The sequence below is a fragment of the Aplidium turbinatum genome, chromosome 17, assembly GCF_918807975.1.
Source record: "Aplidium turbinatum chromosome 17, kaAplTurb1.1, whole genome shotgun sequence".
NCBI classification, from domain to species: domain Eukaryota; kingdom Metazoa; phylum Chordata; class Ascidiacea; order Aplousobranchia; family Polyclinidae; genus Aplidium; species Aplidium turbinatum.
The window spans coordinates 4,259,106-4,395,174 of record NC_137488.1 but is presented as its reverse complement, the minus strand read 5'-3'; the positions used below and the strand labels follow the sequence as shown (position 1 = coordinate 4,395,174).

The following is a 136,069-nucleotide window of genomic DNA, read 5'->3' as shown; positions in this document are numbered from 1 at the left end:
CTTTAATGTTCACGAAAAGTAGCATACAATGGATTCTCGTGGAGAGGCATTCATAAAATTGTTTGTTTTGTTTGTTTGTGAAATCGATCAACAGAAGATATTTTTGTTCGCAGCTATTTATTCATGAATATCTTATACTCAGCCTACGCGCTATAACATACCGGTTTCCGAACAGGAAACTTCTTCTTTCCACAGATTTCAAATTGTAAACAAATAATAGACCACTAGTGTAAAAACCAACGGAGAAAATAAACTACGTGATATCTCGCACTGTTACACAAGTGAAGTGTTTAAAACCCCACTAGTCAATTTTTTTGAAGTGTTTGCAAATTCTGTGGTTGCACGTTTATGTACCCTGCCACAAATATATAAAACTGTCATTTAATACAAAACAATTTCCTCAAGTGCAATGCACTGGAAGTTGTGCTTTGTAAATGTAATTCTTATCAAGTAATCTGCAAATATGCAACGAAGTGTATATTTCATTACATTTAAATAGTTACTTTTGGTAGAAACGACCAAACAGTTTTAAAACATCATTTTTTTTTAAAACTTTAAGATGCAAAATTGTGGTCACAGTTCCACAGCATTAGCGTTGTGATGTTGAGCTATATAACGCAAGTGACATATTTAGAAACCCACCAGTCAATTTTGTGAAGTGTGTACAAATTCAAAACATTTCTACTATGACTTGCAGGCACAAATGGACTTTTAATTTGCAGAAACAACAACAAAATCTTTACTTTGCCAAAACAAATTAAATACTTCCTTCTAAAACTAAAAAAAGCTTTTGACATAAATTCATTGTTAAAGGCCTATTTCACACTAAATAAAGTCACCCCATTTTTCAATAAATCCAAAAAAAGTAGTATAGAAATTTCTTTTAGAAGTTACGTAATGCAAACGAATTCATTGAAGATGGTCGTGTTGATGTATTCTATATATTTATATGATGAAATTATACTAAACTCAAATAGAAAACGAACCTTTGACATGCAAATTGTAGCATAATAAACTGCAAATAACTTGTTCACAAACATGGTAATGTTATTGCTGAGATAAATTTTATATAAGGTTTAAGTGCTTTCATTATAAAAATAAAGTTTCAAAGAGACTGACAACCCTTTTCCTGTTGCAAAAGAGACCCTAGATCATTCGCACGCAATTTCACAATTCTGCTTCATCTATTGTCATGTCTTGACCAAACAAAGTTTTTTTTTTTCTACTAAATCTTATTTGGAGCATATCTAGCTAAGGAGGCACTTACAGGCCTATTATTTATATCTTTGTTGTTTTTATCGATGTAGAATATAGAAAATTTGTCTCGTGCTACTCTTCGTTCTGTTAATAATTACTTTGGCGATAAGTTTCGTGCGTTTATTGCAACACGGCCGAGAAATTTCCACAAAAACGGGGTTTCCAAATACTTTCCCTAAATCTTTGTCCTTTCCGGTATAACATCACGCATGAGTTGGGCAGTGTTCATGTGATGTAGCGTCATTGTTGATGAAGCAATATGAATCTCAAATAAAACACATCAGACAGCAACGTCATTCAAGTAGGTTATTACAGTTTCATTTCATCTTTGCACAATAAAACATACGAATGAAATACCTAAACTAGCTCAAAAACAAATTGAAAACTACCCCAAATACTTTTGTTGAATTTTTTGGGTGAGAGTAAAAGCTTTTATGTCTTATTTTTTTGTTTGTTTATATATTGAAAGAAAGGCATGGAAAAAATGAGAAACTATTTGTCAACCGGTTCTGCAACAAATAAATTGCAAAATGAAATTGTAATGCTGTGTGGGAGATAGCTAGTTGTGGATGGTATAAAAGATTGACTTCGAACAAATGCTTTAGAGTTATATGTCTATTTGTCAAGATGTATAAAAGTGTAAAACTTTTTGAAGAAAATAATTTACCCATTTTAGTTGACTGGGTTGTTTTTTACTCATGAAAGGAAGCATACAAGCAATTACAAACCCGAAAACTGGACTTCTATCAGCATCAGTATTCCAGGGATCCTTCCATTTGTGTGGTCATTTTAAAACTAACTCTTACAGGATATGGGAAAACAATTTGGTTTCATAAAAGTGGAGCCATTTTTGTAATTTTTGAGCAGATTGACATTCTAATTGAACACCTGAGGTGTAAAACTACTTCTGTCACATTTTGTGAAAATGGAGTTATCACTAAAAATATATTGAAGGATGGTCAATATCTGTCGTCGCGCAAAATTTGAATCAAAGAACGGCTTAATTTTGCTAACACACACTGGTGTTTGCATAAAAATAAAAGATTAAACAACGTCGAAACAACGTCAACTTACTTTATTTCAAAAGTCGTATTTTGAAGCTAAGTAGTTCTTCAACTCAGGCTTTCAATTTCCGATGACGTCGTTTTAACTACAACATATAATTTTAAGCTGTTGGTATTGGTGACCATGTTTTGAATAGATTGAAGCTGTGCAGTAGCTGCAAACCTTGCTTTTTAAAAAAGTTTTATCAATCTGAGAAAACGTCTCTTTAAATTTGTTCGAGAATCTTGTCAGTTATTTGATAATATTTTGTTGCAAACCACTTTTTTTTTAATCAGAATATTAGAAACACATTAAAACATATTTCGTGCTTAATTTCGACAAATTTTTTTTCAGTTAATGCACTTGGTAAAAACATCACCATTTCCAACTCATCATCGTATTCAAGTAAAAATACTTCTTGGAAATAAATTGTTTGCAAATGCGCATGTGCAGTTGTGCACCCCATAACCGTATAAGGAAAAGGTTGTTCAAAGTACTGTAGCCTACTTGTAGCCTACTTGTGAGCAAGTGACCTTAAAAGAGCGGTTATTTTGACAATTATCACATAAGAAATAGGTAGAATGAAAAGCATTGCTAATTGGCTACTTTTATTAACGTCTTCTCACATATCCCTTTTTTGTTGCGTGTGATGGATATAAAAATTACAGATATATTTTTTTTATTTAGTTTTACACACACATCGTTGCAAGGATTACGCTGCACTGAGCCAGCAATAAATGCGGAGTAATTCTTTTGCGAATTTTAGGCTTACATAACTTTTAGGTCAGCAATGCTTTTCAACGTAACGAGAATTTAAACAGAGAAGGGACATAAAATAATTTTTGGCAAAAGAAATTTATTCATTAATTTTGATAAGGAAACACTTTTAACTATTTTTATTACTTCAACTCTGATTTCTTTGCCGTAAATGGGTAGGCTACTGCTGCAAATATACACAATTATTTAGCCTACTTGCATCATAAGTTTTTGTTATGTATAAGTCATCATAATTATAATTTCATGTATTTACAGTATAAGTGAAGATGGTAGCTTATGCAATTTTCTACTAAATTTAATAAAACTTTTCCAGAAATTAAATGCTAACAAAAATCAATTGATAAAACTTAATTAATGCTCTGAATACATTTAAATAAATGAAAATAAATCAATCACCGCAACAAAAAAATCCAGTAAAGTTAATTTTATTCACAAAGCAACCAAAATTTCCACAAACTTTCTTAGTTAAGTTAAAACCAGCCTTGCATTGTATAAATTTAATCGAAACAGATTAAAATCTTAAGAATTATGTGATAAATTAGTTACGCACATGTCTTGGAACTTTGTTTTAGGAACCGTAAAATAATGTGAGATGGTTGGAATATGTGAGAATTTAAAAGAACTTTTAACTTTAAAAATTTAAGTTCAGACACTAAAGTCAAAGATTTTATTTTTAACACTTTCACGCAAGATTTTCCATTAAAAATAGGAACAAATTTAAAAAAAACTTTGCAATAAGAGCAAAGTAAAGAAAAATTAACATTGAAAAATAAATTCAAAAACATGACAGAAATTTATATTTTGTTTTCTAGTCAGTTCATTTCATCATCGAAGCAATTTCGTTTTATTGTCAAATTAAAATTAAAAATAAACCTCACGAAAGTGTTAAAAATCATCCTAATATTCAAAGTGAGTGGCGTTGTGTCGTGTTTGAAAAGGCTATAATAATTTTAAAGAAGATCTTAAAGTGTTCGAAACACAATTATCAGGAATGCAAGCTGAAAGCTATGAGTATATTCAAAGTTTCGTGAATTAATGTGAATAATTTGGAAAATACATTCACGAATAATTTTAAACTATATTGAAGGCTTATTGTTTCAACGTGCATTACGTAACTTAAATTAAATTTTGAACGTGACTCATCATCATCAAAAACGGCAAAATATCATCGACATAATGTAAATACAGTTTGGGATAAAAATCACGATAAAGCTCATATATTTAAATGTACAATAGGTGGATTTGCAATAATTTATGGACTTGTTTTTGTAACTTAACCAGTTGCCAGATTACAATTGCTTTTATTTAAATGAATTTTGGATCATTGAAACCATATAGGCTACTGGTGGAGTAAGTTCAAAAAATAATTTGATAAAATATGATTTTAAAAATTGCAAAACGAACAATGGTCTGGGAAACGAGCTTTCCGTGACACCACATAAAATATACTCAAGGTTAAAAGTACAGCTGATAGTAATGGAAATGCATATAGCGAGGAAGTAGATACTGTAGATAACTATTTAGCAAATAGAAAGGTCCGTTTGATGCCATGTAACATTAGAAAACTTGTTTTGCAGACTAATGTGAAAAATCTAATTTCAGGGCCATATTACCGATGAAGGTTAGCCTTTCCAAATGGTCAAAACGCATACTTATGAAAGTAGTCTAATTAATTATTCTGTGTCTTTCAAAATGTTCTGCTTTGGTTTTCTCCTAATGACAGATCTATTGACAACGGTGTTCACTTTTCATTTCAATGCCACTATACTACATGGGATTGATAATAATTTAAATAACTCAGCAAAAACTTCGGATTTTCCTCTTCAATGTGGCCTATGATTTTTTCTACTGCCACAAAGCATAATTTATCTCAATTACAATTTGTTATGTTCAAGAAGTATGTTACTTGCAGAATTTAACCATTTCAACCAAATACGGAATAGTGCACGAAAGAAAATTATAGTATGATAATTTTTGCGTTTGATTACTGGTTTGGCAGTTTGCCAGTAAAATTGCATGCAAGTCTGTGTCGAAAGAGTGAAAGTATGTTACACCATGGTGAAATCTTTGGTTTGGTTTGACAGAAATGCTGACTCGGCATATTGCAGCACAAGTTGATGTTTTATTTAGGTCACAATGAACGTATGCAACCACGTCACACGCCTGTCGTATGTGTCATATTTGGAGAGAGTGGAATGTCATGCTGCGATATGTCTAAAAGAATATTCTTGAGAGTATTGAAAACATTTGTTTCAGTTTTTAAATAATTAGAAATCATGCATTTACTCTGTTGATGTTTTTTCTTGCTTAGATTTTGTAGCAGTAGCATAACCTAGCCTACTTTCTGTACATTCGACTGCATTTTTTTACTCTCATCGGATGTACTTTTGTGTTTCATCGATTTTCATTACCGTATTGTGTATGCATTACATTGTATAAAAATGCAAAAAAATGTTTGAATGAATGCTGAGTTTATGTTTCATTGAGAAGATCAGAAATGCAAAAAAGTTCAAGTTGGGTTACAAAATGAAAGTGTTCAGCATAAAGTTTGCAGCAACAAGTAATGAAAAATTATTGCGTTGGAAACCACATCACAGTGGTGAATAATTTTGAAGCCAATGGACATATTGCGCTATATGCTTGGCAACGTGATATACACAAAGACAAAGTATCCTTTGCGCTGAACAACTCTGCACATTCTGCCACAATCATACTATAGGATAATATTGATTGGGCATGCAACAAAAAGAACTAATATAAACTTTGTAATGTCTTGTTTACCGTTGATTTGCTTGATTGATGGTTGTAAATTGTTCTCTTGTGGTGAGAAAGCGTCTTGACAAACATAATCCAGACAGTTTTGCATACTAGAAAAGGCTCCACTCACCCAGCTACCGTTACCGAGATTGACAGAGTGATGTTTCCATTTGTTGTCTGTGAATTATTCCATCTAACACGTGCGTGGAATGGAGAGCAGTCTCAAAATGCTGAAGCTCATACCCCGAGAATTGAACCAGCGACGCTTGGTCTTACTGTTTCGTTGTTCATAAAAGCGGTCGCTTATCTAACTAAATAGTCGTGGTGAACCATTTCTTGCCGTGCTGTGATGTTTGGTAGAAGCAAAGTTAACTCAAGATATCACTCTAGAAAAAATAAATAAGGGGCCCACATTAGCTTTATTTTGAGTTACAGATACCATTTTCTACAAACTATTGGCTCAAATTAAGTACGGTATCCGTTCCATGGCACACGTTTCTAATTACATCAAAGCATTCAATCTATGGTCATTAGTGGAGTTGTTGAAAACTGCCACTTGAAAAGATTCCAATAACTCACGTTTACCACACACGACATAAAATGGATCAGAAATTTAGCACGAATCAAAGAAAGTGAGTTTTATTCAAATGAAGCAGTAAATGCTGTCATGAAACAGGCCGATAGAAGAGAGGACCTCAAACTTAACAAAAATATTTTGCTTAACAAGAAACACATTTTGAAAAAGTAGCCTACATCGTCGCTTTACTCACAGCACTGGTTTACATACTTCTGTTATTTCTTTTAAGTCTCAAAATAAGCTTGACTAGACTTGCTTGGGAAATTCTAATTAAATCGCAATTTTTGGGCCACTCAAGGCTATTTACAATCTTTCCTTAAACATGTCATTCAGTTGGAGTAAGTTTTGTTGCACAGAGATGACGTGCTAGGCAACAACAAATCCAAACATATTGGTTAAATTTGGTCCAAGATTGTTGCATATTGTCACGTAAGATTAAAGTTCAGCCATTGCAGCTATTTCTGTTTTAATCGGAAAATTTAAAATCGATTTGTAATGGTTGTGTTTGGCACCAGTGATTACTTTCCATTTCAATCGTCATTTGTATAAAAATGCATCTTTTTAACTTTGACATATACAGCACAAACTGCTTCAGTTTCAGCAAACGTTTTGCATAAATTTATTTTTCCCTTCAATCGATTTCGAAACGAATTGCTTTCCATACAACCAATTTAAGGATAATAACTTATACATTCACTTTATCAGGTTCAGATCTGGTAAATATCTGATCAGATCCGTACCCAATCAGGAAAGATCTGCACCAGATAAAATGGTTGTCTGGGAAGGTACATAAATGCGTAACTTTTATTTTATAACCAAAAACTGCAGTTTCAAACATGTAGAGTAGGGTGACCCAAAAAAAAATAAATTTTGATTTTTAAACTTTTACTTGTTTAGACCTCTGCATTATAGTCCTAAATGACACCTTGCCAAGTTTTGTTGAGATTGGTCCACATTTGACGCCCTAGCAGTGGGCCGGTACCCCCGCCGGGTCAAAATCGGCCAATCTGGCTGTATCTCAGCAACCGATAGGCCTAGAATGCTCAAACTTGGCTTTGAAGAAGCAGAATGCATGGTTTCCTATCTAACTTCCAGAGGGTTTTGGGGTCTACACCAATTAGTTTATGAAAAAAATGCAAAAACACATTTTTAACCAAATGTGGACCCCATAAACGTGTAATGTTAAACTTTTAGTTCAATATACAACACTAATTGACTAATGACACAAAATTTAAAATACAAGCAACTTTTGTTTAATCATAGACAAGCTTTATTGCTTTACCACTTAACTTTTAACCACTGACCACTGCAACTACCCATTAAATAATTCAAGACAGTTTTTTTTTCATTTTTTGTATTAGTTTACCACTTAACATTTCTTAAAAATGATTTTGTGGTTGTGTCCAGCTTTTTGGTGGACAATGACTTCTTGGCCATATCTCGAAGTTTGGATTGGTAAGCATGAGTGACTTTGACTGCTTTGTCCAACTCTTTCTCACTACTTGGGGCAGAAGCCCTTTCCTCAACATCAGTGACCATGCCCAAAACTCTCTCCACAACATGATTTGTAGCAGGCATGTTCTGTGGCACAGCTTTGAACGATGAAAACTCCTTCATATGGTGCCAGGATCTGGGACTTTCATGAGTCAGACATTCAAACTTGGGAAAAATTCTGATGAGTTCAAAAGAGTCTGGTCCGATCAAGTCCAGCAAGCGAGTGGAGTTTAGAAATGCATTTGAACTAAGTCCTTACCAATAACGGCTCTCTCAGAACTTGATCGAAATGTTTGCATCTTTTGCCACATTTAGACCTGGGTGGATACTGGATATGCTCGCACGATCACTTGTAAAAGCAAACAAAACGTGGCACTCATTGAGGTACCACAGGTGCAGGTTGAGTTTCGTGCGTGCAGTAACAGCCATTTCAAGGAAAAGGTCCAGGTAGCCTATGTTGATTCTTTTAGAGGTGAGCTGAATGGCATTTTTGAGAGTGTTCCACATTTCCAAGTCATACGCTGCAGCATTTGTCAAACTTGGGGATGTAAACCAATATTTAACATAAAAAAGTGTTAAAAAAGCAGCCAGTGAATATATATTCCCAAGGCCACAATCTTTTGTAAAAGCTGGATTTTCTGATAACTGCTGCTTGAACAAGGCAATTTGAAAGGTATAAATGATCTTCGCCATCATACGTGCTAAACACACTTGGAGCCTTGAACGTATAATATTGTATCCACGCCGGAATGTACCACCAAGAAAAAGAATGGACAATTTAGCCAACTTTTTGTAATCTTCTTGTATGTTTATTCCATTTTGAAGCCAACTGAACAAGAAATCTAGAACTGATTCTTTAATTCTATTCAATTTTCTGTTGTTCGTTTGGAAAGTTTCATAAACTTAAACATAATATATTGTTCACCCAAACTTCTGCAAAGCTTTTAAATACAGCTTCATGTGGTGATTCTGTGTCACCGTAGACCACTGAAGCTGCTCCACCACAAACAAGCTCCATGATATGATGCCTGCAGGCTAGTTGAAGGATACTGTGTCCTATATGGCTTTGAAATTGAACGGTGACGCCACTTTTCTAACCACTGTTTACTGCAGTTGTGTCAAAAACCAGACCCAAGACTATTTTTATGTTGAAATTGACAGCATTCAGTGCTTCAATCACGTTTCTTGTTTCATTCTTTGATCCATTTGGCTGTCGTGTTTATCACATCAACCAACACTTCTGCCTCATTATTTAAACATTTCAGTACCACTGCAAGAACTGGCTTCTTCCAGTATGTTCACGCTTTTTTATGTTAAATATTAGTTTACATCCCTAAGTTTGACAAATGCTGAAGTGAATGACTAAGAAATGTGGAACGGTCTTACAAATGCCATTCCTAAAAGAAACAACATAGGCTACCTGGACCTTTTCCTTGAAATGGCTGTTGGTGCTCGCACGAAACTCAACCTGCACCTGTGGTACCTCATTGAGCGCCACGTTGCGTTTGCTTTTGCAAGTGATTGTGTGAGCATATCCTCCAAGGTCCGAATGTGGCAAAAGATGCAAACATTTCGATCAAGTTCTGAGAGAGCCGTTACTGGAAAGGGCTTGGTTCAAATGCATACTATTCAAAACTCCACTCGCTTGCTGGACTTGATCGGACCAGACTCTTTTGAACTCATTAGAGTTTTTCCCAAGTTTGAATGTCTGGCTCATAAAATCCCAGATCTTGGCACCATATGGAGGAGTTTTCATCGTTCAAAGCTGTGCCACAGAACATGCCTGCTACAAATCATGTTGTGGAGAGAGTTTTGGGCATGGTCACTGATGTTGAGGAAAGGGCTTCTGCCCCAAGTAGTGAGAAAGAGTTGGACAAAGCAATCAAAGTCACTCATGCTTACCAATCCAAACTTCGAGATATGGCCAAGAAGTCATTGTCTACCAAAAAGCTGGACACAACCACAAAATCATTTTTAAGAAATGTTAAGTGGTAAACTAATACAAAAAATGAAAAAAAAACTGTCTTGAATTATTTAATGGGTAGTTGCAGTGGTCAGTGGTTGAAAGTTAAGTGGTAAACCGAAGTGCAAAAGCAATAAAGCTTGTCTATGATTAAACAAAAGTTGCTTGTATTTTAAATTTTGTGTCATTAGTCAATTAGTATTGTATACTAAACTAAAAGTTGAACATTACACGTTTATGGGGTGCACATTTGGTCAAAAATGTGTTTTTTGCATTTTTTTCATAAACTAAATGGTTTAGACCCCAAAACCCTCTGGAAGTTAGATAGGAAACCATGCATTCTGCTTCTTCAAAGCCAAGTTTGAGCATTCTAGGCCTACCGGTTGCTGAGATACAGCCAGATTGGCCGATTTTGACCCGGCGGGGGGTACCGGCCCACTGCTAGGGCGTCAAATGTTGACCAATCTCAACAAAACTCGGCAAGGTGTCATTTAGGACTACAATGCAGAGGTCTAAACAAGAAAAAGCTTAAAAATCAAAATTTAGTTTTTTTTGGGTCACCCTAATGTAGAGTACATTTTGTGAGATTACATAATATGAGCTTCCTTTACACACAAAGCAATTGAACAATATATTGAAATTTAATGCCACACTTAGCGTATTTTTCCAATTTGTATGGGTTAACTTCTTCAATATGCTGCTCGGAATGACATCTGCACTACCTTTAAATTTTCCCAAGATCTCTACATAGGCTACTAACACACATTGTGATAAAACATTAGTTTACTTTAGCATGACTGTGCACTGTGCAGTGTGCACTGTGCACTGTGCACTGTGCAGTGTACAGCAGTAGTTTTCAAACTTTTTTCCCCTGTCACGCCTTTGAAAAGTTTACAGGACTTGAGACCAGTGTTTCCTCTAAGAAAATTATACGCTGAGCAATATTTGATTTAGTGAGCATGAGCATTTTAATGCTGAGTTAAAATGAATTACCAACTTTGTGAACCGAGTTTGGGAACCACTGGTCTAGAAGAAGTTTAATAAAAAGCGAACAAATTACACATTTACTTCAAATAGTTTCTTCTTGTTTTATGTAATTGTATTGTAATTACTGTAAATAGTAAAACCAGTCTTCAGAGTCGAAACTGGAAAATAGGCTATCTTTTGCAAGCTAATTAATAAAGTTAATTGCATCCACGAGTGTGGAGTGTTTGTGAAGCAAAGACAAAGGATTGTGATATAACAAAAGGGTACCGTTTGCTCATGTGCATCAGCACACGGTATAAATGCCATAAGCGCTGAAACGTTCTGTCCAAAAATAATGTTGAAGATCATTTTACTTTTAAATTTGGAAATTGCAAGTGCGCAAGAATGAGATTTTACTGGGCAAATAATCTGGTGGTACTGCGCATTTGCTGGAAATTTCAATAATTTTTATTCATTTGTTTGTGTCTCCAGCATTCATTTGTCTTCCTTCAAAGTGAAATTAGAGTAGTCATGGCCACCTGGAGATGCGGCCTGATTTGTCACATTTTGCAGATTTTGATTACAGCTACTGCCAGTGCTTGACTGACATTTTTTGAGATGTTTTCACTTTTTGCGGTTTCCTAATGACATAAAACTTTTTTGTTGCCTTGGGGAAGCACTAGCAAATGAGAAAAAGTAAGTTGAAAAACGCAAAATCAGACTGTTATTGAAAATTAACAGTCTGACTAAAATCTTCGAAATCAAATTTTCTTTGTTTTTCAACATGTGAGAATGTTAAAACCTATTGTGTCATCTGGGGAAAAGAATAAAGAAAGCGTAAAAATCTAATTTTTAGAAAAATTTATTTAAACGTTCGCCCAAAGTTAGAAAAACCTGGAAATTTCTGCAAAATGTGACAAATCAGGCCACATCTCCAGGTGGCCATGGAGTAGTGTTATGTTGATGTGTTATATGCGATTGTTAAAATCAGTTGCCACAGTTTCGTAACAATGAGTTCGAATGCACATGTCAAAAGATAACAATATCTGTAAGCATTTATTACCGCAACTGAGTTTAGAATTTAGATACGAAACGGAATCATTGTGAGACGCTTATGGAAAATTGAAACGACGCACCAGGGCGTCATTGATCATTGGAGGTATTAAACTTATTTCAACTAATCCTCTAGCAAACTATTTGACCGCTATCATGTGAATGGCCATAGGTTTAATAATTGGTTCCAGTTCCATTCCGTTCCGTGATCCAAATCTCAGTTCATCTCCCATGCAAGACAAAATACAGCACTCTTGAATAAACAGAACATGCCATTGACAGTTATCTCTGTTTAGTGGATTCGAACAAGCAGTAGCAGTACAAAGAGTCAAAGACTAATGCTTTAAATTACAAATCGCACTTGCGTACATAAAAATTACAGACTATAGAAAACTCAAGACGGTGGTCTCAGCTTTTGTGATTGAAACACCCGTCAATAATGTTGTTAAATATTTAATCTTTTTTTTTAGTAACTTTCTTATTTATGGTGGGCCAAACTTTTGTGGGCCTAAAGCTTCAGTTTGTTCAGGTTTGTGGATAATCCGACACTGCACGTGCAATTTCATTGGTTTGTGAAGCGCTTCCAAATACTATCAATTTACTTCTTTGTCAATGGTTTGCTGCAGTAAAGTGTTTAGAAACTTGGCAGCCAAAATATTTTTTCAAGTGTACTAACACTAGTCTTTGCGCAATCGCAAATTTTGCTTTCAGTTGAGAGTGGCGTGAGTTGACAAAATTGTTACCAAAGAATTCAATACAACAAGATATCTTATTTTCAAATAAAGTCAGTAGAAATTTTTTTGTATTTTACAGAAATTGTATTTTATTTTTTCCGCAGTTTTGATATTCAGTCTTTTTATGAATATATGAAGTTTATTACAAGCACAATATCCACTAATGAGACCTTTGCTATTTCGTGAAATGCATTATGTTTACCAAGTCAATTGTTGAAAAGATATTTTTTTCAAAACATCAAAGTAAAAAAGCAAGTGCAGGCGCAGCCAATGCAGTAGGTGACTTAGATCGGACATCGTTATTGAAAATTTAGTCAGCGTAAATACTCATTTCACAGAAAATTGTTAATGTCAAAAGCAGTGTAGGCTACTAAAAACGTATATGCAAATGCGAATTTAACGTAGCTGTCCATTTTTCTGGTAAAATATAAAGTTTTTTTTTTTTGGGAAAATGATTAGTAAAATAATTTGGACTGCTTCAACACCAAAACTATTTTTGACAAAAATGTCGGTCTTCCCCTTTGGAATGCAGCAAACATACCGTTGATTTGAACATGCTACTTTGAAATAGAAATCGTTATTTTCAACTCTAATATTTAAATAGATATTTTACAAGAAAGTTCGTGACCCAAAAAAAGTTTAATTATTGTTGCAGCAACAAATATTTGGCTCACTCCCATAACAAGTTGTTAAAAAAAGCGGCTAATTTCCTAAACTACAACTGATTCAAAACATGTTCACCACTGCTTGCTTTTTGAAAGTCAACATCGTTTAAGTTTTCTCAGAAAAAAATATTTTTGTAAATTCCCCAAAACACTTCTAAACCTAATTGAACGCTTTTACCCGGAGTTTCAACCAGTTGTTTCATTTATTGCGTTGTCATTGAAACAAGTTAGATTTGAAAGCATTTTCACAAATTAACGTGATCTTTTTTTAACTTGTAGTTTCGCTCACTGCATCTATAAGGAAGTAGATCTATCCCAAAATAAAGACTCCAAGACTTGGCACTATATATAAGACGTCAATTCGCTTTCATTTCACAGACCTAGAATGTGTTGAAGGCAATCCGAAGACAACAAAGACACAAAAGAAAGCATATTAACCTTAAATTATATTTGTTTTGGAGTCTTGTTTGAAAGTTTGAGTAAAATCTATACCTGTAATGGAACTTAAATCTCAATTGAGTTAATAATTCAGAAAATAGATAGTTATGTGTAAGTATATAAGATTTAACAGGCAAGAAGAGTTACAGTTCTGAAACATCTTGATTTGAAACAAGGTGCTGTTTAAATGTTTTCACTGCTTACTAATAAGTAATAAGTTCAAAATGTGCTTATTAGGCCTTTATAGAATGAAATTAAAATATAAACAATTCGGAAAACCTTTAGTCATGTTTTTGCATAAATGGCCCAATGAAATTAAATCTACCTAATATCCGCTTTGGATATAAGGTTGGGACTGAATGTTTGTTGTTGTCACATACCATGTAGTTGCGTGCATGTGTCATCCACCCAAAAAGTTGAGCGACATCTTAAAAAAGGTAGCCTATGTTACTTTATATTTCAACAAGTACGGTTCAATAATCACAAGAAAATGTAGAACAGAAATAAAACGCTGCGTCATATTAAACAAATAGAAATTTGCAAACATGCAAATTCATGCTTGCAATTTTTTTCAAAATTCCAATTTTGTGAGACACGACTTCGACCACACTCCCCAATAACGCCCATCAGCATTCACAACTTGCAGCAATATGGTTGTGACAGAATGGTGAGATGCTTTTAAAAGTTTTTAACCGGTTGCAAAACTTGATATTGTAATTTTGTATTGTGCTGAGAGTTTTTTTTTTCACTGTGTAAATTCTGATTGACAATCGAATGATGACAAATAAAAAGCTCAAGCATCTAGAGCTCTGTTCCTTACATACTGTAGTTGAGTGGTGCCTCCGAGCAGTTGAATTTAGTGCATGGAGATCGTTTGCTAACAAACTGGAACTTAAACTACAAATAAGGCCTATTAAGTTTCAAGAAGGTTTTCTAATAACTCGTTGTATACGCTACAGTGGCTGGTATATTGAGAAGTCATTTTCACCTTTACTTTAGTTGGATGCTAGTAATGTGCTAAGTTAGTTTTTACACAATTCTGACCACACGTCGATATATTCTAGATTTCCATTATTAAGCTTTTTGTAGTCCATACAAGGCATTTATTTTGCAAAATGAATTTGATTTCTCTTTCGCTGCTGGTTTGTTTGCTGACAGCCATTGTCATTCCTAGTGCAACAGCACAAAGTAAGTGAGAGCAAGTTTAAACTCTAGCTTTTAATCTTTTTTTTTTTGTTCATGATTTGTTTTTTCACCAATAACAACGGTTCTTAATGTAAGAACGTACCTTATAGCCTTCTTCACTAACGTAAATAGTAGCTTATATGTTTGACTTGTGAAATGATTTTGCCTAGTTACCTCCCTTCAAAGTAAAAATTTTGTGCCCAATTTATTAAAAATTTAACTACACCAAAAGTTTCATCTGGGCTGTGCATTGTATGACATTCCAAAATTAACAACCAAACTTTTGTAGAGATTAAAAACTTACCGTTCCGCTATTGTTTTGAAAGAAGTTTTTTTTTGTTCAAAGCCATACAAATTGCTTAAGTCAATGAAGAACTGTTTCGTAATCTACTTACAGTATGATATGTATATAATGATTAATCACATATCACAATGTGTGTAACTTAGCACAAACGTGTTACGGTACTTCTCGTCCATTATCACACCAGTATTGGTTCCCACCAGTGGCGTAGCCAGGGGGGGGGGGGGGTTGGGGGTTACAACTCCCCCTTTGGCACGCGTGTGACGTCACGATATTGAGAATGATGCTTTCAATCAAAAAAAATTGCCTAATTAACAAAATTGCATTAAAAGAGCGTGTTTTGCCAATACCAAACATTTCAGCCAGGAATTAAGCAACAAGAAAACATAGAGACTTAGCTTTATTTCCGAAAAATGCCGAAGAAAACATGATCTTATCCTTTTGCTATGCCACCGGACAGCACTATTTTACAAGAATATTCATACCCACATTTTTGGTGAAAATGCTCTCAGAATGCACCAAATTCAAAGTAATTTTTTGAAGTTTTCTGGGGGGGGGGCCCCCCAGACCCCCCGCCGCTTGGTCGTCAACCCCCCCCCCCTTTCAAAATTCCTGGCTACGCTACTGGTTCCCACTTACCATGAATAGGCTATGGACGTCTAGTTAGCAAGTGGCCCAAAGGCTACAACACAAAAAAACGTTTCTCGAAGTCCATCCTTTATGCAGTGTTTAGTGTTTACGCACGATTTATTCCATCGCATCACAATTCATGATTAACGTTTTGGCACTAGAGGGTTAATATACCGCAACAACTTTAACATGTTGCTCCCACAATGTTAAGCGAGTCAACGCTTGCTATTTATTTTTTTAAGTAGTTTACTCTTCGTTCTGTCCTGCGATAACAATTGAAATATGTTCATACCACAAAACTTAAAAAATAAAGTTTAATTTGTAATGTTTGTAGATTTTTTTTATAATCATAAACAGACATAACTAAGCAACAACACTACATTTAACATTATAAAAACAAAAAACAACAAGCGAACGTTTTCGGCTAGTCATATAGCCTTTTTCAAGCCTAGAAGGGCTATATGACTAGCCGAAAACGTTCGCTTGTTGTTTTTTGTTTTTATAATGTTAAATGTAGTGTTGTTGCTTAGTTATGTCTGTTTATGGTTTAAAAGAGTTACCTCTCTACCCAAATTGTATTTTTTTATAATGGTTGCTTTCTACGCCTGTTGCAAGCTTATAAACCAAACAATGTGACATCGTTCCTTCATTACATTTAAGAGTTAGGCTACTTTTATATACAGTACATTTTCTTATTCTCATTCAAAGGAACAAGCCGCAATAGGCGAGTACAAAGTAGAAGAAGGCCAATTCCAACACAATACAGATATGTGTACCCCACCAGACCAGGACCTCTGCAGCAAACAAGAACACCAGTACGACCAAGACCAACCCCGCAGCGACGACCAAGACAACGTGTTGTGCCCCCCCGTAATCCAACAATTAACCCAGAAGTTCCCCCTCGAGAACGTGACGAAGTGCCTCGAAATGGACAAGTACAATTAACATGCAAACCGAAACCTGATTGTCCACTGCAAGGAGAAAGGTAGGTTTTATGATGGAATGTGGTCTGTGAGGGTTTTATGCTTTCTTTAAAAATATCTGTCACCAAATATATTGCGAACATTTGATGAGAAAAACTTGATTATGGTTTCATCAATATTTATAACTTTTGCTTTTTGAACGTAATTTATGATCAGTCGTAGTTAAGTGGAAATATTACTTTTATAGCAATTGCTGCTTTAAGCAGTTTAATAGATTTGTTTTTATAGGCAAAACGGGCTACGGTATATATCTGTACATTGTTTGCACTAGGTTCTATCGGTTGGATGGAAGCTGTAACAATCCGTTAGATGGATCTAGAGGACAAACAGGAAGGGCTCATAAAAGACTGATAGATCCTGATTACTTTGATGGAAAAGGCGAGCAATGTTCAACAATATCTACCATCGTATTTAGTGTTTTAATTGTTCAGGATGGCTAAGTATGCAAACCTTTCAACAACCTTCAATGAAGGAAAGCTAATGCAAAATCAAAAAAAAAAAAATGTCGAAATGTGATTAAATGTTTATAACGTAATGCAAGTTTTAATAGGTTTATTTATTTTAGTTTAACTTTATTAACTACTTTGCAGATTTCTAAATGAATTTTGATACAGTCAGATTAACTATTAACATACTCCGCTGATATAAAGTTAAAATTTGGATTTTATAATTGTCGTTAAAACACTGCACTTCTTAATTTTCCTCTTCATTTACGATGTAATCAGGTGTCCCAAGAAGAGGTTCAAATGGAGCTCTTCCGTCTTCTCGGGCTGTGTCAGTACAAATGCAAGATGCCCAGACTCGAAAATCAACGAAACACACTCATCTTTTAGTGATGTTTGGTCAGTTTATATCTCATGACATCTCCCTAACTCCAAAGGAAGAAAGAGGTAAAATGATTTTATATAAAACTGGCTTAACTGTAGCTCTGCAAGACAGCCACTCAACCATGGTAAAACGTAATTTTTACCATCGCTGTTTATTTTTAGAGGGTCTAGATTGCGATGATTGCCGCACTAATGACGCAGCATGCTTCAACATCCGGGTGCCGCAGAATGACATACAAGGGAAATCCTGCATGCCCCTGGTTCGATCCCTTCCCATGCCAGATGAACAATGTAAGTCACACTTATCCACTTCGTGCAAAAGTTACTTAAACGCCACACCGAGTTGAAGTAGCAAAGCAAGAACCACCAAATTTTAGACGTTTGCTATGTTAACATATTCTGTCTTCGCTGTGATGGTGAGAATTCAGAATAAACTGAACTGAACTATATTATTTACAAAGACAAAACCAAACAACTCCACACGTATCCCAACTGCAATTTGTTAATCTCCTAAAAGATCTTCAAGGTCAAACTAACGGCTAATCTATGCTTCTCTTATTTTACAAAACAGATACGCCAATGCAAACAGAGGCTACTGTTAGATTTGGTTTAAATTATCTTTGGAAAACGGAAGCCATTAAAATGAATTATAAAGCTTTGGTAGAGAGTTTGCTTTGTTGAACCATAGAGAAATAAACCATACTAACTTTAGCGGGTTTAGCATACTTTATTTCACACAAAATATAACATAGTTATAATAAAATAAACTCAAACGTTTTCGACACGTACGTGTGTCCTCATCAGGAATTAAATCTGCAATACATAAAATGAAAAATCGTAAGATAAATTTGACTATGCACTGTAACTGTAACGACACTCTGGATTGAAAGCACAAACTGAATAAATGATACGAGAATGATTGCGAGTAAATTATGCGGTGGGAAACAGATCACATGAGGTGTAGACTACAGGCATTGGAGAAAACAATTAGAACACACACAAAAGGAACGATGAGCCACAGGCGAATAACTGCCGGTTGAGAGATAGATTGCTACGTTTGATTCTTAAGGCTTCCATGATCTTAGTCTGAAAGTCCGCCTGAAAGTCCGCCTGAAACTTAGTCTGAAAGTTAGTCTGAAAGTCCGTTGTCCGCCCCGATAGCTCAGTGGTTACGCGCCGGGCTCAAGATCACACGGCGCTGGTTCGACTCTCGGGGTGTGCGCTTGAGCAACGCATTTCAGGACTGCTCTCCATTCAGCGGCACCTAGTGAATGGAATAATTTCTCGGCAACAAGACTTCAACAATCGGAAAACTTCACTCTGCCAATCTCGGTAACCGGCCCTGCGTCAAGTGCCTCTACAAGTATGCGAACAAGTACCAGGAATAACCTATCAAGGCTTTGTCAGTCCGAGGATAAAGATTCAAAACCAAACCAAACCAAATCAGATCTTCCTCGAGAGATGATTTTAAATTGGTCGATCGAGACAGTGTCAGTGCACGTTTCACAAAAGGCGATGTGTTCTTTAATTGCACTTTTAGTTGTTAGGTTTGGGTTTAAGTGCTCCCCGGCCCTTGTCAACAAATATGTCAACCAGACTAATATGTCAACCAGACAAATATGTCAACCAACCAACCAGACAAATATGTCAACCAACAAATATGTCAACCAGACATTTGTTGACAAGGGCCGGGGAGCACTTAAACCCAAACCTAACAACTAAAAGTGCAATCAAAGAACACATCGCCTCTTTTGAAACGTGCACTGACAATATCTCGATCGACCAATTTAAAATCATCCCTCGAGGCAGATCTGATTTTCAGACTAAGATCATGGAAGCCTTAAGAATCAAACGTAACAATCTATCTCTCAACCGGCAGTTATTCGCCTGTGGCTCATCGTTCCTTTTGTGTGTGTTCTAATTGTTTTCTCCAATGTCTGTAGTCTACACCACATGTGATCTGTTTCCCACCGCATAATTTACTCGCAATCATTCTCGTATCATTTGTTCAGTTTGTGCTTTCAATCCAGAGTGTCGTTACAGTTACAGTGCATAGTCAAATTTATCTTACGATTTTTCATTTTATGTATTGCAGATTTAATTGCTGATGAGGACACACGTACGTGTCGAAAACGTTTGAGTTTATTTTATTATAATTATGTTATATTTTGTGTGAAATAAAGTATGCTAAACCCGCTAAAGTTAGTATGTTTTATTTCTCTAAAATGAATTAAATTAAGAAAATATCTAAATAATATTAAGCTAATAATGCATAGGTCTACATTAAAATACACATTAATATTAATTTTGTGTACTTTTTTTAGGCAATTCTGACGTCAGACAGCAGGGAAACAACATCACTCCATATATTGACGGCGGTGTGTTGTATGGAAGCAGCGACTCACAATTCAACGAATTGTTGGACAGAAACACTGGTGGGCTATCACTTTTACCAGTTGTGCTGTCCTTGACGCAGTCACCTCAGTTGAAAAGCTAAACATACTCTTCAATAATTTAAAAAGCAGGCATGATAATTGTGTGTTTACAGAAAGACTCGGAGTTTTTAGAAATTAAGCTACTTTTTTTTACAGAAATGGGGAAACTAAAGACTGGACCATTTTTTTCCCAACCAACATCTCAAAGATCCCAATCTCTTCCAATGGAACTCCAAGTAAATTTTAAGATCCCTGAAGGGGAGTGCAATCCAATCATTCGCAAACCCCAAAACTTTCCATGTCTTGCTGCAGGTGGGTTACATAATGCATGAGATAATTATATAAAAGTCTTAGCCTAAATTTTGACGTAAACAAATAGCTTTCTTTTGAAACGTTGTAATAATAATGTTATGGATTTCTTTATAGTCGGTCTACAACTACTAAAGTATTTTAGCGACAGGGCTCACGTTTAATTTTGTATCTGATTTAAGATATCGTCACATTATTGCCGACTTATTCTCACTGCGTTATGCAAGAAAGAAAATAATCGCTGCCGTTTTTAAAGTTTCCGGTTTGACCAGACCAGGAATTGATCTCAGATCTACCAGCACTAGAGCCGAAGGAGTAACTCTTTGGCCACTGAGATGATTTTGTAACGTTGTAAACAGTAGGCTAAGAAAAATAGCCCTAGGCAAAGTGTGCAAGTGTTTAATGACATGTTAGTTCTTCATGTGACATGCTAGTTCTTCATATGCTTAATTGAGCTTGTCCTCATTCGGCTAGAAAGCTTCACCAACGTTGATATTTACCAAGCTCCTCCAGACAACGAAATTCAACACTGATTGTATTGTGGAGTGCGCAATTGCTTATAAATACTGTAGTACAAATAGCTAAAAAAAAACAATTCCAACTATGTCATAAGTTTGGCGTTTTTAAAATTTTTGAAGTAAGACTGTATGTAGTTTGAATTTAACATGCTTTCTGATCATTTCATAGGCGATATCCGTGTCAACGAAAACAGTATTCTTGCTTCATTTCATACATTATTTTTGAGAAAGCACAATTTACTTGTTGAAGAATTACAATTCATCAATCCCAGATGGAACAGAGATCGTATAGTGAATGTAAGATACTAAAACTATATAGTTTAAGTGAATTTCTTTTTAAACGATTCTTGTCCCAATTTTTTTAATGCAGAAACTCTTTTAAATAAATACCAAATGCAACAGTGTTATGCCTTCTCATATTATAGGCTATGCAAGTGTTTCTCCGACCAAATGTAAAATGATTACAAACCCATGAAAAAGCATTTCTAGTTTTATGCTTTAGTTGTTTCCATTAAGTTTGTTAAAGTTGTTCTTTACCAACTTCCTGTTTTGCAAATCTTGCAACTATTATTTCAAAAGTTAACAAGTAGATGAAAAGTTAAAAATCTAATCATTAGCCTACCATAGTTTGCAAATCTCTATTTTACCTTCACCAGCCAGATAACCTATATAGACAAACCTCCTGGGTTTGTAGTTGCTAATGAAACACAGATTAGTTTTACTAAGACTAACATCAAGCCGTTTCAAACCCAAGCTTTATAAATCTTTTTTTGCAGACGGCAAGGATGATTGTATCAGCAGTTTTGCAACGCATCACTTACAAAGAATTTTTACCTGAAATTCTTGGTCCCGAATACATGAAAAGGTTCCAATTAAATTTGGTAGACAAGGTGAGTAAAAAATTGGCAGCTTAAATAAGATGTTTGTCAAATTCTAAGAAAAATCATCATGTCGGTAACGTTACTGTTGCACAATGTCTTGCCAAGACATTTAACAAATATGCAAGCTCAGTTCAGTTGTTTTTTATTTCTGATCATCATAGCAAAATATGCAAACAGGCTTTCTTAGAATATTTGTTAAAAGATAAAGTCATCTGAGTTGACAGAACGTTTCAAAAGATGCTGCAAAGTTGATTGCTTAACCATAATAAACCATTTCATATGCTTCAGGGGTACTGGAAAGGCTATGACGCTTCTTTTGACGCCACAACATCAAATGCTTTTGCCACGGCCGCCATGAGATTCGGACACACTCTTCTAAGGTCACATATGACAAGACCTTCTTCTACCTACAGACAAAGCCAACTGTATCCAGATCTTCCTCTAAATGAAACGTAAGCCATGTTCATCTTATGTTTTACTACTTTTACAGTGTAGTTTTTAATTTGTTTTTCTTTTTGTCATAATACTTAGTGTGCAAGCAATAAGCAAAGGTTGTAATGTTTTCAAAAGTCATTTTTTCATGAACTTGAAAGATTTATATTGCAATGCGTTGGATGTACTGTAGCCTACACATATAATAATCATTTGCTATCTCCGCTTTCAGCAGATTGCACATCAACATGGGTTACTTGACGGGGTTCCATGTGATTTTATGAGCCGTACTGCTTCCATGCTGGCTCAAGGCAGATTGGAAGAGATAACCTACACATAGTACATTTCAAATCGACATAAAATTATTTTTTGCAGTTATTTTATTGAATGAACCAAAGCGAAGCGATATGAAATTAAAATAATGAACATATTTTTAAGTGATTTAGTTGATATTCAAATCGTTGTTCTGTATGACTTTCAGCTTCTTCAACGCAGTCCCCCTGCTCGAACGAGGAGGAGGAATCAGTTCATTATTCCGAGGACTCGCAAGTGATGCTGCCGAGGCAGCAGATCCAACATTTATCGATGATGTCCATAACTTCTTATTCGCAGAAAAAGGTAAAAATGGTTTTCAACCCGTTTGTGCAAGCATACAATATACTAGTATATCATGTAGTATACAATATACTATCATATAGTATACAACATACTAGTATATCATGTGATTTGCTGTTTATTATGATACAAAGATACCAAAACAAACACTTTTGTACTTCAGTCTACATGCTTAAAGAAAGTACGCTGGTTAATAATTTGCTTGAATTTATGAAGCTAAAGTATAAAGATGATAGTGAATCGTTTGTAGGATTTTTAATTTTGGTGAAGTACCGTATACACTAAAGGCGCTTCATATTAAATACGATAAGTTTACCGGTCTGGCATTTACCCAGTTTCAAAATTTGCAGGTAGATATGGAGATGACCTTTTGGCCCGAAACATTCAGAGGGGTCGCGATCATGGTCTGCCTGGGTACAACAAATACAGGGAGTTTTGTGGGCTCAAAAAAGCTTTAAACTTTGGTGACTTGTCTGATGAAATGGAAGGAAAGCGCATAAATAGTCTACGCCGTTTATACAGGTAAGAAATGTAGGATTTTTTAAGCCTAACACTGGGTTTGGTTGAAACAATGGGAGGCCTATTGATTAATTAAAATAATTTATATCGTAATTTGTAGGCTACATTAAAACCCAAATTCTCTTTGGCAGAAACAACCTCCTTGGTTTTGTATGTAGCGTAGTCTACGCTTTGCATCAGCGTTCCACCTCAGATGTAAACTACTTCACCGAGATTGACTAGAACGACGTTTCTGCTTGTAGTTGAAGTGGTGTGAAGGGTAGTGTGCTTGTATTTGAATTGGTGATATCTAAAAGTTTTTCCATCTCTTAAGTGCGGCTGAATGGAGAGCTGTCCTAGAAGTTATTAAACTGTGTTTTTAAACAACAAACGTAGACAATTGAACTAAGATTGGATTTTCGTCCCGGAGCCTTGTATCTGTTCCACTGAGCTAATAGGGCGACTTTACACCCTTTACAATACAGTATAGGTTTGTCAACAAACTGCTAGTCGTGTCCTGTAAACTGCTGGATTTGTCCAACAAACTGCAAAAACTTGAAAAACAACCTACAGGGTGAAAACGCATCGTTTGTTGTTGACTTAGAATGTCCATCTGCTAGCACGTGATTGATGTATTTGAATCCCTTACAACACAGGAGAGTTGATGATGTTGATCTCTACATCGCTGGACTTGCCGAGTCCCATGTTCAAGGAGGATTGTTTGGTCCAACATTCTCCTGCATCCTCGGCTACCAATACAGAGACATCAGGAAAGGAGATAGACTGTGGCATGAGAATGGCGGTGATTTTGCTGTTTTCACTCAAGGTAGCTGGTATTGTCCGACTTCACATAATTTTCATCGTAGATAAATAAATTGTTCATTTTATATAAATGCTTAGTTGCACTTAAAACATTTTGTTGTAAGATTTTGCAACTTACAAAAAAATTATTAGAAAATCTAATGTGATGAATGATTTTGTGAGTATGTTATAGTAACGCAATAAATCAAAAATATTAATAAAGTATTACTCTCCAACGTATTTTTTTCATTTTTTTTTGTTATATTATATTGATGAGTTCTAATGGATAAAAACCAAATTATTTAAAAGTTTAGACTGTACATAAAAAACAATTTAAAAAAAAAAAAAAAATTTTTTTGTAAAGCATTAGGCGAAATTCGCAGCGAACATACAAATTTGTCTTCAGCATACAAAAACGTCGGACCAAAATGGTACATTTTTGTTTCCTTTTAGCATTCACACCAGAAAATGTATTCCTGTTGTGAATGGTAAAAGGAAACGAACATGCATCATTTTAGTGCGACGTTTTTGTATGCTCAAGACAGTTTTGTAGGATTGAGGTGAATCTTGTCTCATTGTGCTATTTTCGTTGCCATTGTCTATTAATTTTTGGTTGTAAATTTATTTCAAAGTGCGCCCTAAACCAAACGACGGAGTTTGTTGTTTAGAATCGATTTTTTTTTTGTTTCCTTTCAGCCCAACTTAAAGCCATACGAGAATATTCCCTGGCACGGTTGCTTTGTGACCATACTGGAGACATGATTTCGATTCAAAGCCTCCCATTCCAGCAAGTAAACCAAATAACAAACCGAAGAGAAACTTGTCCATCGCTGACTCCCCTTAATCTTGAAGCATGGAGAGAGGGATCAACGGAATCAGACACCACAGGTAAGAACTTGAGATAGGCAAACATAACTAAACACAGTTAGCAAATTAAGCAAACAAACTTAGTTGTCTTGTCGTATCACAAACTATTGAAAAAATTTTCAATCAAAATCGTTTGTAAATTGTACAGGTCCTATTAAAACTTCAGAAAAAAAAACGTGTAAGACATTTGATGAAGATGAATAGCCTATGATTTGCCTATGAAACAAAATAAACTGAATTGAACCGAACTTTTTTTTTTTTGTGCGTTCAGAAATGGCTCCAGAAATGACGGAGTGGTTCCCAACCGTTTACGAAAACACCGAGTTTCAGACAGTCCAGCAACTGCTGAATTACTTGCTTCAAAACCGCCCAGAAGATGTCTGTGAAAACTTATTAGGAGTAGAAGAACGGAGCATACAAGGATACAAACAATATCGCTTCAGTTGTCCTCCGGGATCGATCCGAGGAACAGATTATCCTAATGTGGATGCAAGCAAAGGTATTAAGACAACGTTTTGAGACAACGTATTGAGCAAAGGTGCAATAAATCTTTTCAGTGAAGCATGACTAGTGCTGTACGAATTTAGTACTTATATACAATCGGAAAACTTCACTCTGTCAATCTCAGTAACCGGCTCTGCGTCAAGAGCCTCTACAAGTATATGAAACTACCAAGAATAACCCAGCAAGGCTTTGTCAGTCCGAAGATAAAGATTAAAATAAAACAATAAAAATGTAAACCCACTCTTGAATCAGTCAAGGTTGTTTTGTTTTTTGCGGTATCCAGGCTTACGCCGGTGATTGAAGATTAAGATTTTGATTAAGAAGGCAAGGAAGCCAATTTTCGTGACCACCTTCAGGCATGCCTTTAAGTGTCTTGCCAAAGACACAGCCGCATGCTCTTGAGCGGTGTCGAACCGGCGCTCTTTAGAACGTCGTTCCAGGGCTCTCACCACTCGGCAATGCAGCCGACATGGTTGGTCGTTCACTTTCACATCAAACACTTGTAAGGAAAACAAGAAAAAATAAAAAAAAAAGCAGTAGCCTGCTTATCGTTACTATACATTGAGCTTATCAGTTGAAACGTTAAAAGTAATAAAACAATGTGATATTTTAGGTTTACGCACTTTTTACTCATAACTTGTTATGTATAGAAATATCAACTGATTTGTGAAAACTGAGCAATTTTTCAGAAATGGTTTGTATTTCACAGGGTCTTGGACTGAATGGTTTGATTCTCCCTCTCGAAGATCAGGAAACGAACACGAATCAAGGAGCACCCCGCCGCAATCGTGCATACAGCCTATAGCCATTCAAGTATTCACCAATTCAAATGTAAGCAACACTTAAGCAAAACTTAACTGTATGATTTTGGTTTATTTTCTTTGGAATGCCGAGATTTTTATATTATAATCTGTAAAATCTTTGCACAAATCTTGGTCGTTTAAATATCAGCCTAAATTATAACTTTACATGAAATTTGACCTTCCTTTACAGAGTTGCCATCCTTTTTGATACTTTATGAACTTTTTATAGACTCCCGCGCGAAGCGCAGGTGAAGTGTTCAGCACAATTAGTCCATCTGCTGGTTTTCTGTGCCGTGGAAGTGATCAGTCGGACGGAAGATGTCAGAACTACCAAGTTCGCTACTTTTGTAAAAGCAGTAAGTCACAACAACGATCTTTTGTCAAAAAACATTTATAGTGCTTACGTTGATGCAACGTTATTAAAGCGGTAACAAAATTGAACTTTCAATTCCACCAAATTAAATTGCAATGCTGCTGCAAAACTTTTCCATATTATCATATACAATACATGTTATCTCAAACCAGGCTTCAAATCATGCAATAAAAAATCAAAAAGTTTGGTCAAGATAAATGACTGAGTTAATCTTTGAACAACTTGGATGATAATTTATTTTTCATCCTCACTGACATCACGATTTCTCATTTACAGTTCGTAATGTGCGGGACAATTTTTCATTACCTCAAGGTAAGAAACCCATTTATTTATTTGTTTGTTGGTTTTATTTTCAAAATGAAACGCATTAAAAAAACCTAGAAAGTCAGTCGTGTCTGATTGACGAAACGTCGGAATAAAAGCAGATTATCACTTTATACATCTTATGGTAGTTCAGATTAATTTGCACCAGAAGAGTGCATGTCATGTTATTTAACTAAATAACTAAATGCCTGCTGGTGAAAAGCCTCATTTAAATTTTAGCAAGCTTGCAAAGATACAGTCATTATCAACCGATTTTTCTTTTCAGACCTTGCATTCAGCAGAGCGCGTTTGTGTGGATCTTACGGAGTTTGCTGCGCTTGAGAAATTTACAAAGAAGTTCATCAGTTGCAAAGCAACCCTTGCTTCTTTAACGTACTGATTCATACTACTTCAAATAAATATTTTTTTAGAATTCGTTTAAAGTTATTGTGTTATTGTGCTGTCATAAAAAGCTTTCTTTTTAGGATAATGTCTAATGAAAGCATTGAACCTATTGAATTGTTTTCGTAGGATTGTTTTCTAAATAGCCTCAAAATTCAAAGATAGTGTACGATGCAAGCTACTTGTACATTTTGTACCTTTACATTCCAGGCCACATGGCTAGAAGGTCTATGCCTAGGTAACCATTTGCTAGAACTTAGCCTATTTTGTAAAAACTCCTATATTTGTTGATTCTTAATGTAAGACGAGTCACTTAACGAACAAAACGTGCTCAATTGCTGCAATGCCGCCTGTATGCTTGTGTTCTGTATTTCGTAACATGCTTTTTCGGAAATAATGTTTAAGTTATCTGTATGTAAAAATAAGTAAATGAAAAAAAAAATTTACTTTTAAGTGTTTACTTTGTAATTTATGACGTTCTATTCAGCGCCTTTCCGAAAAGTGTCAAATAAATTATTATGACGCAAACAATTTCGAATTGTATATTAAAAATACCGCTTATCATCGCAATCCATGTTTGAAGACCTGATGATTAGCATTACTTTTTAAAAGATGCAGTACAAATAAAAATTCCTCAACCATAAGAGCCAGTTTCTGCTGATTAAGACCTTCGGAAGGAACGCATTCAAATAGAATTCTTTGTTTCGGCGCCCTGACTCACGGTTATTGCTCCCTTCCGAGTGTTCTTCAAGACCCACTTAAACAAAGAAACTCAAAACAATTCCAAACCGAACATTTCAAGACATTATGAACTTGACAAAAAACGTGTTTTGCGTCGTCACTCACCATAAGTAAAATACTGTATAGAACTTTTAAAATTTGACAAAAATTACAAGCTTTGAGGCTAGGTATGCTCATGTTATGTAATCGGTAAATATTCATACGAAAAATATCTATACAGAAAATATCTCAATTGTAAAATATCCACTCTGAAAATACCCCCTCTCTTGCAAAATATACATGTTTTCCAGTCGTGAATTTTCTGCATTGATATTTTCTGTATGGATTTTTACCTAAATTTATGTGGTTCATATAAGAAAGAGATACCAATAATTAATTTTCTTAATTCATTGTGACTTTATAAGTAAGGTATGAGTAAATTATCAATTTATAAAGGTAAGTGAGCTTAAAACATATTATATCTTTGCTTTTGTTTTGTTTTTGTTTTTTAACATTTTTGTCATGTGGTGACGTTTTAAATCCAGCGGCAAATAAATTATTATGACGTAAGCTGGTGTTAGTCATCGCGCGAATTAAGACACCAAAAATTAAAAACAAAACAGCCAAAAATTTTTTCCTTGATTTCTATGAAAATCCCATTATTCAACAGCGATGTCGTTCAACGCCACTTCCCCTGCTTTGACGTTTTTTTAGTCAATTCCAGCCAGCTAATTGCCTGTTATCGATTGTAGACGTTGAAGCAATGTAGGAAGGGACCAATTTTGTAGGTTGAGATTTCACCAGCCGCCTATTCCCCAAACAGGAAATCAGTCACCTTTTACATTGATTCGCCGTTTGCAGGCGTTCAATCAATGTAAAAAGGGGCTGGTTTGTTGTCTGAGTTATTTTTAAAACGCTGCAGCGAGAAACGAAATTCTGCCAATACACTGCAGGGTTTTTTAACTGCTGAGTCCCCCTCCCTGTCAGGCATTTAGGCGGCCATTTGTGGAAGAATGCTTACCGATAAAATTTTGTCAAAATTAGCGGACTTAGAGTTTTTCAAATATATAACATAGGCTAATTAGGGCCGTGTGAGCACCATCTCGCCGCCCTGAAACCCTTGAAATCTAGTGAACCCTTATGTTTTGTGATTGCTCTTAAAAATAGGACTAAAAAGGTTTTAAGGCGGCAAACTCTTTCAATGTGTGGAAAAAATCACATTCATCAATTTAGCAAAGAGTAAACACTTTTAAGATTTTATGAAAAAAAATATATCTAAAAAGAAGTTGAAAAAGGATCAGAGTTTTAACAAAGTAAAATTTATAAAACAAAAAACAATGCAATGCAAAACTTAATGTCTAAATCAGGGACGGGCAACATACGGCCCGCGGGCCGGATCCGGCCCGCGACGGGATTTTGAGCGGCCCGCAGACAGTTTCCGGTCTTTACATAATGTGGCCCGCGGCCACTTTACCGCAATCCTCCACTACTTGCTTACTACGTCAAATAATAGTGACTGTTGGTTATTTTTTAGTTCTTTGATTATTTATTTTCGGTTTTTAGTCAAGTGACAAGCATGTTATGTTCCGTCATTAACGGGCCTTCCATCCCTTTTCTTTGTCTCTTGTAAGAACCTCCTTCAGTCTCAAGCTGGAAAAATAGATCAAAGTGAAATTTGGCTGATTAGTGTAATAATTGCACGGGGAACGTATACAAATAATAGTGATTGTTGGTTATTCTCTGGTTCTTTGTGTTTTTAGTTTCTTTGTTTTCAGTTAGAATTAGATTTTGAATGTAGCCTACAATAAATATTTTCCTATGGATTTTGCCAAGAAACGTAAAGTTGAAAAGGAGTGTCGCGAATTTAACAAATATGCTCAAGCGCTTTTTCACACAAGTCGGCAAGAAAGCAGTAGGCTACCATAGATGTTTCAATGAAAGTGACAACTTTGATCGACTACAGATGTCCCATTGACTTCAGAAGCTACATTACGTTAATTGTTAATAAATTCATTAAAGACTATTTTTGGTCTTTATGCTTTAAACTTAAAGTTTACATTACATTAAATAGAATTCATTCTTTGTCTAGGTGGATAAATACACGCTTAATGTAGCAATTCATGAATCCGGCCCGCCAACTACTTCATTTTCCCATATCAGGCCCGCCGCCTGAAGAAGTTGCCCGCCCCTGGTCTAAATAAATGAAACGCAACGGAATCTCGTTTTGATTACTTTTTAGACATTTTTAGAAGCAATATTTTTCTTTATCAAGATGCACACTTTGTACGTAATCAAACTCATCAAATTAAACTTGGATTAGTATAAAAGTTTTGTTTAAAATTTAAGTTAGTCTGCCATTTCAAAAAGTTTTATTCACAACCACAGAAAGATTTAAATAATTTATTTCTTGAAAATAAATTTATTTCCTAGTGTGTTGAAGCCTTTTATCAGGATAGAACTTCGAAAACTTTACCAGAGGTGTCCTCACCTTCACAGATAACATTTTCACTTTATAATCTATCTCGATTTCCATTGAAATATATCGATTTAGTTATTATTAATTAACTAGGCTATTTGAGTGAGCAGTGTTTACTTTGAAAAATTGCATCATTTTGTTATTTATTTTTAGACACAAAAAAAACAATCAGCCGTGCCTCCTCCACCCGCCAGAGGGTACGGGGAGCAGTTAACGTGGCCATGAACGTAATAATGACTGAAATTTGACAAGGTTGCAGTAAAAGTTAAAATAAATCAATTAAAGTAAATTAAAGCTAGTTATTAATTAGTTATGTTATAATTTTCCACTAAAGTAACCTCAATGGTAAAACAGAAGCTTCTATTTTTTTTTCATAATTAAGCAAGTCATTCACATTTTTCTCAAAACGCATTTGCGGGATATTGGCAAGGATTGAACCCGTCACTTTCCAACAGCTGGCTCTCTCCACAGCTAACCAGACGCTTCTTCTTCCACTGGATGCAGGGGATCAAAGATCTTTTCAGAATAAACCGCTTATCGATGTTAACAAATTCAACGCTTCAAGTAAAGCGTTTCAAATATAAGGCCTAACGAAACGGCTCAAGAGGATTTAAATCAGTTAATTTTTGAATATTGTTTGCACACACACGTAGGCTTAGCATATTTCTGAAAACATCAAATATTGAGTAACTATAGGCCTACCACTGTTTTCATTTTTTAAAAAGAATGCACTTGGCTTGTAATTCGTCGTGTTGCTTCAAGCAAGGTAATTTTATCATGATAAATTTGAGTGGTGTTGATTTATGTCTTTTTCGACCTGTATGCCTTCGGGGCTGGAATAAAGTGAAGAAATTTAGCTTCTACAACAATTTTGAAATAAAAAACGAAATGTTATTACGTATGTAAGTTGCGTAAAAACCACACGACCTAAATATAACATGTGGGTTTTCAAAACATGCATTCAAACTTTATGTAAAAAGATATCCGTGGTAGATGAATCACGTTTTTTTAATTTCTCTTGCAAAAAACATCAAATTAAGAGGATTATTAATGACGAACGTTTTTTCTTTTCTTTTTTCGCTTTTGATGTTGCAAAGCGTTTAATTAATCATTTCATTATTGCAGTGGATATCACCGTCTCGGGCCTCGCTAAGCCGGGCACAGTTCTTTGTTTCTTTTTATGACTCAAATCAATTCGATTTGCCGAGCATGTTTTAAAAGAATTTGAGCAACACGAGCTGCTCAGTGGATGAGTTAACTGAGTGGCCGATTGTGATTTGTTATAAAACAGATTTTGACCGACTTTTAAACAAAACATGAAATCAGGTTTACACAATTGATATAAAACAACTTTAATGCATTTACATTGCAAATAAGGAACAAGGCTTGAAGATCTATTTAAGCAAACATATTTACGAAAAGCGTATGCTTGTAGAAACATATGCTTAAGTTGAAATTATAGGTCAGTTTAGTGGAGATCATAGAATAATTTTTTTCATTTGAGATAGATGCAATTCTAGTCAAAAGGTATGCATATAAATCGCAAAGTAGTCTACAATGCAGTAAAAGAATGATGTGAGAAGTAAATTTGCAATTCTTAAACCTACTAAGTCAACTGTATCTCTGCAAATAAGTTTCAAGATAGTTGGGCTGTTCTTCAGTTACCTCATTTTATAAATCTTAGACCAGTGGTTCTCAACCTTTTTAAGCCTACTCTACTTTACAGAAAAGAAAAATATTTAGTGGCACCCTGTGGCAGACCAATGCTCCTTTACCTCGATTGCAGCGGTTGTTGGAACAAACCTTGACCATTTGCACCCAAGACTTTAAAAAGTGGTATTCCTAGCTTTTCTGCTTAACTTTTAGCTCTGCAATGTGGAGAAAAGTAGGCAAGTTCGTTTATTGTGCATACCCTAGAGAAAGGCAATTAATAATACCACATTCAGATATTAACATACAAAATACAGAGAACCTCGCTTAATCGGGCCTTATCGGGACCAAGCCAAATTGCTCCGATTAAGCCGAGAAAACAAATTTCACTAATTTTGCATGTTTTAACGTCTTTGTTTTGCTGCCATTCCTTCTTCTAGTGCAGCGTCTTGTTTTGTGTTTTCTCTAATTGGCACAGCATAAAGTGAAGTAAACACAAAACTAAAAAGTGTTTCCCAATAGGGAAAATTTTAACAATCTTGGGTTGTATTGTGGTGAATTTCGTTTGGTTTCGTGTCATTTCATAACAAATTTTACAATATATCATTTCTACCACAATAAATAAAATTTATACCACAAAAGAGTGCTTTACTTAATATACTATTGCAAGGCCACAATAGCTAAAAATTTTGATTTTGACTTTAATTTGTGCAAACTTTTAAATTTTAGCTACTTTTGAGCTGGTTTCAACTTGTGAATGGATTGGGCTACTTTTTAGTTACGATTGGTCGGGAAATAAAAAAAGTATCTGACAACCTTGCTACAAATAACTTTGCGAGAACATAGCACAATGCCCAACATCAACTCTTGACGTGCAATCTAGCTAAACACATGAAGTGAAAGCAAAAAAAGTTAACTATACAACCTATTTTTGTTGGGAGGGTGGTCCGATTTAGCGGGGAAGATTGCACAGAAACTGTGATTGAGATTCGGGACCGGATCAGCGACAAATCGCCTGATTAAGCGGGTGATCAGATTAAACGTCGGCTGATAAAACGAGGTTGACTGTAGTGCCACTTCAATTTTACCTGACATTGAATGCCATTTTGAAATGGCATTTTGATAAGCAGAAAGTTTTAAGTTTACTTATTTTATAGTCAATAATATGAAACTTAATTAATGTAGGCCTACTGCTCTTTTTCTTAGCAGACAAAATGGGGAAAACCTTTCTTTGCAGGGCATTCACCTACTGAACTACAACCGACATTTATGATTCAGCACAATTTGTAGGCTACAGATATTGACTGTGCCATTTCAAAGCCACAACAATAGGAGTGTGCCACACAAGAATCTGGGACCACGAAACATTTAGGCTACAGACGGTGTGACAAAAATTGCCCTTAGTAATGTAACTAAAACAATCTTGCATGAAAGTTTATCAGCAACATTGATCTTAGCTAACCATTTGAAGGCAGATAAAAACTGACTGAATACGAGAAGTAGCTTGCGGCACCCCAGTTGGGAACCACTGTCTTAGACTGACTTGTCATTGAATTGTGCAAGCCAAATATTTTTCACCAAATCCTAAAAATTATTTGAATCAACAAATTTAACTTTGCCCTACAAATCACGTGACAATCAATAAAGCGATATGGTTCGACAACCAATAGCGCGATAGACTTTTTGCGCAGTAGCCACAGGAGCAACTTTTAATTTTCGAAATGAGCAAAATTTCCGAAACTGGAAAGGAAACCAAATTTTGTTCTGTTTCCGCACATAGTTCCATTGTTTCGGTGAATGTTTTTGTTTTATAAGAAGGTTCGTGATACAATGTTTTCTTCCGTATGATCCCTGTATTTTTTTTTTATTGTTGACTGATTTATGGGTGTATAACTTACTACTTATCCTCTTCCTGAGCATGCCGCTTTGGAAGCTTAAGCCTGGCGATTTGGTCTACTTGAAGACTTGCAGAGGCGTTAAACCACAGAAGCAGGCCCGTCACCGAGTGAAGTTTTCACTCCCTGATACGTAGTTGTTTACAAATTATTTTCATCCAGCAGATGTTGCTGAATGGAGAGCTGTCTTTAAAATGCGCTGTTCAAGCGCACACTACCAGAGTTGAACTAACACATCTTGCCGTTTCTTTCTTTTACCAAAATGAGATATAGATTTTTTTCGACAGTTGGTTTTGGATAAATCCTGTTTATTTGAACTTCCAATGCCTACAACTCTGCAATGTGGCAGATGCAATTCTATTGCTTTTGCTTATGGGAAATGTTTGAATAACAACGATTAATACTTTTGCTTCAGGCTTATAAACTCAAGTTAAGAAATGGCCAAAATTGAAAGCTTAGGTTTCCTTTTTTTAACGTTTAGTTTTATCATTTGTCTCTCTTCATCTCAAAACCCTCCGAGACGTAAGTTTTCTTAACTGCTAATTAAATTTACAAAGTTTGCATATACTAACTTAACAATCTGATTTCTATGGATCATGTACATGACAGAAGATGGCAATATGCTTCTGCAATTTGTCTCATGTTGTTTTTTGTGTCGGAAAGAAAATATAATTTTTAAAAAGGGCACTAAATTGTTATTATTTCAAACACATTGCTGTTAATAATATTATGTAAGTAGTTTTAAATTTAATATTTAACAAAAAACATATTTCATCCCTTTCAAAATTTGTACAGCCAAAACATATAAGTGTACTCATCAAAGAAAATATAATCATACCGATTTTGCAATAAAAGTAAATTTTAAAATTCTGTAAAATTTGGCTGTAGTTAGGCTTCTAGTTCTTGCAGATACGTAAGTTACGGGATATTCAATCTAATCAATAAATAAAAAGCCCAAAATGTAGACACTAAACTCATGTTCAGCAAACGTTTCAAAACTAGACTGTCTTCATCAACTGAAAACCAAAAATTGGTAGCCTACTTTTGCTTTGGGTTTAGAAACTCAAGCTTTATGCCAAATGACAACAAAACTAAAAAAAACTTAGTTTTGTTATGAAAACAAAGCAATTTAATTTTTGAACTTTTTCCTGCACATGAGTTTAGTATCTACATATTGGTTTTTTTATTTTTTCATTAGATTGACCAGGCGTTCCAACCGTTGTGTTCCAAAGTTACTATTCAATTTATTAATCAATTAAAAGAAAGTTTTTACTTTAATAAATAAAATTTTTTACCATTTGGGCGGCAAGAAAGCGCAACGGATTAGGCGTTAGCTTTCTTATTATGCAAACCTGGTTCGAATCCGGCTCAAATGGTTGTTGAAAACACCGCTCCCCTCTACCTAGGGTGTAATAAATTGAGTGAGCATAATTGCTGCAGGAAAGAGGGGCCGAGAGAAAGAAACCGACCACCATACTCTCCTTAGTAAAATGAGAACCATATCTTCTCATACCCGACACTTGAATCAAGTATGGGGCCACCTTCATCATTCACTTCTAGAAAGTTAACAATTAATGTCGGCCCAATCAAACATATAAACTTAAAATTATAACATTTCTGATAATTTTAAGTTGAACAACATAGCTTGAGCGATGTCTTCTTTCTCGATTATGTTTGATTCGTTGATGCATTTGCTGGTGTTTTCGTTGCTCTTTCTGTGCTAAAATAAACAAAACCGAATAATCGCATAGTCATCATGCTAAGCTATTTTATACTTTTAACCGATGTATGTGAATATCCTAATCAGATTACCCGATTCTCTCGTGGTTTAAGATTTAGCAACCTCATGAGATATAAACGGTTTATGCGTTTAACCAGTGTACGAGTAACCGATTTCGCCCGATATATCTTTTCAGGTTCCAATTTATTCTCTCGGTTCGATCGATTTTCATTCAACTTCGCAAGTTTAACTGGCAATGAAACCGATCCAGATTTAGAACCTGAGGGGACTGCTGGGGGGTCTCTCCCGGACACTTCCAGGTTTGCTGGTCAAGTTCGTCCGCCACGTCCAATCGATCCTCCAACACCCTGTTTGCCCCCGACCCGATGCCCTTCACCAGGCAGTAGGTAAGTGACAGTTGTATCTTTTCCTCTTTAAATGTCAGAAATAAAATCAAACTGAATCAAAGTGTTTCAAGATAGGCTACGTTCGCTACTGCAGATGAGCAAAGTATATTTTGAACTAGACGCCATGGTTACTTTACTACCCAAGTTACATAGTGAACATGAAGTTGTTTTAACAGATTACGATTAACACCAAACCAGATTAAGTCATATTTTTGTAAAAGCTCTTTAAAACAAAAATATTTGAAAATAATTCGATATTTCGAACTATGTCGTTTCGTTTCGAAGCGAAATTACTTTTATTAATTTTGTTTCATTTCATTTCGATATCCAAATAATTTTGATAGTTTTGCATGCAAAATGAAAGAAAATATACATGAATTTGGGATTTAAAAAAAAAACTCAAACTTCCAAGTGAATTTGCATCATGTTTTTCAAAGGTTGCGTTGCCAAATAAGAAATGCTATCCCCAATTTACCAAAGTTTGGAAAAACTTAAAGGTCATTGGGAAGAAAGGTCATTAGGTCGTTTCATGAAAAAGCTAATAAATTTGGAGCTACATTGTAGTCAAACTTACACTTTTACCGATATGCCAATCGAAATAAGCACAGAAAAATGATCTCAAGCTGCCACTGCTGTCCATCCACGATTTAAAGCTGATTATGTTTGATAAAGATAATCAGGATAATCAGATAATCAGGTAATCAGGATAAAAGATAATCAGGTTCACCAACGTGTCCAAAAATCACTTTTAGAACTGCATCACACAGTGGAAGGATATCTATCGGACAAATATTGCAAAGTTCAGGAAACGGAAACGAAAGAAACAATATGCTGCAGCGAGGGGATTTTAGAAGAGAAAAAGAAAGAAAAGACTTGTTCTGAAAAATTGCCAGCAGGCGACTTCGAAAGCGAATTGCAACGCTTTTGGATACGCGAGTAGATACCAGCGAGTGGGACAAGCAAACGGATTCAGTTTTTCTTTTCTGTTAAAATCAGTTAAGTGGCCGCCACAAAGCCATATCAATTAGAAGGATTTGCTGGATAATATCCGGTGGCAAAAAATATTTTATTTTATAATGATGCGGTGCATGCCCTTAAACATAAACATATTTTAATAATTTACCATTGTTTTGTTCGCCTAATAGCCGTTTTTTGTTGTGACAATTAGAAGTAAATTTCCCCAACAACATTTTTTTGATGACAGACGAAAACTCCCCAAATCATGGACGTCATTGACATCAACAATTTTCTCAAAAATGTATCATTCTGTCACGAACTCTTAGTTGGCTCTGATTAGAATGTAATGTTGGTAAATTTGGTACTTGGCACATAACCAATCACCCTAAAGTTTCGAATATACAATTTTAACGCATGACATTTCATTTATTATTTCCTAAATTTCCAATGTTTGATTGATGGGATAATTACTACATTTATTGGCAAACTCATCAAGACATGAACCGAAGTGATTCCTCATCTGAGATTAAAGACAGAAAACCCAAAATTTTGATAACCCTCGGTTCCACTCAGTAACAGATCCATGGGGCACTTGGTCATGTATATCCAAAAAAAACAAAAAACGCTTGAAGTGTGCCCACTCATTACTTTGATAAATGTATACGACTTTTGAGCAAATCTTATTGTATTCATTCATTCGAAAATAGTACAACCAAATTAATACTTTTAGACGAATTTGAAAAAAAATGCATTTGTTGTTTTATATTTTTGTTTTCAACTAATGCTTTTTGAAAATCATTAGCTAGCTTCTGGTTTTATGGGACCAAACTTCTCACAAGTAAAACCTCATTTGAAAATTTTTTTACATCTTTGTTTGGGTATTTTAGGTCTATAATTTAGTTTGGAATATGAGTATTTTTAGGAGAGAGAAAGCAATGCACTAAACTGTTCAAATTATCTGAAAATTCTAGTTTCAAATTAGTTGCTTTTGAAATTATGGATTTTTGTCAAATGGCATTAAAAATATCATGCAGGCAACATCGTAAGTCATTTGACTTATGAGTGTTGATAAACATGATTCATGTATTACATGCAATAAAATACATCAGCAAAGCTAAGTTCGAACGTCACTTTTATTGAGGATTTTGCCTACCAATTTGACTTCAGTCTGCCATCATCGAAACAATGTAACAGCAAAATGAGGATCACGTGTAAACAAAAAAATGTGAGATAAATCAACAGTCAGAAAATCAGTGCTTTTACATTGATTCAACGTTTACAAATTTTGAATCAGTGTAAAAGAACTGAATTGTTGGTCGTTAATAAGGACATCAAATAAACAAAATGAAAAATTGCAAGATAAATTTGACTTTGCAGTATAACTGTAACGACACTCGGTGTTTTCAGTATAGAATGTCGTTACGGTTATAGCCTACTGCAAAGCCAAATTTATTTTACGATTTTCACTATACGTATATTGCAGGTTTAATTACTGATGAAGACACACGCACGCAGGGGCGCCGGAACGATTTGTGACTGGGGGGGCAAGATTACAAAAAAAAGGGCACTTTTGTTTACTAAAAGGCCAATTTCTTTTCAATTATTAAGATAAAATATAGCGATAATGATAATCCGGTATACAAAGAAGGGCACCATGCTATGTTATAATGATGTAACCTACTGTCAAGCCTTAAAACAACCTGCGGCCATGGCCGCTAAGTAGTGCTTGGATGACCGCTGGTGCTACCTCCTCAATCGGGCAAGTTTGGCCGCCGGTCTCTTCTAGCCAATTATGTAATTTCCCAATAGAATGATCGTGGATTAACGGTCGAAAACATGTAGTAGGCTATCAAAGAGTGACGCAAAATTAGGTCAGCGCCTCATAGCCTAATCGCCACTGTTGCATTGTGCGGGAATATTTGTTATTGATGGAATATATCCATCTGCGATCGCCAGCGCTGTAGCCTAAGTCTTGTTTGTAATTCCCGACGTTTATTTTAACAAAGTCTTAATCCGAAGTGCTAATTTACATCGGCTGGCAATATTGTCGTTTTTATGTCGATTCGATGTTGTCGGAGATTGAACCGTTGTTAAAAAGGAGAACTAAGTTAGTTGACATCCGAGGGAAAAACATTTTTTGATCATATTTTGCAAAAATTATGCTTCTTTTAGTAATGTCCTTCACATCATTGAAATACCTATTTTATTACCTTGCCGTCATCATCAACACAGTCATGTCGAACGTTGTTTTTCATTGCTAAAAAGAATTTTAGGGGAGTGGCAAACTTCTTTAAAATCAGCCACATTAGAGACGCTCGTGCGAGTGTCGTTTGAATAGTACTGGATTACAATCCCGATAAAGCAGTTATTGCGTGGTGCAACGATTCTATTGTAGGACGTTGCTCAGACTTCAACAACGCTAAGTGATCATTTTAGCATTGTTGCAAGTTTAATTCTATTTACTTACTTACTTACTGTGCTATCGTTATTTTGTATTTTGGCCTCAAAGCACGCAGATTTGGCCCCCGAGAAGGAGCTTCCGGTAGGCCACGATGGCTGCCGAAAAAAAAACGAGTTTTACGGCCTGTACTGTGTGGAAAAATTTTGTGCCGTAAATATTATTTTGAAGCAAAAATGAAAAATTATAATTAGGCTAAAAGCGAATAGCAGAAATTGTTATATTGCAAAATATGCAGTAGCTTACATGACTTTAAAAGGGCACCATTGCCCCCAGAAAAATTGAGGGCAGGGGGGCTTTCGCCCTCCCTGCCCCCCCGCTTCCGGCGCCCCTGCACGCACGTGTCGAAAACGTTTGAGTTATTATGCTACATATTTTGTTTTGTGTGTAATACATTGTGTTAAACCCGCTAAAGTTACTTTGTTTTGCTTGTATATGGAAATAACATCAGAATAATATAGAATAATATCAGCAGTAAAAGTTGAACCTGATATCTTATAAAAACTTCAACATGTTGAAATTAATGTATTGCACTCTTACAGCTTTGCTTCTGCATCTACTGCTTTGCTCATTTTTAAAAGAAACCGGTTTGGAACGAATACAATGGTGCAACACAAAATGATGCCACATGAAAGAAATAAGGCAAAAATAGGATAATTATGCTAAAATAATTTTCACTATTAAATTTTTAAACAATAAACTCTAATAATTGTGCAGTCTTGCTTCATCGTTATCTCTCATATCAAGGCTGCCAGATAATCTTAAAAGATCTTTGAGGGTATTACTCTGAAATTCGGACATTTTAGGACAAACAATAAAAATGTTTCATTTATGGTCCAGCACTTCACTGATCTCACAGGAAATTAAACATTAACATAAATAAGTGTCCGAACGATTTGCTTGCCGTCAAATACAGCATATAAAATTAGGCACCTTATTGTTTAAGTTACCTGGATTTTAGGCCACCTAGCAATGCTGACTCACACAACGATAGGAAAGAGCGTTGTTTGAACGAGCGACGCAACCGCAACCATCAAAACAAAAATATGGTTGTGTTTAGCTCCGGTGGAATTAGTTTCATGATATTGTCAAAAAGGATTCAACTTTTTTGAAACAAGTAAAAAAAAACTGCCACAAATTGATTGGCAAAATCAAGCAATATTTTTTGTGAATAACGAAATCCTGACAAAAAAACTATGAAGTAAATAGTTGTTCTTTATACTTTAGTCAGTAAATATGTAAGTTAAGCTACTTCTCATTTCAAGGTTTTTTTTTGACTTATTTTTTGTGCCAAGATAAACGAAATAAATAAGAATGTTTTCTTTTTAAATTTAACAAGATTGTCTCTGATGATCTAATCAAAGGGAACTTTGATTGCAGATGAATGTTGTTCTTTCTAAAGTCGTTTTATTCTTGTAAGTTTTATTGTAGGCTAGACGCCCAATGCAGGACAAACCTTTCACAAATGTTCAGAAAAAATTGTAAAACGATTATGCAACCTAACTTTTTTCAAAAAGTAGGCTACAACTCATTTCGTAACCATGGTAACCAAAACTTTCAAAAATAAAACAAAGTTTTCACCTGTTTGCTGTTATCAGAAGTTATTGCATTTACTGTACAAGTAGGCTATTGAATTGAAAGTGAATAGCAACAGGAATGTAAACATTCAATTTGAACGCATTTTGTTATTATTACAATAATAATCATGCTTTTATTTGCTCCCATTGCCAGGCCCGAATTTAGGGGGGAAGGCAGAGGGTGCAGGTGCCCCGGGCCCCCCTTTTGAAGAGCCCCCGACGTAGAAAAAATGTGATTTGTGTATGTTTTTTTTTCTTTCAGCCTTTGAAGTTTTGGCAGAATGCTGTGCAGTGCTGGATTAATGCTACTGTAGACGTAGAGGTGGTTTTTGGCACGGGGGCCCCCGATCTAAAAGTGCCCCGGTCCCCCATCAGCTAAATCCGGCCCTGCTCATTGCGATAACATACAGTAGCCTACACTGTGATCACAGATGCGATACAACAGACGACAGGAAGCAGCGAACAACTATCCTCTTGAATCATGACACGTTTTTTAAAACGAATATGCCGTTTTCAGCTTACGGAAGCTGCAGTAGGCTATTAGTATTGGAAAACTGGTCAAACAACTAAGTAGTTAAAGACACCAAGCAGCCAATACAATAACAAAAGCGAAAAGTGATCAAACTTTGGCAGCCTGTGACTTCGAAAGCGTGTTTGCTTTTATCATTCGTATGCACTGGCTTTCTCGAGACATAGAATAAATACTGTTATTACGAAATATATTTCTTTTTTGTTTTGTTTTAAAGTTACCGTCTGTAATAACTGTAGGCACTGCAGCAAGTCAAACACTTAATGAAGAAAAAATATTATTTTAAGGGAATAACCGATACGTATTTTGAGACCAGACCTTGTACCATGGTATGATCAGGCCCGGATTTAGGGGGGGGGTAGAAGGGGCAGTTGCCCCGGGCTCCCCGACTTTTGAAGGGCCCCCCTATGTGGTTAAAATGTGATTTTGTGTTATTTTTTTTTCTTTTGGCCTTTAAAGTTTCTGCAAAATGCTGTGCAGTACTGGACTGATGCTACTGTAGACGTAGAGATGATTTTTCGCGCCGTAGGCTTGAAAAAAATTTTTGCATGGGGGCCCCCGATCTAAAAGTGCCCCGGGCCCCCCATCATCCGGCCCTGGGTATGATGGTACAGTAGTTAAGGTTTTAATTCAAATTTTTAATCCAACACTAATTTAAATGAAACCGTTAAAACGGACATTAAACTAGCGATCGAATTTGTTTTCAATTTTTTCAGTTTTTAATTTTTGTACCAGTTTTTATATGAATTTGTACCAGTTTTCAATCACATATGTAGTTAAGTCACGGTATGAAAGTGCACGTTTGGCGTGGTACTAAAGTGTCACATTTAGAAACACTTTGGACTGTATTTAAAGATACGTTTTGTGTCACTTTTTTAGATTTTACACCCCAGACGGCAGTTGCAACAACCCGGCAGATGGCACTAAAGGGCAGGCAGGTCGCCCTCACAAAAGACTTGTCCCTGCTGACTACAGTGACGGTCAAGGTATTTATATAGTACAACATTTTTAAAAAATTTTTAATGTGTTAGTTTATTAGGCGGTACTAGTAAGGCTTTAAATGCAATCTGTACTATAGCCTAATAATTTTTTTACAGCAAGAAATCCAAATTAATCGAAAAATAAAAATCCCAAAATGTAGATCCTAACTCATGTTCAGCAACCGTTTTAAAAACAAAGCTGTTTTTATTTTAAGTGCAATTGAAAGAAAAAACTGAAGCAATGAAGATGAAAACAGTTCAGTTTTCGAAACAATTGCTAAATGTGAGATAAGCATCCACATTTTGAGCTTTATTTTATAGATGGATTGAGAGGACATTTCAATCATTTTGCTCCTAAACTTGAAATTTCATTGCTTTTCTAAGATAGTGCGTGGGCGTATTTGAAATTGGTCAATTTATTCTTATTTGAGTTTAAATACAAGATCAAAATAGAACAGCTGTAATTTGAGCTTCGAAAACGTTTCTACTTGTAACTTGTATATATTGTTTAAATACAAGTTACAAGTAGAAAAGTTTTCGAAGCTCAATTTCTAATTCATTACTGTGTTTGAAATTTTATTAAAACCTTAACGAAACATAATGTTAGTATGTGGTCGCGAAGCGCTCAGCTTTAAGGGGCCTGTTTAGAAAAACAGTTCCAACGATATAAGCCTCATTGCTGCTTTATTGCACATCAACTAACTATCGAAGATATGAAGTTTTCTTTTTTTAAGCGTTTGAATGATTGCTTTGATCTTTATCCTCGGATTGAGAAAGCTTCTATGAGAGCCTAATCCTGACAGTTTTGCATACTTGTAGAGGCTTTGGACCACTGAAGCAGGCCCGGTTACCGAGATTGACAGAGTGAAGTTTCCGTTTATTGTTGAAGTGCTGTTGCCAACGAATTATATAACTAGATGCCGCCGAATGGAGAGTAGTTCTTGAAATGCGTTGCTCAAGCGCACACCCCACGAGTCGAACCAGTGCCGCTTGATTTCGAGTGGACTGAGCTAACTGGACAGACAATAATCGTGATATAATCAATACGGTTTTAAATTCATTCGAAATAACTTTTTTTCATTCAGGACGACCAAGAACTGGCTCGATTGTGCCTCTCCCATCAGCTCGCCTGGTATCTACAGCCATGCAGGACACAAGGACAAGAAAATCAACCAAAAACACTCATATTGTTGTCATTTGGTGTCAGTTCATCACCCATGACATCACAAACACTCCCACTATTAGCAGAGGTAGACAAATTTTAAAAAAGCTTTAAATGCCAAAAAGCAGGTGGCGACATTTTATTTTGAATATTTTAAATAAAATATCCGGATAATTCCAATAAATAATAATAAATAAACTCCAACATTTCGTCAAATGAGAACAACATAGCCTATAAACTCAATTAATACTTAGGATGGACAACAAGTGGCTCTCCGTGCCCCATCCTGTGAGTAACATCTGCACCCAAGCAGATGAGAAATTAAATTTGTCAATCAAGAACTTCCACCCGGACGGCACAGCTACAGGGGGCAATGGACAGGTTCAGACGCCCGCCATCCTGCAGCTCGATATTAAACTCTGAACTCAATGCAGTTTCAACTGCATATAGGCTGCAAGGAATACTCTCCTAACCACAACCTGTCAGAGCAGCAGATTGAAGAAAGCTTTTAGATTTTTCAACAAATGAGCCAGCTCATTTAATGATTTAATTCAGTTCCATGCCTACTATAAACAATCTAATCATGACCTATACTCGCTTACATGCATTAAGCAACTAGCCATAACAAAAAGTAAATTTTATTTCTTTACTTGAATGCAAATGCATTCGATTGTACATCACATATTTCATTTGAATGAAGTGACTCTCAGCAGAGTTCTAACTTATTTTTCTATTGTTACTAGCAAACCTGCATCCCCATATAACCATTTGCTAAGCAAGAGATTGTTATTTTTGTACAAGTAAACTTTTCAGTGTTCAGTTTACCACAATATTGACTGGTTAAAATTCTAAAAGCCCTTTCGCGTGAAATCAGGCTTGCATTGTTTAAAGTAGGCTATAAGCCAAGATAAGTAAGCTAATTTATTAAATTGCTCACAATTACATAATTATGTAAAACTAACGCTAAAAATACCAAGCATTTAAGAAATAACATTTGACACCAGTTTTCTTTTCGTTTTAAACTAACAAGGCAGAAAACATTTTTCATCCTTCTCTTACAGGCGGTGACGAAGTCGATTGTCGCTGTACAAGCAGAGACCCAGCTTGTTACAATATCAGGGTCCCAAGGAATGACCGACAAGTTATTGAAGAGAACAAGTTTTGTCTTCCAGTGGTGCGCTCCCAACCTGGACCGGATGCTAACTGTAAGAGAAAAGCAGCTTAGACTGGAACAACCAGTAAAATCATCTTTTTATGCAGTAAAAATGACCGATTTGATGACTGGGAGTGACATATTGCTCAATTCAAAATACACACAAAACAAACGTTATTTAAACTTAACGGAATCAACTATACTTGAATTTATTTATATTTACAATATATTAAATTTGGATTTCTGTGTTTTTCTATTGTGCTACTTTATGGATTTCAATTTATTTTCATTCAAGCCAATGTCTTTGTTCTTGATCTCTTCATGGCCAAGTCAAATATTGGGATAACGTTTCAGGCAGAAACACAGTGAGACAGCAGCTCAACAACATCACCCCCTATCTTGACGCCGGAACCGTATACGGAAGCAACGAATTTCAACTCAACGAGCTGTTGGATAGAACTTCAAGTAATAACACTTGCAGTAATAATAACAATAATAATAATATTGATATAATTATAATGAAAATAATTGTAATAGTGAAAACCTAATTATGATCATGATGGCATCTTAAAATCAATAATAATAACCTCATGGTGGTACGTAGATTAACAGTTTAAGAATGATAATAATATCAAAGTAACAATAACAACATTTACTATGTAACCCAACCAGTAAGTTATCGTTTATAAAGTTAAGAAATTTGCAATCGTTGTTTTCATGCTGCTTTCAAAAAGCTACAAAAGTAAAGTCAAGATTACCATGGAAATAGACATTTTAGTTCACGTTCGTATATTCAACATTTTTGTGACTTTGAGAGACTGCTTTGTTTCAATTTATCCTTAGGTATTGGAAAGCTCAAGACGGGAGATTTGCATCCACATGGATTTTCTCCTCCATCTGCTCCCTCTCTCCCACTGGTCACACAAGTACATCCTTCCTTGCGGCATGTGGCTTGCCCCTTTGATGTACACAAACCTGTTGATACCCCATGCTTTTTTGCAGGTTAAAATTGTTTATGTTTTAGTTCTAGCTTCTTTCTGTAGATTTCTTTTTAACACCACTAGGGAAAAATATGTACAGATTAAGCTGCAATATTGTAAATATTACAATTTTTCACCTATTTTATTTACAAATATAATATAACACTATATAAAAAAATTGTTAGTACAAAGTAAAGCAAGTAGGCCTACCAAAGAGCTTATGTTTCAGCTCCTCAATAAATCCTCACTAAGTCCTTCATTTTATTTTAATTGATTGAACAAATATGCGACATGACAATGCACTGGGCAAACCATTCCCTGAGTATAATTAGTGAAATCTTGTCAGCTTGCAGTGAAACTATTTCGGTTGCTCGGTGCCACAGAGTGTCTTTGAAGTGCATTAGGCTACTCAGTCACAAACGGCAGTACTTGTTTCATCATCGCTTTAATCTTGTCCTTTTGTTGGTAACCGAAGTGTTATATTGACTCAGCGTTTAACTGCGGTGCGTGCCTATTGTTGTCTGACTTGTTTTACTCAAAAATGGTGAACTCAAGCAAAAACCAATCTACAATACCTGAGCATCTTTTAAACTCCGCTGAAAAAAGATGAACTTTGTATGTATTGAAATATTACAATTTATAGGTGACGACAGAGCAAATGAAAACCCTGCACTTGCATCTTTCCACACGTTGTTCGTGAGAATGCATAACAGACTTGTGGAAGATTTGAAAGGCTTAAACCCATTCTGGCAACCGCAAGAGCTGATTGACGTAAGTGTACTCCAGTGACTGACTTTCTAATAATTGTTCAGTTGTAACACTTATTGACGCCCAACCTATAGGGTTAGGTCTACACTTTTATGATCCAGAAGAATAAATACTCAAACAATAACTTGATATTAGGCAGCAGATTGCAATACAGTCTTGCTTTGCTATCCTGGATTAGTAGTCCATGTATATATTGTGGCAAAACATAGTTCAGCCATTGGTGTAAGAATTAATATCAATTATGACGTCACGCTTATACTGAGATCAAATTTACATAAGGATTAATCCAGTGCTTCCCAAATGGTGGGTCGCGACCTATTGGTGGGTCGCGAAGCTATTTCAGGTGGGTCGCGAAGTATTTCTAAATGTTACTGAATGTTAAAATTTTCTAAAAAAAATACTGACGTTACTATGGATCTCACAAGCCGCAGTTTGGTCTTGAACAGTAGACTACTTCGCCATCACTAATCTTCACTTCGTTTGTTGACTTACTGAATTGTGCACCCTGTTTTCTATTAGATCGGGAAATTATTGCATTATCATTACGTAACAATTATGCAACAATGTAACAAATATGTAACAATTAGATGTGTTGTGTCGCATTAACTATTTTAGTACATACACCAGTAGTAAAGATGTCATAATAAAGATGTCATATCTCATTGCGGGTCGCACAATAAAACTTGCATTAGAAGTGGGTCGCGCAATAAAACTTGCATTAGAAGTGGGTCGCGCAATAAAACTTGCATTAGAAGTGGGTCACGCAATAAAACTTGCATCAAAAGTGGGTCGCGAACTGAAAAAGGTTGGGAAGCACTGGACCATGGCCACCTGGAGATGCGGCCTGATTTGTCACATTTTGCAAATTTTGATTACAGCTACTGCTAGTGCTTAACTGACATTTTTTGAGATGTTTTTACTTTTTGCGGTTTCCTAATGACAAAAAACTTTTTTGTTGCCTTGGGGAAGCAATAGCAAATGAGAAAAAGTAAGTTGAAAATCGCAAAATCAGACTGTTATTGAAAATTAACAGTCTGACTAAATTCTACAAAATTAAATTTTCTTTGTTTTTCAACATGTGAGGCTATTAGAACCTATTGTGTCATCTGGGGAAAGCAGTAAAGAAAGCGTAAAAATCTAATGTTTAGAAAAGGTTATTTAAACGTTCGCCCAAAGTTAGAAAAACCTGGAAATTTCTGCAAAATGTGACAAATCAGGCCGTATCTTTAGGTGGCCATGACTGGACTAATCAATATAATTGTAGAATCTAAGTTTATTAAGCTTCCAGATGAATAAAGGTAACGGACCTGTGTTATTCTATCGAACAAACGCTTTTACAATCCCTAATTTGAATATATATATTTGCATTTCATTACCCGTGTTTGGTAGACTAGTTTCTTTTAGCTTTGCATACAAATATGCGCTTGCATGTGTGCCAGTACATGTGATATCATAATTTATTTTCCAGAACGCCAGATTAATCATGTCCGCAGTAACACAGCGCATCACGTACAAAGAATTTTTACCAGAGTTGTTAGGCGACGAATACATGGCGAGGTTCGGGTTGAAAGTCCTAGACAACGTAAGTGTAAGGTTTTAATTGCACAAAAAAGTATGTTGGAAAAGTAAAATCGCCTACGAAACTCTTTAGAACGTTTTCTCCCGTTTAGCGTAGTGTTACCACTCTCACACTTTTTGTTCAAAATATGATTGTCTACAGGGGCGTAGTCAGGAGAGAGCAAAGGGGGCAAATACCCCGAAATATTTTGAAAAAACATTTCACCTTCTGTTACAGCATCATTTGACAGTGATTTACTATGGATTTAGGTTGAAAGTACTCTCAAAATATGCAATTTTAAGGTACTTTTTTTCGAAAATTTCCAGGAAAGCCCCCCAGACCCCCGTGAGTTACCCCGCCTTTGGTGACACATCAGCAGGCTCAACTGACATGTGTAATATTACTTACTTGCATCCTCTTCCTTCAAAATTTTGTGCTGGCTACACTCCTGATGCCTACCATTCAGAGACGGTAGTGTGCAAGTTTCTGTGATAGCCTAATATTGAGCCTACTTCAGCTAAAGTTGGTTGCTACGGGTTTTTAAAATAACTTGACCACAGTAAGATTACACTGTGCAACACAGAGAAAAAAGCAAAGAATTGTTTCTGGATACTTTCGGAACGTTGGAACACAGTCTTTCAAGGAAATTTCAAATATCCGTCCACGATTGCCCACCATACCACATTGTAGATACACAAAGCTCATTACACCTCATATTTCTTTTTACACTGCAATAGATTAATTTATCTGTTGCCTAGTTGGGTGAGTAATGTGCATTAGCACGAAATGCGCTTTCTTTCTCAACTTTTGAGATATTGACGGATCCAGTAAGTGGTCTTAGGGGGGAGGGAGATTTAAAGAAAAAGTATGATGTGTAGGTCTATATTAATTCAACTTTGCAAATACGCCATAAACATATTTACTTTTGTGTGTTTTAGAGGGGAGCGATCGTTCCGTAGATCGAAAAAGTGTTTTATACAAACTAAGAAAAATACATGTTTTTCTTTGTTTTTTGGAGAGGGCACGTGACCAAGTGCCCCCTCTTGGATCCGCTACTGCGCACCAGAGTTTTATATCTACCACATTCACAGTTTTCAGTGAAAACCACTCAACGATTTTCTTTGTAGCAACACATGCCTGTTTGCAATGATAACCAAGCGATTTAATTAGTTTGGTTTTGAATTGTGTTGATTATAACCATGGATTTTTAAGCACAATATTGAAAAAATTGAACAGTTTTTTTAAATCCTGACATGATCGGAATAAATACAAACCCATATTCGGAATCACTGCCCCTGAATTTATAAAGTGCAATGTCATCAGTTTTTGAATTTTTTTAAAGTTGGAATTTTTTGCACAGTGTTACTCAACAACAAAGTTTCTTGTTGCTCAGTTTTGACATCCTTTTAAGTTTCAAGTAGGATCGGCCCACCACTTGAATGCTTGCACGAAGTTGTGAGATGTCCAAACTCATTTCCTAAACGCGTAGATAAACCGTGACAATACGTTGTATATCGGGACGTGCAAAAAAGCTGATAAGAAAAATTAGTCGTCATTTTTTGAAACGACCTCACAATTGAAACGTCGAACTTAAAGAGCGTACTTGAAAAATCGATTGCATAAGTTTAACCCTTTACACGCCAACGTTCCCAAAATGGGAACATGGGGTTGAAGTCACTCACAGCATTACACAGACTTCATTTTAAAAAAATTTGTTTTGGATATTGTTGTTGAATGATTATTGTTTCAGATGCATTTGTTGAAAAGATAATATTTGCAAAATTTTTCCTTTGTGAAAGCGATGGATTTAGTCAAAAATCATATTTTTCATCTTTCGAAAAAAAGTGCTTCTCGAAAACACAAATCAAACTTTTTTTCAAAATATTTGCGTTTTTTATGTGAGATTATTACTAACAACTTGTTTCCCCTACCATTTGTTTCGTTATTTTTAACATTTTTCTTCACATAATTAAATTTATACGTTGTTCCCAAAATGGGAACGTTGGCAACATGTGATACACAAATAACGGAGTTTATCTCAAAAAAGTTCTCACTACTTTTACCAAGAGAACATTTTCACAGCTTGATGTTTTCACAGCTTGATCTTAAGCAGAAAACACTTCTATGACTTCTATCGAAAGAACGAAAAGAGCTTGCAGATGACGAAAAAAAAGACAAAACATCACTGAGCGACCCGAAAGAACTGCATCAATCCGAAAAGGTTCAAGCTCATGGAGAGAAAAGCATGTTTGAGATATTTTCTCTGTTCTTTACTGATGACATGTTCTCTTTACTCGTAGAGCAAACAAGCTTATATACAAGGAGAGACAAGAATATGATAAACTTCAAAGTTGATGAGGTTGATATGAGAAAACTTATTGGCTTACTCATTACTGTCAGTGGTTACCACACTACCACAGTACCACAGTCTTCTATCAGAAAATGACTATTGGTGCACAGCAGATGGCATGGAGCCGGAGGCACCAATATTTTCTAAGACCATAAGCAGAGACCGTTTCCGCAATATAAAAACGTACTTGCACCTGGCTGACAATCACAATCTAGCTCAGTCTAAAATTGCCAAGGTAGGCTACTGCCGTTGTTAGATATGCTAAGGTCAAATTGTCAACAATTTGGTACATTTCACCAGTTACTAACCATTGACGAATCGATGGTTCCTTATCGAGGACTACACAGTACAAAACAATATATAAATGGAAAGCCAGTAAAGTTTGGTTACAAGTTACGGATGTTGTGTAGCTCCGATGGTTATCCCTACAACTTCGAAATTTACTGCGGTAAAGATGAAAGAAGAGCTAAACCTTTGGGAACACACGTAGTTGAGACAATGTTGTCATGTGTTGCCGCAAAGACCACCATATTATTCTCTTTGACAATTTTTTCACAAGCCATGTGGTACAATTAGAGAGAACAGGACCGGTTCCTGTCCTCTCTCCAGTGAGAAAACCTTCCAGAAAAAGCCTAGAGGAGAATTTGATTACTGATCAGACGGCATTGTAATTTGTGCCAGATGGAACGATAATTGTGCTGTCGCTGTTGCAAGCAATTACTGCGGTGTAGCACCAACTCAAACAGTTCAACGAAAAGTAAAACATAAGAAAAAATCAGTGACACAACCATTTATGATAGCTATGTACAATCAGGGAATGGGGAGTGTGGATGTATGTGACAAGTTGCTATCTTCTTACCGGCCACGACTTCGATTGAAAAAATGGTGGTGGAATATTTTTGCCCATATTGTCAACCTTTCAAATTGTAGCTGCCTTCCGTTTATAATATCACGGAAAACAATGTTCTGAAAACCACCTTCAGCTCAGGCGCTAGATTGCTCGGTCATTGGTGGAAGTGAAGAAACCTAGGTGTCGACTTAGGGAACCTACTGCACCTCCGTTTGCAACAGTGCGATTCGACTCGTTGAATCATTTTCTTGTATCATCGTCACAAGGAAGATGTGTAGTGTACATGAAAAATACAAGGTCGCGATGCACAAAATGCGAAAAACGGATGAATACGTTATGCAGTGACGTATACCACCAAAAATAAAGTTAGTGACAGGGTATATAGTTGTAGTAAGTACAGTTACATGGTAGAAAGTACAGTGGTAGAAAGTACATTTGTTGTTTGTGGATCTCTTAAACGTGTGTAATTTTGTTTATTGTCTTTTTCAATGCTATTGTATCGAATAAAGTAGGCTACCCAAGCTTACGTCGTATTCAAATACAAAACACGTTACGATATGTTTTGGTACCTTTACATGCCAACGTTCCCATTTTGGGAACATAATAAAAAACAAACAAAGAAAAAAAATTTTTAAATTTTTTTCATAAAATATTCTTAGTTGGACTAAAAACTACAATTTATAAAAAAATCACGAACAAATAACGAGAGATAGTCTTCGCCGCCTGTAAAGGGTTCTGCATACTTTCAACAAAGGTGGTACCGTTGACAGAGGGGTCCAACAGGTCTTTTTGAACCCCGGCCCGGGATGATTTTAGGAGCCCGTAATCTTTCCGAGGGAGGCCGAGAGCCTGACGAAACCTCTTTGTATTCTTTGCAAATGGTGTTTTTTGTATAAGTGTTTAGGTTTGAGGCGCGAGGACCTCATTGGTATTGGCCCCAAATTATCTTCTCAATGACCATGCACAAAGGTTTTCGATTAAAAAGTAGCCCATTATTTTTGCATGTGTGGCAACTCATCCTTGCAAATTTTTTGTTTACATTTTAAAATGGTTTTCTGATAGTTGGTGAAAATACACAATAAAAACTCGCAAGCTTTGATCAAAATTTCAAAATAATCTCTTTAGCGTGTCTTGGCTTACACGTACACCAGACTTATTTCAAATTTGAATTTCAGGGATATTGGAGGGGTTATGACGTTTCTTATGATGCCACGACATCAAATGGTTTTGCAACAGCTGCCCTAAGATTTGGCCACACCTTGGTGACATCACCTTTGAGCCGACCGTCTTCTTTATGGTATAGCCAACAAGGACCGCCCATGTCACTCAAAGACCAGTAAGTTATGTAATGTTGATTTTACAATACATCAAACAGTGAAGCAGAAAAGTTCTCTTCCTGTGGTTACATGTTAAATAACAATCATCAGGCACAAAACTTGTTCAAATAAGTTACAACTAGCTGAAATAATAGAGGAGTTTATTTGCAACTGCTGCATTTTTATCTCTGGCGACATAGAAGAAGAAGCTTGCCTCACGGAGAATGAAAACCAATTATTTTGCTACCACTTTTTACCTTCGATGCAAAGTGCATCATCTTTATCAATTATGTTCTTATATCTTCTTTGTGGTCTTAGTTTTTTCAATTCGATTCCACTGCTGACGACAAATCAAGGAGGAGTGAATTCGATCCTTCGAGGCCTCTGCAAAGATGCTGCAGAAACTGCCGACACTACATTCGTGGATGATCTACATAACTTCCTGTTTGCTCCGCCAGGTCAGGAAATTTGTTTTAAAAATTATCATCTGTAGTTACAAATGCAAACAATGCAAGTGTTTGAAATACGTCAATGCAGATTCAAAGAAAGTTGACTCATTTTTTCTTGATTTTTACGGACTTTCTCTGATGTAAACATAAAACGGGCAAAATTGAAGGAATTGCGTTGAACAAGATTATTACAAAAAGTTAGGTCTCTACTAAACTTCTGCTCATTCTCTGTATCATAGCATCTTTTCACATGTAAACTAGGTGGGCACTTGCCCACCTAGTCCCTTTGCTTGCCCCCCTAGCTCTTTCTTTGCCCCCTAGTTTGAAACTAGGTGGGCAATTTTTAAGACTTAATTTTTGTTTAAATTAGATCCAAGTTAAAGAGTTAGATCCAAGTTAAAGAATGAACAGCTAAAGCTAAATGGAAAGCTTCAGCATACATTTAGAACTTATGAGCCTACCTTTGACCTTACTTATAATATCCTTCATGTTCCATTCAAGCAGATTAATTATCAATTTGTGTTGTGAGTAGCCTACCTCAAATTTTGTGGGAGATTCTAAATGTCTGAATTACTGAAGTTTGTTTCCTGACTTTCATCAAAATAAAATACCAGCTCTTTAGAATCATCTAATTCTGCAAAGATTAAACTCATTATAATATCTTAGCAGTTGTGTTTCATATAGGGTTATAGGCTATTACCATACCGTAGTTGTTTCTTTTTACTGTAGTACAAGAGACCTCTGCAATTAAATGTTGCTAGATTACATTTTATTACATTATTATTTATTGATTGATTGACATTATTTTGTTGCGAATATAAATACACATATTCAGCAAAGTCAGATAAAACAAACGATAACGTAAAATGTATGGATATTGCAACGGGTGGCTGCGAACAGTGCGAAGTGACCTGGAAGGTCTTCTAGTCGAGCAGCCATCCTCAACAAAAGAAAAGGTAACAAATTAAACATAAAAGAAGCAGTCAAAGAAAGGGGGCAAAATAATTTAAAACATAAGTTTACGGTATAGTTGCTTGAATAAAAACAAAATGTATCATCTAATAAGAGATCTAAATCAAATATAGTTATTACTATCTGAAGCCTTTACAAATTGTTTCACCTAACGGATCATCAGAAGGTCTGAAAAAACATGCAAACAGCAAAAAATCGATAATTCTGAAAAGATATTAAATATTACAACTGTAATTTAATCTGCCAAAAAAATCTCTAAACCTGTACTTCCTGAGAAGATATTAAATATCACAACTGTAATTTAATCTGCAAAAAAACCCTCTAAACCTGAATTCCTGAAAAGATATTAAATATTATAACCGTAATCCCATTGTTGTAATCCAGTTGTGATATTTAATATCTTCTCAGGAAGTACAGGTTTAGAGATTTTTTTGGCAGATTAAATTACAGTTGTAATATTTAATATCTTTTCAGAATTATCGATTTTTTGCTGTTTGCATGTTTTTTCAGACCTTCTGATGATCCGTTAGGTGAAACAATTTGTAAAGGCTTCAGATAGTAATAACTATATTTGATTTAATTCGCTCTGCTTTGCCTTTTTGCTTGGCATTGAGCACTTTTTGTAGTATTAATAGTTTTCATTGTTTTAATAAGAGATCTATATATGCCTGAAGCCATGATCATTAGTAGCCTAATACGATAGTAGTAAATTTTTATAAAGATTTTTAAATGAGTTAGGTGAGTTTTTTGTCATTTTCATTGGGATTGAATTCCAAATTTCCACACCTGTATAGTGTATACGTGAAACTACGTTGAAGTTTTGAAGATGAGTATTGAGGAACATAAAAATTATCCTTATCAATTGCATTTCTGGTATTGCGAGAATGAACATTTTTTGCTTTTTTAAAATAATTAGAAAATGTACATGGTAATGAACTGTTTTCATATTTATGCATTAATTTTGAAGTTTCGAGTTTGAACAAATCTTTTATTTTAAGAACATTTAGTTGCTACTTTGAAATATGGAGTCACGTGATCCGACCATCTACCTCCCGCAACCATTTTTATTGCTTTGTTTTAGAATGCTTGGAGTTTGTCGACATGTGTCTTAAAAGTGGAACCCCATATTGTTATTGCATATTGTAGCGTAGCCTAGGCCTATATGGGGAAGCACAAGCGAGTGATATAATTGAAGTCTGGTTTTCGGAGGAATAAAAGATTTCAATTTAGATAAGATGCTGACGGACCGAGCAAGTTTCAATTTTAGATCATCGATGTGGGGTCTAAACGAAAGTTGATTGTCAATAGTTACTCCAAGATATTTACGAAATATTGTGGGCGTGGATGAATAATAGGAATCAATTATGGGTCTCAAAAGTTTAGTCTAGTTATAATAATGCCTTTTCACCCACAATTTGCCTGAAAAATCTACAATTTTAAGCTTACATGTTTTACGCTCGGGAAAAAATGCTCTTTTTCCCATCATTTACGCGCGAAAAGTGCCCTTTTTAACATAACTCTCGAGCTAAAAGTGCCTTTTTTTGAAAATTTGCCCACCTAGTCCCAATTTGTGAAAAGATGCTATGCTCTGTATCAATTTAATTTTTTAATTAGGTGATACAAAAATGTAAACGGATCATTAAAACAAAGTAAACCAAACGGTCTCCATCTACACAACACCAAACACTTGACCGCAACATTTGATTAAACCTATGACGTGGGTTAAAGCTAAGTGTGTGCTTAAATTAAAAGCGTAGCTATGTTTTATTGACACAAAATTCAAAATAAAAAATTCAGGTCGTCTCGGCCACGATCTCCTTTCGATAAACATACAAAGAGGAAGAGATCATGGCCTACCAGGCTACAATACTTACCGGGAATTTTGTGGTTTGAAAAGAGCAAGAACTTTTGACGACTTCACTAATATTCCTTATGATCGTAGAGACAGACTTCGCCGATTGTACAGGTAAAAAGCTAAATGACGGTTCTGGTTATGACTGATTACACTTCGTTTCGATACGTCAACATATAAAGACGTGAAAGTGAAAAGCATAAATATGACAACTATTTAATTAAGTTAGCTAGGCGACTGTATCCACAATTATTGTAGCCTAAGTCTTTTAGTTTAATGCCACACACAATTCACATATATAAATTACTGCTCTACTATAACCTACTTTGTGGGTGGCCTATTGACTGAAAATTATAATATCCAAAAGGGGTTAAATGGTATGACCCCCCTGTTCAAATCGCATTATTATACAATAACGTTTTTGTTACATCTTACGCCTACTTAGGCTATTTGTGGGTGTCTGAAATCCAAACGCTTTTATCAATGCGCACGTACACGCCTTATTAAGTGGAAAAAGTATTGCCCATGTGTAAGCCGCGATAAATCATTATGAACCGCTTATACATTGTAAATTTTGTAGTCCTAGGCTTGCATAGGAGTTCGGTCTTGCACCCCATCTGAAGGTTCAAGATTTGACATTTAGGAGGCCGTGCTTGAAAAGTGTCTAAGACTTTAAACCAAGTGCTGACTTGCAAGAGACTGTCGAGTGTGGTTAAGTGTGAACTTTATAGATATTAGATAACCATGACCTCCTTTTAACAAGCCTGGCAAAAACCTCACTGTGATGTATAATGATGATTACATACCTCATTTGATACAGACGTTGGCGATCATGGTCTTCCAAACTTTTCTATCATTTGACATTCATATAAAGTCACTGCTTTTGATTGTTGTATTTGTGGCTCATTTATTCAGATTGTTTAAATAATCTGAATACGTTAATCTTTGTCGACCTGTTTTTTTTTGTATCATGCCCAAAAGTGCTATTGTTCTCAGATTCCAATGTTTGTGTATGTGATCTACAAATTGTATCTGTAGCCTATCTGTCGCCAATTTGAGAATTTCATCACTACTTTTTTGTTTGTTCATGAAATCTTTAACATTCTTCTGAGAAACCACATCTCAATGTTATGTGTAAATAATTAATTTCTCTTTCAGTGGCCAGGTTGACAACGTTGATCTCTATATTGCTGGGATAGCTGAGGACCCAGTCAGGGGAGGACTGTTCGGAGCCACATTCTCCTGCATCCTTGCATACCAGTTCAGAGACTTCAAGAGAGGAGACAGACTGTGGCACGAAAATGGTGGTGATCCCGCTGTGTTTACTCCGGGTATAAATTTATGTTTAAAATAATTGTTTTTAACACTCTATGGCTTGAATTTAAGTTGGTGTTGTACAACAGACTGCTAGTTACAATTCAAAGTTAAACCAGCTACAATCCCGGGTTACCTTCAACTTTTTTATAATTTCAAGCATGTGATGGAAAGCGAGGTCAGGATAGTTTCGACTAGTACTCCAGTAGCACTGTAGTATACATCTTGTTTGATGTCTTATCAATTGAGCACTCAAGAATGGTATGATTATAGTGTTGCTCCCCATTTAATTTCCGCACATGAAATCAAATTCTATTTACTCGTATGGTTAATGAAGGAGGTCAACCGGTGTTTTGCAGTAATTTATTTGAGTTTTTCAACTCGAGCCAATCTATCTCTGATGATCCGAATCTAAATGTATTTTAACACCTAAGGGCGTTGAGAGGATATTTCGGGCCCCGTGCCAATGAGACCTTTAGGTCTCAAATCAAAACATTTATAAGAAAACCGCACCATCCAAAAAAGTGCAAGGGAGTTTCGTCAAGCTCTCGGGCCTCTCGGAAAGATTACGGGCTCCTAAAATCATCCCGGCCCGAGTTCAAAAGTACCTGCTGGACCCCTCTGTCAACAGTACTGCTTTTGTGTATCACAGCTCATTAAAGAAAGTATGCAGTTAAACTTGACAATCGATTTTTCAAGTACACTATTTAAGTTGGATGTTTCAATATTGTGAGGTTGTTTCAAAAGATGACTAATGTTTTTTTCTAGTGATTAATTCATGTTTCCGAGCCTCTAAATATATCCCGGGGCCGGGTCCAAAAGTACCCCCTGGACTTCCATATCAATGCTACTGCCAACAGCCACGGACTGAAGCAGTTGCATATGCTCCATGATCTGATAAACTTTCTATTTTTTTTAAACCTTCGCTGTGGAGACTATTTTTGATAGTTATTTTTGATAAAATGTCACTTCACATAATATACAAGCACAAATAAAAGCACAGCAAGTAACATAAATTAACACATAGCAGATATCTATATCTTATTAATTTTAGTAAATGCATAAATGAACATCACAGACTTATGAATTAAACAAATCTTTGTAGTTGTGTCTTAATAGTAAATCATCATATTGTCGGTATTGCAGTTAAATGTTACAAAGGTGACAAAGCAAAAACAGTAGGTCTAGAATAATAAATAGTAATTAAGTTAAACAATATCTAAATAATAAAGGTAATTACGAAAAAGATAGGAGCTTGCAAAGACTCTATCACACAAACTAAGTTGACTTTGTGGAAAAGATTTATTAAAATGGTGAAAATTAAGTTTGTTTATTGCAGCTCAGCTTGAGTCAATTCGTGAGTACAAACTCTCCAGACTTTTGTGCGATGACCTTAATGACATGAAGTCTGTTCAACCAAACCCATTCCAACAAGAAAGGAGAAGCCGTAACCGACGGCGGAATTGTAACACTTACAGGCCCTTGAACCTCGAACCTTGGAAAGAGAGATACTCATTTCTAAGTCGTCGATACCCAGGTACGAAATGCTTGTTTTCATTTTCATGCAAAACATTATTTTTTGTATCATCAGTTACAAATTCTTATGAGGAAGAAATATGAAAAAATAAGTTTTGTGTAATCATCAATAACAAATTCTTACAACGCTGTATGTTTAACTTATGAACTGTTTATACTGATAAGGTTTGAAATTCATTGGCCAAGATGCCAATCTTTTTTTTCGGGCATATTATCATCAACCAACGATAATATGCAATCAAAAGAATTGATGGTAGCGAAGAGGAAGTCGGGTTCTGAAAAGTTTTGGCTGCTTCTTTTTTCTGTTCAACTGCAGTTATAGATGGATACGAGGTTACTTCACTCTTCAAAAGTTTATCTGTTTTTGTCAAGGTCTTCTTAATTGCGCTAGAGCTCTTTCTCTTCGGTACCACCCCAAGTGGCAAAAGATACGCTGGTGTTTTTACCTGATAAACTGCCCCTTTTGAGACACCAATATCTTGTTTATATCAAAACTGACCAATTTGCCTTTTCTAATGCGTTCTCTGTAGCATAATCTTTACGTTATGCCACCACCGGTTCTCTGTTATGTAAGGCATGGTACATTGTATTCAACTTTACACATTGGTATAGCCACGTTTGTTTATCGAAATCGAGCGGTGAGGTACAGCACTTTGACAAACAAAGAAAATATTGCAGCATCTTAGCAATGACATTTTTTGCTTCAAAACAATGTACCATGACATTAGAATGTGCTGGTAAAAAGCGTTTTTTTAACAGTTTAGAAAGTTATTGTGCTGTATCTCTGTTGCCGTTTAGTTTCTCTATGTAAATCAGTCTATTTTATTACAGTCGAAACTACTGTATCATACCGGTAGCCATCTTGTAACGAGTAGTTTTACAATTACAAATGCAGTAAATTTATTCTATTTCCAAGATCTTGAGCAAGAGCTTTGTTCTAAGAGAGCATTGTCGCATGTTACGATGATTAGGTTGCATGAAAAACGTCATCATTTTGTTTTTAATATTATCATTATCATTGTTTTTTAACTGGAACTGTTTAATAGCAGCACCAGTTGAGAAGACGGCCTGGTTCCCAGTGAACTACCAAGGCTACAACTTCAGGCCAAGAGGGTTGCTCAACTATCTCCGGTCAAATCAGCCGCACGATGTTTGCGTCATTTCGTTGGGGCATGACACCAGAAGAGTTAGAAGAAGTACCCAATATCGGTTCCATTGCCAACCTGGAACCATAAAAGCAACTGATTATCCTAACGTGGACGCCAGCAAAGGTAAGGACAAGGGTTTAGTTCAGCATCTATTCCAGTTATTTAAAAAGAATAAGCGATATGTTTACCAGTAGTCTAATCAGCAAATATTTATAATATTGTTTCTTAAATTTAAGAACATCAGTAAGTTTGATTTTCATTTAATTTTATCATAATTAAAAAATAGTGATTTACTATCAAATATCTTTATCTTGAAATAAGTGGCAATCATACGTTTTTAAAGCACCTTCACTTTTTAATTCTGTAAGAATATTAGACATGATGTTGTTTTCCAACTCACAGAAGAAGGTAGCTAAGATTAATTAGGTTATAGGCAAATTGTTCGTAAGCAATTGTTCGTAAGCAATTGTTTGTAAAGCAATTGTTTGTAAAGCAATTGTTCGTAAGCAATTGTTTGTAAAACAATTGTTCGTAAACTGTTTTTCGTAAAATGAAATCCGTAAAACAATTCTTCGTAAAGCATTTCTTTGTATACATCAAATTTTAACTGCATGCACGAAAAAATGCTTTAGGAAGAATTGTTTTACGAAAAATTGCTTACGAACAATTGCTTTACGAACAATTTGTCGAACACCGATTATTTTGCACTGCTTTCAAAATATAGGCTGCCGTACGAACTGTATTTTATCAATTTTGCATGTGAGCGAACTACTGTAATAAAATTAAAAAAAAAAATTCCAAAAAGATTAACGCCGTTAAAAGATGATAAAATTACACACTGACATCTATGTTGTTGCCATTAGCCAATTTGAGTGCTTTGTTCATGGTTCAACCCATTATTGCTTTTGTTTGCTTGGAGTAGCTTACTAGATGACCGTATAATGGTTGTTCGCTGCTCCTGGCTAATCAGATTGAATTATCCAACACTGAGCGTACTTATGCGTTCCTCTTTGTTTATGAATTGCATGTTATAGGGATGTAAGCTTATTGTGTACCGGATTATTACGGAATCTGGTTGGCAAATAAAGTTATTTCTCTTTCTCGCTTACAAATGTATCATAATGGTTTCGATTATATTTCAGGCGCGTGGACTGATTGGGAAGATACGTCATCCCCAAGAAGAAGCAACAGCTATGATGACGTGGAAATTCGCTCATGCGCGACGTATACGTGTGTGCAACCAATTGCAATCCAAGTTTTCACCAAACAAGGGGTAGCATATTTATTACTTAGCTGTGATGGACACAATCAAAGAATTTAAATTGTTTTTTTATTGTTTCGATGTCTATAAAAATAAATAAAGAAAAACATAACAACGGTTGCAAACTAAGTCTTTACTTTGCAATTTGCATCGAGGGCATCTTCTGCGATTTTAATAGTGCTGGGTGCAAGAACTATGTTTTTGAAATAAAACACATAGGCTCAGGGGCGCCGGAAGCAGGGGGGCAGGGGGGGGGGGGCGGATGCCCCCTGCCCTCAACTTTTCTGTGGATGGAGGGGCAGGGGGAGCAATGGTGCTCTTTAAGGTCATGTAAGCTACTGCACATTTTGCAACATAACAATTTCTGCTATTCGCTTTTAGCCTAATTATAATCTTACATTTTTACCTCAAAATAATATTCACGGCACAAAGAGGTTGCATCACTTTAACGTAGCATGGTGCCCTTCTTTGTATAGGCTACCGGACACTTGTATCATTACTCGATAGTGAGCTGATAGATGAGCATTATCGTTATATCTTATCTTAAAATTTTAAAAATAGGCCTTCCGGCAACAAAAGTGCCCTTTTTTCATAATCCTGCCCTCCCAGTCAAAAACCGTTCCGGCACCCCTGCATAGGCTACCGTATAAAGAAGAAAAATTGCAGGCAATATTCTTATTACAAGAAAGCACTCTTTCAGTTGTAAGTTAAATTCCATAGGTGCCGGCTCGACAGACTGGGGAAGTGTTCAGACGTTTCAGTCCCAGAGCAGGATTTATTTGCCGAGGTCAAGATCAACAAAACGGACGATGTCAAGATTACCAAGTGCGCTTCTTCTGCAGATCAGGTTGGCACAGCAAAAATACTTTTTTTCATTTTCTCATAGCACGAAATCGAAAAAAAAGGATTAAACTAGGCTACTGTATTTCTAATCAGAAACATTTCCTACGCTTTGATACTACTTACATGTGAACTTTAATAATCTTAAACTAATCTGCTATCAAAAAAACAATAATTAGCCTAGTTATAAATCACATCTACCATAAGTATAATGTGCAATTATCTTTTACCGGTACATAGATTATACAGCTTCAACAAAGCAAATCGCAAAGCACCGTTCAACTAATATTTTCAATAACCTCTTTGAAAAACATATCGATTACTCAGACAGCAAATCAATGTAAAAAACGATTGAATTGTTGTCTGGGTAGTTTGCAATGGGGTGTAAATTTGAATTGCTGTGTACTTTCTGTGTACACTTTCCCCAAAGCGATTGTTTACAAGGAGTATCTGGTCCAAAATGCTGCAGCACAGCACTCTCAGAAATAATTATGTTATTGTTTATTTATTGTCGCTATACAACTGCTAAGGTATTTTAGCGACAAGGCTCAAGTTTAATTTTGTATCAGATTTAAGATGTCATCACATTATTACCCACCTTATCTTCACTGCTTTATGCAAGAAAGAACACAATCGGTACCGCTTTTAAAGTCTTCGGTTTGACCCGACCTGGAATCGATCTCAGATCTACCGGCAGTAGAGTCGAAGGCAAAACCATTCGGCCACTGAGCTGGTACACAACACGCTTGAGGAATGCAGGTTGTTAAGTATCTCACAGTTGCCTACAGTGTTTTAAAACGTCGTCAATTACAAAGATTTCATGACTGAAGGTGTATTTTGTTTCAGTTGTGAAGAGCAGAGTAGACCACTCCAGAAACTGCCTCTTCTATGGATTATGTTGCAATCGAGATTAGCAAAGCAATCCGGTTGATCATGGTTTGTCTAGTACAGAATGTCCTGATAAACGGCAATTTCACATTTTTCCTAACAAAGTCACATTTTAGAACACATGATCGAGTATGATGTCACCAAATTTTGCAAACCTGTGTGTTACCGTACTTTAAAGAAAATGATATTGACGTACTATTTCTTCCAACATTACAAGAATCAAGTAGTAAAGTTTCTGTAATGTTAATTTAACGTCTTTTCTTGCTTGCACCTACGCAACTTTTTCTCTTCGTATATATCATAACCAACGAAGTCTTTAATAAACAAGATGCTGAGCTCATAAGTCTTACCAGCGTTTCTAATGTTGTGCGCACAATGTCCCAAGTTTTTTTTGGTTGGCTAATTGATTGGATTTGACTTCTCTTCTTACAATAGTAAGTCGTGAACTTAATGTTGGCAAGTCACCATTCTATTAGAATTAGATGCAGCCAAGTTGCATAAAAGTGTCGCGTTTGCTGAGAAGAGGCACGATTGTGCATTTTGCTGAAATACAAACGAAACATAATGTTGTCAGTTGATCTTCGTTTGAAAACTTTAAAGTGACATCTATCTTTACAGATTTTAAAAAAAGTAAAAAGTTGCACACCTCCAAAAAGATACGTGTATGCAAAGCGTGTTTAATTTTATTTTCATAAATAAAGATTTTTGGCACTTATCCGACTAAACTCTTGATTGCTTTCGATATTGGAACAGTTTATTTTGTATTTTTGGCCATACATGTCTTCTGTGTTTGCAGATATTTGCAACAACGTTTAATAAAATGTTTAAGATATAAATTAATTCAGTGATGAAAGCTTTGAGCCAAGCTTGTTTTTTATTTTAAGCTCTTTAATGTTATCGGGTGTACAGGTGGTCACAGCGGTAAACCATAATCTCTTCGTGGGAAAATTGTAACATAAAGTTCCCGGATCCGTTCGTCTGTATGTAATGACCGAAAAAGAAACACTCCTTCGAAACGTCTATTCAAAATTGTATTTCCGTAAAAATAGCCTCAAAGCTGTCGAAATTGGATGCAACGCCGTACACCACTAAAACTTGTCACTACAGAACAGATTACTTAGATAAAAGACGGAAAATTTGTCCAGCTAGCAAGCACCAAGCAAACAGTTAAACTTGCGACTGACTTCCAACAAACAATTTTACGAATGACCAGAATAGATAGCAATATCTCAAATGCACGTACGCAGTACTGTGACGCAATAGTGAAAGACATTGTCACGCAATTCAAACCGGTGTTCAAAGGTAGTGATGCAATATTTCATCAGGTCTTACGACCGATGGTGTAATATTTTGACATTTTCTAGCAATTTCCATGACGTAAGATGCCAGCTAGGTTAAGTAGACCATAACGGTTTTTATATGACGTTTGATTTGGTGAACAAAATTGTCGGGAACAACAGGTTTCAGGCTACAGTTTTTACACCAGATGAAGAGCTTGACGCGTGTAATAAGAAAGGCATAAGAGGTGCAATTAGTTGCTTACTTGCTTCCCAAATAGCAAAAAACATCATTTTTACATTGATTCAACGTCGAATCAATGTAAAAATGACGGGTTTTGCTGTGTGATTTGTTTCTCAGCAGTCGAGTGTAGCAAGAGTTGACACCGATTAACATGTGTTTTACCCTTGAGGCTGGGCTCATCAGTATCGCACCACGAATTCGTGCCACATATAGTTTTTGACCGCTGCTTTTATCAGTCAAAGCATTTCAAGGTGTTTCTGACGCCAAGTAGATCGATTCTTTTCAGATAGAAAATCAGTTATTTTTTACAATGATTCAACGTCTACAGACGTTGAATATATAGGCCTAAAACACAAACTGATTACCTAAACACATAATCAAAATTTTTTAAAGCGACACAATTAATATCACGTAGTAATTAATGCCCATCTACGTGATAGTAAGCGAGTCGCTCAGCTTTAATCTCGAGCGATTCCTGTTAAGTATATAACTGAGAACGTCTGCTCACACAAATATGCTGAGCGAAACAAGCTCCAATTTTTTTGCAAACTTTCGCATTTCTGGAAATTTGTTTTTATCCAGCTACTGATAAAAAGGCACGAGAGAAAGATGTTACTGTCGGCTTCACAAGAGAAGCTTGGCAGCGGCCGTTGAATTTGCTGACAAGAGAATGAATGAATGCTCGACTCGCGGACGTCGGCCATGCTGGACTACATCACTCATTACAACATTCCAGGCTATAATAGTTGGTTGTGCAATTACGACGCAACAATGATTTTAACTTTTCTCGCCTGAATTTGTCAGTGAGAAAACACTGTTTTCATCAATTTCAAAAACATTGCAAGTTGAATTTGTATAGTTCAGTAGTTCCCAACCTTTTTTTATCCGGTGGACCCTTTTAGTCGATATTCAAATCTAAATCCCTCCCTTATAAATTTAGTTTGTTAAAAACTCGTTTACGTTAATATTTTAATCTAAGTCTTGGAAAATAAACTAAACTTCGCTAGTAATAAGCTTTTTAGCCTGTGCCCCTAATATTCCTTTCCATAGGCTAATAAAATAATTTAATTATTGAAGAACGGTGCTGAAACGTATTTTATTCAAAGAATACAGTCAAAATATAAGAGTCAATGCATTTAACAATCTGTGTGAGTCTTGTGATTTTTTGTTTCGACAACTCATGAAAGTGGTAGAAGAGTATTGGAAAGAGCACAACGAATATCATTCTCCACGTCTAATCTGTTTCTTTGTTTTGTTTTCATTTGCAAGAGTTGAAAAACCTGATTTGCATAGATAAGTGGAAGCAAACGGAAGGATACTTCGAATAGCTTTCTCTGACACTTTGAGATAGGAATTACACGTTAATGGCCAAAATTCAGTAATTGATTTTTCTCTGAATAAGTCTCTTGCGCAAGAATTCGTTTTGAGTTCTAAAAATTCATCCTGCAATTTTTCGGGAAGGTGTTTCATCAACAATGTGAATGAATTTCGTATTAAATCAAGCTCATCGTCATGAACTTTAGGAAAATATCGAATAAATTGTAGTTCTAATGCTGTGAGGTGTTGTAAAATTAATTCTTTTTCCAACTATGGAAGAACTTGTTCTTTGCCGTCAACAACCAGCACCGATGATAATTCTTTAAACATGGTAACATGTATCACTTCATTACAAGCAATAGCAAGCAATAAACCATCTTGTTTGTTGTTAATTTTGCCTTCAATTTCATCAGATGAACGTAGCAACTAGTGCTAGAAACGATAATTGTCCTAATGAACACCCAAACTTTTCAGTATTCAGTAACATCTTCAATTGTTCATTCTACCTTTTCTCTTTCAATTATCAAGCTTGCTGGTGAAAGCTTCCAAAGCATCTTTAAATGCTGAGCGGTACTGGCATCTGCTTCTTGAAGGGCCACCCAAGCCAGGCTGGTCGAAAGGTAGAGGCCAGACAAAACGTAGTCCCCCTCGACCAGGATAGCAGAGCCTTCTAGTACCTTAAGACAATATCCTAATAACAGTGACATAAATCAGTCACTCTCCTCCAACCTGCCTTGAGCCAGCATGGAAGCAGTACAGCCTGTAAATGCACACGGTATCAATATGTCAATGGCTCATAGATAGATAACCCATGTTGATGCGCAATCTGCTTTGAACGGAGATGGCGATTGGAAATATACCGGATATTGGTGTTTTTCCCTTGCATTTTCATATTTAGTTTTATCAATGGACCAAACAAACCAAACAAGTAAGCAAGGAATCTAATCCATCTGTCATCCTTCAGCAATGAAACAAATTCCAATTTTATTTCAAGGTCAAAAAATAATTTAAGTTCGTCTCTGAGCTCAAGCACTCGCTTGGTTACATTTCCTGTTGAAAGCCATCGATTATTATTTGAACGAAAAAGAAGTAGGCCTTCGTGATGGCCTGCATCCATGTCAGTACACAGTTGCTCAAATAATCGGGAGTTAATCTAATGATAATTTCCTCTTTAACGCTCTAGTGTAGGCCAACTTACCAGGCTTAAAAAGGTTTACAATCCTAAAACCAAATTCAGATAACATGAAACCAAGGAACTTTCAGAAATCATTAGTTAAACTACCATTCAACGTTTTATAGGCAGAGAAAACTTTTTCTCGAACCGTAGAAAATTTCATTGTCAGATCACCGCTTCAATGCGTGATGGAAATCTACAGATAAATCTGCATCAGGCATTGCAGAGTGCAAAAAACAGTGTTGCAGAACGCGTTTTCGAATATTAAATTCTCATCAGTGCAACTACGTTTATGAACGCAATAACAACGGTTAAATTTAAACTCAATACAATACATTACAAACATTATAAGGACATATTCTCAGTGTTCAATTGAATATTAATAAATCCAGAGACATCAGAAAATCACTTCCCGCATGCAATTCCAGACCGACATTACTCACTTAAGGTTTTTTTTTTGTTAAAACAAACTTAATGTTCAAAGCAAAAAAGCCATCACAATGAACATCTACCGAAGTATACTAATTTACAGTACTTAAATAAGCACTGAAAATTAATAGACGGTATTGTTATTAATATCAATTCAATATGATTTCAGTGATTATAATACAATGTAATACAGTAGCGTATCCAATTAATTAGCGACGACCTTCTAAAGTACACGTTAATTCGAACAGAAATAAGAATTTATCAAAAGTCTCAGTCATTTTAGAAAGATTTTACCACCGGTTACAGGACCATCTTTGCTTGTTTCCTTGACAGAGTCAACTCTGATTGATCATAGCCTATACGCCTTGGAGAGTAGCTAGTTGAGAAAATTCAGATAACATGAAACCAAGGAACTTTCAGAAATCATTAGTTAAACTACCATTCAACGTTTTATAGGCAGAGAAAACTTTTTCTCGAACCGTAGAAAATTTCATTAAGCGAGTAGAAAAAAACCTTAAGCGAGTAATGTCGGTCTGGAATTGCATGCGGGAAGTGATTTTCTGATGTCTCTGGATTTATTAATATTCAATTGAACACTGAGAATATGTCCTTATAATGTTTGTAATGTATTGTATTGAGTTTAAATTTAACCGTTGTTATTGCGTTCATAAACGTAGTTGCACTGATGAGAATTTAATATTCGAAAACGCGTTCTGCAACACTGTTTTTTGCACTCTGCAATGCCTGATGCAGATTTATCTGTAGATTTCCATCACGCATTGAAGCGGTGATCTGACAATGAAATTTTCTACGGTTCGAGAAAAAGTTTTCTCTGCCTATAAAACGTTGAATGGTAGTTTAACTAATAAAACCAAATTCCCCCTTAAAAATTACAAACTTTCTCTCTAGTGGGAAGTTCCCCTCAGGCATGGAACCACTGGTATAATTTCTGTGTGTCTACAGGCCAAAAATAACACATTGTGCAACAACAGGCTCGGGCAATACAAAAACGCTGGCCGGACTTTGGACACCTCTGCCTTAAACGATGCTCATACTACAAGCTTTTTATCCTATTTTAGCAAATTGATGCATTTTTATTAATGAGTGATCAACTGATCATAAAGCCAATAGCAAACAGTACAGTTCACCATTTTGCAAAATAGTCGCAGTTGCAAACCTGTGAATGATTTGTGTCCTGACCAGTTAACAAACGTTTTTATTTCTGCATCCCTTAATTGTTGCCAGGCATTGAAGTAACGTAAATAGATCATTTTTTGTAGGAAAAGAAGTCTAACGCCATTCATACAATATACGATTCGAGTGGATTTGAAGTTCGACTTTCAAAGCTCAGTAGGCTAATGTAGCAGATATGGGCAGATGACTAGATGGTGAGAACAAACCATGGACAAAAAGCTGTTAGGTCAATTCCCAGTAAGGTTCCAATGAATGCAATGCCACCAGCTCACCAGCCACCACCAACAATCAGAAACCTAGAAACGTTTGGTGTAAACCCCTCTCCCCCCTACTTTTAACGGGCTTAGGTTGTGCACGTAGCCTATTGGTGGTGTTGTGACAGTCGGAAATACAAGTAAAACTGAACTGCCTGGCTATCGTTGGATTGGACATTAAAATGTTGAAGTGTTTTGAGAGATTGGTTGATTCAGATTGCGAAATAACTATTTGCCAATGAAATTCTGCAATCATAATAAAAAATAAGCTTACAAAGCCTACTTTTTTTAAAAAGCTCTTGTGACCGCGAAAATTAATTTAAAGGAAAAAATAATTGACTTCGATGGGCGTTAAGCCGTTGTTTTCACGATTATTGAGCGCAAGATAAAACCACTGAACTAAACAAGCCAACAAAAAAATGCTTGCATTCACACGGTATTGATACAAATTCTAGGTCTATATGCAAAGTAATCGACAGAAAAATTTACCACACGCGGCAACCAATATAGTGACTACTATTACCGAAATATGTAAATGAAACAGAAAGTTCGGTAAATTCAGCATTGAAAAGCCATTCAAGATATGACCAATCTTATTTTTCCTGAAAAGTTTCCCAAAAATAAGACACCCCAACATCTCACCAGTTTAGTGGCGGTGTTGTCATCAGTTTGTGTTGTTGTCATCTCACTAGTTTCAGTGTTGTTGCCGGGAAATTATTCCATTCACTAGTTGCCGCTGAATGGAGAGCAGTCCTGAAATGCGTTGCTCAAACGCACACCTCGAGAGTCGAACCAGCGCCGCGTGATCTTGAGCGGGCGCGTAACCACTGAGCTAACGGGACGGACATCGCCATGTCATTTGCTGACAAACTGCTATGAACGAAAAAAACCTTCAAACATCTTTCCCGCTGTGAAGAACATCGGGTTTGCCACTAGATTCTGTCTCTTGCTTAGCTGCTGATTGAATTGAGCATATGATGCAGCTCGTAGGGTGGCGAATATATTGAACCTGATAAAAGCGATAATTCAGCATCAAAGCAGTAGTAGGCTTAACCGAACAGACGATTAACTCGTAAAACAATGAAGGAATGTTCATCGACCAAACTTTACTAATCAAGTCCCCATGCAGGGTGGATCCAGCAAGTAACCTGAAGTAGGCGATTTCAAAAAGACGCAATAATGTTTAAGTCTACATTACTCCGACTTTGAAAAATACCCCATAATAAAGTTATTTTGTTAGTGTGTTAGTCCCCTGGATCAGCCATTGTCCCCATGAGCACTTAACCAGCCTAATCCCCGTATAGCGCCCTATGTTGCATATAACCAACAAGAAGTTTTGGAAATCGCATGACTTTGGGAGAGTATATTGAATATTTGTGAAAAGAAACAAAAAAACACAGTCAACTGGCCTTCTACAGCCCAATGTTGCATTTTTGCAACAAATTTTAGTACTAAATATTCTGTGTTGATTGTACCACACCTTTTTGAAAAGAAATTCAGAAATTTTGAGTTTTTTAGGGGGCGCTACGTGGTGCCCAATGTCAGGGCCGTTGAGAGAATAATTTGGGCTCGGTACCAATGAAATCCTCAAGCTCCAAATAAAGAGACCTCTCGGACAAACACCACAAATCCAAAGAATTTGAGGTAGTTTCTTTAATATCCTGGACCCCCATTGCAATGATACTGCCCAATGTATTTGAGTACCGCATATATGTTTTTAAATCATAATTTTTACAACGAAATGTATTTACACAAATGTCACTGTAAAGTCTTTTATCACGCATCTTCATATCACGAGAAATATTTATGGACAATCACAAATCATTATGTTAACATATGCAAATGCACATGCTTATCGTAGAAAAATGAATCTTTTCAGCTGAACTTTTATCCGGACATTCACATGAGCAAGACCTCGACTGCAACGTTTCGGGACGATCTCCACTCGCTGAAAAAACGACATAATGGTACAAATAATAAAAATGTTTGAAGCAAAATATTAATCAGCGCCGTGTGAGCACCATCTCGCCCCTTTCCCCTCTCGTTTTGGTCACTTTTTGGACATTTTTAGACGTAATAATGCTATTTCTTTTATCAAGACTCACACTTTGTATTTGGCCAAATTCATCAAATTAGAATTGGATTTCCGTATGTACACGGTTTGGTTTAACTTTAACATGTCTTTAACATACCCGGACAGGAGGGGGTACGAAGGGCGGTTAACACGGCCCTGATCATAATGTTATAGCCTACATGTTTTACAAAGTGCAAATATTTTAACTTTAAAATTATTAGCAATTCATAAACATTGTCGTGAAAACATTTTTCAATTTCAAAAATAGAGAAGGTGTTAGCAAAAGTTATTTTGGAAATAAACTATTTCAAGAAAAATAAAAATAAAATTTAACGCAGCTTTTTAGAAAAACGAAAATAAACGTAAATCAAACATAAAAATAAACTTACGGTTTGCTTGCACGCTTGAAGCGACCACTAGCGCCACCAAGAGAACAACTTTCAAAGAAAAGTTCATCATGAATTCACTGGTTTCAGTAATCTATATTTTAATTTGATGAAGTTTTATCTAAAATAAAATTGCATAAAAATTAACAATCTTTTGTTGCATAAACATTACGCAAGCCTATTAACATTACCGCATTACCTGTAGGATCGTCTACTGAATGACCGAGTGGTGAGAACGTCTGCGCGACACTTGAAAAAATGTCGGTTCGACACCGCTCCAGAACATGCGGTTGTGTCTCGGCAAAGCACTTAATGACATGCTAGAACAATTCAGAGTTGCTGATGACTGCATGTTCTTTCTTCCCAAACGATTTTGAATATAATAGACGGACTTTTCCAACCTTCATTATACACCTAAGTGCAATATGCAATTTTCGATCATATTTGACCCCTTTGTATTTTCACACAAATGTTTCAAAATAACTTTTTTCTTTTGTCTATTGCAGGGTTTCCCAAACTTTTTTGGGCCACGGACTACTGTTTGTGAAATTTTTTGGGCCACGGACCACCAATTTTTCGTAAACAACTTTTTAACTGCAACAAAGGTTTAACAAGCAAGGTTTACGATACTGGATAGCAAAAGCTTTCGAAATCATTTAAGTTGTAAAGAACTGCGGCAATTACCTTTGACAGGGTACGTACTGTACAACGTATATGTGTGACGTTTTAATTTCTTGTCATATCGCCACGGACCACCTGTGCAGTCGTCGCGGACCACCAATGGTCCACGGACCACAGTTTGGGAAACCCTGGTTGTCTATTGTATTACGGCGTCGAATACTGAACCGGTAAGAATGGCCTGCTCATATCTTTGACTACAAGACATTGTACAGTAGTTTCTGGTTATTATCAAGCTGCAGGTTCAAGTATTTGATTGGAGACTGGACGTTTGTGATTTTCCTGGACTTATAAAACTTCATATTAGCAATGAATTAGAAGCAGTGAAGTTCTGAACTGTGTCTTGACATGTTTTGCGTCTTGCATTTATATTCCAAACGATGTGGCTTTCCCCATGGGTTTTGCACCCCAAAAGATGTTTTTCTTTACAAATTTGTCAAAACAATTTAAAAAAACTTGACCTATGATTTCATATGTTTTGGCAAAACTATAGTAGTAGATAGTCAACAGTGATCGGTTGCACTCCACAATAAAGCACTGGGTCGCTTTTTCTTTTATATCGTTTTGTTGTTTATCTGCATTGTTTGTATGCACGATATCTTGTTTTTGTGGACTCTGCGATATCTTGTTTACTGTAGAAGTAGACACCCTTGTTGTCCAGAAAAAATTGTGGATACAAACGAAGCGTGACTTTCTGACGTCACACAACCATTGAAAATATGTTGCTGTTGCTGACAACAGTTGTATTGGGCCTGCTGCATCTTGCGTTCATGAGAATTTAACCATTTCAACACTTGCAGAATACTTAGCTTAGCTTTTGCAGCAAACGCTTTCAGGTTTTTCTTGATGTGACAAATCACTATCGTTAAAGTTAGAAGAACCTTCAAAGTTTTTTCATCAACTCTGCATGGTTTTTTAGCATGATTGCTACATTCAACAAGAAAAAGAAACATTAACTTCGAATAACGTTACTTTCTTATTTTTTAAGGACAAAGACGAAAGCTACAATTGCTCCCTTGGATCTTGAATTCCTTGCTCCCTTGAATTCCGTATCTCGTAGTGCAGTAGCCTCTTAAATTATCCATATTCGCTTAAATAGATCTGTTTTCCTTGATCCAGCGAAAAACGATATGTCACAATTGATACACTCAGCTTCGAACATGCTTCAGGGAGCCAGCCAGCCAGCCAGCCAGTCTTGACCTCGGGAAAGCAACTGACGTGGTTCTTCTTGCTTATGAGGCAGCAATTCAGGCAACATCTCTCAATTGTTGCAACCAGAGCAATGTCTTCATATCAGGGTCTATGAGATCCACGTGTTCTGCAGGTCGAAACACTGGACAGTGATTTATGATGTGCAGTGCTGTTTGACATTCACCACAAACACAGGCTGGTGAGTCACGCAATCCCCAGGTAAACATACTGTGCTTAAAGCGACCAACACCAGTAAGGAGGCGATTCAGAATCACCCATTCTTTTCTTGGCAAGTCTGAGCCACGTGGTACCATAATGTCTGGTGTGACTTGGAACTGGTTGGGCCATGAGATGGTTTCCCAGCGGTCTCTCCATCAGGTCGAGGTGACCTTCATAAAGCGCCACAATGTATCGAGAAAAAGGGCGCCTGGAAGGCAAGCGTTGACGTGTGAGCTGTTGTGCGTCAAGGACTACATTGTGGAGGAGATGGCAATCATTGACCTCTGCCTTTAATGCTAGCCGTACGGTGGAATTCTCTCTGCGTAGTTTTGTTGGGGCGATGCCTGAAAGCACTGGTAGTAAGTCTGTGGGAGTTGGACGCAGGCATCCAGTGATTATGCGCATGGTGTCGTTAAGGGCGATATCTACTTTTCCTGCATGTGTGCTGTATTGATCGGGCTGAATGCTGCAGCATTAAACATCATAAAGCAGAAGTGATTACCAGCAAAGGAAGATCGCAAGCACCTTATAAGTTACAGTGCTCGGTTCTCACGATGAGTTAGTTGGTTGGTTTTGAATCTTTATTCTCAGATTGACAAAGCCTTGATAGGTTATTCCTGGTAGTTTTGTATACTTGTAGAGGCTCTTGACGCAGAGCGGGTAACCGAGATTGACAGAGTGAAGTTTCCGATTGTTGAAGTGTTGTTGCCGGTGAATTATTCTATCCATTAGGTGCCGCTGATTAGAGAGTAGTCCTTAGAATCCCTTGCTCAAGCGCACACCCCGAGAGTCGAACCAGCGCCGCTTGACCTTCAAGCTTCTTTGTTCACGTAGTCACGCGCTAACCAACTGAGCTATGAGTAGGCTACATCTCATCAGTTCAGTGGCGGAGTGGTTTCGCCTTCGGCTCTAGTGCTAGTAGAGCTGAGATCGATTCCAGGTCGGGTCAAACTGAAAACTTTAAAAACGATACCGATTGTGTTCTTTCTTGCTTAACGCAGTGAGAATAAATCAGGTAATAATGTGATGACACCGTAAACCTGATATCAGATTAAAAATGAGCCCTGTCTCTAAAATACCTTAGCTGTGGTAGAACAACAAATAAAACCATAACATTATTATTAGAGTACAGCTCTGCCGGCTGAATGGCTTAGTGGTTTGAGTGCTCACCTCTGCGTCGGTAGATGTGGGTTTGAATTGCCATCGGGTTTTTCCTCTGCGTCGGTAGATGTGTTAGAATATTTGCTGCATGATATGATATTTTAACCCTTCTTTTTACATCTTTTAAAAAGGATACTAAATTTCATTTCTGCTTGGCACTCATCAGAAGAATGAGTTTACTTTAGGACACTAACGTGCTTGCCTTTTTCTAATTCTCAAAATTGCATTTTTTTAATTTCACTCCTACTAGAAAAGTGTAAAATCCACTACAGATGTGTGCTCATTGTGTTGCAAAATTACTTACAAAAATAGCATTGCGCTTCTCAACCAACGGTGAGGCGTCAAAAATGAAAACTCTTCGTCAAAACTAAATCATTTACGTCTGTCATCAAAAACGTTTTCAAACTTAAACATTTTTAAGCCAAAAAATTCAGCTTAATTTGATAAGTGGGCCAATGTGAGCGCATGCAAAGTGCGCATCTTAAACAAAAAGCATTATTGGACCACTAAATAACTACCAGATCGATTTTTTTTTTTAGAGTCGAAGCTGGTATTCTTGTACGGTAGTCGAAGTCGACTGAACAAGTGGAAAAGTTATTGCCGTTGAGAGTTATTTTGATTGTTGGTTGGAAGTGCTGGACCATTCGTTAAGTCCTTCAGGGACCTCTATTTACGATCTTACAGGTAGAATTATTCGATCATTTATTTGACTGTTTGATATCCCAATAAACTACGTCATCGACCTTTCTAAAGTCTCTTTAGGCTACATGTAGTGTAAGATATAAAGAATTGTGTCACTAAGCAAAACGATCTTGATCCATTCATTTCTCAAATTTGAGACATTTAAAAAAGTCCTTATTTACATACGAACTCAACTTATCATGGATAGTAATCAATACTTTAAATCGTAAATTTGTTAAAATTAGACAACTGTGGAAATGTTATTCATATATGCTGTGTAAAGTTGCACGAAGGCGCAAGTTTGTTTCGGCCAAGTCACTCTTGTCATCACGAATCAATTCGTTCACAATTCTTCTCACTTTAACAATAAAGCGCTCCAATCTTCGATTGTTACTTTCCATAGCCTACCCCGTCAAAACATTGACGGAGATGAAAAGCACTCAGTCAGGTAGCCATCTTGCTTTCTCCAGTAAAACAATTACGTAAGTTCTCCCGCTGTAAAAGGGTTTTCGCGATGTTGATGTCAGAAAAACTGCTTTGTTTGACTGCATCCAAAGCAAAAGGCGGTACTTCGGTTCGGCATGAATGTTCATTGCTCAAAGTAATATTTTAAGGATTCCACCCTGGGTATTTTGTATGAAATGTTTCAAGCCAACGTTGAATAACGGGTTCATCAATTCTTTGTAGGCAAGGAGCAAATCTCTTGTGAACAATACAACCGTGGATAGCCACTTAAAAGCAAGTTTGGTTTATTGGATTTAAAACGCTAGCGTCGAGAGCGAATGCAAGCTAACTACAGCAGTGCCAAAGAAAGAAAGCAAATTACAAGCACAGAAAACCCATCATCTGAAATTGTAAAATGCCTGCACAAAAATAGCAGACGTGTGAAATGCTTCACAACCAAGCTATGATGTAATAGTAACACACAGAATTGCAAAATCATGCTTGTAATCATGACAATGAGCATTTTTGTATAGCACTGCATCCAAAGTGTTAAATGCATGTATGCAGAGTTATAAATGGTGTTAAGAATCACGCACTACACATGAGTCAATTTCGATGCTTTACATGGTAAACAGTTTCCCAGCAATTAAAGCTATTTGAAACGGACTGTTTCTTTTGTCCAAAGAAAACAAAAAAAAACTTTAGTGATCACGAGAAAGATTTAATGCATGAAGTCCCGTATAAAATGTGGTTTGAAATGAAACAGAAGAAACATCATCATAAGAAGGGATTCAGGCAATGAATCTTGAGTGATTAGTAATTCTTTGAAGGACATTGTACAAGACAACTTAATGTAAATTTCAACTTGCTTCTTGCGTTTAGATATTTTTGTGAGTTTTAGTTTCGTTTTGTGTTGATATCGAAATAAATTTGGTTCTATTTCGAACTGAACTGCTTTGTAAAGAGCTGAAAGCAATATTCGCGATGGATGCAGTGCTATACAAAAACAAGCATTATTATTATAAAAACAATGCTCACTAAGAAAATTGCCTCGAAATAAAACAAAATATTTAGAAATTTAAAAATTTTGATTTGAACGGTCTAAAATAGAACTAAACGTGTGAACGAGTTCTTATATTTGCTTCAAAATCAAAATAAAATACAAACGCTTTTTCGTATCGAAGTTTCGAAATAATGAGGTTTCAAAAAGTCCTGATACTGCAGAAACTCAGCTGCAGTTGAACTTCGGTTGGCAACCACTTCAATTGCAAGACCACTTCATTGTCAGGATCACTTGAGCGCGATTCACATATTTTTCTACAGAGATACAAACATTGCATTTGTTTTATCAACGCAATCACTGCAGTTTCTGGACTGCGACCACTAAACTTTTGGTCCAAAACTGCAAATTTAAATCCACCAAAGAGACCGTTTGTGCTCAATAATTGACACGATTAGCGCAACAAAGATAAAGTTTGCGCTCACATACAAAAGAGAATCCAACTGCATGCTGACACAAAGTCATGATTTTTTACTTGTAAAAATTCACAGCGTTTGCAGCATGAAAAAAAAACAGGTTATGTAGAAATTAAATACATGGCAAAATCGAACTTTAAAGCCGTTTCGTTCTGTACGGTGGTATCTAAGCCCATATCACGGCGAGGGCGCCATGGCCCATATATCATGGGTCTAAATCACAAACACATAATCAACTGAAGCAAGGCATTCTGTGCTTTGAAAGATAATAATTAATTTACATGCGCTATGAGGTAGGAAGTCCTTACATCAAGTTGAAATGCTTGTTTATCGTAAACTTGTTAAAATTTGGAAGGGAACATCAATTACAGCAAATCAGTGACAACTTTTGTTTGTAAAAGCAACGCTTTTACTTTGATTTATTAGTTTTCAAGGTAGAAATGATCTTACAAGACCTACAAAACACTAACAGGTCAAACCATGTGCTTGATTGATCAATAAATCGATGAAATACTTTCTTGCTTATGAAAACTTAAGTTGAACACAGAACTTGAAACTAAATGAGTGTATTTGTTAATGAATTAGTATGCCATCCGTTGTTGTTTTTCTCAGATCAAAGAACTTTTTCACTTGGTTGGACGAAAAGTTTGCTTTTACAAATGCAATTAAACAAACACACAAACTTCTACTACGGTATCATATTTGTGATTTCAAGCAATCATACAAATTGCACAGATTAAGGAGCGGAAAGACAATTCTACAATTTACTTGAGATTCAATATTCTGCTAGTCCCGTTGTGTCACGTGACGTTCCACTCCATAACATTTTTTCTAATTAGTTCAGTAGAAGTTATTCCATTTGCCCATAATTTGTGACTACTATTGGCTTAATCCTGACAAGGCTCCAAAACAGACATTCACTTGGGAAAAATTTATGATAAAATACGAGACTTTTCTTCTTCGCTACAAACAAGGGGTACCTCATTTTTGTTTTTCCGTTTTCTTCTTCCTAAACATCGACTGGAAAATCTGCAAAGAAACGAATAGGCTACGCGATGTAACTCGCTGCATTAGTTCAAAAACATTTATAAGTCGAAATACAGTACAAGCAACCTGACAAAAGTTTACATTTTAATTCAATGAGTATCATTGATGTGATCTCATTTCATTTGAAAGCAACACATTCTAGAAAGTTTATGCTCTGTAGCTTTGTGGTTAATATGTCCTCCTATGAATCCATTGGTATGGGTTCGATGCCCTGACCGGTTATATCAAACACTTTTTAAAAGGGGTACTGAATCTAATTCCTGCTTGGCACTGAACAACGGAATGGATTCGGGTCATAATGTACTCAGTTGAGCCTCTATACGGCTGCATTGACACTGTCTGCTTTGTAAAGCGCTGAGGAGCAACATATAGGCTATCTGCGATGGATATAGCGTCATTATATAAAAACACACATTATTCAGTTTGTGACAAAGTTGTGATGTAAAACCAGCCAATTGATTCTTTATGTTCAGGATCGCTGACTGGCAGCTTGTTTTGCTGTCTAGCCTATAACTTTGAAATACTCCAGGTGATTAAAAGTCTTGAGGTATTCAGACGGTAGCCACTTTAACATAACTTTTGTAAGCGCCTGTAAAGCATGAACCAATCAGAAGCTATGTTGTCTGTGACGTCATTACATAAATGGAAGTTAAAGGTGAAACAGAGAAAAAACAAAAAAGTGTATTCAATAAATGATGGACAATTGGGCTTGCTAAAGTCAAATACGCTGTTCTTGTTTCAATATTATTTTAACTACAGACCTATGTAATCCAACTTTTTGGCTGTCAATCATATCCAAATGCATCATTTTTAAATAAATTTTAATGCTCTGTCAATGATTTCTATGAAAATGAAATATTTTGCATGAACAAAAATCCTGTTGGCCAAACATTTTTCCTTTTCAAAAATGCTATATCCCTCGCCCTCGTGTGCAGTATCCATTAAACTACTCGAGCGTATTGCTTTTTTGCATTGGCGCTGTTTAGTGACTGTTGGCATGAGGTGAAATTTATTTTCTTTCCAGTCCATAAGGGCCAAACACAATTAATTGCATAAGACACAAAGCTATGGAAAATATGCCACAAATATTTCAGAACGTATATTTACGTTTCCAGTTGAAGCATTTCTTTTGAAGTTTCTGGCAATTCAACCAATCTTGTTTCCGGGCTGAATAAAAGAGTGAGGATTCCAGAGCAAACCGTAATCAGTCCCATAGTGAGGTAAGGCACAATTTCCCCGTACAAGTCGCCTGTTTAGATGATAAAACGATTTGAAATTTTATACCTATGCAGACTTGTTGTGAATGTGATTTATTGGCAATGTTTTCTGGTCTTTCAAATAAAAAACAACTGAACTGAACTATTATACTGACTACTGGAGGAGTTGATTCAGTTACAGCAGAGGTCCCCAAACACTGGGTCTCGACCCAGTGCCCGGTCCCAAAAAGTCTTTTTGGGTCGTGAGAGCACACATCTAAAGTCGCAATGAAGACTTTGCGTTGGTTGAAAGTAGCCTATGTCTTCACCCATAAAATAAATTGATTACAGTAGAAACAATTGCAGCCATGCACTAAATACATACAAATGACTATTAACTTTTACTTAGTGAACTTTTTTTAAGGTCAAAAGTGTGATAAATAGACAAACTTTTAAAACAACGGCCTGTTCTTTTATTTGTTTAAGCAAACACTATCGCATGCAGTAGCAAATTGACCAGAGAATTTCGATTTTCAAAGAGATATTTAAAAAGTCAAACATAAAAATCTAACGAAGAATAATTTTATATTTTACATTTTAATCGCGATCAAAATATCAACTTGGAGTGTTATGGAAAGCTTTTTATCTACTCCGCTTTGTGTGGTAATGAGAGGTGATTAGAAAGTGTAGGCCAAATGTTTAGTGTGTAAGACGTGCAATGGTTTGAATCGCTTTCTGTACGATCTTGGCGCTCTTCAAGTTAAGCTTGCTAACTTTAACTGCGGTTCAATTAAAGATGATAGATCGATTGGAAATGGGTTCACTTAAAGAAACTTAAGCAAGCGTGATTACCTAAACAAGCATGAGTTATTTAAAGTTACAAATTGAGCTACAGAAAGTATTCATTGATTAAATCATTTCAAAGAGACTTCAACACTTGAAAGAAGAATAATGCTTTTATACTTTATTTCAAACTATCTCTTGCTGGACCAAAGAGAATAAACCAAGCTAGCAATATTAGTGTTTATTTTTACGTTGTGTCAATGTCTGCAGATGTAAACCGAAGCAATAAGAAAAGAAATTGTCAAGTCGAAAACTAGTTATACATAGTCGTCATAGTCGTACATACATTCAACATCTGCAGACGTTGAATCTATGTAAAAAACGATAGATTTGTTGTCTGGGTAGCTTCATCTAATAGTTTTACTTAAAATAATGCTCGAAACTTTTACTTTGTATTTTTATTACAAGTGTTGCAATAAAGTATATCAGGCCTTTCACCCATCACAGCTTTTAAACTTAATTTCATTTTCAACAAAAAAATAAATGCAGTCCTGTAGATAACGTTTCGCCAAAATACGCAAAATTAGTAATTGATCGCGAGTTTACCGGATTTGTCAAGTGCTCATCCCTAAAAAAATCAAAGTTGTGCCTCTGAAAATCAAACAATGACAAATATTACGTAATACAGTATAGTCCCCGATCATTGAGCCCATGGTCAATAGGTCAACCCATTTGTTAAGCCCAATTTCGCTCGGTCCGGAGCTACTGAATGTATAGGAGTGGCAGAGAATGGCCGCCTGCTTAATGAGCCCAAAATCGTCCGTCTTAATAAGCCGATGCCGTGGTAGGCTTAATAAGAAAGGACTACTGTACTAGTATTATTATGACCATTGAATTCTGCCCAACAGTAGACTACAACTCACCCATGTAAATAAAATAAGGAGACAGAAAGGATCCGATCCGTGCAGCGAATGATCCCAGCCCCATAAATGAACCGCGCACCATCGTGGGAAACATTTCCGCCGTGTGAATGTACACGAGATAGAAAGCTCCAGCGTTGATCGCCTTTCCACACAAGCCACAAACAGACGACGCGGATGTGCTGTCTGAACAAGAAGTTTCTACTTTACTGTATTTGAATTTTGTCTCAAGTTTGATTTTGTTTGTTTGAACGTGCGTCTAAAAAAAAAAAAGACGAACTTTTTCATGGCGTTGTAAGAAATTTTCTCCCAGAAACTACGATCATCCAATTTGTTGCATCTTTAATCAAAATGCAGTTCATAGGCGGCTTAGCGGCTACAACTCGCTTTGAAGAGTGTAAAAAAAAGCAGCATAATAAGGCAAAAGTTTTTGCAATAAATGCATTGCTCGCTCTGTCATACCCTTACACAACAACTCCAATTTGGTTGCAACAAATATTGCTGATTTTACGTGAAAACTTTTCCCTGGAGGAAAACAACAGAAGGCCTCCTAAAGAGAAGAAGACGAAAAACACAAAAGTTTATGAATCGTTTTCTTCTAGCCATTTTCAAGCTTTGTGTGTGGAAAATAACAGGTTAAATTTAAAAACTTTAAAAAACACAGACTACTCTGGCTTTAGAAGGTATATGTTGTCCCATACTTGACTCAAGTGTCGAGTATGAGAAGATAAGGTTATCATTGTACTAAGCCTTCGAAGAGTCGAACCAGGTTTGCATAATTGGAAAGCCAACGCTTTTCCGCTGTCCATCCCACTTTGGCTTTACACGTCGTAAAATACTTTCAAAATAATTTTTCAAACATTATGCACTACTATAATAAGCCAAAAACCTTACATGAGTTAAATAGTCCAGCTGCTATGCAAAACGTTCCACACAGCATCATCATGACTGAATGGCCGAGAGGTCTGCTGATGTACTTGACGGTCAAGTACGCTATGGTGAGGCCTGGTATTTCAACCAAGCCCACAAGCGCACTGTTGATGTAAATGTTGCCACTGAATGACTGTACATTCAGTGTTATCCCGTAGTAGACGAGTGCTACACAAAACCTATTATAAAACAAATTTTAATATTGTGAAAACTTCATTAATGTCCTCTTTTCTTTGGCGTGGCCTATGTCTTTTGAACAAACCTGATTTCAGTGACAAAACAGTATTTTGCTTTATTACGATGTGTAATTTGTGGCAAAACCAGATTTCTCAATTTTTTTTTAGCACATTTTGTATTTAAGCTACAAACTCGGCTGCTTCAAAAAAGAGTTTTTACTTTTTATTTATGCATATGCTTATAATCTACATTTTTAAACACAAGTCTAAAGCTTCAATGTAAATACTGACCACGAATATAGAACGATAAACAGTAGACCAAGACCTGCTGGAGATTTGAGGATTTGAAAGAGAATGTATCTGGTTGTCACCTTCTGGCCAGAATGGGCTTCGTTCATCTCTTTCATTAGATTTTTAGATTCCTAAATGCATCTTAGAGGTTATTCTGTTGGCAATTTTAAGCACCCCCCCGTAATTTCAAGCACTCCCCCGCAATTTTAAGCACTCTCCCGTAATTTCAAGCACTCCCCGCAATTTCAAGCACTCCCCTACAACTCATACTTTTCAAGGTCAAACATGGCAGCTAACCAGCATTTACTAAAACGTGCCTTTTTACATTGCTTCAACGTCTGCAAACGTTGCAAACACGCAAATGTAATGCAAAAAAGGCACAATTTGCTGAGTGGGTATTTAAAAGATTCCTAACACTAGATACATCACTTGCACTCAATCATCGGCAAATGCGCAGTCTCAGCTGCCACGAGATTGTTACATTATGATTTCAGTAGTTTGTAGGTTTTATATTTTAATACCCTTTCAACTTCAGCCTGCAATTCCTCTACAACATCGGACTTATTGTTGATCCTAGCTATTATCCTTAACACCTCCATAGCTTCCTTGGTTCTTCCATTCGCCATCAACCACCTTGGAGATTCTGGGATTAACCTGACACAAAACATGAATCAAAAAGGTCACTTTCCATGAAATATCAATGTTGCACAATCTTTGAATAATACTGGCGAGAAATGTGTGATGAATAACTTCTTTGCTTTTTACGTAAGTTGAGTTTAAAAACCATAAACTGAAGATAGCTGCCTCTTGGCACTTAGAAACAGAATTTAATTTGGCCGTACATATTTTTGAATGATTTATATCATTTTAGAGCTTGTTACAATTTTGACTTCAACACAATGCTGTGGCTTAACGTCAATAACAGAAGTTAGTTAATAGAAGTTTGCCAGCAAGGCATTCAATATTCGTGACGATTCGGGATAAAACTCTTTCGAAAAACGTAAAAAATCACAACCATTTCAAAATCACATTTAAACCACCTAATTAATTTTTTTAATTTTAATTTGTTTACAAATGCTGGATGACGCAAATGCACAAAGTATTTTGTTTTCATCAAGCATTTTGTTTACAGAAACTAAGTGTTTAGGCTACATAAAATTTACGTATAAAATCTAACTTGTTTAGAAACTCTTAGCATAAAAACGTATTTAGTTTACCAAATATTTGCAATGTAGACGACTCCAATTCCTGCACAAACTCTTAGGCCCCACCTCCAATTGGGTGCGACGTAAAACAGCATACCAGATATTCCATAGCCAACAGAATATACAAAAAATGCACCAATGGAAAGAAAGTTTCGTCTTTTGGGGACTGTACATTCGACTCCTGGTGTGTAGAAAACAATCAGCAACAAACCATCAACGAGATTGACTTTTTAACGGTCTAAACTTCACAGCAATTTAATAAATAAAACTGTTTAAATTAATTCAACAGTTTAAAGTTAAACATGGTGTTATCATTCGCAGAAGTACAGCAGTTAAAACAGCGATTTTTAATCTACAAAATGTGGAAAACTTTGCAAAAAATCGTAAGTTGTTGAGCAAGAGTCGAATTTAAACATAATTTGATCTTCACCAAATGAGAGGCCAAAATCGAAACAAATACTTCTCAAAAAACAACGACTCTGTTTGGTCGCTCGTACGATTGCTGTCGTTGATACGATAGCGTCGTTGCTAAACGAGTGACTTTTAAATACAATGTCAACAGAACGCTGTCACTGTTTCAATGTAACAACCCAAAATCCTGCTCACAAAAGTCATACTTAGGATAACTTGGAGAGGTACATCTCAAAACTGCTGCAATTTGTGTATTTTTGCACTTTTTTGCATCAAACTGTTCGTTGCGTCATTTGACACGGTTAAACTTTATAGCCTACTGTAGGAATGTAGATTGATTATGCAATTTCACGCAACATACCTAATACAAAAGCGGCCATGTAACTGATCATGGCAGTGAAACCATTTAAAAAGAGAAGGAAAATATACAACGGAGCAGAATTGGCAAAACTAAGCAGTAAAACCATCACAAAAAGAGCAAGCTTGAAAATGACTATCATTGGCCGTCTTCCAAATCTGAGAAAAACACATGGTTAATTGGTTAGCTTTAACTTTAGTTAAATACTCCACGAAGCCTGATTGTGGATTAATGGGATGGGAGCATTTCTATTTTATTTTTATGCTAGAATTGAGCTGAAGAACAGATTGAAGACTATGCTACACACGATTAAGACATTCTTCATAGCAATCAGGGAAAAATCCAACAAATGGTGCTAAAAGGATAGACCCTTGGTCTCAGAGGCTCAAATAATGACTACAATGCAGCTGGAGCCGTATGTACACGTCAAGTTAAAATGCACATTAATTGATTGTACGGGTATAGGCTATTTATCTCTGAAGTGAGAAATCGTTTGTTGAAAGTTAAGTTTGACAGTTTTTGTCTGTAAAGTTTTCCATACTCTGGGTACCGCTAAATGGAGAGCTATCTTAAAACTGAAGCACATATCACGGGAGTCGAACCTTCGTTGGTTGTTATTGCCGCTTCTTTGTTTACAAAGAAGGTTGCTTTACCAACTGAACTATCGGGACGGGTTACTGTCACAAGCTAGGCAACATATAAAACAAAACAATACATGTGTCCTCCATATAAGACAATGTTGCACGAGTGATAGACGTGGGTAAGCAGCGATGCTACGTACCTGTCGGACAAATATCCAGAAAATGCCCCCAGCCCCAGGCCACCCATGAATACAGACGTTGCAATCGGCTTCACCCAAGCGTTGTCGCAGACCCAACCAAACTGAGTATAAAATAAAAAACAACATTTAGACAGCCTGACTCCTAAGTGAAGTCCCATCGTATATACACATACCACGCTTCGTGGTTACAATGCTTATGCCAGGCTGTAACTGCTATGTAAGACTGTATGTAGGCCTACAGTAGAATGTGTAGGTTTAAGTCGAAGAACTGTTAAATAACATTTGTAGTTTTAATAACATGACCGTATTTATTGATTCACATTAAAAACTACATGACATCGTCACACTATTTCAAACATTTTTTTTCCAATAAGTGATGTGCTGCACCATTTCAGAATTATGATATACGTTTGATCAAAGCTTGTGGTCCACCATATGGTTCGTTGCAATTAGCCACAAAACCAAATCACGTTCAGAAAAATTGAAATTTTTTTTAAGAAAAAACCTATATCCACACAACGGGCAGCGAAGACTTGATGAAAATCTGTAAGACTGAGTTTATGTTGGTATAAAAAATGTAGGCTACAATCTTTTAATGTGTTAATTCACAATTAACTTTTAGATTTTTTTTACTTAATGTTTTCTGTTGACCGTTACAGTGCTTGTAAGGCATAATCTAACTACTATTTTTAAACAAACAAAATAAATATCGTGAATGCGACACCTACTTCCATGCTTGCTGAATAAATCCCATAAGAATTGTTATAGTCTTGACCATTTGTACATGTTGTAGTTACATTATTGGCTCCAGTGAACAATGTGCCTGTCAATTATAATGATTAAACCAATTACAGCAATTTTATCTTGAAATGGTACAAGGCCTTATATAGTGTACAGTGTACAGTGCAAGTAGCCTACTAAATCTATAGAAAAAAATGAGTAAAAGTAATATTCATCACTTGCTCTGCTGTGTAGCGTGAAACAGGATAAAAGATATCATAGTAATGATAGTGAATTGATTTGTTTTCCAAACTTTTATATTCTCAGATTGATAAATGGTTTTTGAAAGCTTTATCCTGGTTATTTTGCATATTTCTAGAGGTATTGGATGGAGATACATCAAAGAGAAATAAGCATATGGAAACCAGCATCTCACTTTTCTCAATAATCTCAAGGATCACCTTCACGTAACAACCAGGCCAATTTTTAATGCAGTCAAATACCGGGATACATGGAAAGAACTCAGCATGAACGCTTAAGCTTGGAACACGAAGAGACATTGAACCACTGGCGCAGAACTGTTTACCGAGGTAGGCGAAGTAGAGTTTCCGCTTGTGAAGTTGACTGTAAACTATTCCATCCATTATATCTCGCTGAATGGAGAGCACTCCTTGAAGTGCGTTGTTGAAGCGCACACCACGAGAGTCGAACCCTTGTTCCTTGATTTTGTCTTTTCATGATTGGAAGTCTTGGGCTTTCATTGGCGATGGGCGAAACAATGATGCAGTATTTTTTATTAAAAATGTATGGAGAATCAGCAGAGCCCTATTTATGGCATATGCGTTTCGCTCTACTACTGTAGAGCATCATTAGTGCCTTATTCAAATAGATCATTGTTTGATCAAAATTCTAAGTAGACCATTGCTTTATTGCCTTGGAAATGATAGCAGACGATAGGAAAATTGTTTACTGATAGAACAATAATTAGTAATAATACCGTTTGTTATTGTTGTCCCATTCAGAAATGAAAATATTTCCGTTCTGTTGTAAATCAAACAAGAGCTGGGCGACCTTTTTTCTGGATCAATCGGAATGAAATAATTCACTGTGTCATTCGAAGAAGACGGATTCTACAGACAAAAGTGCAACAGGACAATTGGCATTGCGTGGAAACGAAAACCACTTTCGCAAGTGATTGCGACACTAAATAGATTCTCAAACAAACCAAAAAAGTTGATGCAAATATTGACAATTTGCGACAGTATGATGTAAGTTTTGCATTAACTGTTAATTTTAGTAGGCCTATGTTTAATTTCCGTTATTTTCTACTTTAACGTAGTAATTAAGCTCTTTCGCAGTTAAATAAATAACAGGCATAAACAGAATAAATCTCTTTAAAAAATTATCATCAAATCAAAATGTACAACAAAGAAATAGGGCCTACACTTGGAAAGGAGGAAAATGTTAGCATGATGTTTAGTTATGGTGAATTAATAACACAAACGTTTCTTTGAGACATTACCTCCTCTAAGAAAGTAGCAACAGAGTCGGGAAGCGCACATTTGTGGTCGTCAGGCATGTAATGCAGGAATGCTAATGCTGCCACTTGAAGAACATTCGGGAATCCGTTGAAGAAAAATATGATCCACATCACTCGGTGGAAACGATCTCCATCAATTTTTTCAAGAATATTGTCATAAGACATGATCGCAAACTAAAGTTCTTACTGGTTGCTTGAAAACATTTACAAATACTAATTGAAGGTATAGTTTAGCTAAGTTGTAAAACATAGCCTATACCTTGCCGTATATTCATAGTTTGTTGTTTACTTACAATAAACTACCACCCATCAAACACAGAATGTCTATACCTCATAACTCTAGTGGAAATCCGGGAGAATTGCCATTTAGTAGCATTAGGTTTCAATAATAACGTTGCAGGAACTTTACCACCATAATCTTCCTGTTGCCATTCCTTGGCTTGAAGCCTGTAAGCGAGTCTCAAGTTGTCTGTGATGTGACTGATACAACTAGCACATGGTCAAAAAACTTTGGTAAGGTAAGGCTCTTTCTATTTGCACCATAGACTTCCGGCACTAGAATAGAACGGCCGTTTCCCTCTACCCAACTGAATTTTTTTTAGCACCTGTACCTCAAAATCATGGTCACTCAAAGCAAGTGAGCGCTATATTTTTTTCTTTTTATGAATCAACTTTAAGCTGGGTGCCGAACTAGTATCACATGATCCGAAAGAGAACTGCGTCTTATGGGTTGAAAACAAGGAACTTCTAATTGTTTAACTGTGGGAAGCCAATTTATTTAAATATCAAAAATTGTTTCTACACAAAGTGTTTGAACCTGCAGGTAAACTATTGGTACTTTTCGAATGTAGCATTACCAAAAACTCAAATTTGAGCTACAAGTTTTCATACAATAAAACTGACAAAATCTGATCAAAGTTTGGCTATTTATTTTCTTAGTACAGGTGGCAAGTCGGCCTATCTTGAAATTACCAAACTAAAAGAGACCATGTGGAAAAGAGATCACTGACATCGCATTTCCAAAGAGCGCTAACCACAATACTTCGTTTTTTTGCAAACGGTAGCAACTTGTAGTCATTTCAAAATGCTTTCAAAACAAAAAGTTGAACGGGTACCATGATTAAATCTTTGTGTCTATAACTAAGATGACGGATTGATCCTGATCACTTGTCTTTTATGCAAACAGAAATAAGAAAACAGAAATACTTAAGTACAACTCTGGTTCTTGCTGACGGCGTGCCAGGGTTAGGTCTCGGTGTCTCAGAAGACATTCACTTTATCAACTCTGGTTCATGCAATGATAATTAATTGAACACTGCCCAGCAGCCAGCAAAATCCGTAATTTTTACATTGATTTAACGTCTGGAGACGTTAAATCAATGTAAAAGTGATGGATTTTTCGTCTGGGTGTCAGGCATTGCTGGTACACAACATCTCAGAAAGCAAAACCAGTCGTTTTTACATTGATTCAACGTGTACAACATGTTCGGACAATCTGTCGGACTGGAGTGCTTAAGATTCCAGACCAGATCACACCAATGTTATTCTAGGTGATTCAGTGAAAATAAGTTATCATAGTGTTGAGCAAGTACAAAGTCTTTGAATAAATCAATCATGAAAGTATGCTACTAGACCAGTGCATCAGTGCCTCTCAACTGCTCAGCCTCAGAAAGCAAAATCCGTATCTTTTACATTGACTCAGACGCTGAATAAATGTAGAAATGACGGATTTTCATATCTGAGTGCTGCTCCCAACTAGTCAATCATTCTTTTTTATTCATATAAATTTAACGTCTGTAAATGCAAAAAATCAATTGCAACAATCACTGATTTATTAGCTGGACCACCAGAAGAATGCAAACAAAAACTTGAAGGGAGGATGCCATCCACCGAGTCTATGAGTTATGCCATCCACCGAGTGTCGCTGAATTGAGGCAGTCCTTAAAACACTCTGCTCAAGCTTACACCCCGAGATCCGAACCATCGCCGCTTGATCTTAAGGCTTGCTTGTGCACAAAGTCTGGCGCCGACTGAGCTGTGGTACCGGGGCGGTAACCGAGTCAGGGTGGCGATTGGTACAACACGGTTTCGTGAACTCATAGACAAGAACACTTCGACAATTATTGGAAACTTCACATTGTCAAACTCGGTAACAGGGCCTGCGTCAGTGGTTTAAAGTTAAACCTTCGAAAAGTTTTGAAACTGCCTATTTTGAAACTTGAAACCTATCAAAAGTTCCGGTATGAAGATATAGATTCACAATCAACCAATCAAACCTTTCTTTGCAACGATTCTTTATCTTTCCCTCCCTTCAAGTTTTCGTGGGTGGCGATTGGTACAACACGGTTTTGTGAAACCATTTATGATTATAGTTTTTACAATTCAGATGCTCCAAAACGTCGCCAAGAACAACGTTAAAGAACGGCTCTGTGCATGACCATTGGCTGCTGGTGAGTCCTAGAAATGGGGGTGCTGCGGACGGGCGAAGCCTGTTTGCGTGTCCGTCGAAAACGAATACAACAGCGGGGGATCTCCCTCAGAAAAATTACATTTGATTCGGTACATTCTGAGCATATTTTAGCTGCAAATTGTGATAAAAGTTTAAGTAAGACTAGGCTTATTTAAGAGTTTCGCAATTGTGTAACATTTTGAAGGGGACGATCAACAAACATAGTTTTAATAACACGTTCTAAATGATGAAATAGACTACGCCTGCTTTTTTTCATTACCTACTCGACAAAAAATTCTACCGTGGTCTATGCCACTTTACATTTTGGATGTAGATACGTTGCTTATTGCATGACATATTGCAATACATAATAACAATTCAAGCAGTTTTTTTCCAAGGATGGGAAGTAAACCTTTCCTAATTCCTAAAAAGTATCAGTGTTTCTAGTGCCTCCCTAATTGCGTTCTTCTGTGACTAAGACTACCGCAAATCCGCAATACTAATCAGCAAAAATGCAAACTGCTAATTGGTTTATTGCGTAACACTTTTCGCAATGTAAAGACAGATTCACGCTGGCGTCGCTTTTGCGCCGTAAGCTGCTTTTGACGTTACACTTATAACAGTCATTAGTTCTGCTAACAGAGAACATAAAATACAGTTTAGGCAGAAGAAACGCTAAGATATTTAAGAAACTTTTTGTGAAAACTTTCATGGGAGTGCTGCAGTACCGCAGCACACACTAGCGAGCCGCCCCATTTTTCCTTCCAAAAATACGATTTTGGTTGCCACTATAACGTTGCCTAGCCCTAGCCTATTAGCCGACGTTATGAATTTGTAGAAAATAGGCTAGTTGGCGCGTTGGACTGAATCGACTAATCGAGGTTAGGCCTAAGGTATCAAATTACAATAAAGTAAACTTAGGCAATATTGTTAACAAATAAATTTCAATTAATCATGGAAGATGTTCCAGTTAAATTCCTCCATTAAGGTTACGAACTCCTTCTTCGGGATCCAAAGGGGCTCATTTTGAAAAACACTCATTTACAACCTGCACTGAAGCCAATCTATACAGGGATACCACTGAATCTGTAGCATATCTACTTGTGTCCATCCAAAGTCACAACTATACACCCACGGTGTAACTTATAGGCTTATTATTAGGAACCACGTTAGAAAAAAAGCGCTCTATTTGTATTGAAAAACGAATCGAAAAGAAACGAAAATGCATCCAAAAACAAACGAAGTCAGCTTTGGTCAGATGGTTGTGCAAATAAGGTGTGAAAAGAAGAAGCGAATAACAGAAGTGAATAGCAGAAGTGAATAGCTGAAGTGAATAGCCTACTCCTACTGTCTGGGTTATTGACTTCCACTCCAGAGTCATCAACTCGGCAGTGTACGAAAACACAGGCAACGAAACGTTCAACTTAGGTCAGTGGTTCCCAACCGGGGGGGAATTCCCCACTAGGAAGGAATTTTGCAATTTTCAGGGGGGAATTTGGTTTTAGGATTGTAAACCTTTTTAAGCCTAGTAAGTTGGCCAAGACCAGAGCTTTAGAGCAGGAAAAACCCTTGACTACCGATTATTATTTAAGCAACTGTGTACTGACATGGATGCAAACCATCACGTAGGCCTACTCCGTTTTCATGCAAATACTCGATGGCTTTCAAGAGGAAACATAACCAAGCTAGTGTTTGAGCTCAGAGACAAGCATAAATTATTTTTTTGACCTTTAGATAAAATTGGAGTTTGTTTCATTGCTGAATGATGACAAATGGATTAGATTCCTTGCTTATTTGGTTGATATGTTTGGTCCATTAAATAAACAAAATCTGAAAATGAAAGGGAAAAACACCAATACACGGTATATAGGCTATTCAATTGCCATCTCTGTTTGAAGCAGATTTCGCATCAACATGGGTTGTATCCATGAGCTATTGACATATTGATACCATGTGAATTTACAAACTGCACTGCTTCCATGCTGGCTCAAGGCAAGATGGAGGAGAGTAATTGATTTATGTCACTGTCATTAGGAGATTGTCTTAAGGTAGCCTGCTAGAAGGCTCTGCTGTCCTGATCGCGGGAGGACTACGTTTTGTCTGGCCTCTACCTTTCAACCAGACTGGCTTGGATGGCCCTTCCAGGAGCAGATGCCAGTACCGCTCAGCATTTAAAGACGCTTTAGAAGCTTTCACCAGCAAGCTCGATAATTGAAAGAGAAAAGTTAGAAATTAGAATGAACAATTGAACATGTCACCATATTTAAAGAATTATCATCGGTGCCGGTTGTTGACGGCAAAGAACAAGTTCTTTCAGAGTTGGAAAAAGAATTGATTTTGCAATATCTCACAGCATTAGAGCTGGAATTAATTCGATATTTTCCTGAAATTTATGACGATGAGCTTGATTTATTACCAAATTCATTCACATTGTTGATGGAAAAGCTTCCCGATAAATTGCAGAATGAATTTTTAAAACTCAAGATGGATTCTTGCGCAAGAAACTTATTCAGAGAAAAAAATCAATTACTGGATTTTGGCCATTAATGTGTAATTCCTATCCCAAAGTGGCAGAGAAACCTATTCAAAGTATCCTTCCGTTTGCGTCCTCTTATCTATGCAAATCAGGTTTTTCAACTCTTACAGATGAAAACAAAACTTACAGATGAATCTTACAAATAAAAACAAAACAGAGAAGCAGATTAGACGTGGAGAATATAATATTCTTTATGCTCTTTCCAGTAGCCTACTCTTCCACCATATTCATGAGTTGTCGAAACAAAAAGTCACAAGCATCACACAGACTATTAAATGCATTGACTCTTCCAGTGGCGGCTCGTGGTCTTAAAACATGGGGGGGCTGCATCAACCAGTAAGCTAACCTAATATAAATAATTATAAACCTGTACCGGACTGAGTTATAAATGCACTGAGTTAGGGTTAGTAACACAGTAACATGTTCTTTTAATTGGCTGTCGTTTAATGTTTTTATCATTTAAAGTAAACTTTTGATAATGGCTTGAATTTGGTCAAGTTTAGGTGGTCACCAGATGGAGCTAGTATTATTTTGGGACTTGGTATTAACTTAGTTGGTTAGATCTATGCTTGTGCTTTCCAACGATAGCAAATTTGTTGAAATTGAACAACAAATGAATAAATGGGAGACAATTTCCTTCAGGTGTTTTTCAGTGCATTTCCACCCCGTACTTCCTCCTTTATAATAGTCCATTCCAACCTGTGTGACGTGTCATGACGTCATCATCACAAAAGGACGAATTGTTAAAGAGCACCAATAATTACAGTAATTGGCTTTACTTCACATCAAAACTAGTCTGTCTCAGTGACTTCTCAAAACACAGATCAAGTAAAGTAACCTACGACCCCTTCACCTAATCACCGATAGCTTCCACACGCTTACCCTAAAGATTTACGAGAACAAAAGTTGGAATCCCTGACCGGGGTCTGTTCTATTTGGAGTCCCTACAGCGCTTGTTCAGTGACGCTAGAAAACTTTTTTCTAAAAAACTTACGTCATAAAAAAAAGAACAAGAAACACCGGACCTGCAGAATTTGCAGACCCAGAGTTGCCAATTAATTTTTGTAACACAAACTTTTTTTTTATTGCAAAAAAAAATTAATATTAAGAGTTTTTTAATTCTTCAAGCGAAATAAATTTAAAAAAACATGGCAAACTATCTATATGTAATATAATTCACAAATGCACAAAAATGTTGGGGGGGCTGCAGTCCCGCAGTCCCTTATGACGAGCCGCCACTGGACTCTTCTATTTTGAATGTCGTTGACTCCAGTTCGTGTCCGAGCATTGGTTTCGTCTTCAAATCGATTTTGGCTTTGGATGGTGATGTCGTATGTGGCTTTGGAAGCCCAGTCTATGAGGGAAAAGACGTGGGTAAAAATCACATTGTATGGAGGGTGTCGGACGTAGTTGTTTTAGCTTTTCTAATGCTTTGTTTTTAATGGACTTTTTGTATCTTGTTTTTTTCGAAAATTTCCGTGCATTCCCTACTTCTTTTTCTCCAGAGTGATCTGTCACTAGCAAGTTGTTCCCACGAATCTAGATCAATGTTTGCATGGCTGAGGGAGACTTTCAGCTGTTTTTTTTATGTCATTTTTGGTCTTTTTCTTTGGAAAAAATACTTTTCAGCAACGTTCTTCATTAATTGAATTATTTTATTAGGCTACGAAAAGAAATATTGAAATATTACAGGCTAAAAAGCTTATTGCTAGTGAAATTTTATTTTATTTTATAAGACTTAGATTAAAATATTAATGTAAACGAGTTTTTATCAAACTAAATTTATAGGGAGGAATTTGGATTTGAATATTGACTAAAAGGGTCCACCGGATGAAAAAGGTTGGGAACCACTGACTTAGGTATGCAAAGCTGACTTAACTTTAGTGTAGCCTACATTTATAGACCTGTCTGTGTCCAATTATCGTAAACAAACCATCAAATTAAAGGTTTCTTGCATCAAACTTGCACTTTTAACCGTATTAAGACTGGTCTCTCAAGGGATTCCCTGAGTTGGGGGGGGCATAAAATGCCCACGGTTTTTGAACGTTTATTACGCCTTTGATATGCATGCTGTCAGTTAGATATTTTACCATGTGAAAGAAAATTTATCTGACTTTCTAAACAATTCAAACGTGTCTTCGAATCATGTGTATATCGATAGCTATAATAGATTTATTAGACAGGCATCAAATCGCCAAAGTTAGATGTAAATTATAATAAAGAAACAAGGCTTTAACTTGCTCTGCTTGAGATAATGACGTCACGGTACTCCCACGGTAATCACACTTTGCGCTCTGTCTCTCACACTAACAACCACAACAACTCATCAACTGCCGAGAAACCATTTATTTTGTAATAATCCAGTTTGCAAAAGTGCGACATTATTATATCGACTCAACGTTTGACCACAGTGCTTAGACGTGAAAGTTGTTTATTTGACTTCAGTTTGTTTGGAAAGATGCGAAGATCGGAAACAAGTGTTAATAGAGATGTAGGCAGATTTGGCTACAAGCGGCAAAAAATATATTCTTACACAGCTAACAATTCCACTCTTATTACGTTGATTCAACGTCTGGCAACGTTGATTCAACGTAATAATGGCGGATTTTGCTACCTGGGTTGCAGTATAGAACTAGCGCACGTACAGTTCAGAGAGATGGGTATCAGGATGCACCTCAATATCAAAGTTGGATAGAATCTACGGCAGACCATACGGGTTTTATTAAGTCTTATTTTAATAAATTCAACCTGGCCACATGGGAAGGTGTGAATTATCAGATTTATTTTGCTAAAAAAAAGATGTACCGGTATGTGTTAGATTCAGGCTTAGAGACTTAGATAGAATTGTTTCTCATCATCATAAGCACAGGTAAAACTTAGATTATCACCGGAAGCTCAGGTTTCATTGTAAGTTACTAATTTTTCTAATAAGATTTTCATTTACAGATTGATAGCATATGTAATTGGCGAAATGGATAGATTAACAGCAATGAACGCAGAAGAAGCTTTAGAAAAGGTTTTTGAAAATTCTGATGACGAAGATGATAATTTACATGAGCCACGGCATGAGCTGTATTCATCCGATTCCGATGATGAAAGTGAGATTGCGCCTTCGACTGCTCGTCCGCTTGAAGATGATTTGGAGGAAATTGGAATCCCTTTAGGAGTAGTTGATGACGATGAGCCAAGCACAAGTTCCATCAACCCCTTTTTGATGAGAAAGTTGCTTACTCCTAATAGAATAGTAAGAAGCATCGATTCTGCTCTGGAAGAAAGCAATTATGACCTAGTTTCACTCCCAAGCAATAAAGAAATGCTGATTGGAGTTCTGGAAAGGCCAAAAAATCCTAAAGACCCTGGTGTCAAAATTCAATGGCAAACTACACAACTGGAAGCAGCAGGAAGACAGAGTACTGTTAATATCTTACAAAGTTCCGCTGTTGTCAGAGGGATTGCGAAAGACGTGGATGGTGAAAGGAGCGCCTGGGAGCTCTTCTTTACGGAAGAAATGGTTGAAGGGATTGTTGCCAAAACAAACAAAAAGATAAGAGAGTTCTTGAGAAACCTTCCTGAGTATATGTTCACAGACAGTCGGTATACATATTTACATGAAACAAATGGACGAGAGATAGGGGAAAGCCGTGTATTATGAACCCCCTAACAATAAACGTTCCTAATTTCACAACTTCAATGAAAATATGGACAATATTTACAGAACAGCAAGCTAACATGCATACCTATTCCCCATCAATATATTAGTATGTGATATTTTGCAATAAAAACGTTATTTCAATTTTATTAATTTACCAAAAGAGTTCATATTACACAACCCTCTGTGTAATATGAACCCCTGTGATGTGTAATATGAACTGCTTTGAATCATTGCTGAATAGAGGTGGATTGACTACACAAAAACTGCACTAAAGCAACCACATTACATGTGCAGCATAACAAAATTTATTACCATAAGGTTTTCAAATAATTTACACCAATTTTAGTAAACATGGACTACTTTTTAAATGTAAGCATTAAATTCACAAAAAGATAAGCAACATTAATCGAATGACGTGCACTGCATAGAGAATGCTGGTAAAATTGAAGTCTGAACCCCAGTTTACAGAACCTAGAACCACCCCAGTTTACAGAACCCCAGTTTACAAAAAATCATTACACCATCATAAAGCACTTGGTAATATGAACCTGCGTTCATATTACACATTCAGCTAGGGTTCATGTTACACACTTGTGGTGATTCCAGTTAAAATGCTGATAATCAACTAAATAATGCATTTTTTAAACAAAACTTGTTGTGATTTCCATCATCAAGTTTATTTGGGGGTATATTAATCAAAAAATTGCAAGTCCATTGATATACTGATAAAAAAAAAAACAATTTCTCCATCTGCAAAATAATATCACACAAGCTTTAAACCTTCATACCCCCAAAACTTCAGCAACACGCCAACTTTCAACAAGAACATTTCCGGTCGAATGACCAGCAAACTTACTTAATTCAAGCTGTTAAAAGTCAAACATTTTTATTGCCACGTTTTCTGAAAACAACAGGGGGTTCATAATACACAGCAGTTCATATTACACGGGTTTCTCCTATATGCTTTCATCGGTTTGTTATATTTACGTGGTCTGCTAGGACAGGCAAATCACAAAACCGAAATGCTGTTCAATGATCTTCAAGGAAATCCAATATTTACTGCAACCATGTCAAAGAACAGGCTAAAATTTCTTTTCTCGCACATTACGTTTGATGACTATGAAACCAGGGAACAGCGCTGGCAACATGATCGCTTCACTGCCCTTCGCGACCTCTTCGAGAAATTCAACGAAAACTGCAGGAAGCACATCGTACCAGAAGATTATCTTTCGCTAGACGAAACACTATATCCCATGCGAGTTCAAGTTAGCTTTCGGCAGTATAATCCAAATAAGCCGGCGAAATATGGATTATTATTTCGATCATTGAATGCATGTCGCTTCCCATACACGTTCACAGCCGACGTTTATGCCGGGAAGCCAAAGGGAACACCAGGACCACATTACGTCAGTGGGACTGAGGAAGCTGTTCAATCGATCGTGCGAAAGATGTCGGTAAACAACTTACGAGGTAGAAACATCACGTACGATCGGCTGTACACGCAATACCGCTGGCCAACTGGCTCCTGGATCGTGGTGTAACGTCCGTCGGAACTATAAAATCTATTCGAAGAGGGCTTCCCAAAGACCCTTTGGACACTAAGAATAGAGAAGAGTTCTCTTATAGAGTTGTCTGGGAGACGGACAAGAAAATTTTGAATTTTCATATGTGGTCAACACAAAAAGCACTGGGAAGAGAAATGTCCTTTTACTGTCTTCAATGCCGCCCTTGCTTGGCATTACCAAAGACGATAAAAAATTCAAACCAGGCATTTACAAATCTTATGATTTTACAAAAGGAGGGACTGATATTATAAACCAAAGGATCGGTGCATACTCCTGCAAGTCCAAATCTCGGAGATGGACTATTACCGGCTTTTCATATATCTTGGACACATGCAGAGTGAATGCATCCACAATAATGGCCCTCAACAAACGCATTGACCCAACAAAACAGAACTCGTTCGATTTTGGGTGGGAACTAGTTATGCAGCTTGTTCGCCAAAAATTGAATTTCGACCCAAACATGGCCTCACAACAACCCTTCAAACAAAAATTGAAACGATATTGGGCAAGTCAGCCAACACCAGCAGCTCGAAGCAAGGACCGCTCACTGAAATTCTGCATTTTCATGGATCCAGAAAGCGGCGTTGCGACGAGTGCATGAAACGTTGATGAAACCATGAAACACATCGTTGGTGTGGACGCAAAAAAAAGGCAATCTTCCGAAAGTTTTGAGCCAATGCCAACGCTGTGGTACAGCTGCGTGCAACAGCATTCAGTTCGTTTATGCAAAACCTGTCTATAATTTTGGTCCGTCCCGTTAGCTTAGTGGTTACAGCTCAGTGGTTACGCGCCCGGCTCAAGATCACGCGGCGCAAGTTCGAGACTGCTCTCCATTCAGCGGCATCTAATGGATGGAATAATTCCCCGGCAATAACACTTCAACAATCGGAAATTTCACTCTATCAATCTCGGTGACTGGCCCTGCGTCAAGAGCCTCTACAAGTATGCGAAACTACCAGGAATAACCAATCAAGGCTTTATCAGTCCAAGGGTAAAGATTCAAAACCAACCAACCTAATATTCAAAAAATTACGAGCAAATGCATAGTTTTTTCAGCAATTTATAAATACTGTTTTTGGTACGTCGTACTGGTACTAACAAACGATTTTGTTTTTTTGGTTTCTCCCATTAAATACGTGCGTAACTTTTCGTGTAGCTGTTGTTTCATCATTTTCTCTCGTCGATATCGACGTACAATATTAGAACCTGCAAACTATGTCGTTTATATGCGATACATATGTCGTGTATATACGACACACGAAATAGCGAAATTTGCTCTCTCGACAAGTCTCTAATATTCTTTCCGCATGCGTGGCACCCAAACTGGAAATAATTTACATTTACATCGATTGGGCATAAAATGGGCGATTTTCTAGCTGAAAAGCAACGGTGAATTTAAATAACCGTCAATAAACGTGGATTCAATGCAGTTAATTACATTATAAAATATCGTCATGTGACTAAGTGTTTCTCCTTGCAATGCGCGTATTGTACAGTAAACTAAATAGGGTTTCTGCTTCAATAATATTTTAGTGAGGATTCACATGTAAAAGTTGTTTTGTTTGTATTTACTGGACTACCTTATTGTAAACAAGTATTAGCACGTTTGATTATGCGTGATGATGGCTGAAATAGTAGGCTATGCGTGTAGCCTACATCTTGTATGCAAGACTAGAGTTATGGCGTACTGTGCTTTATTTACTATTTTGTTGATTTGCAACGTTGAATGGGCACAGTTTCGAAAATCGAAGTAACTTCAAAGCAAACATTCCTATCTTTGGTGTTTTACAACTACAAATATCATTCGTAGAACTGAATGATGGGGTAATAAATTATGCCATTATCGTTAACTTATTGCCTGATTATAACGTAAACAACGGGATGTAAGAACAAATAAGTAGAAGAGCTGTCAAAACACGTCAACCAACCTACAGAGAAAAATTGACCATTTGTACGTTGACTCAACGTCTTTAGTTGTTGAATCGACGTGAAAATGGCCGATTTGTCAGTGGAGAACAAGCACATGGAAATGGTTTTATTTTTGTTTGTTTCAATCGCAGCAACGTTTTTACGTCGATTTTACGTCGTTTGACGTTGGATCTGCGTAACAATGGTGGGATTTGAAAACAGAAAAACACGATCAAATGCAAATGAAATCCGAAGACGTTGATTCTATTCAATACCGCAGCGAGCGAGTTATATCGTTTGAACATCTGCGTTACATCAAAATCATTGAACAAAAACCACGGTTTGTCTTGTATGTTTGCTAGTGGCATGATACAAGCTAATAGAGTCGGTTTACGATAATGCGTAGCGCCGCCCGTGCTGTGAAATCTTTTATTTGGCATCACAACACCAGACTAAATTAATTTTGCTGGTTGTTCTCGCGCGCCAGTGTAAACCAGCTTATCCTTATGCATGGCTTCCAAGCGAGCAAATCTGATCCTTTTTACATTGATTCATCGTTTGCAGACGTTAAATCAATGTAAAAAGGACCAGCTTTGCTGACTGGGTTGTGTACCGTAGCCGTTGCGGCTGAGGGTGAACTTCTTTGAAGCTTCAGAAAAAAATGCGCCACTGTTACATTATTACAATGTTGCTACAAATAACAAGGCTCCATTACCAATATACTGTATATATATTTCAGAGTGAAAAACGAATCAAATCACGCTGTTACTCAATTTACACGCTGATACACAGCTTGTACAATCTGTCATATTTATGTAGATTTAACGTCTAGCAACGTAGAACTAATGCCAAACTTACCGAGTTTTTGAGCTGGGTATAAATTGCAACGGTGTGCCGATGTTTAGAACAATCCAATTAGCGAAATCAGGAATTGTTTATTTACCACGTTTCTGCAGAAACAGATGCAAAACAAAAACGTAGTGCGAAAATATGAAGTTAGACTTTTCGCATTCTATACCCACGAGTTACGTCATTTTACATCGGTTCAACCATGATGATAATAAATCAATGTGCTATTCTAAGACTTATGTTTTGAAACATAACAATAAGCGATGTCCACTAGTGCAGTCATTGGAGGCAGGCAGGCAGCCAATTTTACGATAAATCAAACTCGTCTAACGTTGCTTCGATATAAGAATCCTATAGTATAGGCGATCGTGTGCAAGCATTTTCTCATCGCCAACGTGTCGATTATTAAATCGATTCAACAGCTGATGATATTGAATCGATGAAAACATGGCACTTGCTGCCATCAGGCTTGTACGAGGTTAGAGATATATCATTCATAGCATTATATACCATTCCCCAATTAGTAAAATGATGCATTTGACTTGTATTAGACAACTTATCTAGTTCGAAATTCCTTCATATACATATGCGAATTCATTTTCAAAATACATTCCATCAACACGTTGTTGGTTTTCTGTCGATATTTTCTTCATTTCGCCAATTTCACATTAGAGGGACATCTAAAGACTAAACACTGATGAAGGCAAAGCAACCAAACTTTAAAGTAGGTTATTCCAAGAAGAATATGTCCGTTGCGTAAAATAAACGGTTTTGTTTCAGTAATCATCATGCAGTGTCTTCTTCACAACTAATCAAATTACGCGCTCGAGCGGCGCGATAAACTCATTAGGCGACTCGGCTTGGCGGCTTGGTGCGTTTGAATAAACGATCGATGATCTGTCACTCTTTTAATAAAAGAAACCCAACCAAGCGCAACCTGCTCTCACTCCAGGAGCAAATCAATAAAATATTTCAAGGTAGGCTACATCCTAAAATCAGTAGAATATCTCCCAAACCGAATCAGGTATAGCCACGAAACTTTAAATGCGTTTAGCCAAGTAATATTTAGGAAAAGTCAAGAAATTTCAGCTTATTAGCACGTATGCCCATTAAAATACAATCGTTTGAAATTGGCGTGGGCACATTATGCCCAACCCCAGTCTTAATACGGTTAAACAAAACTACTTTTAGTATTTGATAAAATATTACAATGAAATCATAGTCAATGTTCTTTAAGTACCATCGTTACGTTAATAACTGGACATTTTTCCCGAGTATTTTTACAAATAACTGCATTCGTAGAATACAAACAAAAACTAAAAAAACGTAAACAGGTTTCCAGTGCTAAATCAGACAGCTCATAAAGTTATCAGTAGGCCTTCCTAGCAGGCTTTCAAAATTGAGGCCTACTGATGAAGAAGACATATAGGCTATAATATCCTAATGAATGTCTGAAAAAAGCTTACGTTTGTTTACCAATTGCATTCTTTTACATTTTATTTTCTGCAGATACTGAATCGAACCTAAGCATTCAGCTCAAATTGCAATACCGAATACAAAAGCTTTCAAAATTGATGGTGCTACATTTTACATTCAAAGAAAAAGAATTGATTGGTTGATTGAATTTCTGTCCTGGGACAGGGAAAGCCTCTTTGAGAGCTTGATCCTGGCAGTTTCGCATACTTGTAGACTAAAGGCTTTAAATCACTGACGCAGGCTCGGTCACCGAGATTGACAGAGTGAAGTTTTCGATTGTTGAAGTCTTGTTACCAGGGAATTATTCCATCTACCAGATGCCGCTGAATAGAAAGCAGTCTTTGACGTGCATTGTTCAAGCGCATGTCGATGTTTATGATGCAGCCTACTTCAAAATACAACGCTATACAAAGTTCCTAAACAGGTAAAATGTTGAAAACTCATGGTAGCCTAAAAATTGATTTGTCCAAATAACTACACATTTTGCCTAAATGATTTTATTAATAACTGCATTAGTAGGATACGCAGAAAAAATCAAAAAAAATCATAAAGTTACCAGTAGCCAGATATGTAGGCTACGTATACGCCGCAAATTCTACGCCGCAGACTTGCAGCGTAGACTTTTTGTTTACGCTAACGCTTGCGGCCACATTTTTTTGGATAGTTTGCGCTTGAGGCTACGCCGTAAAGTTTTCGTGGTTTTTTAGCGCATAGCGTCAACGCATACTTTTTAATGTCTTTTTTTTGCTACAACACGCCAATACCTTCCAGCGCTGCAGTTGAAAGAATGTTTTCAATGGGCAAAGACATATTGGAACCAAAACACAGCAAAATGTCAGATGAACGCTTTCAGATGCTTGTGTTTCTTCGTGAAAATTCAAAATAAAACTTGTTTGTTTCGAGTGGTTTATACCGTGTGAATGTTTGGCACCTAGAAAACAAAATGAGTTTACGCTAGTGTATGCGCTGGCGCCGCCAACTTTTTTTACAAGTTACGTTGACGCATACGGCGTATGGTTTTTCGAACGTTTGCGTTAACGCTGACGGCGTTAATATTTTTTGTATGCGCGAACATCACTGCCAGTAGCCTAGGCTTCCCAGCAGGCTTTTGAATCGTAGCGTACCTGTGAAGTAATGTAGCCTACATGCTAGTAAATAAGCTTAGTCCTCTGCTCGGCAATTATGCTCTTTAACACTTTGTCAAATGTTGAATCAAAACTTATCATTCTGCCCAAATTGCAATAACTTACCCCATTCAATAGTTTCCAAAATCGGTGATAATACATTTTACATTCGTTGGAAAATATCAATGTAGAACTAGGCCTATCTCATAAATTATAATAATTATGTAAAGTTTATAAACTGGTAAGACGTCGAAACATCATGGTAAGATTAGCCACCCTGTCGTCATACCTATTAGCCACCCTGTATAGTGTAGCCTATATATAGGCTACATAGGCAAGGGGTGATCGGAGCACAAAGTTTTAAAGTCTTCATGTACGAGGGACGATAAACTTATTCCAGTATCGGAACACTAATTCAAGTAAAAAAACAAAACATAGCACCAAAACAGACTACTGTCACCACACTGGATTAGGAAAATTAAAGTAGCCTAGCCTACCACTGTAACTTACAATCATCGGATAAAACAGAAAAGTGTCGACAGTCTGTGATAACACCAAAACCAGGATAATAATATTAATATGGTTTTATTTATTGTCGTTCTGCAACAGCTATAGCCTAAGGTCTTTTAGCGACAGGGCCCATGTTCAATTTTGTATCAGATTTAAGATGCCATCTCATTATTATCGACTTATCTTTACCAGGGCCGAATTTAGCTGATGAGGGGCCCGGAACACTTTTAGATCGGGGACCCCGTTCTCGTGCAAAAAAAATGTTTGCACCAATGGCGAGAAAATCCACCTCTACGTCTACACTACAGTAGCACTAATCCAGCACTGCACTGCACAGCATTTTGCGGAAACTTCAAATGCTGAAAAAGAAAACACAAAACGACATTTTTTCCACGTTGGGGGCCCTTTAAAAGGGAGGCCCGGGGCACCTGCACCCTCTTCCCCCCTAAATCCGGGCCTGATCCTCACTGCATTATGCAAGAAAGAACACAATTGGTGCCATTTTTAAAGTTTTTAGTATGACCCGATCGTCTCGATCTAAAATCGATCTCAGATCTACTAGCACAAGAATAGAAGGCGTAGCCAAACCACTCGACCACTGAGCTGGTTACCAGTGCTAGGAAAGAATTGTTTTCTTTTATACAAAAGTGGAAGCCTACCAGAACAACAACCACAGAACTGAAAATACACTGCTTTTGCGCTTCGAGCAGAAATACAGGCCAACCCAAAGGTAGGATCGCCGCGGTGCACACACACAAAAAGAGTAACGCAATATAACGTAAATCTACATGCACATTTCAATACTACAGTGACAGAGAGTGTGACTTCATTGCACCGTCAAGCAGAGAGGTCTGTCGACACATTCCAATTTTACAATCAGTAATAGTAAATGTTGGTTGATTACAAGAAAAGAAGGTGACGTGATATAACGTAAAATAACCTGAGGAGTCTACAAACGAAACAATATATTTTTGTAAAAAATTTTTAAATAATAAAAATAACTAATTGTTGCTTATTGGTTGTTCTATTTCACTTAAGAGCTTAGTTTCTCTGTGTGTTAGTTGAACTTGATTTACATGCTACAGATTTAGTGACTTGAGGGAAGATTCAATTCAATTCAATTCAATTCAATTTATTTTTTGCTGCTGGCGCAAACATGTACAAAACGGTAAAGTAAACATACGAATTTAACACCAACAAAAGGGAAAGATGGCAAAACCCAAAAGTTTAAAATACAGGCTACATCGATAAAACAGTGTTACCACTATCTTAAAATTGCACAGCCACCAAACCTAGAAGCGAAATACAGTAGAAAAAAAAAAACTTTATTTTTTGGGAAGATAGTCCTACAATTACAATTAACACTTACAACTTACAAGTGCAATCATGATGATGATGAAGTGCAAGGGCGATTAAACTTTTTAACACAAAGAAAAAAATTCAAGATAAACCATTTTATTTACTTGCCGAATGATATGTGAGTGAATTTCTTTAGTTTAACGAAATAATTCTGAAGCACTAGAGGTAAACGAATACTGAAACTATAGCAGCACATTACACTATCGTTGGAAGATAGTATTTTGTACATTTTTTATTTATTGCTTCATCACAAAAACTGGGTGACTGTTCATTCATTCATTTATTCATTTTATTTTTCGTCATTAACGCGTCCGGGACGAAAAAGATACTAACTACAAAAATCGATATAAACCTACCAGCACGTTAACGAACGGGAAAAGGTGGCAAAACCTTGAAAGGTTTAACACTTTGCTCCTCAAAGGGAGGCCAGATTTGGCCCCCCCCTCATATTTCCTTTAATTATTTGAAGCACAGTAACGCCATGCACTTGGTTTTTCTTGACTTTTCCTAAAATTGCCAGGCGGATCTGATGATATTAAATTTGATGCTAAAAGTTGTGTAGTTTTCTTGTAAATTCAAGATTTTGGTGAATTTTTGCTGTTTCTAGCTAACTTCCAGCAAAGCGTGAAATGGATTACATTGCGATGACAAGCCATAAGCTCATAATTGCTTCGTGCATCGATATGCGCGAGCAGAGAGAAGCATCCTCTTGCTTTCTTTTGTTTGGTTTGACCCAGGCCACGGTTTGACCTCAATAATACAAAGCGCGTTATTTCTTATGCTGCAAAGAAAAGCCAGTGATCGCAAAGCTGTTAATTAGAAACAATAATAGCAAGCTTTTTTGCGTTATCAGCTCTACAAAGAAGAATAGCAATCCACGATCAAAACAGTAGGCTATGGAGGCCACAAACTATTCAAAACAGTTGTTTCAAGCAGATAATATTCATTGACGAATAAAAAACGTTACAATAAGAAATCTTCTCTTGGATAAAGACACGAAAACCTGGTTTCGAAATAAACGTTCTATGGAAATGCTCTCATTGACAAAACTTGCAATTGAGGAAATGTATCACTGCAAATGCTTTTGGGAGAAGCCGGAGAAATAGCGTTTTTGCAAACAGTAATTGTGAGATACACTCAAAATTATGAGATAGGCTCCATTTACACGTAGCAGCTAACTCGATGGCGTCCCTTCACTGCTTTATGTCGCCTACTTGTTGTTATGTCCTGTATTTTTGTTTCACAGTGCACTGTGTTTTGTTCCAAAGAGCGCAAAATAAAGATGATAATGATAAGATGATAGATGATAGATAATGATAATAAAATGATGATAATGATAATAAGATGATAATATAAGATGATAATATAATAGATGATAATGATAATGATGATAATAAAATATTACAAAAGATGATAATAAAATATTACAAAATATTTTGTAATGTAGGCCTACAAACAAAATGTACAATGTACACAATGTACATTACAAAATATTTTGTACTGTAGACGAGGCATAAATTTAGGCGTCACATAAGACAAACAACAAATCAGCTTTCTTCATCATTGATTCAACATCTGAATACGTTGCGCCAATGTATAAGAGGCCGGCTATTGTGAAGACCCGCCATTTATAAACGATCCGATTATACCAAAAGTGGGACAAACTAGTGGATCAAAGAATGAATAAATAATGCTGAGAAAACTAAATCTAAGTGACGAACAATACCGATGTCTTCATTTATCTTGGAAAAATGCTGCCTAAACTTATCAACAAAAAATACAGTAAATAACGGCAAGGATCCCGAAAGCAGAATTTGCTCGACTTTGGCATGAATTTAGTCAGACATCTACAGTAATAATTCCACACATACAATAACGGGCTCTCAACTGCTGTAAGATACATAATAATCAACCTGGTTCTGGGCGATTTGTGTAACAGTTTAGGGGAAGACACTACTTGAAATGATGCACCACACAAAAGATTTTCAATGAAGACTGAGTCTAAAAACCGATGTGGATAGTGCTGCACAATAACTTCAAGTTTAGGACAGAAGAGGCACAAAATATCACGATAAAAATAAAGACCTTGTGGGAAATTTTCGAGAATCATAACACGATGCAAATACCACAAACGCTTAGTTTGCATGCTGCTCTAAGCTGGCCGGCAACCACAAAGGTAGACAATAGCCTACAGGCAGTTTATAATTCGATAACAGCGCAATAAACATTATAAATACGTAAACCGACAATTTTCTTTTACAAACGTTTTACGTCTAATAGTAAATTTTCCCCCAACAATTTTTTGTGAAGCACTTGCAAACCACGGTTTTGTAAAATAATTCATCATTATTATTTTTTACTTCTCGGATATTGTAAAACGTCATCAGCAAAATCACAAAAAAAATTTCATTACTTCAATGTAGTAGGCCTAAGAATTTTTTATAGAATTGTAGCCACGTTGTTTCAACAAAGAAGCCATTTTTTAGCAATGTAAAGTTATAGAAAATAATTTGCAATCATGCAAATGGTTGGAAAGAATCTAGGAAGTCTTCTCACAATCTGGCACAGAATGATTATGTTTATTGTATCTCAGTAAAATGTTTTACGACAAACTTTGAAGCTTCGTTATAATCATTTTTATCTTTGAAGTCAAACGTTATTTTTTTTTTGGCCAGAAACATAATCACTGCCTTGCTGACGTTGTCGCTTTTACGCGTATTTTTAGTGCTTCAAACAATAAGGACCCAGTCAGCAATCCAGTCCTTTTACATTGATTCAACATTTGTAAACGTTAAATTTATGTAGATTTGCTGACTGTGGGTTATTTCACATTTCCTTTGTTTACGCATGTTCCTCAATTCGCTGTTGCATTATTTCGACGCTGGCTGACTAAAAATGTATTTTCAAATTGATTGACACAATCTTCAATAAAAAGTGAGCTTCGAACTTAGCTTTGTTGATGTAAATGCTGTATTTTTTGTGGATGTAATTTATGAGTCATGTTTATAAACACCCGTAAGCGAAATGACTTATGATGTGGCCTGCATGATATTTGTGATGCGACTTGACACAAATCCACAATTTCAAAAGCACCTAATTTGAACTTAGAAATTTCAGATTATTTCAACAACTTGTTCAATTGTCTTCTCTCTACTAAAAATATTCATACTACAAACTCAATTGTAGACCTAAAATACACAAACGAAGATGTAAACAGCTATTCAAGCAGGCTAAGGTGTTACTTATGAGAAATTTGGTTCCATAAAACTAGAAGCTAGCCATGAGTTTCGGAATGCATTAGTTTAGGATAAAAATGTAAGACAACAAACGCAGTTTTGTTTTTTTCAAATTCGTGTAACACTATTACTCTGATTGTAACTATTTTAGAATCAGTGAGTAGCTTACAATAAGATTTGCTCGCAAGTCGTAAATTCTAATCAATGCAATGATTCGGCACACCGCACACACACTTCGTGCGTTCGATCGAGCTCTTTGTTATTTAGAAGTTTGCATGAAATCGGATTAGCACGGTTAATTAAAGGCGGCAAGTTAAATCAAAATTGTCGTTTTTGGGTACCTTTGCAAAAATTGAAATATCAAGTTTAACATATAAAATTTTAAAATAATGAGTTTTCAAACTTATAGACAAATGATTTGCTTTTACACCAGTGCAACTTCTGTTGAAATAGCATCAGCGGATAACACGTAACAGCTGATTGAATTTGATCCAAAAACGGCCCCCCCTTGAGCAGTTAATTTCCAAAAAAACGTTGAAAAGCAAAGGGTTAAAACGTGCCTGAATGAAAAATTATATAGTAGGCCTAGGCTATATATCAGTAGTTAGCACGGCCACAAAACCCAAAAAACAAATAGCAAAAAATAAAACAAAAACAGAGAGAAGCACACATGTAGTAATGAATGACAGCCTAATGAAAAGTGTTGTGGATTGAATTTGCCAGTTCCAATATTGATGTGGATGAGCAGTCATAATAATAGGACGGAGAAAGAAACCCGGACATAAAAGAAACCCATCCTCAGGCAAAAGCCCGTTTCGATGTGGCCCAGGAGAGCAGGTGTTGAGCTCTTTCTATGGCTAGACTGCACATCACATAGTAGCCTAAGACGATTGAGGTTTGATATCCAGTTTAAGTTATTGTTTCTTGTCCTGGTGGGTGATGGAATGGATGAGCTGGTAGATGATGATGTCCTGATGGTGTTGATGAAGCTCTCATCCCCTTTTGCGACGTGTCGTGTTGATTATGGAGTGTTGCGTTTGCTTTTAACATCTACAAACATAAAAGTACAGCACATGCAGGCGCGGATCTAGGAGTTTTTTTGGGGGGTCCAGAAAATTTGCAAATGAATTAAAAAGTAAGAAAAAGAAAAATACAGATATGAACAACCAGTGGCGTAGCCATGAATTTGGGGGGTTTGACGGTGTGTTCGCCAAAGGCGACACCCAGCGGCAGGGGTCTGGGGGGCCTCCCCCAGAAATTTTTCAAAAATTACTTTGAATTTGGTGCATTCTGAGAGCATTGTCAACAAAAATATGGGTATAAATATTCTTGTGAAATGGTGTTGTCCGGTGGCATAGAAAAAGGATAAGATCATGTTTTCTTCGGCATTTTTTCAGTAATAAAGCTAAGTCTCTATGTTTTCTTGTTGCCAATTCCTGGCTGAGATGTTTGAAAATTTTGGTATTGGCAAAACTCGCTCTTTTAATGCAGTTGAAATTGAAATTGAAATTAGGCAAACTTTGTTTTAGAGACATGGAGACTGAAAGCATCATTTTCAATATCGTGACGTCACACGCGTGCCAAAGGAGGGTTGTAAGTCCGCTGTGGGACTAATATCAGCTGTTTAGAAGCATAATAAACCATTCAACAATTTTTCACAAAATTTCGGGGGGGGCCCGGGCCCCTTAGGCCCCCCCCATAGATCCGCGCCTGAGCACATGCAATCGATATTATTGTTAGGTCAGCCAAATCTTTTGTACATAATTTCGGATCTCCACAATAATTTTCACAAGAATGCAAGAAAGCCTTTCTACGTTGTCTTTCTATCAGAGTCACTCTGTTTCTATTGCGTGTCCGTTTTGCTTAAACGTTGTTTTAGTTTGTGAATTTTGAAGCCTTGGACAAGTTGCACAAATTTTCAACCCTGCTGATATGGTGGGCTACTGCGTAGCATATTAAAACAGTTTGCATTCGGTACTATTAAAATTATGAAATCCATAATTATAATAGCCTATTCCTGATTTTAGCACTTCCATTAGATCTTTTTTAGTTTTCAGACTTGTGTTGTAGGCCTAGGTGGGTTGAAAATTTGAAAAAAAAATGCAGCAACATCGTGAAACTCACATTCACAAGCATAGACACATAGACATCTTATTAGATGTCTGTGCATAGACATCTTATTATGTCACAAGTCTGTTCGAATTAGGGTTGCCAGATTGGGCGCTTTTACGCCCAATTGGGCTACTTTTGATTTCTCCAGGCGCCAAAAATTCGCGTTGGGCGCGCTTTTTTGGCTGGCGCACAATTGGGCTACTTTTTTTAAATACAATATAACTTTTTATGTAAAAATTGTATCATGTTTAAGATTTTTACCTAATTCGTAGTTATTTCATTGAGGAGCAGCGTTTTTGGGGGCCTCGATCAGGCAGTGTTACCAATTTAGTATAAAGATGCCAATTTTCAAAAATGTTCATGTTTAGGCTTTAATATCTGGCAATCCTGGCAACTTAAGTGATCCAGGTTTTCATGAAAATGCAGCCAGTGGACATCAGTTCTGTTTATTTTTATTTCTGACCATCACAACGAAAAACAATATATGTCAAACATAGCAGGGGTCTAGAAAAAAGTAAAAGCGGCAAAACACGGACGCTATAACGTGCATGATGCCAAAGCAGGACAATCAGTCATGGCATGGTAGCAACACTTAAATAAAGTTTTTACAAATGTAGAAAAATGAGAAAAAAAAACTAGTGATTTTTTTTTAACAATTTATATGAGTAAAAAAACAAAAAAAAACAAGACAAAAAATAGTTTCTACGTTGATTGACCTTGGTGGGTTATCGAAACTGTTGATGGTCTTGAGGGGAACGCTCTTGATGCGTTAGCTCATCACGAAAAGCAATTAAACCATTTTTTGTATTTAGGTAACTTGTTTGTAGTTATTTTAACAAAACAGTTGAGTAAATGCATGGTTGCCAATCTGTCTGAAGGATGTGATGAACTGGAAAAACACTTATAATTCGGGACTGATGATCAAGCGCTCTGAAAGAAGTTTGTATAATGGCCTATCTCTTTGCTTGGGCTCCATTTTAGAACCCCCAAAAAATTGGGCTACTTTTGGGCTACTTTTTGCATAAGCTTGGGCTCTTTTTTATAATAATCTCTGGCAACCCTAGCTCGAATGAAATCAGAAGTCACCACAATTTTGCAAATTTCCAAAGGCAAAAATTCTTTCAAATGTTTGTAATTTAATTTACCGAGATGTTTAAATTTCTGGCATCAAATTGAGTAAAAAATTGCCAGAGGTATTTACTCCAGCTTTAAAACACTAGCGATTTATGATAGATTTGAAAAGCAGTTGAATGTAGCTTGAACAACTGTCTAAAAATGAAAGGAAAGTGTTTTTGATCACAGCTTGTCGTGGAAGAGGAAGCTAAGATCGTTGTTACAAGTTGGGTTGGATTTATCCAAAATGCTACCTATCCCATCTCTAGCTCTCTAGCCAATCTATTGCAAACTCAATTAGTTTTATAATGCCAATGAAAATCCTTACCGTAGTTGAATATTGTCACAGTTTACGGTACGGTAGGCAGTAGGCTACGGTACCTATCATGACTCTCCTCCAGACAGCTTCCGATAATTGAAGTCAAAATTCATGTGAAGTTGATTATGATATATGTTTGCTGCATGTGGAGCTACATGTATTGAAGTTTCTAATTTATATCATATACGTAGTTACGTACAAGGCAATCAGCTGCATAGGCTATGGGATATTTTAGTGGGCCATTCCAACAAATGTTCAAAAATGTAGGTTTGATTATATCCTTAATAGGATACAATTTTTCATTCCATTAAGTTTTGAACAGTAATCCCAGTAGTTAATTTATCTTAAGCTTTCATAAAAAGTTTCCTTTATCAAACTAAAAATCTTGCATTTTACCATCAAACTAACAAGGTTATAAAGCCAATCAGTGTAATCTTAACTGTACCGTACTTATTGTAATATTGCTTTATGTTTGATACCAACTTGTGTAGCCATTGTTTATGATTTTGCATTTGTTAATAATTAGATTCAACTTGTTTTAAAACACCGAATTATTTGTTGTTTATCCAACACTTTGCAAACCAGAGAATGATGGGTAAGACAGTTATATATATATTTGTTGATTTTCTAGTGTGCTGAATGCTCTGTTGTAAAAGTATGAATGAGGACACATTGTACTTGTAGCCTACATGTTCAATACAGGCCTGAACATTGTTTTAAGATAAATACGTAGGGTGTATGACTATGTATTAATCTGGGACAACACTAAAAGGCGGAAATGCGGAAAGGCGGAAATAAGCAGAAATTACTTAGAATTAAAACAGTCATAGTATTTAATGATCTCACAATTGCTTCTAAATAATAGCTTTCAATGATATTTCAACATAAGAAAATGTTCGGTATTGAGTTGTGGCTAAAAATCGCATTTCCGCCTTTTTCCTATTTCAATAAATTCCATTAAATTTCGAAATTTACTCCAATAACTGTGGAATTAAAACAGTCAAAGTATTTAATGACCTCACAATTGCTTCTAAACAATATCTTTCAATGATATTTCAACATAAAAGTAGGTTCGGTGGTGAGTTGTTGTTAAAAATCGCATTTCCGCCTTTTTCCATGTTGCAACATTTCATTCTTTCATGATGAAGTTATCGCTATGTTAAACAATATGGACGCCAAGATCGTACTTCCGCGTTTTCTGCATCGGCATTAAATCGCTACTTCTGCGGACAATACGCCATTTCACGCCCGGCTTATTTCCGCGTTCCGCATTTCCGCCGTTTAGTGTTGCCCATTAATCTGCGACCATCGACATAACTGCTTCCACTTTACAAATATTTTGGAATTAAAAATAAATTCACAGAAAAAGTTGAACAGTTTATTTTATACTATTATCACACCTTGTGTAAGTTTTGCCATTTTACGGTCAATTACTTGGCTTGTTTTTTGGTTTTGATGTTTTGAGAAATATATTATATATATACGGTACTCTGTTTTTCATAAAAAAATGGCATCCTGACTTTCAAGCGCCATAAAAGTAAATATGTCAATGAGAAGTGTTTTTATCAGGGTCTGAACATTGTTATTATTGGCTGTGGCTATATTTACACTATATGTATAGTGTAATAATAGCCTTAATAGTGTTGCCAGATAAGAAATTCTGCCCTAATTTGAGAAAAGTTTAAAGCTGTTGAAAACAAAAACTTGTATTTTGGAAATTTTTTTTAGCCCTTGGCAAAGATCAAAACCCTAACCTTATTCCTAACTCTAACCCTCTCCTTAACCCTTCCTAAGTTCAATCCTAACTGAAGCAACACCTGATTGCAACCATGACATTAAGTGTGGAAAAATAGCCACTTCTATTATTATTTATCATGCATTTTTACAAATCATTTTATTAGGCAGATCGCACAGAATCATTCTGCCAGAATGACAGTAGGCGACACACAGGGCTGCGATTTTCGCCTTTTTCGGTGACGAGGTCACTCGACACGCGCCATCACTATTCGACAAACGCCGTGCCTTACAGGAAAAAAGGGAAAAAAACAGAGAGGACTAAACGTCGTCAGCAGGGCTGCAATTTTTGCCTTTTTTGGTGACGACGTTGCTCGACACGCGCCGTCACTATTTGACAAACACCGTGCCTTACGGAAAAAAAAGGGAAAAAACCGAGAGAGGACTGAACGTCGTCAGGTCGAGAAACAATCGGGGGGGGGCATCACGTGATGCAATCATAAGAGTGCCAACTTACCTAAATTTTCTTGCGCCGGGTAATTCAAGGCAAAGCCTAAAAGTGACGCTTCACGCGAAAAACTCCCAAGGCGTCCGTGCCGCCATTTTGAACACTGCGGGAGAAGGCTTTGATCGAAGTTCTAACGCAGTGTTTCTCAAACTTTTTTAGTCCATTGCCCCCTTTTCGTTACTGAAATAAAATTTCGCCCCCCTAATTCTGTCAAGTAAAATAAACATTGATAATAAAGTGATAGAGAAATTTAGTTTTGGGAATTTAATCAACGAAATTGATTGTAACCTAAATACAAGATAATGTTCAATGGAGTGGATGAGCTTGGCGACTTTTACAAAGTTTTAAAACGTTTGGCGACATCTTCGTACGATAGAGTCGAAGATCAACCCGTTTTATGAACTAGCAAGCAATTTCTTTGCTTCGAAAGCATCAATGCCACAGAAAATCCCTTTTCAACCATATATGAAGTAGGAAACGACAAAATCCACATTCTAGCTTTCTTCCAGAGAAGCTCATATTTGCCAGCAACCTGGCACCAAAACAAATCGTAGCCTATCAATCATTTCTGAATTTCACTCTTGACTGATCATCTGTTTGCATATCAATGAACTGCTCTTGAAGTTCCACTTGTACAGTATGTCTGTAGGTTCGGTAGAAAATGGTTGTACCACCCAGTTTGGAACATGGAGGTCCACGAGATCTGCAAAGCGAAATTTCATGTCTTTATGAAGCATGTCTAAATGTGCGCAGTATTTTTGCTGTTCTTCTGTGATAACATTCTCGCTCAAATTGGGAAACTGAGTTAAGACATTTTGACCTGCGCTTTTATCTTGTTGACGCATTTTATCACAATATTCAGTGATTCATGTAGTTCAGGACTGAGATTACGGGCAACCAAGTGCTGACGGTGAATTACACAATGTATATATTGTAATAAGTCCAGGAATTGCTCTTTTCATCAGTGCAATAAACCCTCGATGCTTTCTAACCATTGCCTGAGCACCATCAGTTGCGCATTGTAGATTATTCTTCAGTGGAATCCCCTTCTCTTCGTAGAAGTTTTTCACTGCATTAAAGATGCTTGATGCCCGAATATCTGTAGGAAGACTGAGCGCAAAAATCATTTCTTCTTGTTCTCATATTATGAACAAAACGCACATTATCCAAGCAGCAGCTATAGCCTACATTGTCGGTCAAGGTGGAATCATCTATTTGCACTTTGCAGTAAATGGTTTGCGCGTTGGACTGTTATTGGTGGTTTGATAAATTTGCCCCCTTTGAGTGTTTTCGCCCCCCTGGCGCTCAAAATCGCCCCCAGGGGGCGATTTTGCCCACTTTGAGAAACGCTGTTCTAACACCTGGCATCAAACATTTTGCCACACACGTTTCGTGCTATTCGACACAACGGGTTTCTTTTATAGGCTAGATGAAATAACCTAGGCTACTTTTAGTTGTGAACGTCTATGCCAGTTTGTATTTCATCGTATAAGCCAATTAACAATATTGCTCTGTTAAAATGAATTTGTTGGATAGGCCTACTTGTTACGAACGAAAGTTTTTCACATCTAGAAATGACAGCCTAATTTCCAACCAGATGTTCAGAAATACAGATGAAAAAGCCGCTATTTTTATAGAAAGAAGTTCTCTTCCAGAAGAATATTTTGAACACTATGGGAAAATTACATTTTACATCGTTTTAACGTCGCTAAACGTTGAAATAAGACCCTTACCTCTAACCCTTACCCCTAACTTCTAACCCCTAACCCTAAAACGGCAATGATAATTAGGCTTAGGTACCCAATAATTTAAAAAAAAATTTCAAAAAATTGCCGAATAGGGAACTCGTCGAAAAGGGCTCTCGCCAAATAGGGCACTCGCCGAATCGGACTTGTCGAAACAAGCCAATTCCTGTGTTTTCATACTTTCTGGAGAAAAGTACACTTTTGTTTTTACTTGTAACAAAACAGAGTATTTGCCTTCTCATGTTATTCAAAAAGTAGTGGGGGTACGAGGTTAATTGTGAAAAAAAAGCTGTACTTTCATTTGTAGGACCAGTGTCCAGTAGTCTATCAAACTTCTGAAGTTTTGAAAATTATATTGAGATGCCTTAGACATGTGGTATGGTTCATTTACTTCTGTGTAATTTCTTTTATGACTTTTCTGCACCATGTGAGATGTTTGTTTCAAAGTTATTGAAAAAAAAAAAGATTGCATTGAAAAATCAGGTTTACGGAGCAGATTGATTAATGATTAGTGGAGCTTTGTTAGTTCTAATTGAATCTTTCTGTATTATACTAACTGTATATCACTGGCAATGACATATTTCTGAACAGTGCAACTTCTACATGAGGTGTATAAAATAACCAAAGCTTGAGGCATTTGGGTTGCAGTCATTTCAATCTTCATTTGGGTGTGTTAGCTGGTATACAGCCAACATTGTTGGGATTAAAGTCATTGGAACTTCGTTATTAGGACTAGTTGTGTCAATATGTATATAACTTTCAAAAACTTTGTGATTTGTTTTGTAATATACTTTCTTTGTTTCATAACTTTTGTAATGAAAAGATTTGTGTTTTAACATGTTTTTTTTTTTTGCAGTGCAGATTAGATAATAACATTGTATTTTAGCAGATACACCACCGACAGAAAATGTTTATCCTGATTTGACTGCTGCTTCGGAAGGCGATGCTGGTGCCGCTGCTGAAGTGCCAATAGACAGTGCTGAGGATGTTAAGAGGAAAGAACTTGAAGCTGAATTGCAAAAGGTGAAACAAGTTTAAGTTGTTATCAGATAGGCTAGGTAATGATGTAGCGTATAGATCAGGGGTGGAGAACCTTTGTAGTATTGCGGGCCACATAAAATGAGAAATATTACAGGCGGGCCACTAAAATTATTGAAATTTTATTAACAGATAAAAAATGCAGCGAAGTAGACAATGATTTATTTCACTTTCACAGCTAGTGGGATGGCTGAAAGTTTTTATTTTTGGTGAGTTGTGTGATGTCTGCTGACACGGAAGATGTTGCAACTCTTAAACTGCATCTCGACGTTTTTATCAGTCAGTCTGGAGCGAAGCCGAATTTTTGTTAGATTCAATTTGGAAAAAAAATGCTTGCAACGGTAGGTGCTTCCAAACAGAGACACATATTTCAAAGCATGTTTCCGCATAACTGGAAAATCATCAGCATTAACGTAGTGTTGATAAAAGTTGAGCAGTGGAATGTTTTGGTACGGTACATCGCTTTCAACGTACCGTCACTCTGGAGCTCTACTATTTCATGTTGGAAGTTACTAGGAACATCAGTTGCAACTTGCAACCACATTGAAAGGAGAGGCAAAAATATCTAACTTCATTTCTTTACTCTTTATGTCCAAAAATCTTGCATTAAATGTCTCCATGAAATTGACAGATACATGGGTACATTTGGCTGTTGCAGAAGGCTTTTGCTCTTGCAAGGTAGGGAAATGTGCGGTGTTATTTTTTTCAAGTTGTACTTTTCACGGATGTAGTTTAGCTTCAAATGATTTCACTTTTGCAAACAAGGAGTTCAAAAGTGGACTCGCTCCCTGCAACTTGACGTTGAGCTCGGAGAGATGCTTGTTAATGTTAACCATAAACGCTAGGTCACACAACCATTGGCTATCAGTGAGTTCAACGACATGGTTTCCCTGATTATCCATGAACTGATCGACTTCGTTTCTCAACAAGTAAAAGCGTGTAAGCATGTCGTTACGACTCAACCAACGAACTGCACAGTGGTAGACAAGGTCGTGGTAATCAGTATTCCGATCTTCCAGTAAACAAGCGGCTGTTCAAACCTCTGCTTTTGTTGAAATTGATGCATTTTATCAGTATTGGCATGACATGACACTTGCGTTAAGGCCGTAACGTGTCATTTCTCTTTTTACAAGTGTAGTTAACCCCTTTTGTGAACCCACCATGGCTGGAGCACCATCTGTTGCAAGACCTCTCAACCTTTCAAATGGTAGATTAAATTTGCGCATTGCCACTACAAGCCTCTCAAACAAATCTTCATCACGTGTTGTTCCATGCATAGATTCCAATGACAATAAATTTTCTTGTATTTCAAAGTCTGAAGTTATTCCTCGAAATGAAATTTTGACGCCGGCCACATGGAACAGTCACGCGGGCCGCATTCGTCCCGCGGGCCGCAGAATCCCCACCCCTGGTATAGATAAATGAACGTCAGTTGAAGGTGTGAAATATAAACTTTCCATCAGTTCATGCTTCACAGTAATTTTTTCTGTTTTATTTTTGTTCACTTTGCACCTGACAGTTGTTCAAGATGAAACCTTGGGTAGCCCAGAACTTTTCTATGGGGCGCCGTTTGGAAAAACACAATTTAGCAATTTTGCAACACCAATTTAGCAATTTTGCAACACATTTAGCTATATTGCAACACTTTAACTAAATTGCAAAAATACGAGTTAGTTATATTGCAGCAATTTAGCTAAATTGCAAAATACGATTTAGCTAAATTGCAACAATTTAGCTAAATTGCAAAATACGATTTAGCTAAATTGCAACAATTTAGCTAAATTGCAAAATACGATTTAGCTAAATTGCAACAATTTAGCTAAATTGCAAAATAAGTTTGAACGACGATTGCTCGTTTGGTAGATGAGATATAAACCTGAAACTTTTCAGGTGAATAAAGCAAGACATACTCTTTCAATTTGTAAAGGATTAATGATTTTCTTGTAAAAATTGAATTGCTGAGAATCGATGCAAATTGGTGAAGTTTAAGTTATCACAAGATAAAGATGGTACTTATTTTGTGCTACTGTTTAACTGAAGCAAGACATACTCTTTGCAGTTGCGTTAGATTGGTACTTTTATTGTAAAAATTAAAATGCGAGCAGAAATTAGATAGCTACAACACATTTAGTTGCAAACGTTTCATATTTTTATTTTTAAAGTTTAATTGGGTAAATTTTTAGTTGAATTTATGCAATTTGGTAAATTTTATGTCATTCTAGGTAGTTATATTCAACACTCGACGTTGGTTTAAAGTTTTTATTGTAAAAACACAGTAAAATTGTCAAAAAATCCATGTCCATTCCGCTTTATCACCTTCATTCCGCCGCTTTTCAGGATCGTTTTTTTCACCCCCTATGTAGTAGTTGCGTCCGTTTTGTGACGTCATGTTGACCAGGGTGTCGGATTCTATACTTGCACTCTAAATTGCAAAAATACGATTTAGCTTAATTGCTGCAATATAGCTAAATTGTTGCAATATAGCTAAATCGTATTTTGCAATTTAGCTAAATTGTTGCAATTTAGCTAAATCGTATTTTGCAATTTAGCTAAATTGTTGCAATTTAGCTAAATCGTATTTTGCAATATAACTAAATCGTATTTTTGCAATTTAGTTAAATTGTTGCAATATAGCTAAATGTGTTGCAAAATTGCTAAATTGGTGTTGCAAAATTGCTAAATTGTGTTTTTCCAAACGGCGCCCCATACTTTTCATTATCAGTTTTTGCTGTAAATGTGTAATGGATTTTTTGTCATGGTGATGTCTTGTGCTTTGGAATGTGTTTATAGCAGGGGTGGGCAAACTTTTTGTACTGAGGGCCACATTTGAAAAAATGTTGCAGCCGGGGGCCGCACTCATTACAAAGTAGGAAACTTTACCCGGTGTGTAAATAAACGCATATTCATATTAAACATAATTTTTGTATTTCACACTCAGTTACGGTTTAAAGCTATGCAATCATCATCACATTTAAGCTAATTAGACTTGTGGCTGGGTTTTTTTTTTCGGTCATTTATCGGTCATTGACCGATTTTTTAGCAAAATAACCGAAAAAATTACAGTCAATTCGGTCAAAATGTCCGAAAAAATATATAGTCAATTGACTATATAATATATAAATGACCAAAAATGACTAAAAATGACCGAAATAAATAAAAAATGACCGAATTTTTTCAAGTCATTTTGGACAAATGACCGAAAAGTTTCAGCGAAAAAATAAACCCAGGACTTGTGCAACTGTTCGCAGTTTTTCACAATTTTCTGCAAGTTGGAAGCAAGTTTGCTGGTAGATATCCTCATAACATCATGCAAGTTGGTGTCTGTCAGCAAAGACCTGTTCTTCGACTTGTTTATTTTTAAACAAGAAAATGCTTGTTCGCATATGTATGTGGATCCAAACAGTGTCAAAAACTTAGCAGCAAAGTTTTTTTAAGTTTGGAAACAAATCGTCAGACAATGACTTGTAAAAGTCATGCAGTGAATCTGACTTAAACTTCTCTTTCAAGTCATTATTTGCTTGCAAGTCCAGCAGTTCCAGCTGTAAATCCTCAGGAGCCGAATAAACTTCTGTAGTGAATGGAGAACTGAGCATATTAAACTGCGTTTCCAGGTTCTTTGAGTCTTGGAACCTTCTGCCGAATTCGATAGCCAAGGTATCCAACTGAACTTTATACTTTGCTGCAAGTTCTCCAGAAATGTTTGCTTCTTTCAGCAAAGGAAAGTGACAAAACCTGTTGTTGCCAGCTTGTCTGAGGAACAATGACAGCTTCATTTGGAATGATTTAACGTGGATGCACATCTCGTGTGCAAATGAACCATTGCCCTAAAGTTTTACAGTCAATTCGTTCAACTTTTCCATGATATTAATGGCAAACCTAAAGTCCAACCTCCACTCTTCATTATCTATGTTGGTACTAAAATCACATTGAATGCTTTTCATTTCCAGAAACATCACGATTTCTTCTCTTAGCTCCCACACTCTCCTCAATACTTTACCCAGGCTCAGCCAGCGGGCATGGTTGTGGTAGAGGACATCCAAATGTTCAGTTTCTAAATCTGCCAGCAATGCCCGGAACTGCCTGTGGTTAAGCCGGGATAAGCCCCCTGGCTCTGATAAGATTGACAACATTGACAATTGAATCAGAAACGTGCTTAATGTTCAGTGCACCTTTACACAGACTTTCTTTAAGGATGACGCAGTGAAGTGGTATGATGGCATTGCCAAGATGTTCTGCTTTGATCTTGTCATTCATCAACTTCAACAGCCCTACATTTTTTCCTGTCAAAGCACGAGCTCCATCAGTTGTTATACTTGCCACTTTATTCCACTCTAGCCCAGTTCTTGCAACACAGTTTTCAACAGCATGAAACAAGTCCTTACCAGTTGTTCTGTCTTTTTAGAGAATAATACTTTATCATGTAACCTGTTTAATTAAAACAATAAGTAGAGAAACAATAAGTGATGAGTAGGAGTTTCTGCAAGTGCCGGCCGGCCGCATAAAATGGTCTTGCGGGCCGCATGCGGCCCGCGGGCCGTAGTTTTCCCACCCCTGGTTTATAGATTTGATGCTTTCGAACCTTTGGTTGATAGTTTTAGCATTTTAATTTGTGCTGGACTGGTCTAGTTACATACTGTGCTTTAAATTCTCTTGATTGATCTATTGCAAATAGACTGAAGAAGAAATTGCAACTCTGCGGCAAGTTCTACATGCAAAAGAACAGCATGCTTCAACTTTGAAAAATCAACTGGGCCTTACTACAATGTCACAACTTAAGGCTGAAATCAACAAAGTGCAAACTTCACAAGCGTAAGTGATATTTACAATTATGTAGTCTGGTAATGTCTTTTGCAATAACTGAGGTGTTTGTTTCAGTAGAGTGCTCTATTTTAAAGGTAGGTTACGAGACTTTACTTCATTTATAAAGTTATTGTGTGTTCCCATTTCACTGACAAAGTATGGTATCTAGTTGGTTATTTTGTAGCTGCAGCCATCGACCTGTGCTATACTTACAATAGCAAATTGAACGAATACAGTGTACAGATCAGTAAGCCACTCTTTAAAACTCAGTGTTTACTTTTCTGAAAGTACCCCTAACGTAAAAGCACCAAAAAGAAACACTTAAGTAGGATTGTGTGTGTAGGACTGTAGGTAGCCTACTTAGTATTCTTCAAATTACCAGCTGAAAATCTGTCTGCAGTATTCAGAATTGGCCACATATCATACAGTTAGTAGTGATAAAAGGTTTCTGCAGACTCTTAACCTCAGTTCTGGCTTCTCGGTGTTTTGGGAATTGCTAATCATAAATAATTGTAGGATCCATGATTCCATGTAAAAGGATTCAACCAAACGTATAATAATCAATAAAAAATCAACCAGGTTTGGTAACTACAAAAATTTATTGGTAGAGCTTTCGCCGCCGTAAAGGCGGCTTCATCAGTACTCTATAAAAGCACAAATAAAAAACATTAAAAAGGAATTGTGAAAAATTATTAAAGTACAGGGTAACAAATCAAAAGGTAACGTTTGAACCATAAATAAATGAAGCTTTGAAAGCTTCAAGTCAGCTTAAAATTATTTCAAACCTAGACTTTGTTTACATTTAATTTAAACTATCATTTATTTATGGTTCAAACGTTATGTATATACCTTTTGATTTGTTAACAAAACTCATTGACTAGACAAATGCCATTTTAAAATTAAAATTCTCACCATCCATCGACCTACAGTATGTTATTGTTCTCGTATTTTTGGATCAGAAACGCAAAGAGCACATCACGCTTTATAGGATTGAAAATTGTTTTCCAATATCATTGATTTTTCTCTGCCAGAATTGTGTTTCACTGTCAGAACTTGCAATTCCTTACGGAGTAAAATGTTTTGCATTGCATTATCCCTTTGAGCTTGCAGATATTACCAAGCACGATACTCAGTGTAGTTACTACAGTACTACACCATCGATAGGAAGTCCTGAGCATTTATGTTTGTACAGCTTTCAAACTCTTGCGTCGTCAATGGCATCGTTTCGATATCAGGTTTTATATTTCAAAAAAATTCCACCATGTGGTCTTCTCTTTGGGTGTGAGAGTTTAACAACCTTCACTTTAAACGAGTTTTTTTCATATGACCATGCCTTCATTGCCTTGGGTGTTTTAATTGCAGCATTTCAAATACTTGAGCCTGGCACATTTTCACATTTGAGCCTGACACGTGAATGGAACGCAAAGTGAGAAATTGTTAGCAAATGTTGAAGCTACGAGTAGAATATTGTTTATAGCTGCAGGTTTGTGTCTGACACTCTTCAAGAGATATCGTCAGAATAAAATAAACCTTCTACTAGTATATACTATTAAATATTTCACCTCGGTTAGCTTTATTTTATTCTGACGATAGCTCCTGAAAACGGTCATGCAAAAACATGCAGCTTCGAGCTATGAGCGACATCCTACAAGCAATTTTCAAGTTTTGTAATCAATCAATTTTGAAATGTTGAAGTCTGTCGTAACTCTTATGATAAGCACAGCTAATTGCTCTGCATGCGTCGTGTGAAGAAACGTTATAAAGCATTTTCTTTGCTAGCATCTAGGTAAAGTGACAACCAAGTGTTCTCGCCATTTTGGCAGCTCCAACACAAATACTATTTTTGTTGCATCGATAAGGGCCTCAGGAAGAATGCTTGAGGGCCCGCTGAGAATTACTAAAGTAGATGCTCAGTTCGTAAATTTTTCCAACTTTTCCTTATTTTGTGCAGTGTCCCAAAGTGTTCTTGGTGGGTTATTTGTTTTGTTGAAAATGATAACTTTGTATAAACAATGTTACTTTTCTCAATGGTCCGCAAACTTATATTGCTAATGTACCAGGAAGCGCAACTTACGCCATCTTGGTTCTGAGTAGAGTACCCTGTAAAAGTGTTGCCAGATCTTTTGTCTATTTTCAGACCGAAAGCTATATTACGTAGCTTTAAAATTAACCAATGCTTTCTAGTCAAGCCATGACTAAAATTTCCATGAACTGTATGAATTAATCTAAAGTGATGTTTTGTCAACCTTATTAAAATCAGGTGTGAACCAATCACAATAATGGTGTTGATACAAACACTCGAACTCGACTCATCCAGTAACACTCATCATCAGTCGCCATCTTCCTTCTCCGCTTGAAGTAGATTGCACATCAACATGGGTTTACTTATTTGAACTCGCCCAGTGTCGCTAGATTGAGTCCGGTCTACGCTTAAATCTTGCTTTCCATCGTTTTGGTAGTCTGTCACGTTTTCTCTTTTTTTGGCTTTCCCTTCCAGTAATGTTACGCATAGATAAATTTATTTGGTATGTTTTATTGCTGGAAGTAGTCAATTTGATTTGAACAGCTGAAAGTTGCAGTGCGTGGGTCACGCAAAGTTACGTTGCTTTCCGCTGTTTGTCTAACGCAGGGGTCGGCAAACTTTCTGTACTACTGGGCCAAATCTACAAACTTCCGGTAACGTGCGGGCCGCATAAATTTCAACCTATAAACAATCGCCACATTATCCTTAAAATCATGGCGCACCTGCAACTCCTATTCCTGTGTCTATTGCACAATGAGACGTGTTTGTTGCCGTTTCATATTTATTATCAAACACGTATTAAAACGCAATGCATTGTTTTTATTTACTTATCATTTATCAATGTGAAGGATGATGTTGTTTCTGTGTCATGGCCAAGGTGTTTAAATCAACTGGCAACTTTGTTGATGATATTTGCAATACGTCATTCAAATGACGATCTGACAGGCGAGTGCGAAGTTTATTCTTTGCGTAATTCATTTTTGAAAAAAGCTGCTCACAGCAATATGTGCTTCCAAACATGCACATTACACGTATTGTCATACAGATGAGGATAGGTGGATTTCTGGACATATTCTTTATGAAAGTTGGCAATTGGAACTGAATCGTATTTGGCCTTCAATATGTTGGATGATTGAAGTTCAATTGTTTCCATTTGCATCTCATGTGGCACAGTATTGACATCCATTGAAAATGGAATGGCAAATAAATCGAATCTGTTTTTTTTTTTGATTTTTCAAATCGCAAAATTGAGATTCAAAGTTAGTTTTAGTGGAAATGATAAGTGATATGTACTTATCAGGGTTGGAAGGTTTACAAAGGCCAAAATTGGGAAAATGAGCAAAATTGGAATTGATTGGTTAAGTTTCCCAAAGACGTAGCTTGTTTACGAAGGCAGTAATGATGAAACTTTAGTTTATGCACTAAAAGTAAGATCGTTCGAGGGCCGCAAAAAGTTTGTCCGCGGGCGCAATTGGCCCGCGGGCTGCAGTTTGCAGATCCCTGGTCTAACGGAACATCTTTGTATTGCAGCTACAAGAAAACGTCAGAGACTCTGAAGACTGCCGGCCAGGCAACAGCCACCGCGTTCAACTCTCTCGGGGCGACAATGTCCAACAAATTCTCTGAGATGAAGTAAGTTTTCTCTACTGACTACTTTTCCCCTTACCGATGTTTCATTGTGCCTTAGGCTGCTTCAATAAGAAAGCATATCGTAAAAGTATCGATCAGTTGTACATACACAATTCAACCCTATGAACAGTCATCTGAATAAAACATGATTTGTGAATTATTTTATTGAATGACATATTTTAAAAGATCTGACAGGCGTTGCCGTTTGGATTCTTAAGCGTTTTTGCCGTTTACGTTTCTATTATATTTCATGTGTCGTTTCTGACAAGGTTTATCAACGCGGTGACATTCAAGATAATCAACAAGCTTATGTCACACCCGGTTGGCCGATCGATGATACGCATGCATTTGCTTCCTGTTGTTACATCGTTTATGACTTTAGGCAATTGACGTTCAACTGAAGCGACACTGCGACAGCCATAGCTTGTTTGTAGTGAGGTTGGGTTTATCCATCGTAACACTAAGATAAGAATACGTAAAACCCAACTTCGACGATATTTCCAACTTATGGTTCGTACGCTTAAAAAAGACATTCATTTTCACTCCATAAGATTTGGTGAACCGAAACAAACCTTGACTTTGTTGCTAGTACTGCTTTACAATGCCATCAGCAGTGTTCCAAGATGGAATATGTATCCTCACTGTACAAACCGGCTGAACAAATCTGTACAAACTCACTTCCTGTGAAGCTTGAACCTGACCCAGTAGGAAAGCAACGTTTTCTCGGACTTCGTTACACATCCAACCAGTCTTTACATTCGCTTGTGTGTTTTTTCATACAATCCCCTCTCCTGGCTTCAGGCGTTGGTTTTGCTATGCCTTTGTAACTTGCTAAGTACAATTTTGTTAATTATTTTCGATGCAAACTTGAAGAAGCCGAGCTTTGAGGCAACGCAGCCCGACCTACGAATCCCTGTAAGATTGCTCGTGTCTGTGGCTGCTGTGTTTGAGGATGTGCTTGCCTGAGTTGCATGTGTTCTCGGATTCGAAATAACGCTCTTCTCCCGGCGGTGTTAATTTAATATTGTACTCATTGGTCATGTGTTGTGCATCTGTGTTACATGGAACAAAATTCTTCAGCACTACAGAGCGTTCAAAATATGACTTGTCGCTGCAAACTGGCTGCCATTGTCTTCGTCAGGTGTCCATTTTGTATTGTTGGTGATAGAAGTTGTTTTTATTGTTGTTGTTTTTTTTTCAAAGATTCTCAGCTTTTAAAAGCCGTGTCCGTGTGTATGCAGAAAATGTACGATAAATTCAGTGTGTTTGTTAAACCTAGTATATAGTAATATTGGCTAACTTATCTGTGGTCATGTGATTTTGTTGTAATTGTGATTTCATTTTTAGAGTTTAACGATTATTGTAAGTCTTTGTTGCCTAAGAAATGCATTAACTGATAGCACATAGCATTGTCGAAAAAACGTGACAAACAATGAAAAAACGTCAGCTCTTTGAATGATATTACCTTACAGCAGGTATTACATATGAACGTTAGTGTTGCCGACTTGGTAAAGTTTATTTGAGATGTGTTGCTCAATTACTGTTTGTGTGAATTCATCTCTATGTTATTAAAATAGCTTGAATTGCATTTTTTTTTTCTCTAGGAATTCTCCCACATTCAAAAGCTTCGAGGAAAAGGTTGAAGGTGTTGGAACGACCATTATGGTGAGATATCGTCTACAACACATTTTGCTTGCACTTTGTGATATGTGGTCATGGAAATACTGAGGACCAAGATAGAGCTTACTTTCGTTTACACGCGCTTGTTGTAACAGGATAAAAATTATCCCTTATACGTTAGTTAGTGCACGGTCCTTTGCTCCCCGTATTGAGAGGTTTTGACGTACCGTAGGTGATGATTTAATCTACAAGGCTTCCATTATGAAGACATGAGTAGTTTGGTGAAGATAGATCACGTGGAAGAATGTCCTCTTCCAACCTCAGCTTTCAGGATTTGTTCAGTGACCTTTGACATTGCAACGTTATCTGGGTGGCTTCATTTTATTTTCTATGTTTTAGTCGAAAGTCTCCGGGGTGCCCAAGGATGGCAACGCGGAGGGGTCTCCAGCTGCAGAAGGGTCTCCCGAGTCTCCGGTTACCAAGCAGCCACATCCTGCCGACGACCTCCCGATGTGAACGTCACTTGGGGCGACAGGAAAGCTTTCGTCTTACATTGTTTCGACATATACAGACATTCAATTTATGCGAACAATTCAAGCTTAAACATTTTGTCGGCTAACAAGCAAATATCACACAGGTGTGACCGATTTGGTTTAGGGCTGTAGTTTGCCCCCTAATCTCCTGAGTTTCTCTTTTATCGTCGCACCCTAAGACACTAAACTATGTTTCTGAAACCGATGCTTTAGTTCATTTCTCAGTGTTAGCTTCACTTTGTTTGGTTTTATCAATGCTCTGTTATATGTCAGATCTAATGTTATGGCTTAAGTTGTGTCCTTATCTTGCAACTCGAATGGGTCTTTATAAAAAGCAAATCTATTTAATTTATGCTGCGTAGTGTTGTAACTGGTTTGTCACTTTTTTGCTTCTGTTTGACTTCTATATATTTCAAGCGTAGCATCCGAAGTTGAACTGATTATGTTGTAATGTCATGGAAACTATTCCAGAGGAACAGTGTCGACATAACGATAACCAGTGTAGCGACTTCATCTTTTCTAGTGTATAATGCAAGGATTGATTTACCAATTGTGGTTTGTGAACCACAGAATAAAAATTTCGCACCCACTTCTGTTCTTACCAGGCATAGGGAGATGGTTGCAGTATTTTTTTATTTTTTTTTAATTTGAAAAGTGGAGTATAATGAAAAGTATATTTTGAAACGCGCAAAATTGTTGTGTCACAAGTTCACCATGCATTTTTTTTTCCTAACAACCCCTTGTGCTGAGTCCTTGTATATCACCATATAACACAAATTTTCAGAGTCGTACCGTTGTTGCATCTTCCTACTGTATCTCGGTTGCCTGTAATAACCGCTGTGTGTATAAAAAGTGACGTTTTGTTTCTTGCTTGTAAGTTGTAATGTCGATTACCAGCTTGAAAATCAGTTTTTTTTAAGAGATGAAACGTCCGCATTACGTTGAAAAAAAAAACTCTGATTTGCTGGTTGGATTAAATTTATTTGTCTGAATACGTCGACTAATAAAAACACCCTGGCTCGGAAAAACTACCGACAGTGCTAAGAACCTCCTGTTCTTGCGATTTCACGTTAACCGATTAACCATGCTAAGATTATCCGTTATAAAGATGCTTTATATTTTTTCGGCCTGCAGATTTAACGTTTCTGTACTTAATTTTCTTAAATATTGCGTTAATCTGTTCTAAACTCTTGTGTTTGCATTGATACATTAACTTACCAAATCCTGCCATGAAGATGTTTAAAAACTCGTTTGTTTTCAATACTGTATTTTACTTCAGTAACTTCTTAAAAGTTATTCCAGCTAGGTTGTTTCTGAGCCAGAAATCGTCAGCCACTTTAAATCAAACCAGTAAACTTGTGGCTATTTTTTTCTTATATCATAAGCTCCGCTTTTGTGTGTTGTATGCTTTTCATTATTTTGGTGCCATAGCTAGCCTGTGTAGCTCGTGGTTATGTGTATTGTGTAGATCTCTGCAAAACTTATCATGTCTTTGGTTTCATAACTTGGTGTTGCGCTAACAAAGGAAAATTCTAAACTATTTCTGGTGGTTATGAACGTGGCAAGGTTATCCCCATATCAGTTTGAATGAAAAACGAATTTTTGCTTATCTTATAAACACTTGCAGGCAATTCAAGAGAAATAGCTTCCCGACAAACACTTTTGTTGCGCGTTGCGCTAGCACATGCATAAGGTGCACCGAGTGGTTAGCATAAGCAGTAAGCAGTGGCCGAGTGGTTAGCGCGTTGGGCTCGCAGTCGAGAGCCTGCATGTTCGACTCCAGCCACCCGCACTTGCTGTTGTTTCTCTGGGCAAGAAACTTAACGATAATTGCCTCTACCCAGTGATCGATTTCGAGTAATGGGTAGTACCAAATTTAAGTCGTAAGTAAAGTAGGCAACCGGAAACAGACATTGCCGTCGGCTGCTGCGTGGGTCAGGTGTATGTCGGAAGGCGCACACCGATGCATAGCGCTCAAGTCCGCTTTCCCGCAATGCAGGATAAAGATAAACAAACAAACAAAAAGGTTGTTGATTGTGGAAATCTTTATTCTTGGACTAGGACAGTGTCTTTGAGAGCCTAATCCTGACAGTAGCTACAGAGAGATTAAAGCTTTCGCTTGACCAAAAATGTCGCCAAACAAAATAAATTGACTTGACTTATATGTAGCCTAATGCATCATTGCATTTTTTTTTTATCAAAACTAAGTAGGCTATAGAAGCATAAAATCAACAGCAATCAGACTGTAGCCCACCTTTATACTTCTGCTCTTCTTTGATTCTACCACCCTTGCTTGCATCACGTATGGACAAATAAACTTTGTCAAATCGGATCGATGCTTTAGCCTATTTCTTCTGCAGTCCTGCCAAGATCTGGACGTCTTATAGCAAACAGTGAAAGTTTGTGTGCACTTAAATATGTATATTGTAAGTAGGCGTACATCCAGGAATGCAGCAATTTGGCATAGCCTATTTATATTGAAATACAGCAACCTGGGCAACAGCAACCAGCAACCTACAATACAGCAAATACATGGGGTGGGAAAGACGATAACCTTCTCGCGGTTCACCCTGTCAGTACTGATTTTTCAGGAAGCTAATCATCGTCTAGGCTTGCGGGCTGACAGCCGCATAAACACCGAGTGGGTGGTAAAAGGATAAACCCTCGGCCCAACCTCGGAAAGATGTCTAACTTTCAACAAGCACCTTCAAGGCCCAACACTATACCATGGGAAATCACCATCGGCACATGGAATGTACGAGGCCTTAATGCTGAAACCAAAAAGCAAACTCTGGGCAAAGACTGCCAAAGCTACAATATTGACCTCTTATGCATTCAAGAAACCAAAATCAAGGACCACCAAGAAGTCAACTTACAAACAGGGCACAAACTTGTCCTGCTGCAACAAAACAAATCAGTTCATTATGGCTTGGGATTTATTATTGGCCAAAGACTGATCAACCACGTTGTGAACTATAAGTACGTTAGCGATAGAATTGCAACTATGGACCTCGCTATTCCAACTCGAAATGGTAGTCTAACAAAAATGCGACTGATCAACGCCTATGGACCAACCTCTGAAAGAGCAGCAGAAACACCAGAAAATCTTGAAAATTTCTATGCAGAACTTCACACTGCTAGCTCCACCCCCGCTAACTGGCTTACTTTTATATGTGGCGACATGAACTCCAAACTCGGAAAGCTTACCCAAGATGACATTGACACGGGCCTAAACGCATGCCTGGGCAGTTACGGCACTGGCCAACGCAATTTGAACGGTAATGCACTCATGGATTTCCTTTCTGCCAATGGTTACTTTGCTAGCAACACTGCCTTTCAACACCCAAGCAGACACCGCACTACCTGGACGGGTTTTATTAAAGATCCAAACAACCCCAACTTAAGTAAGCCTATTTACAACCAAATTGACTACGTCATCTGTCAACAGAAAGCACGCCCTCTACTACAAAACGCAAGGTCTTTTGCAGGCACGGACCTAAACTCTGACCACAAGCTTGTTTCCACGAAACTAAGAATTGATAAAATTCATTTAATTCACAAACGCCATCCAAAGAAATCCAAGCAACAGAGAATCAACATCCATCGTCTGAGAGATGATCGAAAGACCCAGCAATCATATAGGAAAATTCTGAAGAATATGTTGAGCGAATTAGACCGCAACGATGATCCAAACACAACTATAAACCATCTACTTGACTGCATGAAAGTTTCAGCCATAAAAGCTGCCGGCATCACAAGAAGCAACCCACCACAACATACGTTTGATCAACAAGTAGCACATCTGTCCAAACAACAAAAAGCCTTAAGGCTACAAATTTATCAAAGCACAAACAACATGGAACGCTCTAACCTCCGAAAGAAACGTACAAACATCCTACACAGCATATCTAAAAGATTAAAGGAGGTTGCAATAGAAAAAGCCAACTCTTTGGCAGAAGAAATATCCGCATCTGAAGACAGCAGTAAAATGTTCCAAGCAGCAAAACTACTTAAAGCGAAAAAGCCTCCTACCCCCATCATGATTCAAGATGTCAATGGCAGTTTTGTGCTCTCAGACAAAAGCAAAGTAGAGATTGTAAGAAAATGGTTTCAGCAACAATTTACAGATTCAGATGATGAACCAATACAACCATTCACCGGAGAAGCAAGACCCTTGCAAACACCAATAGCCTAACCACTGAGGAAGTGTCTGCAGCAATTTCTTCTTTGAAAAACCGTCGTGCTGCTGGCCCTGATAACGTCAACAACGAACTCTTCAAATTCTCCAAAGACATAACCTCCGGTTTAATATCACAGACTATTAATGAATCTTTCAAACAACACAAACCAGTAGACACCATCGGCGAAGGCATACTAATTGCTATACCAAAACCCAAGAAACCAAAAGGACCACCAGCTAATCTTCGACCCATTGTGCTCCTCAATAGCATCAGAAAAATCCTCTCCATCATCATTTTGCATCGGATTAGAGACAAAATTGACAGCTTCACTGGACCCTTCCAAAGCGGTTTCAAACGTGGCAGAAGCTGTGCTGACATTGTCTGGGCACAACGTATGCTCGTTTCAGTGGTAATGGCTAGAAAATGGGACTTCCACAAAATGGGAATAGATATGTCCAAAGCCTTTGACACCATCAAACGCAAAAAAATCCTTCAAATTTTAGACCAAGCTGGCTGTGATGAAGATGAACTGCGACTAACCCGCGCCCTGCTAGCTGGCACGAAACTGTATGTGCGCATTAACAACGAAATGTCCGCAAACTTTGAGACTACCATCGGTTCCCCTCAAGGAGACAGCCTCTCCCCAATACTCTTCACCTGCTACCTATCTGCAGCATTGAGCTCAGTGCGAGAGCAGTCCTCCAGACCAAACCCCCCTATATCTGACACATGCATGCCTTTGGAAATGGAGTATGCAGACGATGTTGAGTTTCTGGATGAGGAAAGACAGCCACTTGATATGCTACAATCTATTGCTACAAAGAACCTGAAAAACTACAATCTTTTCATGAATGAGACTAAAACTGAATTCACCCACATATTTCTTGCAGACACAAATGAAACTGATACTGATAGCCTACCGATTCGAGGAAACGAAAAATGGCGTACACACAAACTTTTGGGATCATTATTGTGCAGCACTGCCGATGTCAAATCCCGCTGCAATTTAGGCAATGTCGCTTTCAGATCACACTGGAAACTATGGAGCAAGAGATCGAGAATCCCATTACAGTTGCGACTAAGATTGTACAACGCGTACTGCATCCCAATTATGATCTACAACTGTAATAGCTGGTCTGTTACCAAAGCAAGTCTTGAAAGATTGGATGCCTGTCATCGAAGACATTTACGTGTCATAACTGGTCATACTTGGCCAAACAGTCTTATCTCGAACAAAAATCTCTACAAAATATGCAACAGTGAACCATTGTCTTGCAAGATCTCCACCATGAGATGGAACATGTTTGGACACATTCTGAGACTTCACCAGGACTCACCTCCTCAGAAAGCCCTTGAATTTGCAATAATTGGCAGCAAAAAGTACCAAGGCCGAACCGGACGTCACCGTACCAATTTATTACAACTGCTGAGATCTGACATCAGAAAAGCTGGCCTGGGATCCTTGCTCAGCACACCACATCTCCATCGATTGCAAAACATCGCAAAGGACAAAACAGAATGGAGATCCTATCAACCTTGTTGAAAGACTGATCGAAGCCAGCGGATGCCAAACGATTTGGCTACACTGGCGGCAGAGACAGTTACAATAATAATACAGCAACCAAGCTACTGCAAAAAGGTACACTTGTCAATTGGTTGCAACTTAGACGAGCCTATTCGAAACGTTGCGGTGATGCCGTAACGATGACGAACTGTAGTCTACACTTTATGCTACGATTTGATTCTGTCCCTTGATTTTGATGCAGTCGCCAGGCTGAGAAAGTTTGTCTGATTTGTTTCCAATCGCCAGAATCTTAGTGATATCGTTCATGCGGAACGAGAATGTGACGTCATCACAAGCAATCCACACGTCAATTTGAAAACGAAGAAAGTTTTATTTAAACAAAATATTAAAAATAAAGTTATTTTGCTGTGCCAAGTTTCAAGTAACTGCATACTGCCATAACTACGCTGTAAGCCTTCAAACATTGTTACGCACCGCTGAGTTTCATATCTATTAGTAAGTAATCAATGGCACTAGTGAGTGAGGGAGTGTCACAGTGTGTTACTGTTCAGTTCAGTTTATTTTTGTTTTATTGGCGAAAAAAACAAAAATATACAAAAACACAAATAATTCGCACAACAAGGATGGCAGCGAAAGACCAAAAGGTCACCAAAGTAAGCTGACACACAAACATTTCAGCAAAAGATCCAAAATTAAGAACATTCTATCATTTTATTTTTCGTCATTAACGCGTCCGGGACGAAAAAGATACTAACAACAAAAATCGATATAGACCAGGGGTTCTTAAACTTTTTTTAACGCGGACCCCTTAAAAAAATTTTGGTTTGCGTGGACCCCCTTTGTGGCCTAGTCAGAGAAACTTTTTTGATTAGCATGAATTGGACATAACGCAATAAAATTAAAATAAATTGGTAACACAATTTATGTTTTATTAAATTTAAGAAATAGCAAATGCAGATTGTTTTTCAATATCTTCGATTTAATTTCATTGATGTGAAGGATGCTGCTGTTTGTTTTCAACAAGAACATGAAATTGTGACTTCGTCTTTGATAGGGCAACACGCATGTCATCCTTTGCATCCAACCGGTTTCGACTGTTTTGATATAGGCCTAGTTATCAAGGATGTAAATCTTGACTCACATAAATATGTAATCGCAAAAGGGATTAAAGCAGCCATGGCTGTTTTTGCCAAAAGATGATATTATGCTTGCGTTAACAAACTCCAAAAATCGCCAATGTTTTTCAAATTGAAGGACATTCTTAATGGTTCCATTGTCCTTAGTTCAATGAACTCATCTTTTGCAAGGTCCTCATCACTGATAGATTCCAGTGCAACGAGGAAAGGGTAACGTATCCACTAGGGTGCACCATTTGCCGAAAATTTTTGATAAATGAGCCTAACTTTTTTTTATATGTGAGGTTAGCTAAAAAATGACTTGTACAAAATTTCACCCCGATTGAACAAAGTTTAGACCCCCCACCCGGCCCTTAATTTTGGACTCCGATGTCGTTTTTTCAACGTTTTTGCCACTAGGTGGTGCTACGTTTATGCTACATGCATGGGGTTACTTTTAAAAGATGGCCCTTCAATATCCGCATCATATTAAAAATTTTTTTTTTAAATCAGTCAAGGAGTCGTCGAAAAATGGGTAAATTGATGTTTTATTTTAGTCAAAACACTGCAGTACGACATCTAGTGGCGAAAATTGAATTCAGGATATTTCCTAAAGTTCTTATCCAAATAAAATAAAATTGGTATCTAGACCCCCATTTTCGAGGGTGGAGAGTCCATTTTTGCCGTTTGCTTTGCATTATTTGGCCACTAGAGGGCTTAATGCTCAGTTTCAAACTTCAAATGCATTTAAATTGTTGCCATAAACTTTTATCGTTTTTACAGGAAATTATTAATAGGTTTATCCTAAAACTATACATATCGTAGCACTGGTTTGTTATGTCTGACTCTAGCTTTAGAGAATCTATTCTTGAAACAATTGTAACAGAAGATGACAAAAGCATCAATGGAAGTAGGCTTCCAACCGAGCATCAAGTCCTTCTTTGCTACTTGGCACATCGTGTATGTCCAAGTGTATCTTCTAAACGAGAGGCTGCGAACAAAACCGTAGATTCTGTGATTCCTTTTTTTGAGAAAGCTGGTGTACCTAGGTACTGTTCATAAGCAAAAAATGGCTGAAGTTGTAGAAAAGTTATTGGGAGAGTTTGAAAGTTTGTTAAAGATCAAAGTAAGTGCCCGAAAATCTGGAAAACCTAAAGAAAGAATCAACAATTTTAGGAAAAGAATAAAAGAAAAAACCATGAAGTTTTGGCCAAGAAACGTATTGAAACTGATGACCAATAATGAGGACAAAGCTTTTTTGGAATCAATGATGACAGATCGAAAAGCATCGCTAGCTGGAAAGGACAGGACAATGGCTGTTTGTGTCAAGAGGAAGAAGACCAGAAATGACCAAGAAGCTAAAAGAAGAAAGCAGCATGAAGTAGATGCAGCCCACTCTGCCTCTATTGTGCTCAGTGACAGTACTACTACGGACACAAGCACAGATGATGATAATGAATTTCATCAAAATTTCTCCACTCGGATTATCAGGAAACACACAAGATCTGTGAAAATCGGAGTCAATGTCCATATCCCTCCTGATATACTGAAAACACCGAAAGTAGTCCAGGCCTTAGTACGCAACAAAGTTTCGTCTTCTGCTATTTCAGCTGTGATGCATGAAATTATCACTACAACAGATGGAGATCCTTCCAGATTAAGCTTAAGTTACACATCCACAGAAAGATACAGGAT

At 36.7% G+C, this 136,069-nt stretch overlaps 5 protein-coding genes across 6 annotated transcripts; 4 read left to right on the top strand and 1 right to left on the bottom strand.

The window, feature by feature from the left end:
* Positions 1–9,646: 9,646 nt before the first annotated feature.
* LOC145786877 (immunomodulatory peroxidase-like) lies at positions 9,647–27,332 on the top strand. Its single transcript, XM_082598618.1, has 18 exons — positions 9,647–9,837; positions 16,626–16,826; positions 17,096–17,202; positions 17,550–17,714; positions 17,814–17,942; positions 19,976–20,086; positions 20,243–20,398; positions 21,083–21,210; positions 21,690–21,803; positions 22,083–22,246; positions 22,708–22,844; positions 23,192–23,363; positions 23,996–24,165; positions 24,837–25,028; positions 25,279–25,506; positions 26,221–26,342; positions 26,544–26,670; positions 27,277–27,332. Exons 1-18 carry the CDS (start codon positions 9,647–9,649, stop codon positions 27,330–27,332), a joined length of 2,670 nt encoding a protein of 889 aa, XP_082454744.1.
* A 7,217-nt stretch (positions 27,333–34,549) lies between these two features.
* LOC145786581 (immunomodulatory peroxidase-like) lies at positions 34,550–63,981 on the top strand. Of its 2 annotated transcripts, none has more exons than XM_082598264.1 (18): positions 34,550–34,655; positions 36,050–36,260; positions 42,661–42,767; positions 43,847–44,011; positions 44,985–45,128; positions 45,431–45,541; positions 45,920–46,078; positions 46,700–46,827; positions 48,293–48,406; positions 52,758–52,918; positions 53,217–53,356; positions 56,117–56,285; positions 57,330–57,502; positions 58,825–59,022; positions 60,071–60,292; positions 61,312–61,442; positions 62,151–62,277; positions 63,117–63,981. In XM_082598264.1, the coding sequence occupies exons 1-18, from the start codon at positions 34,571–34,573 to the stop codon at positions 63,182–63,184; spliced, it is 2,613 nt and encodes an 870-aa protein (XP_082454390.1). In that variant the 5' UTR covers positions 34,550–34,570; the 3' UTR covers positions 63,185–63,981. The 2 variants fall into 2 exon arrangements, with proteins under 2 accessions (XP_082454390.1, XP_082454389.1); XM_082598263.1 differs by having other exon boundaries at positions 60,068–60,292.
* Positions 63,982–78,105: 14,124 nt separating this feature from the next.
* Positions 78,106–84,753, bottom strand: LOC145786590 (solute carrier family 22 member 21-like). Its single transcript, XM_082598273.1, has 8 exons — positions 84,678–84,753; positions 83,918–84,086; positions 83,222–83,354; positions 82,701–82,831; positions 82,198–82,412; positions 81,307–81,489; positions 79,512–79,653; positions 78,106–78,386 (listed from the first exon to the last, which is right to left on the bottom strand). The coding sequence occupies exons 1-8, from the start codon at positions 84,706–84,708 to the stop codon at positions 78,290–78,292; spliced, it is 1,101 nt and encodes a 366-aa protein (XP_082454399.1). The 5' UTR covers positions 84,709–84,753; the 3' UTR covers positions 78,106–78,289.
* Positions 84,754–112,393: 27,640 nt separating this feature from the next.
* On the top strand, positions 112,394–129,093 carry LOC145786424 (tumor protein D54-like). The gene is made up of 6 exons (XM_082598077.1): positions 112,394–112,518; positions 116,797–116,933; positions 121,621–121,757; positions 125,302–125,403; positions 127,005–127,065; positions 127,420–129,093. The coding sequence occupies exons 1-6, from the start codon at positions 112,512–112,514 to the stop codon at positions 127,534–127,536; spliced, it is 561 nt and encodes a 186-aa protein (XP_082454203.1). The 5' UTR covers positions 112,394–112,511; the 3' UTR covers positions 127,537–129,093.
* Positions 129,094–130,236: 1,143 nt separating this feature from the next.
* Positions 130,237–132,634, top strand: LOC145786876 (uncharacterized). The gene is made up of 3 exons (XM_082598617.1): positions 130,237–131,649; positions 131,871–132,484; positions 132,625–132,634. Exons 1-3 carry the CDS (start codon positions 130,237–130,239, stop codon positions 132,632–132,634), a joined length of 2,037 nt encoding a protein of 678 aa, XP_082454743.1.
* The last annotated feature ends 3,435 nt before the right edge of the window (positions 132,635–136,069 follow it).

What these genes read in the sequence shown, in the direction of transcription:
- LOC145786424 (XM_082598077.1), top strand. An exon ending in TTGAAGCTGAATTGCAAAAG is followed by an intron (nt 116,934 to 121,620) that starts GTGAAACAAGTT and finishes TATTGCAAATAG; the next exon opens with ACTGAAGAAGAAATTGCAAC. An exon ending in AAAGTGCAAACTTCACAAGC is followed by an intron (nt 121,758 to 125,301) that starts GTAAGTGATATT and finishes TTTGTATTGCAG; the next exon opens with CTACAAGAAAACGTCAGAGA.
- LOC145786877 (XM_082598618.1), top strand. Translation starts at nt 9,647, where the DNA reads ATGGAGGAGTTTTCATCGTTCAAAGCTGTGCCACAGAACATGCCTGCT. An exon ending in CTTCGAGATATGGCCAAGAA is followed by an intron (nt 9,838 to 16,625) that starts GTCATTGTCTAC and finishes GTACCCCACCAG; the next exon opens with ACCAGGACCTCTGCAGCAAA. An exon ending in TTTTGCTGTTTTCACTCAAG is followed by an intron (nt 24,166 to 24,836) that starts GTAGCTGGTATT and finishes GTTTCCTTTCAG; the next exon opens with CCCAACTTAAAGCCATACGA.
- LOC145786581 (XM_082598263.1), top strand. Translation starts at nt 34,571, where the DNA reads ATGGCCAAAATTGAAAGCTTAGGTTTCCTTTTTTTAACGTTTAGTTTT. An exon ending in CACTCCCACTATTAGCAGAG is followed by an intron (nt 44,012 to 44,984) that starts GTAGACAAATTT and finishes CTTCTCTTACAG; the next exon opens with GCGGTGACGAAGTCGATTGT. An exon ending in AGACTTCGCCGATTGTACAG is followed by an intron (nt 56,286 to 57,329) that starts GTAAAAAGCTAA and finishes TTTCTCTTTCAG; the next exon opens with TGGCCAGGTTGACAACGTTG.
- LOC145786590 (XM_082598273.1), bottom strand. Translation starts at nt 84,708, where the DNA reads ATGATCAGTTACATGGCCGCTTTTGTATTAG. An exon ending in GTCTACATTGCAAATATTTG is followed by an intron (nt 83,355 to 83,917) that starts GTAAACTAAATA and finishes GTTTTGTGTCAG; the next exon opens with GTTAATCCCAGAATCTCCAA. An exon ending in GAAATGCTTCAACTGGAAAC is followed by an intron (nt 78,387 to 79,511) that starts GTAAATATACGT and finishes GTTTCTTTGCAG; the next exon opens with ATTTTCCAGTCGATGTTTAG.
- LOC145786876 (XM_082598617.1), top strand. Translation starts at nt 130,237, where the DNA reads ATGTCTAACTTTCAACAAGCACCTTCAAGGCCCAACACTATACCATGG. An exon ending in ACAAAAGCAAAGTAGAGATT is followed by an intron (nt 131,650 to 131,870) that starts GTAAGAAAATGG and finishes TTAATATCACAG; the next exon opens with ACTATTAATGAATCTTTCAA.